Here is a 129,683-nt window from a genome sequence, read left to right on the forward strand (position 1 = left end):
GGTCCTCAACTCAGAGCACTGTGTCGTCATCAAGCCTTGCCCGCTCGCCCGCTGGGCAAGCAAAAGTCGTAAAGGCTGGTCCACAATAAACCAGGAATGGAAACAACAACGAAAACGAGAACGGAAATATTGTTAAAATAAATGTATTTAAATATGAGCATTCTAGATACATTTATTTTAACATTATTTCCGTTCTCGTTCTCGTTGCCGTTTCCAGTTTATTGTGAACCAGCCTTAACAGGGCAGACGTTCAGCGGCAGGACCTCAATATGAATTTACTGCACAGGTTTATGATTGTTTTCTGATGTAAAAAGATACGGGCTAAATAGAAATAAGTAAATAAACCATGTTAACCAATTTGAAAAGCATTGTAGTCTGTTTTCAACAAAGTTAGAAGTTAATAAATTTGTAATTACTTTTAGAAATGTAATACACACTTCATGTTAATTATTCGGGTAATGCATGATAATTACTGTGAATGTGTAAACTGCTTCTGTTAGGGAAAGTGTTGAACAAAACACATAAAAACCCTAAGAGTAGTAATGCAGAAATTAACTCCATTCAGTTCATTCAATACTGGCATTAGCACTGATTTTTCGGGATTTGTTTAATTCTCTTTTCCTTCAGCAATTTCTCAACGTTTGGAACTATTGTTTGTATAGTGCATAATCTGAGAGCACATTTTAAGTTGTGATCCGATACTTGGTTTCATAACATGGCTTGTTCATCTTCATCATAGGAAAAAATTACTGTTCGCACAGATATATGGATCCTAACATGTATGTCTGTACAACCGGAAAGTTCATATAAAAGTCAGATAAAGTTCTTTTGTTTTGATATTTGCCCATCAATTCACTACCGTAAAGTAAATCAATAAGTTCCAATTACAGATAATAATCGAAAATCATATTTAAAATTTCCCTAGTCTTTAAATCTCGAATCAAAATCCTGGCGCAGATCGCATTATGTGTGAATATATTCTTCGAAATCCAAAGTCTTAAGAAACTAGTAGGCCTATATCGTTGTTAATTTTGAAAAATGTGCTGTAACTTTTGCTTTTAATTAAGCTAACATTCCATAATTAGAGGTGGTTTCATATTAAACGCCTTCACTCTGTCATATAAAAAAGGTATCCCCGTCACACGCCATGAAGGCACTTGGGGGGCATGGAGGTAGAGTCCCATGCTTTCCATGACCTCGGCACTAGAATGAGGTGGTGTGGTCGACACCACGTTCCGACCGCCTTTTACCCCCGGGAAAGATCCGGTACTCAATTTTATAGGAGGCTGAGTGAACCTGGGGCCGTTCTGTAAGTTTGGCAACGAAAAAAATCCCGTCACCACTTGGGATCGAACCCCGGACCTACTGTGCAATAATCTTGTTCTTACCTTGTAGAAAACAATTTAAAGCATTCACATAATATTAAAAAGGCAAATTCACAAATCCATTTTTTCATTTTTCACTTATGATCAGACATCGGATTCTAGGGCAAATGCCTATTTTGTTTCTTTAGGAGAAAAGTAAAAATAATTATTAATATTTGTGTTTCATGGCAATTGAAAGGTATTCAAAGAGTTTTATAGTGCCCTAAAATGCCCTAAAACGGTTATTAGAGCCTAATTTGTTAATATTCGCCTAAAAATGCCTAACTCACTGTAAAGTTTCGCATTTTACTCTTACTTTTTATAATTTATACATGCATTCACTGCGAAATTTAAGGCATTTAAAAAGTGGAAAGTTTGCTTCACACCGGCCATGAAACCATTGATAAAGGAAACAAAATGTTTTGAATCTCACGACACTCGAAATAGATTTCACCGAATTTAACATGTTTGGAGGCATAAATGCCGACAAAGAACCAACCTTAGTTTTGAAGCAGGCAACAATCACAACATGTGCTGCTACCGATTCAGAGATATACTATACTATAAAAATGACTGTTTTCGGTCTGAAATCGATTAGCTGTACTGCCCTTCAGAGTGTCATAAAATCACAATTTTTGGAGAAAGAGTGTTTTTGAAATATTTATGAAAAGTCGTAAAACTGCGAATTAATAGGGTAAACCGTTACAAAATATTTAAAAGAATGGCCCTCCTAGTGTTAACACTACCAGGAAATGCAACAATAAGTGGAACTTTGTATTTTTGTCCAATTGAATCTCAATAACAACGGTTCATTTGAATGCTCGTTAACAGTTGCTCTTTCCCTCACCTTATTTGTGTTGAGAAGTTTTGAGCGGTAGGACGTTTTCCTGTGAAGTTTAACGCGATAATGCCAAAAAATATAAGTGCAAAACCTACATTGATCCGGCAGTGGCTAACAGAATATTCAGAATTCATTATGATGGAAAAATAATATTCTGCAAGATTTGTAGCAAACAGGTATGTAACAATAGTTGAAATATATAAATTCTATTAATTTTAATGAGTAGGCCTATAATATTTATACATTGACTGAGCTATCCTGAGGTATAATTCTTTTTAAGACCACTACACTTTAACCTTTTAAATTCCGATAGTTAAAGTATTTGCAGGTCATTAAAATTTTGATTGTTCGAACCCACTAACTTTGTGATAGAAATACGGCAATACAACAATTAGGATTTTATTTTAATTCAGTTTACTTTACATTTTTAGATTTCGCAAGAAAAGAAGTGCCACCTAAAGCAGCATGTGCAAGGAGCGGCTCATAAGGCTAAAGCTCAGCAGAAAAATCAACTGCAACAAACTTTACTAACACAGCCTGCTTCATCCAATCTCAGCAGCAATTTCTATGCTGATTTAACCAGAGCGTTTGTTGCTGCTAACATTCCCTGGAATGCAATTGAAAATCCGGTTTTAAGACAGTTTTTATAAAAATACTGCAAACAAAATATCCCATCTGAGTCGACCCTAAGAAAAAATTACTTAGACATAATATACAATGAAACTTTAGCTTCCATTCGGGAGGATATAGGGGTCTCTGTGGATGAGACCTCAGATCCTGTGAATAGGTATATAGCAAATATGGTAGTAGGAAAACTTAGTTCTGATGGACCTTCGATTCCACACCTCGTATGTGTTAAGGAACTTTCGAAAGTGAATAGCCAAGCCATTGCTTATTTTGTAAATAAAGGCCTACAGTCTTTATACTCAGGTAATATAGACGATTCTAAAGTTCTGTTGTTTTGTACTGATGCTGCCTCATACATGGTTGCTGCAGCTCCACTTCTTAAAACATTTTATCCTAACCTCACCCATGTAACCTGTCTAGCACATGGCCTTCACAGGGTTTCTGAAACAATCCGGAATGAATTTCCTCTTGTCAATTCGTTTATTTCTAACACAAAAAAAAATGTTTTTGTAAAGCCCCATCCAGGATTTCAATATTCAGAGAGAACTTTCCAGATATCCCACTCCCACCTCAGCCGGTTGTTAAACGATGGGGAACCTGGATTCAGTCAGTGGTGTATTATTCTAAGTATTTTAAAGAAGTGGTCACAGTTATTGATAAATTACCTGAAACTGATAGTGCAGCGTTTGTGAAAGCAGTGAAAGATTGTCTGAATGATTCACGAGTGAAAAACGATATTGCCTACATAACATCAAACTTTTCTTTCATACCTGCAAGCATTGAACAATTAGAACGTGAAAAACAATCTCTTTGTAGCCAAATAGCAATAGTAAAGGAAGCTCAAGTGTACATACATACTGCTTTGGGCGAAACTGGGAAAAAAGTTAAAAAATAAGTGGGACAACGTATTAAATAAGAATGTAGGATTTTCATTGCTGGAAAAAGTATCAAGAGTGATATCGGGGGAAAGTGTAAATGTTCCAGTAAGTATTAATGTTTCTATTGTACCTAATTTAAAATTTGCGCCTCTCACATCAGTTTCGATTGAAAGAAGTTTTTCTGCTTTCAAAATGATTCTCAGTGACAAAAGGCAAAGGTTAACTGTGGAGAATTTAGAAAAAATTCCGGTGGTGTACTGTGCAGATAATTATAATAAAGTCTGAGCATGGAACTGAATTTCAATAACTTAAAATGAGTAATCTTGATATCAATAATCATTATTTCATTAGTTTCAATATATTAAATTTGTGCAGCTCTGTTTATAAATATAATATAGTATTCTTTTTTAATGTTTAAACATACTTTTTTGTGCGTATTTTAGTGTATAACTAAAAATTTCAGTGAAAGAAATAAATATGATACCTTGATGTGCCTAAAATGCCTATTTTCATTAAAATAGAGCCTAATTTTACAAATTTTGAGCTTATTTTAGGCGCCTAAAACTGCAATTTTTAGTGCCTAAAAATCCGATGTCTACTTATGATACAGCCTTTTCTTTTTTCTTCGTGAACGATGCTGTTTCCTTCCTCAGTTCAAAGAACCTATCGAATAATTTGCCACGACTTAGTCACCGCACTTTATTATAATATGACAGATCGCCATACTCATTATTGCATTCGTCAAGAAAGACTTAAATTGACGATGAGTGAGATCTTTCGTTCTAATTGTTGGTGTATAACGCAGTTAATAGAAATAACTTCATGGGATAAATTAACGCTTTTCACTCCGTCCTTTAGACTCCTTATTACACTCGTTTTACTTCCAACCATGGAAGGAGCACCATTGGTTGCCAAGGATATAAGTTTATTCCAAGGAAGTCCAAAATAATTTCTACAGGCTCTACATGAAATATCGGAATCATTAGTGGTATCCTTTATGAGAACAATATGTAAGAGCTCTCCTTAATCTGAAGGTTTTCAATAACGTTTCTTACAAAAATCACGAGGTGGGGATTATCGCTAACGTAAGTATTTTCATCTACTGCCAAAGAATAACAAATGAAAGGTGACAAATAATTACTAGTTGCACCTGAACGTCCTTGGCTAGACCTCGGATGGTACGCATCACGGTGGAAGGAGACAAGCTGATAGATTCAAATTCCTACACTTGTTGTGACAAAAGTTCTTCAGTTGCAATTAAACATTCTTCAAATTTTCAATCTTTAAAAGGTTTCTAATATCTTACTATTACAAGTGAAATTTTATAACTGAGTCACACAGCCGATTCACTAACATTGTGACCTTAAACAACTTCTAGCTCATTTTCCTTCAATTGTTGAACTAATACTGCACGCTCTTCATCTTCATATCTGCCATATTCGTTACTGTGAGTTCTATAATGCATCTGTAAGTTTTATTTCTTGAGTGTGCCTACGTTTTGAAGTGTTTTCTGCTCCTTACATTTCTTGTTTAAATGGATGGCAAGAACCGCCTCTGTTCACTAAAATGCAACGTCACAAACCGGTCCTCTGCCCTGTACAGTAAGCACGCAACAGCCAAGCACTGCCCGTGCCCGTTCATACGTGAGTTGATCACTGACCTATACGGACTCTGCTGTACGTTTCACTGAGACACATTTTAATTAATCGAACTAGTTTCTTGAGAATACCAAATTCAATAAGAATATCATATGAAACTTCTCTCTTAACCGAGTCATATACCTCTTTGAAATCTATGAATAACTGATGCATTGTACCCTTATATTCCCATTTTTTCTCCATTATCTGTCGAATACAAAAAATCTGATCAATAGTTGATCTATTACGCCTAAAACCACAATGATGATCCCCAATAATTTCATCTACATATGGAGTTAATCTTCTCAAAAGAATATTGGACAAAATTCAATTGTACGACGTCAACAAACGTGATATTCCTCGAAAGTTACTACAGTTAGTCTTGTCCCCCTTCTTAAAGATGGGTACGATTGTGGACTCCTTCCATTGCTCTGGTACAATTTCATTTTCCCAAATAGCAAGTACAAGCTTATAAATTTCATTAGATAATGCGCTTCCACCCTCTTGTATTAATTCTGCTGGAATTTGATGTATACCTGGAGACTTATAATTTTTCAGGTTTTCTATCGCAATTTCGACTTCAGAAAGCGTGGGTTCGGGTATAAATGGCTCAGCAGTTTGTATTTCAATTTCGTCCCGATCATTTCCATTTGGCCTATGTATATTTAGTAGTTGCCCAAAATAGTTTTTCCATCTGTTGGGGATTGAATGAGAGTCTGCAAGCAAGTTACCATTCTCATCCTTGATTACGTTTACCCTAGCCTGATATCCATTCTTGAATTTCTTTATGCCCTTATATAAATCTCTAATGTTTTTATTTTTACTATTTGTTTCTACCTCATTCAGTTTTTCCTTCAAGTAATCTCTCTTTTTATACCTAAGTGTACGATTTGCTTCCCGTCTTTTATTGAAATAATTATCTCTATTCGCCTCAACTGGATCCTGTAAGAATGTCAATTTTGCGTGTTTCCTTCTTTCTACCATGCAACAATCTTCATCAAACCATGGTTTCTTTTTCTTAGTTTCATAATAACCTATGCTCTGTTCAGCTGCAATTTTGATATTATCTCGGATATTTTCCCACATGCTATTAACATCTAACTCTTCCTCAACTTCGTCGGAACTTGCTAATACGGCAAATCTATTTGAAATTTCGATCTGATAATGTTGCTTAGTTTCCTTGTCCTTTAATTTCGGAATATTGAATCTTCTAATATTAACTTGTTGCTCTACTCGCTTGGCTACTGATAGTCTTTCTCTTAGTTCTCCAATTACCAAATAATGGTCAGAATTACAATCTGCCCCCCTGAAGGTTCGAATGTCTACTATGCTAGTATGTCTCCGTTTATCTATCAAGATGTGATCTATCTGGTTATGTGTCAATCCATCTGGAGAGGTCCAAGTATATTTATGTATTTCCTTATGGGGGAATGTTGTACTTTTGACAGTTAAATTTTTTGATGTGGCAAAGTTGGTGAGATACCTACTAAAGATAAAAATTGACATTGAGCTCGAAATGGAAAGTATCACCGTCAATTTTTACTGTGGATTTGTGGTTGTTGTATCTAAGCCTACATTCTTTCCTTGTCCAGTATTTGTAGTTTATTACTGCTCTTAGGAGTGATACTTCTGTCAATTCAGTCTTTCATAATTGAGACTTTTTCTAAATTCAGTTTTCGAAACCATAAAGCTCGAATGACCAATAAGGAAAATATAGACGTTGTGTAGAGGACTGATCAGCCCCTCACAGTCGCTGTGGACTGGCAAATGAAAGGGTTTAAATCTATTTACAATCATAAAGAAGTTATGGACAAACATTTTTGTGGAAAATATTTATCTTAAAAAAAATGATGTGCGAAATCATTCAATCATTAGAGTCTTAACTATGTGGGCGTGAGAGACATGATATTGCTCGCACCATGTAGCCAAAACATTTTTACATGCTGCTCGAGTTTCGTCTTTGTCGCAGCAACACATGGGAGTCATAACATAAACATGTACATATTGTATTAGATTACATTACATTAGGTCTTTATTAGCAGAGTAACTGCTGGAGTTTTAACTGGCATTACAGGTCACTGCGGACTCTTTACTTTATTTAGCTAGCTAGTAGGCAACGTGAGTACAAATTAAAATTATAAAACAAAAATATTTCTAGACACTATAGTAAGAACCAAGCTTGTGTACAGTGTGGTCTTAGCCAATAATATAACATAAAATTTACAAGGACACTTTATTAAAATACAGTAAGTAACTTAATTCAAACCAATAAATAACACAAAAAAAGAGAAAAAGAGAGAAAAAACACACAATACAAACTGTCTATCAGACAGAAGCCAGTGATATTGAATAAAAACATAAATATAGCCTACAGAAATAAAAAGGTAAAAAATACACACATTTGTTAATATTATATATCATGAATAATTTTATAAATTTCTTTTTTAAAATGTTCAATTTTAAAATATCTCAAATTTGAAAAATGGTTTGTAATTTTATTATAAAGTCTTGGGCCGAAACTAGCACCATGTTTAAGAGCTGCACTTGCATGACATTTAGGCTCAGTTAATGGGAAAGTAGACTTTTGCCTTCGAGTACGATATTCATGTCAATTAGATTTCTTTTGATTTCTGTGATAGCAAGTTTGTAAACTATAGTTATAAATTTCTTCAATAGTTCATTGTTCTTCAACTGTTAATGACTGATAAGCAAATGCGAGTTCAGAGCTTAAAATTTGTCAATAATGAAAAGTCTTTTGTTGAAAGCTATGAAAATTGGGAAGAAACTGGGATGATAGGTACACGGGAAAACCATATTAATAGTTCTCAGTGGAGCGACAGTCCGTGTGCAACCACCGGAAGGTTAAAAAAAAACATGGGGTCGGGCGTAGAAATTGGTTATCACTATTTTACACTAAACCTGGTTTTGAAATTAACACTAGTATTGTCTCATAAAAAATCAACAAAAAAATTTGCGGATTATCCACAAATAAGACAATTTATAAAGAAAAAGAGTTGCACTATTTCTCATTGCGTTGGGATGGCGTCGTAGAAGTACATTCTTGGCATTAAAGGCTCACGCGCATTAATATGTAACAGATGACAAGCGCGGAACTTTCAACATTAATTTTCAGACAATCAAGGATGTTAGAGGTATATTGGATATTATCCAAACCTTTTCATGAGGCAATGAGAACACGTTAAGAACTTTACAAGATATGAGATTGATAAGAAGAAGAGTGTGTAGTTTCCTAGTACCTGGTACTCGTTACATAGGTCGTTTTTGTGTTTACACAGTAGCTGATTTCTGAAAAGAATTTTAATAGTTTGTTACTAGGTGTGTTTCTAGTCAGTTTGTAATATATTTTTGGTCCAGGGAAAATATACATTTTTTATGATTATACAACAATGGCTGACTTAACAGCTTATGTAGCGAGTATCGGGTACTAGTGAGTGAGATGCAAAGTTAGAAATTGTAGACGCTATAGCTCTCTCGTAAGAAAGAGTGACAGCTATTTGGGATGGAGACATACAGGAACATGACCCAACATATTTATGAACGATAACGTAATAGCCTACAGTTCTATTATTTCTAATGCATACACCAAAATTGCCTATTAAAATTATATAATGCAAAGTTCGTAAGCTATTTAAATAATTTATTTCTTTAAAATAAAAAATACACCCTGGACCACTGTAAAACCTTGAGGGTCATCTGGGCATAAGTCTACAACCCTTCCCAAAATCATGTCGAAGTAACTCCTTTTCTTTAAAATGTCCATTCTTTTCTCTTCGACACATCGCTGTAGCCACTGCCACAATCCTTGAAACTTGGCTATCTTTTTACAGGTTATTGTTCGTGGTCTGATACTTTGAATAAATTCTAGGAACAAATCCATAGGGCAGCCATTTCCGAAGAAAAAAACTGTTAAAGGCAAACGGTCTTTGTATTTTAAGTCGCTGGTCCATAGTATTCTTCTGATGTACAAAGGCCACTTATCCCTTTCGCCTATTACATCTTGTATTTCTATATAAATTTTGTGCCACGACATTTTCCTGCTGCTCATTTTGAACAATTACTATCACCGAGATATATCGATTCACTTAATCGAAACCTTAGTGCAGTTTATTCACGATGCGGAAGGAAGAAAATAGTTCCGATGAAAGAAGATTGCATCGTAGAATACACAAGCAGTCGGTAGAATTATACACGAGACCTATGACCCGTTCCATTGCATTGAGAAATAGTGCAACTCTATTTCTTTATAAATTGTCTTATTTGTGGATAATCCGCAATTTTTTTTGTTGATTTATTATCAGACAGTACTAGTCTTAATTTCAAGACAAGGTTTAGTGTAAAATAGCGATAGCCAATTTCTACGCCGGACCCAAAACATGTTGAAGACCTTAAATAGAAACTGAGGAAAGTAAAGTTAGTAATTCGGAAGCATAATTTCAACTTTGGTCCCTTTAGGTCGCATTGTTGGGGACCCTGCTGTACTTATGAATTATTTTATTTTAAGGGTTACAAGATGGATGACACACAGTTATGTCATTCAGCTGGTTTGCCTGAACCGCTTGTTAAATTTGACAAAGTTCGTAGAACCAGTTGTTAATTTTTTTAAGTGAAAATGCAAGCTTCTTTACGGAAAGGAAGAATATTAATTCAAGAAGAAATTCCCCAGCTTTAATACTGCAGTAAACATAATACAAAAATAAACGACAATACAGCTCGAAGTGAGCATATTATTATATTGTTATTTCTCGCCAGAGTATGCAGGCAACATGCCTGCAACCTTGAAGCCCATCTGCGATTACGTCGACAGTCCTCTACCCCTTCCACTTCAATACTAACAGCGCATGTAGAACAGTGAACTGTAGTGTTCGAAAACATAATTTAGCGAAATTCGGAGGAAACAACAAAATCTTTGAAGAGTCTTGAATGCTTTGACAGAATAGGCAAACAAAAATCATTTATGCATGAATGAAAGAAAGATGGTCCAGATGGTCTTTAGAAAAGGAAGCCGACTTACAAAAGTGTACTCAATAATGCGCTAGCATCAACCACTTGAGATTGTCAGCTCCTTCAAGTACTTAGAGATCACCCTACAACCAACAACAACGTCATACCGCATTCAGGACAGAACTGCAGTCGCTACAGAAGCTATGTTCGAAATGAAGAACATCACCCTGCTCTCATTGGACACTGCCATGGTACTTTTCTACTATACTGATAATCAGTTACGGACTGGAATTAATTGGTATAAACTAAGTCTCAGAGACTTTGTCACTATTCAGGAAATGAAAGAAACGTGCCCTTGGTATCTCGAAATGTTGACTACATTTTCCTGGCTAATTTACGAAGTGGCCAAGGAAACTTTTCTACTTGAAGACCTCAGGATGCAACTCAACTCGTCAGACCATCTACTAGAAGGACGCCTGAAAAGAGAAGAGATATGGCCAGACTTCTGCTCCACGGATGATATGATGGACACAACCAAATTAAGATCTACGACATATGCTTACAGGCTTGGCAGTTCATGGTTACCAAGACAACCTGCTGCATACACTGATGATGGCTGTGTGTGTTCGCATAACAAAACGCAGGAATTGTCCTGTTTCTATAGAAGAATATAGCAAAGTGTAAACACTCAACAATATGCACATTAGTGCACTCTTCCTCTCATCAAAAATATAACTTAAAAAATATATAGACTTTCTACTACAAAATACACTATTAGGTACATACTTCATTTTCGTTTTTACACTTGTCCTACAATTTTTAATTCCATTCTTATAAAATAAATTATTTTTTTCATTACGAGTATGGTATTGGCAATACTGAGTCTTATGTTTGAATCTCTTTTCTCTTATTTGCAGAGAGCAATCAGTATAGTGCTGTAGTGCAATGAAACGTCAAAACATTTGATCAAGTTTTTTTTCAGTAGTGGCGGTAGCAATAACACTGAGAATAGTAAACTAGATGATAGAATGGTTGATGTGAAAAGTTACGGTAGAGGGTGTAAGTGTATTTTCAGATGTTTCAAACAATTTGCCAGTGTGGTCAGATATTCATGTTGATGTTGCAAATATTCTATATTTCTCTTCTCTCAACATCTGTGAGTTTTTAAATAACTCTACACACAATTCTTCAATAATATGTTGCTATGCAGTTTCTCTTTATGTATAGCTGCTTATTGTTACCTTACTTAGCATATTTCGCAAAGGGAAAGTAGCTTGCTGTAAGGTTGGTGTGGTGGGGTAGAGGGGGAAGGGTTGAATCCGTGTTCTGAAATTTACCCCATATTTCATATTAAAATTGACATTTGCGTCATTAGCAAAAGAACTGGTTGTTGGAAAGTTAGAATGCCACCACTGATTACACATAAAATAGCTTCCTGTACAATTCTTTTTGCAGTTTTGAGGCAACAGAGTGGCCCAGTGGACATTATGTACACACCACAGCAGCTACAAGGAGGAGCCATTTTGTTATCACTATTGGCTGCTGTCTCAGGTCCTCACACTGCCTGGACCAGCCATAATTTTGTCACACCGGTCGGTAAGTTGAATTACTGTTAGACTGATGCTCACATAGTATATCGTGCACGTATTTAGGAATGGTAGCAGGAAGACCATATCGATTTCAGTTTTTAGGATTTTTAGGTTATGGTTTTGAATATGAGAGAAAACGAACGTGTTCCATTCATTATATATGCTCTGGCATGAATGAACTCTGTTCTTATAATTCCATTCAAAGACGTACATCTCTTATTTTCTTTTTAACATCACTTTTGGCACATAGTGTTGTGCCCAAGGGCAGGTCTTTCACTGCAAACCCAGATTTCTCCAGTCTTTCCAATTTTCTGCTTTCCTCACATGATCCATACATCTTAATGTCGTCTATCATCTGATAACATTTTCTGCCCCTAACTCTTCTCCCGTTCACCTCTCCTTCCATTGCATCCTTCAGTAGGCGGTTTCTTCTCAGCCAGCGACCCAGCCAATTCCTTTTTCTTTTCCTTGTCAGTTTCAGCATCATTCTTTCTTCATCCACTCTTTCCAGCATAGCTTCATTTCTTATTCTGTCTGTCCATTTCACACGTTACATCCTTCTCCATATTCACATTTCAACTGCTTCTATTTGCTTGTCTTCACTTCGTCGTATGTCCATGTTTCTGGCCCATACATTGCTACACTCCACACAAAGCACTTCACTAGTCTCTTCCTTAGTTCTTTGTCCAGAGATCTGCAGAAGATGCTCGTTTTTCTATTAAAAGCTTTCTTTGCCATTGCTATTCACCTTTTGACTTTTGGCACATTTTATATTCTAAATATTTCTTCGCAGTTAGGTCGTTACAACAGTTTTTCAACAGCAGTATTTTAAAGACAATATATTTTGTCTATTTTAATTCCATTAAGTCCTATGGAATAATATTTTGGGGAAATTCAGCAGATAGTATATTTTAATAGGTTATTTTACAATGCTTTATCAACATCTTACGTTATTTAGCGTCTGAATGAGATGAACATGATAATGCCAGTGAAATGAGTCTGGGGTCCAGCACCAAAAGTTACCCAGCATTTGCTCATATTGGGTTGAGGGAAAACCCTGGAAAAAACCTCAACCAGGTAACTTGCCCCGACCGGGAATCGAACTGGGCCACCTGGTTTCGCAGCCCAGACGCGCTAATCATTACTCCACAGGTGTGGACAGCAGATAGTAAAAATATAGCCTATTCTTATTAGAAAAAAGAGCAATTAGAATAGGTAATATTTGGATCAAAGGCCAAAGAATCATGTAGACCATTTTTTTTTTATTAGAAATTCTGACCTTAACAAATCAGTATAATTATATACGCTTTAATAAATTTCCTCTTATGTAATAAAGAAAATTTTCCAACCAATTCAACCATATATAATATAAGTACCCGAAAAAAGAATGATTTTCATATGTCATCATCAAATTTATCATGCTATCAAAGGGGAGTATGTTACATAGAGTAAAAATTTTCAATAGTCTTCCTGAAGACATTAACAATCATAACCAAAACTCTGCATTATTTAAGGTAAAACTAAAAAATTACTTAATATCTCACACTTTCTATTCTGTAGATCAGCGTTTCTCAAAGTGTGTTCCCCGGAACCCCAGGGTTCCGTAAGCAACTTTTAGGGGTTCTGCCAATTCCTGATGTGAAATTATTTACTTTTTAATCTCTAAAATATGTTATAAAAACATGAAAAAGAATAAGAACAGAACTATAACTGTTTATTCAGCCATTCTATTGGCAATTATCAACACAACAATTGATACCGTTTACAGCAATCCGATCACTAAAGCACATTGTTGAAATAATAATGGGTGCGCTTCAAGTAACTTAAGTGTCTGCAGCTAACACATTTTTTCGACAATAATGTACAGGTGTAAATTGTATTATGGAATCAATTGAAAATTCTGTGAAGGATATTTCGCAGAATTGATTTGACATTCCTTTAAGAAAGCACAGGAAACTTCTTCTGGAGAGGAAAGACCATTATTTTGAAGTTCAAGGTGAGTTATGTGTTAATTTTGTTTCTCAAAGTTTATTTAATAATATCAGAAAATAGGTAAAATGTTTTAAAGAATAATTGCGCGAGTTTTGTCATCCCTTCTTCAAAACTGTGTAAACAGAGGGCGAGACCGATCATTGCGATCTACGTCATTCTATTTTTAATACAGAGTGATACCGATCCTAACTCTACATTTTTTAATACAGGGTGGCACCGAATAATCCATCGGTGGCTTAAAACATGATAATTAAAACAATCAACATCCAAGTGTGCCACTGCAACTTCAACTAACCCTAAACAATTATGTGGGTCTGATGAAGGCGAATTGGAAACACCAGGTTTACAAAATAGATCATCTGAAAATGTGAAGGAGCCAACATCCAAAATACAACATGAACCTGTAATTAAAATACGTAAATATAATGATAGTTACAGTACGTAGTCTTGGATTTCATGAATGCTGAAAATTGCCCTCAGTATGTAATATGTGGCAGAATTTTACCTAATAGTTCGATGGCACCTTGAAAATTCCGTCGCCATTTTGAAACACACCATGCTCAGTTTGATGACAACAATATTGATTTCTTTGCTAGGAAATGTCGTGAGTTAGAAATTCACGAAAGTCCTTAGCTCCGACATCTTATAGTACAAATGAAAAAACAGCAGAGGCATCTTTCATTGTAACCTACAGAGTGGCTCAGGCAGGTGAGTCTCACACAGTAGCCGAAAAATTGATAAGATTGACATGGTTAAGTGCAATGATCCATGAGAAGAAGCTAAGCAATTATCTTCGTGTCGCTTTCAAATGACACAGTGGCTCGTTGCATTCAAGACATGGCAGCTTACATCAAGGAAGAATTAAACCGTCCACTCAGAAGCTAATGACACAAGATCTGAAATTTTCAGACTTATTAGTGAGTACTTGGAAGAAATCATATACCTTGGGACAATTTGTCTTCATATCTGCACGGATGGTGCAAAAGCAATGATTGGGAAAACAGCTACTGCAGTATTGCACATAAAGTCAGTTGCAAGAAATTGCAAAAGCAGTCATTGTATTTTGCACCGTCAAGCTTTGAGCACATCAAAAATGCCACTTTCCCTCAAGAATCTTCTTAATGAAGTAGTAAAAACACTGTTGCCAACATATCGCTCTACAATCTCGCTAACTTTTCAACAAAAAGTAGCTAAATCTCTACAAAGTTTGTTAAAAAATTCCCTAGAAATGTCGCTAAAAATTAATAATAAATATCATTAAATAGAAATAAGAGGAACATTCATAAACTAGATAAGAAAAGAAATTTACATTCACTTCTCCTTCTCTTCGAAATCTTGAATTCTTCTATTCCTTTGTACCTGTCGTCTTGCTTCACTTACCTTTCTTCCCACCACAATCTGAACACATGCTCTCGCCACGAAACAATACTAACAATACCATCCCATCGCACTTCCTCATACTCATCCTCTTTCACAATAGCCCTCCCAAGACTCTGGAATTCGTTACCTGCTAGCATCAGGGACTGTCGAAATAAAATTGAATTCAAACGCAAACTTACTAGGCACTTGGTCAGTAATTGAGACTCGTTCAGACATGGTTTCTTGTAAATAGTTCTCTTAATCTATCACAAAATATTTCAATATCCGGTAATTTCATCACTATATAATTTTGTTATTGTAGGTTTAATTTGTAATTCAGTAAATACAAAAATATTCTTTATTCTTAACTTCTATGATAAAATGTCTAGCTTTCATTAATCAGGTAATCTTGTTGTGCTTTAATTTTTATTGTAATTGTAATTGTAAATTTAATATTAATTGTAATTTTATTGTTCATGTTATAGTTGTAATCCCCTGGTAGAGGGGCAGAGAAGGCCTGAAGGCCTTATCTCTACCAGGTTAAATAAATAAATACTACTAATACTAATATGCGAGAAAAATGTAATTTCCTCGCGTCACCCTCTTTTGCAGAGTCTGGTTGTATTGTTGACGGCTGTGATGTTGAGGTGGAAGGTGTGGGAACAGCTGATTGTGAATACACTGCACTTGATCCAATCATGGACACTACACTTTCTGGCACCTTGTAAGTGTGGAAATTTTCACTCAAGCATTTGATCGCAATTGTTTTTGTGAAATCTAAAACTTTTAAAATCTTATATATTAAAATATATTAAAATCAGCAAAAACTACAGTCCCATTTGCTTCACACGAACTGTCAGCACAAAATTCCAAAACTCGACTGCCTCGGGTCGGTTCGGAGTGGAAAATCTCCGCGTTGCGGGGAAGAACCAAGAATTAGCTGCAGCTCGCGACTCGTCACGTGCCAATCAAAGTTGCTACCGTTTATCGGTGTTGAGAGAGAGAGAGACCTAACCCCTGAGAATCATTGAATCAGCATCTTTCACCCCTGATCACTGATCACAAATATATGAGATCAGGGCTTTCACATATGAATCATTAGACGAGTCAATCATGCACACATGCCTCTTCTAAAACTAAGTGCACGACTTCAGTTGAATGTTTTAACTTAAAAGAAAGGAAAAAGGGAAAAATATCGCTAATCGTATTTATTTCCTTAGATTTAGCGACTTATCGCTAAATATGGCAACACTGAGTAAAAATCGTTAATTTTATCAAGTCCAGACCACTAAATTCAAGACTTTTCAAAATGAAACCTTCATAAATCTCTACTTCGAATTTAGGGTTGAGGTGATGGTTTCTTCATTGATCACCATTTCGAGTTGGACGATCGTTTGAGTATCAAACAATGGTTCTTGAGATTTGCCTATTTAACTTACATTTTTGTCAAAATCAACGAATTAAATGTATGAATAATGAAATAATAATAATAATAATAATAATAATAATAATAATAATAATAATAATAATAATAATAATAAAAGCCGTAAATCTCCAGTGGGGCAAGGCCTCCTGCTTGGGCAGGGGTGGCTCGGGTCTTGACCATCAGAAGAGCCTTGTATTATTACAGGGGAAAAATGCTAATATATTCACTGCAGCAGATAAAATCAGAAATTTCAAGAGAAAATTGCAGTTCTGGATGAGAAGTCTAGCCGGCCATGAATATGAGAACTTCCCTGCTTTGAAAGATTTCCTTGAGGAGAACGACCAAACTCTCCGAGAACTTGATGAAATCAATGAATAATTTGTAAAGCATTTGGAGGATACTGTATGCGCCACACTGTAGAACAGTATTTTCCAGACGAGGAGACTGAAAATAATTCTCAAAACTTGTGGGTCAAAAATCCATTTGACATGAAAGAAAAACCTTCTTCCAACGCTTCTGAACAATACGAAGCATTACTGGAATTGACGTCTGATTCATCCCTGCAACCTCAGTTTAAGAATCTCCCTGTGATGGATTTTTGGCACAGCCTGAGAAGAGAGTACTCAGTGTTATCAAAGAAAGCTATTACTTTTGTAAGGACTTACCTATGTGAAAATGGGTTTTATATGTATAAGTGTATCAAAACTAAATACCAAAACAGACTCCATGCAGAACCAGACATGAGACTTCAGCTTTCCAACGTGAAACAATAAAAGCACTCGTTCCACTGATCTGTTTCAAACAGGTGATTTTTTCTAAAAAAAAAAAAAGATTAAGTACCGTAAAGTGGGGTGACTTTGAATGCTGAGGTGACTTTGAACAGTAATTTAGCGCCTTTCTAAATTAAATGCTGTACCCAATTGCGAAAAAACTGTTTAAGTTGTCAATAAATTAGTTCAGTTTTTTCGCAATTGGGTACAGCATTTAATTTAGAAAGGTGCTAAATTATTGTTCAAAGTCACCTCAGCGTTCAAAGTCACCCCACTTTACGGTACCTGAATTTTAGTGTAAATTACAAAACAGTGTTAAAGATGCAAGTGGACTTAATTTCATTTATGCTTGTTATATATTTACTGATATTTGTAACAGTAGGAAATATATTTCAGAAACATTTGTAATTTTTAAATACGAGTATGTATAATGTGTGAGTTCAAAAAACATGTTTAATATTAGTGATAAAAATCAACCAGGATTACTAATCTATATAATAACAGCAAATATAGCTCAACAAAATTATTTATAATTTATAAATATGTATAATATGCTACATCAATAAAAATGTCATATTAATGGTAGAAATACATTTGGTAATTTAATATTTGCCTGTAACATACACACATCACTAATAGTCCGCTGGGTTCCACAGATTTATTTTGGGTTTAAAAGGGTTCCGTAGGTAGAAAAGTTTGAGAAACGCTGCTGTAGATGAATTCTTGACATTTCACAGTACTGTGTAAATATTTTAATATTATTAAATGATAAACATATTGCATTGTATATAATATGTTATTGTTATTAAGGTATCGGTATTAATTTTGAATATATATCATATTAGCATTTTTATATGCCAAACGTAAGAATTGGACATGTTCTTTATTCTATGCTGTAAAGCAATGACAACCAACTGGCTGCTTGCAGTGAGATATTGAGCGGAGTAGAGCAGCAGTCGTGTCTCATAGTTCGACGCCTGTTTTTCATGGAAAGAATCCCGTTAAAGCGAAGACCTTTGATGCCAACGAGCAATTTTGATCCTGAATGGGAAGCAACATACTTCTTCATGGAATGTAGCAAAGTTCTGTGTAGATTTTTCGAATTGCTGGAAGAGATAAATTTGTTCCTGGAAATGAGTGGAGAACTTGTTGCAGAGCTGAAATATGATCTTGCATTCGTGGCTGATATAACTGAACATTTGAATGTTTTAAATGAGTCACTTCAAGGGAGGAACAAATTGATCACACAGATGTTTTGCAGTATTCAAGCTTTAAAAAAATATGCTGTCATTATGGGAACGTCAACTGTTCAATGGCAATCCCAGTCATTTTCTTAGGTTGGCATGTGTGGTCCGGAACTCTGATTTCTTAGAGGTAGACTGCTATGTTGAACATCTCCAGTGAGTTTGAACACAGATTTAAGATTTGAGTCACTTAAAAGTGGATTTCAATCTATTTGCTACACCATTCAGCATAAATATTGATGGCACTCTCAAAAACGTTCAACTGAAACTAAGCAACTTGAAATGTGGCATTGAGTTGACTGATAGTTATAGGAGCAGACGTAATTTGCTAGACTTTTACAGCCGATTTCGTAAGTCAAGATTCCCTTGTTTGCATATGTGTGTGAGGCATCTTTGATTTCAATGTTCGAGTTAAAAAAAGTTGTGTTTTATTTAACAACGCTCGCAACTGCAGAGGTTATATCAGCGTCACCGGATGTGCCGGAATTTTGTCCCTCAGGAGTTCTTTTACATGCCAGTAAATCTACTGACATGAGCCTGACGCATTTAAGCACACTTAAATGCCATCGACCTGGCCCAGGATCGAACCCGCAACCTTGGGCATAGAAGGCTAGCGCTATACCAACTTGCCAACCAGGTCGACTCAATGTTCGATTCGACCTATGTGTGTGAAGCTTTATTTTCAGCTGTGAAACGTAACAAAGGCTATGAAAGAGCCCATCTCAGTGACCATAACTTGAAGTGTGCATTAAGGGTTCAGAGTTGTGTTTCAGCTTCATATCGTACAAACCAAAAGATGTCAAAAATCAAGAGCGTGATCTGAGTAAACCTTAAAGTATCGGATTCTTAATTTAGATATGTACTATCCATTGCACAATTTATATCACTTTAATTTGAAGGCATCTTTCCAGTATTACCGTTGTAAATATGTTTTGTTTGCATTTTTCAACATGCCTATTGGATAAAATACAGTATGTAAGAGTTTCATTTGTGAATTGCTAACTTTCACTAACAATGTATTATTTCCTTCCTATATAACTATACTTAAAAAAGATGTTGCAAGTATATGCCACAATTAAGTTTTATTTAGTTATATTGGTACAATGTATTATTTGTATTTCTGTAATGTAGGCTATTAGCATTTAGTCGGTTAGGCTATAATTTAATGTTGGCACAATGAACAGTGTTTATCAAAGCGCATGATGTACTCTTCTTTACTATCCGATCGTCTACAGTGTAATAGCAAACTTTACTGCAGTTACAGACACAAGCAGACCACCACTGCGTTACGTTCCCACTGACACAGATCAAGCCGTGTGCACAGAAGTAACACAGCGTGCTTGCGAGTTGGTTGACGGAGCTGTAAAGCAACAATGAATAAGTGTATCTTCTACAATACTGTATGTCAATTGGCATGCTTGACGCCTAGTAGTGTAAATCGGAAATGATCGAAATTGAGGTTAGTAGTGACATCGCATCCTCCATATGGAGAATTATTAATGTAAAGTACCAGTAAGTCCATATACATAAATCTCCCAACAGAGCACATTAGTGATTTTAGCACAAAATTATTTTTTGCCTCTCATTTTGTGCCTAATGCAGTAAGTTAGGTACTACCCCTGCTGCATTTTTACAGTCAGCCGTGCTTTTGCTCCATCATATTATTTCAGTGGCAATAACGGGGATTGTTAGGCGCCTACTAGAATTTTAAAATATAAGGAATAGTAAACCTTGTTTTTCTCAAAACAAGGTTTTTTTACTTATGCCACATGACGACCAAACAGGCAAATTGTGTCGATTACCTCATCAGCCAAATATTAAATAATGATGTCAAAGTTACCACCTTTCACACTAGTGCTTCTGTGAACAGTAATAGTAGGAGGAGTAGGGCAGTGGAGAGTGACTCAGATGCAATTATTATTATTATTATTATTGTTATTATTATTATTATTATTTCACTTATTATTATTATTATTATTATTATTATTATTATTATTATTTCAATTTTCTTTTGAAATTTATTGTATGTATTTTGATTGTTTAATTGTAAATTTATATATATATATATATATATATATATATATATATATATATATATATATATATATATATATATACTTACTTACTTACTTATTGGCAGATATTAATAAAAATGCTTGAGAGTGAGTGAGATGTATCGGACAACTCAGTGAGTGGTAAAGGGTCGAGTGAGTGATTAGTCTGAATTTCATATTAATAAATATTTTCCCCTCCTGGACATATCTCACTCGTGACTCTGAGTTGTTACATTTTATCGCCTAGACATGCTATGCAAGTTATCAATGTTTAGACTAGAGCTCCTTTCAGAGGGAAGACTTCGTCACATTCGGTTTGTAAATATACTTTTGTTTCGATCATAGAGGAGGAAAGTGTGCAGTTTCAAACTTCATTTGTTAATATTTTGAAGCAAAACCTCATATTTTTCACTAAATCAGTTACCGGAAGTGAAAAGTAGGAAGTCTTTTTCTGTCATTGAAGACTTGAAGACAAATGAAAAGGAATTTGCAACATGGTCTTCACTGAAGCACAAAAAAAAAAAATCTTATGAATGTGTAACAATAGGCCTATAATGTGATGATAAACTTACCTATATGTGTATGCTGTATATTATTAGTATTTCCTTTCTAATGACTTGTTTGAGTGATACATACAACCCATTAGGTAATTCTACTCTATCTTCCTCCACTTCGTCCTACAGTAATGGCACTTCATAATCTTCAAATAGATGATTAGTTATATTGTGCGATGTAACACAGCATAATATGATCAAAGGCACTTTCCGTTTCAACTCTTATTTTGTTTCGGAGAACTGGAAATCGTTGCTTCACTTGGCTAAAACATCTCTATAATCGCACGTTCTTTTGTTACCGGTATACATTTATTGTAGGCTCTTTCCTGTGGAGTGATGATAAAGTAATCAACCAAGGAGCAATTCTGTGGCTCCAAGGGTAAATGTGGTAGGCCTCTATGCCATTTCTTTCACTTTTCAAGAGCAAGCATGTACAGATATAGTTTGAACAACCATATAAAATCGTAGGAATCATGTTTCATAACAATGGATTAGACAACAAAATAAGAGAGATATACATGTTATCTTTTGTCACAATAAAGGTACGGTACCAGCAGGATGCACAACATACTGCAAAATCTCATTGTCAACAAAAATTTAAATATTATCTTTTGTCTTGAAACCACAGAATTTCATATTCCATATCACCTAGAAGAAGTGCATTGGCATTATTGCCAATCATTACTCTACAAACATCCGAATTTTTCCATATAGGCTTAATATAAAAATAATTATCCACGCTTGTGAATTCTTCCTTGGCATTGCAGGTAGATCGTACATTAAGGCTGGCAACATTTTTTTTTTTTTTTTTTTTTTTTTGCTGAAATACTCATAGGCATGTTCATTTTTTAAAATAGAAATATTGGTACAATTCACAGCTTCAATGGCGTCAGGAAATGAGTACTTCCACTTCATTTTTGCTTCCTGTAACTCGTGGACAGTTGTTGGAAATTGAACGCAATTAAATGCTTTTAATTTCAAAGCATCTGCAACTTCCCAGCAGTTAGAATTTGTTTATAAAAGAAAGCTATAAGGATAATGACTGGGGTACATAGAAGGACATCATGTAAAAAAGATATTCCAAAATTTAGAAATCTTTACTGTACATTGTGAGTAGGTCTACACTCTTTCACTGAGTCCACACCTGTGGAGTAATGACTAGCGCGTCTGGCCGCGAAACCAGGTGGCCCGGGTTCGAATCTCGGTCGGGGCAAGTTACCTGGTTGAGGTTTTTTCCGAAGTTTTCCCTCAACCTAACTTGAGCAAATGCTGGGTAACATTCGATGCTGGACCCCGGACTCATTTCACTGGCATTATCACCTTCATCTCATTCAGATGCTGAATAACCTAAGCTGTTGATAAAGCGTCGTAAAATAACCTACTAAAAACCATCGGAAATATCCATATTCTCTGGAATGCCCATTTGAAAATCTGGATCGCCCACATATGGTAAGAAAATTCTCATTTTTATTTCATTATCGAGAGCTCTTCCTCTTCTTTTGAATCTTGCAAGAAATGCCGCGCTAGCCACTGTACGTTCTCCTTCTTAAATTTGTACAAATCTTTGTAACTGTGTTTACAAGCTTCTCTGTGATGTTTATACCTTTTCTTCTGCGTTATATAACAATAATATAGTCCACACCTGTGGAGTAACGGTCAGCGTGTCTGGCTGCGAAACCAGGTGGCCCAGGTTCGAATCCCGGTCGGGGCAAGTTACCTGGTTGAGGTTTTTTCCGGGGTTTTCCCTCAACCCAATACGAGCAAATGCTGGGTATCTTTCGGTGCTGGACCCCGGCATTATCACCTTCATATCATTCAGACGCTAAATAACCTAGATGTTGATACAGCGTCGTAAAATAACCCAATAAAATAAAATAAAATAAACAATAATATACCTCGTCATTACGATTTAACTTCACTCAACCGCCATGAGTCACCTATTCAGTTAACTCAGAAAGTTGATAGTATAAACTCAATTATATGAGTGAGTAGTGACGTTTATTAATATCGAATAGTGACTTGTCTCTCGTCTGTTGCATCATCAAGAGTTGTTACTCAAGGATCAAAGGTCAGTGCCAGCCTGTGTGAGAGATAAGTATGTTTATTAATACACATGCGAGTTAGAACTCGGAATTGTCGAGTGATTAGTAACAACTCAACATTATTAATATCTCCCATTGGCTTTTAGGGAACCCGGAGGTTCATTGCCGCCCTCACATAAGCCCGCCATTGATCCCTATCCTGAGCAAGATTAATCCAGTCTTTACCATCATATCCCACCTCCCTCAAATCCATTTTAATATTATCTTCCCATCTACGTCTCGGCCTCCCCAAAGGTCTTTTTCCCGCCAGCCTCCCAACTAACACTCTATATGCATTTCTGGATTCGCCCATATGTGCTACATGCCCTCCCCATCTCAAGCGTCTGGATTTAATGTTCCTAATTATGTCAGGTGAAGAATACGATGCGTGCAGCTCTGCATTGTGTAACTTTCTCCATTCTCCTGTAACTTCATCCCTCTTAGCCCCAAATATTTTCCTAAGAACCTTATTCTCAAACACCCTTAATCTCTGTTCCTCTCTCAAAGTGAGAGTCCAAGCTTCACAACTATATAGAACAACCGGTAATATAACTGTTTTATAAATTCTAACTTTCAGAGTTTTTGACAGCAGACTAGATGACAAAAGCTTCTCCACCAAATAATAACAGACATTTCCCATATTTATTCTGCGTTTAATTTCCTCCTGAGTGTCATTTATATTTGTTACTGTTGCTCCAAGATATTTGAATTTTTCCACCTCTTCGAAGGATAAATCTCCAATTTTTATATTTCCATTTCGTACATTATTCTGGTCACGAGACATGATCATATATTTAGTCTTTTCGGGATTTACTTCCAACCCTATCTCTTTACTTGCTTCAAGTAGAATTTCCGTGTTTTCCCTAATCGTTTGTGGATTTTCTCCTAACATATTCACGTCATCCACATAGACAAGAAGCTGATGTAACCCGTTCAATTCCAAACCCTCTGTGTTATCCTGAACTTTCCTAATGGCAGATTCTAGAGCGAAGTTAAAAAGTAAAGGAAATAGTGCATCTCCCTGCTTTAGCCCGCAGTGAATTGGAAAAGCATCAGATAGAAACTGGCCTATACGGACTCTGCTGTAAGTTTCACTAAGACACATTTTAATTAATCGAACTAGTTTCTTGGGAATACCAAATTCAATAAGAATATTATATAAAACTTCTCTCTTAACCGAGTCATACGCCTTTTTGAAATCTATGAATAACTGATGTACTGTACCCTTATACTCCCATTTTTTTCTCAATATCTGTCGAATACAAAAAATCTGATCAATAGTCGATCTATTACGCCTAAAACCACACAGATGATCCCCAATAATTTCATCTACATATGGAGTTTATCTTCTCAAAAGGATATTCGACAAAATTTTATACGATGTCAACAAAAGTGATACTCCTCGAAAGGTACTACAGTTAGTCTTGTCCCCCTTCTTAAAAATAGGTGTGATTATGGACTCCTTCCATTGTTCTGGTACAATTTTCTTTTCCCAAATTGCAAGTACAAGTTTATAAATTTCGCTAGATACTACCCTTCCACCCTCTTGTATTAATTCTGCTGGAATTTGATCTATACTTGGAGACTTGTACTTTTTCAGATTTTCTATCGCAATTTCGACTTCAGAAAGTGTGGGTTCCGGTATAAATGGCTCAGCAGTTTGTATTTCAATTTCGTCCCAATCATTTCTATTTGGCCTATGTATATTTAGTAGTTGCCCAAAATAGTTTTTCCATCTGTTGGGGATTGAATGAGAGTCTGCAACACTTAGAAACATTTCCTGCGAATCCTGTGTCTCACGAGCAATACAGAGTAATTTTTGTCACTAAATACAACTTTAGCTGACATTTCACACATTAAATCAGAAATTTCCAATGAAAAAATGCAAGTAAATTAGATAATTTTGAGAAGAAGAAACAAAATTTGATTTTGTAGAATGAATTGCACAAGAGAAAAGGACAGAAGTTTTATAAAGTAAAACGGGCTGCACGTCTAAAATCCAGGAAGTTAGAGTATAAAGAGGCTATCTGCATGAATTTCCAAAAGAATTACCAGTTCCAAACATTTCAACTATTGTGGTCTATTATCGTCGACAGCTGCCCTTTTATTCTTGTAACATATATACACTGTCAACAGGAAAACATATATGACCAAAATATTTAAAGTAAAGACTCTGATGAAGTTTGCTCTAAGTTATGGCACCACTGTATGAATATTGTACCAAGCTGCGTTGGTGAACTCCGTATCTTCTACGATTCTTGTTCCGGACAAAATAGGAACTTTACGGTATTTATATTTTGTCATTATGTAGTACATACTAAGAAGAGATTGATGCTCAGTGGATCACATTTCCCACACTAGGCCACTCGTACCTGGAATGTGACAAAAACATGGGACTTGTCAATCAGAGAACAAGGTGTGAAGTACCCGATGACTGGAGGCAAGAGATTGCGAATCTAGGAGGAAACCAAACCATTCATCATTGTAAACTGTAAACAGCTACAAGGCAAAGTACAAGGAATAACAAATTTTGAAAAATGTTTGTTCTCCAACTGCTAGAGAATATTTCAGTCTTCCTCCCACCAATGACGAGTCACAAGAAGTCCATAACAGTGAATGAGACGATTTTATAGTTCAATATATTCATTCACAATGGAAAATTCAGTGCAATTAGATCAGTGTGTAGATTTGTTTTTCAATAATTGTTTGGAACAATGAACACTCAAAGATAAAAATAATTATAATGGGTCAACAATATTTATAACCTTTAAAAATAATACCCTACACGAAAGTAAACATGTGCTATATTGTTTGAAAATATTATGCCTGATTCTATTTCCAACAATTATTCAATTAAATTGTGACATTGTTCGTTCTTCCCGTTTATAAAAGGTAGCAAAGTAGACTTTTTGCAGTTTTGTATTGTTGTAATTCATAAAATCAAAACAATATTTTGTCACATATTTGCTTTATAATGCTACATTCTTGTGTGATAAAAAATAACGATAAGTTAACAATAAACTATAAGTTTCAAGTCCTCAAACTTTAAATTTCATTTATCTCAAAATTATTCTGAATGGACCTTGTTCGTTATTCCCGTGTACCCTTCAATTGTCTTTCGCTGGCCGCTTATGACTCGTCAAGAGCACAAAGCATTAAGTGAACAGTGAATCTATCCTACAGATGTCAGGTACATCAATGCCTATCGTTTACGTGCTATATCTCGAGAAAATTTAATAAGTCTGTATTTTAGCCTGCAGGTGTCAGCATCTCACTGTCAGAACGTTTACTTTATGTGGATGTGTGCACAGTGCTGCTACGAGAGTGTAGTTAGTGAATTACTATACTTCAGTGTCGGCATATAGCATAGTTTGGCTTTCAAAGACGTGCTGGCTGAATGTGATGGTGGTATGAATTTAAATATCTGTTTGGTGGTGTATATTATTTAAGAATAATATTTACTGGCATGTATTTATAGTAATCAATCTATGCGAATGGGATTACAGTATTGGTATAGGCTGTAGTGTATCAGTGTGTTGTGAATCAAAATACAGTATATTACTGAACACACGCTTTTGTAAATTGTTTTATGTATTAACTTTTAACAGACGTAAACAATGAACTCCGTTCAAGTAATTTTGAAGAGTAAAGAACTGGGTGAACTGGTTTCCCAGGAAAAATTGGAAATAAAAGATTAGGTTTCATTATTATTATTATTATTATTATTATTATTATTATTATTATTATTATTATTATATGCTGTTTTGAATTTATATACAGTTTTTTCGACAGTGAAACATTGGAATCATGACATTTCATATTAGGCTAAAAACGTACGATTTCAAATTCTCTTCGATTTTGGAACACAAAATTGTGAACACACAATATTTTATCACGAGCCGCCACTGCATAGAACATAGAGTCTACAAAATGATACAGACTTTCCATAATTTATTCTACATTTATATAAAATTCTCTTGTTTCTAAAATTGTATCGTTTGTAATATTTCAAATTTGGAGTGATGTGTTAAGAAAAATGTGGAGTTTTTTTACTACAGTCTAGGGGTTTTTTTAAGCTTGTGCAGCGGTAAATGGAGTTCTGAGTTGGCAATACTGGCCACAGGGCACAGTTAAATTATGGTCACACGTCGCTACTTTTGCAGCGCTACTTTTATACTGCAGCTGCAAAAGTTGCGTGTCGTGTTCACACACAAGGCGCTACCAGAGCGGGTATTCTAAACGCTCTGGCGCTACTTTTGCAGCCGCAGTCATGCTGCAGGTTCCCATCTCCGTGTTGACTTCTCAATATACATTTTGTGGTTATGTTCGCATTATTAAGAAACTCATGCGAAAGCTTCCTTATCTATTATTTGCTTTTCTGTCGTATCTAGTATGCAGAAATTGACATTATTTTTACTATAAAGCTTTTAAAAACGCCTATATACTTAAATGATAACCAGGGAACGGATTTATATGGACTAAAAATATATGAAATATGTAAATATATATGTAGTTATTTTTACCAAAATATGGAATTAAATATGGATTTTTACCAAAATATGGAATTAAATATGGACTTAAAATTATAAAAAAATGACTATGTACGTTAAATATTGGTACATTTTAATCAAACTAAACAAAAAATATAATGGACGTACCTTATCTTCCAATGTAGTTTCAACAAAACACAATTTTTATTGTCTGTTACCATAACAATAGGTTACAAACATTTCTTTCAAGTGCTGAAAAGTGAATCTTCTTCTATTGTCTCTGAGGATAGATTTATACTGACTAAAAGAGCGTTCGACGTCACAAGAAGTAACTGGTACATAATTCAATTTCACAATGTCTGCTGGGGATAAGTCCAAGTTAATCTTCACTGTTGATTCACCACTCATCACAGCAACAACCTTTTGTAGTTCTTCATATCCAGGGTTTTTTGAAAGTACAGTGTCCACCTTAGCTCTTACTGCATCTGCAACTTTACCTCTACCACGATTCAGTTGTTCCACAGTACTATTTATAATTTCAAAACTTTCAGATAGTGAAAGGTGCCTATTTTGGAGACTTTTGAGCGTTTTTATGATGCATGAAAATGTATGCTGAATGTGAGCTAAGTCATTCTTCACACTTATGTCACAGGTAACTGTTTTCGCAGTATCAATTGAGACTGCATCTTCAGAGTCCAATGCAAGGAGAACATTGTTAATAGAGTCTATATGTTCGGCATAATATTCAACTGCTTCTAGCCATGTACCCCATCTAGTTAAAATTGGCTTTGGTGGCAATGGAATTTCAGGGTACATTTCTTTCAACACGTTAACTCTACTGGGAGCTTTGAGAAATACTTTTTTCACTGATGAAATCAACAAATCTACTTTAGGGAAATTGTCTCTGACCACTTCTGCCACACGATGAAATGCATGCGCCACACAAGTAAAATGAGTCAATTTAGGATATACAACAGATAATGCTTGTCCAGCTTTGACCATATAAGGGGCAGCATCGCTAATAAAGAATAACACATTATCGTACATAATACCCTTTGGCCACAGGATACCCATAGCTTCGTTGAACAGTTTAACTATAGTTTTGTTATTGCACTTTTCTAGAACATCACAATGTAAAAGAATTCGTTCAGAATATTGTTCACTTAACAAACCGATAACTACATTACCAACAAGTCTACCTTCTTTGTCGGGAGTCTCATCAATGGAAACCCAAATTGAACTATCTTTAATTTCATCTCTTATCTTCTGTATTGTCTCATCGTAGATGGATGGAGCATACGTCTTCCTAAGTGTTGACTCATCCGGGATTGTATGTTGAGTATATTTTTCAAGGAATTCCCTGAAGACCTTATTCTTTAGTTTGTAGAGAGGAATATCAGCAGAGATGAGAGAACGGCACAGGTCGATGTTAAACTCAGATCTTACATTCGATGTTGTTGGTTGTGTTAAAAACAATTGTCTCTGCTTGGAATTTAGTTGTTTGTTGGCCTGATGTTTACTAGTTGTAATGTGTTGTTGCACCAGGAACTTTTGTGTAGATGATACTGCACACTGACACAAATTACAAAATAATATTTTATTGTCAGTTGATAAACCATCTTCTTTAAATTCTGAAATGTAACTTGTTAGTTTTGATTTTAAATTGACTGAATGACGTACTTTTGGCATATTTACCGTCTTTATAGTATGATTTACAAAACTGAACCTATGTGTACTCTGACTGGCATTTAACTGTTGAGCTGCACAACTGAAGTCTGTTAAAAATTTTAAATTAAATTAATACAGTTTTGTAACTTACTTTCCCATTGTTGATAGGACTGCTAATTTTCAAATAACTCTGATGTTAAAGGGATTACTGAACATGTGTTTAAATCTCTATTGTTGAAATGTATTTTTAAAAGTTAATGGAATTTTGTTTTGTTTTATTATTAAACCTAATATAATATGGACTGTTTTATATGAAATATGGAAAATATATGGAAATTAACGAAAATATGTACTAAACTCTAAAATATGGAAAAATATGGAAAATAAAAGTAGGATTTTTCAACCCTACACATTGTGAAACATAAAGATAATGCAAAATATAAATTATATTAGCTTTATAAGTAAATATGTATTTACATATAAATCCTTTCCCTGATGATAACCAACAGTATATTCACGTAATCAATGTTGGCAACCCTCCTGTTTGGAACTACGCTAAGGAAAATTTAAAAAATGAATTATATCGTCAGCAATTATGCTCAGACTGTGTTGTGTATTTAATAACTGTTACAAATAATTTATTTTCATCACATTTAACATTAAAATATTTCCAAACAATAAAAGTATCATTGGCACATTTGGGTGGTAACACTGGTTGCAACCGCAGCAAAAGTTTCAACAAAACCGATATCAAAAATGCTGCGGCTGCAACCCTGAGAACCCTGTTCACACGTCGCTACTTTTAAGTTGCGCGCAGCATGGAAAAGTAGCGGGCAGCAGGTTCGGCAGCCGCTACTTTTCGGGTTGCACCGTTGTTCACACATCGCAGTACAAGAGTTGCGCAGTTTTTTGTACTGCAGCGCTGCAAAAGTAGCGACGTGTGACCATTAGTGATGGGCGAAGTTGTTCTTTTCCCGGAACAGTTCCGACTGTTTCGGTTCCGGAAAAATATTATGTTCCAAACAACAGTTCCGAAATATTACAGTTAAAAATATACAAGTTGAGATGTGTCTGAATCGTTCACTGATACGAGTTATCTCTTTGACTCTCGCTCCATTTGAGGAGTCGTTCAAAGGGCGGTACAGTACCCTCCCCCTTCCCCAAGCAGCTCGCACATGCGTTGGAGCCTGTTGGAGCACTCATCGCTCGGACTCTTAAAATACGTTATCGGCATGACATCATAGCACACATGCTTCTCAATAGATGACAATCCAATGCACATTCGAATCGGTTTGGAAACTTGCTGTGTATGCGGACAGAAGCTTCAAGCTTCATGTTTATTAGATAAACAGCTGTTGAATACAAGGTCAGAATGCAACACTAATTGGTATATAAAGTCATGTAGATACGGTAACCAACTCAAAAATTTAACATGCCATTTAAAACGTGTAGTATGTAATTTTTGATCTCCGTGTTACGTATTAAAAAAAAATTAAAATCATTAATTTTTCATAATAAAAATATATAACTACTGCATATATTGATATATTAGCATTAGTGAAACCTGAAACCCCACACTTAGTAAAATGTTAGAAACGCTCTATACCAAAGTGTAGTACTTTAAACTTCGCATCGCACCTCGCTCTGTGTCATTATATTACTTATGATCAGATCACACTACAAAGATTTCAATTTCCTTGCTACCTCATCCATCCACGTGAGAGTTCCAAGTTCCAACTTGTTCCAAGTACTACATAAAGAACGAGAACAGTGTAGCCGGAGCTGTCATGGTTCAACGGAACGGGTCCGACTGTTCTCTGTTGTCTCGGAGTCGGAACATGCCTTGCGCGGGCCCGCAACAGCTGGACAAGTGAGCAGCTCGGAGTCGGAACAGTGTTATTTCGGAGCTGGAAGTTCCGGCCTACTGTTCTTTTTTGCAACAGTTCCGAGACCGGAACAGTTCCAAAATAACTGTTGTGTTATTTTTTACCCATCTCTAGTGACCATACCTTCAGTCAGTCGAGCGAAAGGCGCGGAAGCAAGAGGGTTAGAGTTGGAATCTCTATCCACTACTGTTGCGCGGAAGTGTATTGTGTATTTTACGAAGAATACGTAAGTAAAAGACTATCAAACATATTTTTAATGAGTAAGAATATTCGTTTGAAAGATAATACATAGCATAGCTCTTCCTAAAGTTCGGCCAAACTGTCTCTCATCTAATACGGTACCGTATCCAATATTTTTTCGCTGGTACCTGACCAATTGATCAAGCATACGTGTGGAGATCTTTCCATTTAGGCTATTTGATTTTACTTCCTTAGTCAAATTGGAAGAAAACTGTCCAAATAATGTCCTTTTTCTTCCCCTATTTTGGTGATTTCCATTTATTTGATTTTACTTCCTTCGTCAAATTGGAAGAAAATTGTCCAAATTTTTAATTTGAAATCTTAGAAGTAATTACAGTGTATGGAAGTAATTGTTTATTAATTGTGTTTTTTTCTTTAAAATATATTGGAAGTAAGAAATACTCTAGATGAAATAAGGGATGCCCAAAATAAGTTTAATTTAATGCTGTTTTCTAAAGATTTTTTGTAGGAGATATACAACTTTTTCGTAAACATAACAGTATTAATTATAATATATTTACAACGGTGTGAGTTTTTTTTATTAAAATCTTAAGCTAAGTTCTTGTCATTTAAGTGTAATTTATGTCATCCGTGATATTACAGCAACATGAAGCGGAAAGGATCAGAACGCTATATCTAGTAAAACACATTGAATTATAACTTAATATTTCCAAAGGTGGACTAGTGTCCGTATAACATTTCCATGGATTGGAAGAAACTGCTGTTCTACAAGCAGGAAGTTACCACCATATTGTCGTTATTCGAACCGTGCTTTCCAATAATCTCTTAGCTCTGTTGTACAGGAAGCATATTATATTTCTTCGTAAATATGTTTAAACTTTTTTCAATATTTTATATGTTTCAGACATTATTTTTACTACGTTAATTGATTTTAATAATAATTTTAGTAAACGCCTAAAGAAAACATAGGCAGAGTCCATATAGCCCAGTTTCTCTCCGAAGCATTTCCAGTTCACTGCGGGCTAAAGCAAGGAGATGCACTATCACCTTTACTTTTTTATTTTGCACTAGAATATGTCAGAAAAGTCCAGGATAACAGACGGGTCCACATCTGTGGAGTAACAGCACGTCTGGCCGCGAAACCAGGTGGCCCGGGTTGGATTCCCAGTTGGGGCAAGTTACCTGGTTGAGGTTTTTTTCCGGGGTTTTCCTTCAACCCATTACGAGAAAATGCTGGGTAACTATCGGTGCTGGACCCCGGACTCATTTCACTGGCATTATCATCTTCATCTCATTCAGACGCTAAATAGTAAAATAACATACTAAAATAAAATTACAGACGGGGTTTAGAATTGAATGGGTTATATAAACCGCTTGTTTATGTGGATGACGTGGAAAAAAATCCACAAACTATTAGGGAAAACACGAAAATTTTACTTGAAGCAAATACGGAGATAGGTTTGGAAGTAAATCCCAAAAATGCAAAGTATTTGATTATGTCTCGTGACCGGAACGTAGTATGAAATGCAAATATAAAAATTGTAAATTTATGCTTTTAAGAGATGGAAAATTCAAATACCTTGGAGCAACTGTAACAAATATAAATGACAAGCCACTGGTGTAGCTCAGTTGGCTAAGGTGCTTGCCCGCCGATCTGAAGTTGTGCTCGACTGCGGGTTCAATTTTCGCTTGGGCTGATTACCCAATTGGGTTTTCTCCGAGATTTTCCCAAATCGTAAGGCAAATGCCAGGTAATCTTTGGCGAATCTTCAGCCTCATCTCACCAAATATCATCTCACTATCACCAATACCATCGACGCTAAATAATCTCGCAGTTGAGACAGAGTCGTTAAATAACCAAATAAAATAAATGACGCTCGAGAGGAAATCAAACGCAGATTAAATATGGGAAATGCCTGCTATTATTCGGTTAGGAAGCTTTTGTCATCAAGTCTGCTTTAAAAAAATCTGAAAGTCAGACTTCATAAAACGGTTATATTACCAGTTGTTCTGTATAGTTGTGAAACTTGGACTCTCACTTTGAGATAGGAACAAAGGTTAAGGGTGTTTGAGAATAAGGTAGGCTACTTAGAAAAATATTTGGGGCTAAGAGTGATGAAGTTACTAGAGAATGGGGAAAGTTACACAACGCAGAAATGAGCATGTATTCTTCACCTAACATAGGAACATTAAATCAAGATGTTTGAGATGGGCAGGGCATGTAGCACGTATGGTTGAATCTGGAAATGCATGTAGAGTGTTAGTTGGGAGACCGGAGGGAAAAAAAGCTTTGGGGAGGCCGAGATCTAGATGGGAGAATAATATTAAAATTGGTTTGAGGGTGTTGGGATGTGATGGTAGGGATAGGATGAGGTGAATTCCATGTGTGATTTACATGATAATGGGTGCGTATTTTAAGGAACAAAATATGATTCCTTGCTCCTTACGTGTTGATGTGCTTCAATCTTAGCACCGCAGTAGGCCTATTCCTGAATAGTTCCTCTTAATAATCATAAGAGAAAAGAGTGAGAATATATACATTAAAATTGATGGGCTTCTTGTTTATTAAATGTGACTTACATGACACGAAATGGATGAGGTAGAGCAAAGCTGCAAACGATAAAAATTCTGCTCGTCTATGAGCAACATAATGTTGAACTGTTCTTACTGTTCTCCAACCAGGAGATCAATCGTGAAAGGAATGTGCCTACTATTGGAGCGAAGTAGATAGATAATATTAGAGTTATAACGTCAGTTTAAGAATCATGCGCTCTCCTGCATATGTTATTTCCTGTATGGAGAGATTAAAAAACCAGGAGATTAACCTTGATCTAATTTTGTTTTTTTTTTTTTTAATTGGGTTATTTTACGACGCTGTATCAACATCTAGGTTATTTAGCGTCTGAATGATATGAAGGTGATAATGCCGATGAAATGAGTCCGGGGTCCAGCACCGAAAGTTACCTAGCATTTGCTCGTATTGGGTTGAGGGAAAACCCCGGAAAAAACCTCAACCAGGTAACTTGCCCCGACCGGGATTCGAACCCGGGCCACCTGGTTTCGCGGCCAGACGCGCTGACCGTTACTCCACAGGTGTGGACTCTAATTTTGTAACTAGGGTAGTATAAAAATATGTAGGCTATATCAGTGTTATTGTTTGTGCTGTGATAGCTAGCCAATAGAGATACGAGTACCCACGTGTGTGACTTTATGACATCTTATGACATCAACATTCATTCACAGAATCACCCCGCTCCCTTTCATTCCCTGGAGACTTTCTCGTGGTTGGAGTACAGTATTTATTATAACACAAAACAGGCTTTATTATCCACACAGATTTTATTTGACTCGTACTTGCTGTAAATTGTACAATACTAACTGGAATGTGACTTGCACAACAGCATCTTGTGACTTACACTACAGAATGCATCAAAACAAAACAAGTTAGCTTATTCTGTGTAACAATTTAGACAATGTTGATTATTTTCTTGAGAATACAGAACAAAAATTGAACATTTAAGCAACATTATTTCAAATTTGGCAGAGGCTTCTTAAGTCTACAGGAAACGAATAATGTACCGGTAACATAATTTTTTTCAGTTGTTGGTTCAGGAATCTTGAACTTAACCTGATCATTGTCTACATTGTTTATACCTGTGTTGCCAGCTACCTCGATATGCCAATTAAATATTTTAGTAACACTATTATTGCGCAGAAACTGAAATCTAAGACTTCTATTCTTCACAGACAATCTGGCCAACAAAATGGTGTGCTCTCGTATGTGCAACAGCTTCTAAATAGTGATTGCTTAACTGCCCATCAGGAGACCGTAATATTTTGTCTAGAACTTTTAATTTCTGCTACCATATTTTCATCTGAAACATAAATAGTATGTATGTGGGAACACATTATTTGACAGGCTATATCAAAATTCTGTGCACATTTTGGGTCAAGAATTTTGTTTTGGTGGCCTCTCTTCCACAAAGACCATCTGTTGGTCCGTTTCCATATGCAGTTGCTGAGCAAGTCCAATATCTGGCATGTTATGATGTGTGAGTGCACATAGAGAAAATGTTTGCTTAAAATGTTGGGCACTTTCGTCAGATGGAAAATGTAAATTTTTCAATTTAAATTCAGTATGCCCATTCTGGAAAAGTTTGAATACTGCTACAGCATACTTATCATGTTGCATATAATTAGAGAATATACAAGGCGCATCCAAAAAGTAAGTTTCCCGATTTTTCCCCTTGAAAGTAAACGTAATTAGCTGTGTCAATTGCGCATGCGTAACAGATCTATGACGTATCAATCATATGCCAGCCGGACAGGTCCCGCCTGGTGTCAGTAGCGTGGCAGCAGTGGTCCGAAATGGAAGCTCTTATTCCTTCTCCCGCCGCCTGCGAGGTTCGGTCGGTGATAAAGTTCTTTAATGCACAAAGCATTGCGCCAACTGAAATTCATCAGCAGCTCTGTCAGATCTATGGGCCGAACATCACGAGTAAGCAGATGGTGCGTCGCTGGTGTAGGCAGTTTTCCGAAGGTCGTCTAAGTGTCCATGATGAAGAGCGTAGTGGGCATCCGTCCCTCATCAATGATGATCGTGTTGAGCTGGTGCGGCAGTGCATCATGGAGAACCGTCGCTTCACGATTACGGAGCTGAGCAGCTATTTTCCGCAGATATCGCGATCCTTGTTACATGAGATTGTCACTAAGCACCTGCTGTTCAAAAAAGTGTGTGCCAGGTGGGTGCTGAAAAACCTGACACCCGAACACAAAATGCAACGTTTAGGAGCAGCACTGACATTTCTGCAACAGTATCACGATGACGGCGATGAGTTCCTCGACAGGATCGTCACGGACGATGAGACTTGGATTTCGCACTTCACCCCGGAAACCAAGCAGCAGTCAATGCATTGGTGGCGTAGTGGATCTCCGGTCAGGACGAAATTCAAACAGACGCTGTCGGTACGGAAAGTGATGTGCACGGTGTTCTGGGACAGGAAGGGCATTCTGCTCATTGACTTCCTTCCAAGAGGTGAAACAGTGAACGCTGACCGTTACTGTGTAACACTGCGAAAATTGCGATGTGCCATTCAAAACAAGAGGCGTGGAATGCTTACTGCAGGTGTTGTGCTCCTCCATGACAATGCTCGTCCACATACAGCTCGGCGCACAGCAGCTGTTTTGATGGAATTTGGCTGGGAGTTGTTTGATCATCCACCCTACAGTCCTGATGTTGCTCCCAGCGATTTTCACGTTTTCTTGCACCTCAAGAAATTCCTGTCCTCCGGTGAACGTTTTGGCAACGACGAAGAGCTGAAGACGTCTGTCACATGCTGGTTCCATTCACAGGCGGCAGAGTTCTACGACAGAGGGATACAAAAGTTGATCCCACGATACGACAAGTGTCTCAATTCTGATGGTGGCTATGTTGAAAAATAGCTGAAACATTGTTGGACCTGTTGCCAATAAATGTTTTCCTGAAAGTGTGTTCTTTTTTTTTTTAAATAGGGAAACTTACTTTCTGGATGCTCCTCGTAACATAGGAAACGGATTGTATGGAATTCTTTCTATCTCTACAGTGTACAGACCCGGAAACAAAATTTGAGCCACCTGAATTTTCTAAGTTCCAGTTATAACATACTGTGCGTTCTCAGGTTTCTGGGTCTATACAAAGAACATGACGAGATGAGCAAATTGTACTTCATCCTGATATTGAAATGAGTAATTTTCACAAAAATCCATAATTATGTGTTATAAGCTTTCCTTCAGAAATATTTTCTTTTTGTGATTGAAAATTATCAGCTTGTTTCCTTTTGATAAAGATATGTCTCAAAAAAACTGGCAGTTTTCCTGCAACATATCTAATACAGCCCTGGGCACAAAGGGGAAGGGAAAAGAAAAGGAGATGCCCTTGCCCATGTCTTTTCCGCTTCACTGCTTTAGAAACGAACACATAGTAAAGCACTGTGCATCAGTGATGGATATTTTAGGTGACCAGCTAGAGCCGAAAACTATGATGTATGGCTTTACTCAGCAATGCTTGCCTTCATATTGGTCTGATACATAACTGACTGCCAGGGAATGTGGAGCGAGGAGCTATGAGTAGTCTGCAGTATCTCAATTCTCTTCACTGTCACAACTGCCTTGCATAAAGATACAGGTCTCCTATATGCTTTTCTTGGAGATGATAAAGTATTATGTTGATGTTGCATTCTCTTAACTTCTTCACGGTACTTCCTGTGTTCGTCTTTTTTTTTCCTGTGTTCTTCTGCTTTTGATTGTCCAGTTTCAACATTTGTTTCTTTGTCGTCTCTTCTTTTGCTTCTTTGTTTCATTTGCCTTGAATTCCTCAAGCTTATTCAAAATTTTCAGCTTTTCTCTCTGTTTTCTCTTTCTTTTGGCTGCTGATTTAGCCATAATTCCTATAAGTCTCATTTATAAATAACTGAACCAATTTCAGAACAGAGTTTCACATACATAATTGTGACTTACACGACAGTGTTTGAAAATCATTTAATTAATAATGTGGTAGTGTAATATAAACAAAATTTTGCCTACTTATTACTAATTTTTTATGAAGATACGAGTAATACGGATTTTTTTCTACCACAACACCGCCAGGCAAAACGACTAGAAGAAATAAAAGAAGAAAAATTATTATTTCCACTAGGTACAGCTTAACATAACCTATGATAAATTGCACTGGTCAAAAAAAGTTAAGCATAATTAGGCATATAACGGTTTTTATTAATTAAAATAAAATAGATAAATTATAATTGGGTTTCTTGGTTCCACAGAATAAACTTAAAAGTAGAAATACACTATTTGTTAACAATGGACTCAATATGAAAAGAAAAAGTTGCATTGTTTGGAAACAACGGAAAAGATAAGGGAAGTTGAAATTCGTACATCATCAAAGAAAAGGAAATGGTGCTTTCAGTACCCTGTTTAATAACGTGTTGGTCCTCCACGAACCCTGAGGCACTCTTGTATGCGGCGGGGCATACTCAGTACCAACGCATCTAAGCTCTCCTGAGGCAAATTGTCCCATTCTTCCAAGGCAGCATTCCTGAGTTCTTGAATCGTTAATGGGTGATGTGGACGATTGGAAATGGCTCTCCTGAGAAAGCTCCATGCATGCTCTATGCAGTTCATATCCGGTGAGCATGCTGGCCAATCCATTCTTTGGATCCCATGTTCTACCAGATACCGCTGCACACTATGAGCACAATGAGGCCGAGCATTATCGTCCTGTAGAGTGAACCCTTCTCCTACAGTCTCTGCAAAACCACTTACTATGGGTTGGAGGATGTTGTTCTCATACACGGCAGCAGTCATGTTTCCCTCTATTGAAACCAGTGGTGTGCGGTGGCCAAACATGACACCTGCCCAATACAAGATGGAACCACCAAACTGTTGGTGACGTTCCACGGTCATTGAGGGATGATTTCGTTCCCCTGTTCGTCTCCATACGCGAATAGAGTTGTTGTCAGGGTGTAGGCCCATTCTCACTTCGTCTGAGAATAAAGTTCTGGTCCATTGGTCTCGTGTCCAATTTTCATGTGCTCTAGCCCATCTTGCACAAGCACCCCTGTGATGTGGACGGAGTGCTAGAGTCTTGAGTGGTCTTCGAGCATACAACCCTATGTCATGAAGTCTATTGCGCACAGTTTGGCTACTTACAACACCAGTGGCTTCGCGCAGGTCATGGCGCAGAGTTGTAGCTGAGGCTATAGGGTTCCTACGTGCAGATAACCTTACATACCGGTCCTGAGCTCGTGTTGTTTTGTGTGGACGGCCCTCGCGAGGTCGATCTGCTATTGACTGGGTTTCCTGGAACTTTCTCCACAGTCTGGAGACAATACTCTGATTCACATGAAGGATGTTAGAAACATCAACTTGTCTCATGTTTTGTTCCATCAAAGTGATGATTTTGATGCGGTCTGCCATTGTAAGGGTGTTCCGAGCCATTGTACTGCACTTTCAAGCACAATGAAGCAAAACGACAATGATTGAACTTTGCTCGAATTACAGACTTTGTTTACTAGTCGTGATTTGGACGTTACCTAGTGATGAAGAATAAAACAAATGAAAGAGTTTGAATTGGTAAACATAATACGTGCCACATAAAAGCAAAAGAAACATAAATATCAGGTATTATTGGGTAAACTGGAAATATGCTTAACTTTTTTTGGCCAGTGTATATTTGTTATGATTTGTTGCTTCCATATTAACTGCAATTTGTTTAAAATGATATTGACACACCATGATAAAAGATGAACTACCGGTACTGACCTGTTTTAGAACAAGCAAATTGATCCCTCTTATTTCATTCCAATAACTCTTCAAACTTTCAACATAAGTGAATGACCAACATTCTCCATTTTGAATGCTGCAGTACTGCCAGATATAATGCCAAGTTGACACTGAAATTATCATTTCCTGAAAATACCATTCTTGGTCTATTTGAAAATTTGTATGAAATAGATATATTTTAAAATAAAATTTTTGTGCTCTCATGGGTGTGTTCACATGTAAGTAAACATTAATCTTGCTCAGGATAGGGACTGAAGCAGGCTTTTGTGAGGGCAACAATGAATCTCTGGGTTCTCTAAAAGCCATTTGTAAGTACGTAAATCTTAAGTAATAAGTAAGTAATACCTAAAGGAGACAAGTAGTCGGATGTTGATCTGTGTGCAGAGCATATTACATGTGCAAGTTACTGTCACAGAGCTTATCAAGAGATGTTAGATTTAAATTTGTTTTGTCTTCTTTAAAGACTTCTGTGATTGGACATTATATGCATTGCATCACACACCACCCTTAAGTATCTGATACAAGATGCATATGGGGGTGTGGTTAAATATAGGCTAGGCCTATAAGAAGTAGCAGTGCCGGTAATACTTTATAGTGCCTATAAATTTGGGCTCTAGTCATACAGGTTTCTTTTCAGTTGGCAGAAAAAAGAAATATATTGAAATTTATCTGAAAATAATATAGAGGCCTATTAGAGTAAATATAGGAAAACTTTTAATAACTGATTTAGGTTTTTTTAGGTCTAAAGTCCAATTAAAGTTTAATTTAGATTCAACGGAATTCATATTTATGACTCTTATGACCATGTTTCGAAAAACTATTGAAGAAACTCTGAATTTATAAGCAAGGGAAAAATTGGTATAAACGTTCCTGATTTCATAAAACGAGAAATAGAATGAAAGGAAATATATAACTTAACTACAAGTACGGTATAGGAAGTTACATTATTGAAAATTGGTAAGACGCAGCCTATTTTAATTTTATAAGTTTTTATTTTTATAGAGCTTTATTTTGTATTATGTAGTGTAACAGAAAGTGCTGTAATAAGCCAGTCTTTGAAAGTGAAATATGTTAGTTTCTTCAAATGTTAATATCTTGAGAAATATATTTATAATGGGCTGCTGAACAACTTAAGTAGTTCGGTTTATCTGGTCTTCCACGAAGAGAACGAAAATCCTCTTTGAAAGGATCTTAAATTCATTAAAACTTTGACTGTATTTAAGCAATTGATTATTCAAAATCCCTTATATCCACTTTCATGAATTGAAGAATTTTGACAGTAACTGGTAGCAAATATAGGGAATTTTCAACTTAACGCTAAGTTTTAACAAACGTTTTGTTTTAAATTTAGTGGCTTTTTGAATTAAAGCCACATAAATCATTTGAATTCATTCTTAGCAAGCAGTATGTGGGCATGACTCAATTATGAACAAAGTGGATTCAGATAACAAAGTGGATCATTAGTCAGTCTTTCAGGCCTAGTGAAGTCACGATTTTGCAAATATTTATGACTGAAGTGTTTGAAAATTTCCTTTATTTTATATGGTTATGGCTTGCTTGTAGTAAAGTCAGTATTACAGTACTATTGAATTGTGTCCTGTTCCTCCGTACAGACTGTTGGCAGTGGATTTTTTGAAAATAATATCTTTAACTAGCACTGCACATATTGGCGTGTAACTATTTGTGCCACTGCCTACTTTTTTGGCGGTTATGATGCTGAATCGTGTTCTGAGGCTGGACACCCATAGTTTGGATTCCGTTGCGATGTATGGTAGGTTAATATGAATGTGGAAGTAGCAAGATGAGTGAAGATGACAGGAAAATGAATCTAGCATCTGGTGCCGAAAGTTGCTCTGCATTTGCTCTTAATCGGTGGGGGGAAAACCCTAACCAGGCAACTTGTCCCAACTAGGATTCGATCTTGGGTCCTCTAGTTTTCCAGTCCAGTGCTAACCACTACTATCCAAAGTGATAGACTGAGAACATTTTTGTTTTTGGTTCTTTTTTGTTTTTTACTGGTTGCTCTGTATGGTTGTGAAACTTGGACTCAACTTTGAGAGAGGAACGGAAATTAAGAGTATTTGAGAATAAGGTTCTTAGGAAAATATTTTGGACTAAGAGGGATGAAGTTACAGGAGAATGGAGAAAGTTACACAACGCAGAACTGCACGCATTTTATTCTTCACCTGACATAATTAGGAACATTAAATCCAGACGTTTGAGATGGGGAGGGCATGTAGCACGTATGGGCGAATCCAGAAATGCATATAGAGTGTTAGTTGGGAGGCTGGAGGGAGAAAGGCTTTTGAGGAGGCCGAGACGTAGGTGGGAGGATAATATAAAGATGGATTTGAGGAGATTGGATATGATGGTAGAGACTGGATTAATCTTGCTCAGGATAGGGACCGATGTAATGAACCTCAGGATTCTCTAAAAACTATAAGTAAGTGAGCTACTACGGACTTGATTGCTATGTAGTATGCAGCTTCGGATTATGACTTCTGATGTCATATCCGGCTGTTTACTCATATCTAGTTCATTTCAGCTGTATATGTAGCTTTGGGACACGGCCATCGTCTGTTATATTAACCTTCAGCATTCGTAGATTCTGAAGCAAAGTACTGTATCATCAGCAAAGCATAAAATATCATATTGCGAGTTATATTTTAATTGGTGTTGCATGTATAATAATATTAAATAAAATAGGACTGAATAATGACGCTTGTAGTAGGCCCCATGATGATGTTTACCAAATTTGTGATATAGTTTAATAATAGGTACTATTTGTTATTAAAACAATGATATTTTGGATGATCAAATTTGGAATATTAATCTCCAATAACTTTTGTTGCAGGATATGAAGGTATATATTATCATATGCAACCTCCATAGTGGCTGTGTTAGCACGATGAACTTGTAAGCTGGAGGCCTGGGTTCAAATTCCAGTCGATCCACCCTTACAAGTTGTCCAGGTGCTCTGGTTCCTCTGTGATATCCCAACAATTGTCAATCATAATCATCATGGAGATTGTGGCTGATATGTACACTGCCGCTCAAAAAGAACGAGCGCTTGTTGAAGTCCCAAATATTCCGCATTGCGCATGCGACGCTTTGTTCACAAGACAACGCTTATATAAGCAGCTTAATTCGCTTATTTGGTTCAGTAGTCTGACATGTGTTACAGATCAGACCGGATAGTGTATGCTGGATCTTCTGAAGAATGTAATATGAATCCAATAGAGATAAGTAACGTCAGTGTGTAATTTGTATATGAATAAGTACACACTGAGTTATCAAAGCTCTCATAGCGTAGATGGGCAAGACAAAAACCACTATAGAAGCTGGACTACATTGGCTTTCAGTCCGAATCCCTTGCAGTACCTTTTTTATAAACAGATTTCTCATAATTTTCACAAAGTTCTAGAATATTATAATAATTTTTTTCTGCAAAAGGCTATCTGTCTTCACATTATATTTAGGATAATGTGAATTTAATGACAGTAAACATGAACCAGGAAAAATTCACTAGCAGACAATGGTCGATTTGTCACCTGTAAAGAAAAGGAAGGACTATGGTCTGTAACGCCATCCCTGCAGCTATGCCTATGTAATGAGTAGAAACGAGAATTTCGTGCACTATAAAATCCAAAATATGCATGCATTCATGCGCTATCAAACTATGAAACATGCACGATCAAGCAAAAAATATTATTAAAATATGCACGTTCATTTTTATTCCAAATATCTTATTTCACTTACTTTTTGCATAGTTAACAATCTAACAACATTTCTAAATTGAGGTTCCTACGCTTGTCAGTCAATATGTTTCTGTAGGCAGAGAATGACCTCTCTACATCGCAAGAAGCTACAGGTGCAAACTTGAATGAACATATTTGTGACAGTGTCGGGTCAAATTCTTCATTCAAGTTTTCGCCACAAATAACCTTCTTCACTGAACAAAAGAATCCGTTGTCCGGGTTCGCATTTATGTCCAGTTTGTTTTCCGTCGCTAAACCCACTTCCCCAAAGGCATAACTGCTTGAAATTTTGTAGTACATTTTATCTGAAATTATAATAGGCCTTATGGTCCCTAGGTACGATTTTAAAACGGACATCGTAATTTTATTAATTAATTTAAAGAAGTTTTGTATTTTTTACAAAGGACAACTGCCATTGAAAATAGTCGGAAAGAGAATAGCAGTCCTTACCCCTTTACTGCAACAATAGCAGAATATGACAATACCATCTAATCTAATAAAATCTTTTCCTTTAATCCACTGTGCAAAGAGTACACTTTTGGAACCTTTAATTGGAGGCATATTAGAACCACATTAACACACGCAAACAATAAACAAACACATTAACCACTTACGAGGTTCACACACTGCAAACAATAAACAAACACATTAACCACTTACGAGGTTCACACACTGCAAAAAATAAACAAACACATTAACCACTTACGAGGTTTACACACGCAAACAATAAACAAACACATTAACCACTTACGAGGTTCACACACTGCAAACAATAAACAAACACATTAACCACTTACGAGGTTCACACACTGCAAACAATAAACAAACACATTAACCACTTACGAGGTTCACACACTGCAAACAATAAACAAACACATTAACCACTTACGAGGTTCACACACTGCAAACAATAAACAAACACATTAACCACTTACGAGGTTCACACACTGCAAACAATAAACAAACATATTAACCACTTACGAGGTTCACACACTGCAAACAATAAACAAACACATTAACCACTTACGAGGTTCACACACGCAAACAATAAACAAACACATTAACCACTTACGAGGTTCACACACGCAAACAATAAACAAACACATTAACCACTTACGAGGTTCACACACTGCAAACAACAAACAAACACATTAACCACTTACGAGGTTCACACACTGCAAAAAATAAACAAACACATTAACCACTTACGAGGTTTACACACGCAAACAATAAACAAACACATTAACCACTTACGAGGTTCACACACTGCAAACAATAAACAAACACATTAACCACTTACGAGGTTCACACACTGCAAACAATAAACAAACACATTAACCACTTACGAGGTTCACACACTGCAAACAATAAACAAACATATTAACCACTTGCGAGGTTCACACACTGCAAACAATAAACAAACACATTAACCACTTACGAGGTTCACACACGCAAACAATAAACAAACACATTAACCACTTACGAGGTTCACACACGCAAACAATAAACAAACACATTAACCACTTACGAGGTTCACACACGCAAACAATAAACAAACACATTAACCACTTACGAGGTTCACACACTGCAAACAATAAACAAACACATTAACCACTTACGAGGTTCACACACGCAAACAATAAACAAACACATTAACCACTTACGAGGTTCACACACTGCAAACAATAAACAAACACATTAACCACTTACGAGGTTCACACACGCAAACAATAAACAAACACATTAACCACTTACGAGGTTCACACACTGCAAACACAGTTTAGCGAATGGTTTCAGTTTTAGAAGAATCTAAATTTGCTACTAGTATTGGAAAAGGTGCTTTTGACCTATTTGTCGGCAGTTTCGTGAAACCCTCTATATTTTTCTCTACTATTCTCAAAATATGCAACTTAATAAATCCATTTATGACACGCAGTCTGTAGAGGGTCATGGGTAAAATGTTGTAAAAGTGAACTTCCGTCCAGGAAATGTCCTCTAACACCTTATTGTGAAAACTTAACGTTTATTTCATTTTTCAGTTATTTAGTTATTTTCTTTTCCTTCGCCAATCCTGATCCTGAAACTAAAACAAGGGACCTGAAAATCGAGAAACTGAGGTGTCCACTCAAAACCATTGAAACATGCATTTAAACTGAATGTAATGTATATTATATGCATTATTAAGCTAAAATTGGTTAAATATGCATTATGTATGTTTTAATCGTCAAAAAGGCCAAAATAAGCAAATACGCACGGAAAAAGTAGGGGAGACTGTTGTACCTTTAAACACTTTTCATATATATATATTTTAATTTTGGGAAATGAAATTTTTTTAAAGTGAAAAAATGCTTGAAATAATTATGGAAGATTCCTTTGCAACTTCCTGTATGTATTTTACTGTTTTACAGATCTATTAAGGATGGAAAAAATAAAAAAAGAAGGAATAGTAATGTGTTCAAAGGTAGAACAGGTTCACGTACTGTACCTTCTAACATAGCCTCTTGTACCTTCGAACACATGGCATATAGGTGAGAATATAGCTATAAAAATTGACAATCATAATTATTTAAAATGTATTTGCCATCATAAACCAGAGCAGGCTTCTCTGATTGAGATGTTATTTCCTGCTTCAACAGCTTTCTTTGCGGCATTCGGATCAACTGGGGGCCTCTTAACTCCAGACTTACTTCGTGACATGATCTTAAAATAAAAGAAAGACAAAAACCGATAGCATCGTGTATATTAGAACATGTTCCATGGTACAAGATGTTTTGTGTTCAAAGGTACAAGAGGGTGCACGTTTAAACAAATACAGACAAATACGGTCTTGGAATGTAAACGGTACAGGTTGTTAAGAAAAGCAGTGAACAGTTACGAAAAAATGAAGCAAAAATGCTTAGAAACTTAAAAATAGGCACTAATGTCGAAATAGGCATTTTTAGGCACTATAAAACCCTTTTATTTATACCTATATTTCCATGTAAATATTAAATCTCAAGCCCGTGTGTATCAAGAAAAAAATAGGTTTTTGCCTAAATTCCGCTCTCTTCATATGACCGTGATTCGGAAAACTATCTAAGCAATTATGAGTTTAGAAGGAAAAAGAGATAAAACCTGTAAATCCGGTCCCTAGTCATCATCATAGCCCGGATGTCCATACAAATCCAGGTTTCTGTATAAGCTTTGTTACAGTTCTCAAACTTACCGATGCCAATAGCTACTTTCTCCTGCATGTTTGCATGTGTTGGGGGTAGATTCATGCCTAATGTTTATTTTGAATGTTTTAAATTCAGTATTTAGACTTTTACATTGGGTATTATGCCTTTTTTTTTCTGGGATTAGTGCATATCGTCACTGCGCCTCCAACATCCGGTATGTGACTTTAAAAAGATTTCGCAGTGCAGAAAGCACTGCCATTTCATCTTTTATCTTGTAATGACTGAATTATTATGCCGAAAGTAGCTTTGAAAATCGAGGGAATTAATGGCAATGCTTTTTTTCTTTCTCCTGCAAAATCTTGTTACAAATACAGAGCAGCGACGATATATTATGTTAACTTGCATAATAGTTCTTTTGTGGATGTTGCTTCGTAGAATTTGGTATTTCCACGTTATTTGTCTATTGAGAAAAAAAAAACAATAACTTGAAAGAAAGCTACCGGTAATGTAGTTTCGTGACATCGTATCTTTGAATTTTCCACTAAATTCATCCTTTGTTACACTGGAATTTCCAACCCTCAACTCTCGCTCGTTACAAACTGGAGGTCAAAGTACTAAAAGAAAAGGAGGCAGAAGCAGCTTGCTTGCAAACTGCAGTTATGTATACTTTTGTGTGGAATTTGTGAAGCTCCTCTTAGAACTGCAAGAAGAGATCGTGTGTTAAAAATAGATTGAAGGAAAGGAATTTCTGAAGATGGACATCGATGTAGTTTATTGTGATTGTTGTAATAAAGATGTGCTGGAAGTACTTTTATATTTTGGGTGTGCGATAGCGTCGCGGTTAAGGCGTATCGCTGCAAAGTCAGGAGGTCGCAGATTCGATTCCCGATGTGGTCATAGTCATGCGGAAATGCAAAAAACTTGCAATTCAACCTCACTTTATCCCAAATTTCTTTGCTTATGTATGCACCTGGCACTTCTTGTGACGTAGGAAGATAATTTTCTGTGTTCGAGAATGTTCTTCAAACACATGAGCTTAAGTGAAGAAAATCTGAGAAATTAATTGTAACACGCTGTTTCAAAATAAAGTTGAAGTGTAACATAATTTAGTGCTCAGTTTTTATAGTGCACATTTGTAATGTTTATTCGCTTCGTCGTGCCTGTTTTGTCATAAATGATAGTACAGGAATGCATGCATGTTTTAAGATTCGATAGTGCATGGAAATCCGGGCTCACTCATCACCATCCTCTTATCGTGGCCTCTTTTCGGAAGGTCGATTCTAAATATACAGAGTGATTTATATAGAACTGACACATTTCTTTCTTTAATTATTCCGTTGGAAATTCATTCAATGACCCAATTTTAGCACCAAATTAAGCAGAATGTTCTGGAGTTTCGATTCCTTGTCACTAGATGCGCAGATGTTTATGTTTTATTCCTATTGTTGGCAGCTGTTTTCGACGTTTTGTGTCAACGTGAAAATGTAGTACACATTAAATCAACGACTCTTCCTTGTGAAGCAATACTGGAATACGAATTCAATTACAGCTACTCAAAGGGCATACCAGAGAGAATTTGGTGTTCGCAATCCTCCCAAAAGAAACACAATACTGGGACTGGTAAACAAATTGGAAACAACTGGATATCTGGTGAGTGAAAAGGGCAAGCATCGTTCATCTAGGCTTCCCACGGTTGTTGTTGACGTAAGAGCACGACTGGAGCAGTCACCCAAAAAATCATTAAGACGTTTGTCGCAGGAGACATGGTACACCTACTCCAGTGGCGGCTCCTGCATATTTCTTAAGAGGAGGAAAGAAGTTAACAGCACGAAATGACACCTTCTTGAATGAACCATGCTACAAATTAGCCTACATGCATACATGTAAGACCAGATAGTGTTGGGGTTGGCCTTCCCTTCTGTATAACAATAATCTGTTCTTGTAAACTGAGTTTCCTAAATTGTCCAAAATATATTATGTTTTCACTTCCATTCATTGTTGAATAATTGCGCAAATTAACAATTACAAGGAAAATTCACAACCTCGTAGCATTTTTCGAGCACACTACAGCATCACACGTGTTGGAAGAGACTAGCTACTAACTCGTAACCGGAACCGTTTTACGGAAATGGGAATGGGAAATGATCTGAGGAAAGCGAGAACACCGCACCCACCCACGTGGTCTGTGTTGCCACATGTACATTTTACAAGTTCAGTATCACATGCTTTTGAAGAATGTCAGTTCTTGTAAAGTCATACTATCATTATTGTTCAAAGCTTCCGGTGGCCGATTAATTTTTTATGTTAAAAATGATGTAGTTTGGAGTACCTACTTTCAGTTTCAAGTATATTTTTACAAAACTGACAACTTGGCTGTTGCCCTGTCTAGTAAACAATGAACAGAAGTGAATTTCAGGGGCCAACTACGTAGAACTACTTCCTCTTTGTTTTACATAAACCTGACTTTTACTTTCAAATATCCACGAAAATTTCAAACCGTGAATAGTATCCTATATAAAGTGCAATGAATAATATTTTTGATTTATAATTTAAAAAAAACGTTTATATGGTGTCTTTCATAGCTTTGCGTTAAAACTGTTTTTGTTGTGTCTCCTCCTAGATGTGTTATAGTCTGGTTGAATGCAGCATCGTTAGATGGCAGCAGTAGCGAGCTTGCTGCACGACCAGTCGGTTTCTATTTCCCGCCCATGACTGATTCAGAGGAGGATCTCCTCCCTCTCCGTTCATTTACTTGCTTTAAAACTCTGCTTCTTTCTCTGGACGCTAGCGCGCTGTTGTCTATGTGTGTTAACTGCAGTAGAGGAGGAATGGAGTGCCTTTCCTCTACACAGACAATCTCGCATCTTTCTCACAGTTTTCTACAGCACATGAGCGCGCGTCGTTTAAAACTCGATCAACCGAGTTTTTCTTATAGCTGTGAACTTAAAAATTATCGAATCTTCCTCGAATTTCAAGGCGCATATTTTATTTGGTATTTACTTTCAAAGAAGAAAATGTGAGGAGGATGTTCCTCCCTTCCCTCCCCCGAGGAATCGCCACTGACCTACTCAATGTGTCAGAGAGCCTAAAGCCATATAGGGTTACGGTTGTTCATCAGCTACAGGAACCAGATAAGGATAAAAGATTGAATTATTGTCGTTGGTTTCAGACGTTCATTGTGCAAAATCCTGCCATATTGTCCATCACATGGTTCACAGATGAAGCATGGTTCCATTTATCCGGTTATGTGACGACCGAATAATTTCCAGGAACCTGTGGCCACCGAGTTCTCCGGATTTGACAACGCCGGACTTCTTTCTATGGGGTTACTTAAAAGACAGGGTTTACGCCACACGTCCCCAGACATTGGACGATCTGAAGCACAACATCACACAGGAGATTCAAGCTAACAACAGAGTCCTCCAACGAGTGGCCAGTAACATGGAACGACGTGTTGAGTTGTGCCTTATGCAGGATGGAGGAATTTTCAACATTTGCTATAGAGGTAAATAATCTCCCAAAATTCTTCTACATTTTAGGTATAATAAGTTGTCGCTAGCACAATTCGGTTTGAAACAATTAATGAAAGAAATGTGTCAGTTCTATATAAATCACTCTGTATCTCCTACTGTCTATGTGTTCTAGAGTTGCTGTATTAAAAACTGAAAATCCGGGACACTTCCTTTCATTTTTTAAAATATGCAAAATAATGGGGGAAAAGTACATCAATTAACGTCTTTATATCAGAGAGTGTAGCGAATATTAAACACCCGGAAAGTTCAGTTAACGTACTTGACAAAGAAGGCATATATGTTGTTATAATTAAATAAATAAAAGCTGTATTATTGAGGCGTTTCTGCTCCATTATTATCACATTGTGTCTGCGTATAGGAATATTTGGCTCAACTGCAGTATTTTTCCCGCTATGCTGTAACATCTGAAGGAGTGCCAACATATTTCTAGCGCTTTTTGCGCTACCAACCTTAACTCATCTGCCTCCACTGTAACGAAAATTGTTACTTATGCCAGATCTTCCTCTCGATAAAAACCTAATGCAGGTCGAGCAGAGAGTACAAGACGCGCAAAGAGTGTGAAATACTGCTGTCTTATTACAAAGATTGTATGAACTGTTCATCTATGGAACCGCCACCATAGGAACCAATTAAGGCCGAATTCGAGCCCCGAAAATATATAATTCATCATTATAGGTATAAAAAATTGCAGAAAAGTCCAAACCCATGTACACGCAATACTCCACTTCCGCGAAATTACAGTCTGTAGTTTGGATTCAGTGACGGCATTATATCCTGGGTTTGAGCCCCGAAAATTTATAATTCTTTATTAGAGACATAAAAAATTGCAGGAAAAATCTAAAAACTTGTATAGACAATGCACATCTTCCGCCAAATTAGTCTCTTGTTTGGACAAAGTGACGGCAATATTTCCTGAGTTCGAATACCGAAAGTGTAGGCTATAATTGTTTATTCGAGGCATAAAAATTTCCAGGAAAAATTTAAATACTTGTATACACACACTGCTCGACTTCCGCCAAATTACAGTCTGTAGTTTGGACCCAGTGACGGCATTATTTCCTGGGTAAACTTATAATTCTTCATTAGAGACATAATAATTGCAGGAAAAATTTAAAACTTATATACACAATGCACATCTTCCACCAAATTACAGCCTGTAGTTTGAACCCAATGGTATTATTCTCTGAGTTCGAGCCTCGAAAATTTATAATTTTTTATTAAAGGAATAAAAAATTTCAGGAAAAACTAAAACTTGTATACACAATGCAAATCTTCCGCCACATTACAGTCTGTAGTTTTAACCCTGAAAATGTATAATTGCTTATTGTAGTCCGTTAAATATCGGACTGTAGTTTGAACCTAGTGAGCGTGTTATCTCCTTAGTTCGAGCCCCTTAAAATTAAAATTCATTAATGTGGGTATGAAGGATTTACTGGAAAATATAAATCTAAAAAAAAAAAAAAAAAACCTTACATATTGAACCCCTTCCACTAAATTTCATTCATCACTGTCTTCTCAGTCATTGTTTTATTCTCAGTCTTCTCTTTCCGTCATGAACTGAACTTTGAGACGAGACAGAGTGGACAAAGGGAAGGCAAAGGGCAGAGAAGGCACAAAAATGACTGAGTGAACTGAGTGTACAGAGAGTGGACTAAAATACAGAGAGTGGACTCAGAGTAGGCCTACAGAGAGTGGAATGAAAGTACAGGCAGTGGACTGAGAGGACAGAGAGTAGGCTGAGAGAATAGATGGAGCACTTTGGGGATAGCGAGGGAACTAAAAGAATAGAGAGGGACCAGAGAGTGGACTGAGAGAAGAGAGAGTGGACAGAGAGCACAGAGTGTGAACACAGAGGACAGAGTGAAGACCTTCGAACATAAAATACTTTAATGCTCGAAGGTGAAGACAGAGAGTGGACTGAGAGAACAGAGAGTGATCTGAGAGAACAGGGAAGGGACAGAGAGTAGACTGAGGTGACAGAGAGTGGTCTTTTGATATTTGTCACTTTATACCTAGGATAATGATGGAATATTGTTGGCACAGCATTTGGTTTTAATCGTCTAATTTTTCCATTAGATAGAATTAAACTCTATTCTTGTATATTGCTTTCTCTACAGTGTAAGCGAATTCAATTCACATTTGTTTCTACGAATGCCTCAAATGGTATTGCAATAACAGATACACTCAATGCAGTGATTATACTGAAGAATGTGTTAAAATCAACTGCCGGTATTTAACTTCGAATGACAGTCAAAATAATAAAAAAAATAATAAATAAAGCACTGTGAAAAATTGGAATGACATGTTGCAGGAAGGAACCAACCCACAAATAAATTTAATGTCTCAATAATTAAATAATTCCAAGGATCCATATTTTTTTAAGTAGGTTATTTTACGACGCTTTATCAACATCTAGGTTATTTAGCGTCTAAATGAGATGGTGATAATTTTTTTTATTTTAGTAGGTTATTTTACGACGCTTTATCAACATCTTAGGTTATTTAGCGTCTGAATGAGATGACGGTGATAATGCTGGTGGAATGAATCCGGGGACCAACACCGAAAGTTACCCAGCATTTGCTCATATTGGGTTGAGGGAAAACCCCGGAAAAAACCTCAACCAGGTAACTTGCTCCTATCGGGAATCGAACCCGGGCCACCTGGTTTCGCGGCTAGACGTGCTAACCGTTACTCCACAAAGGATCTATATTCTGAACAAAGATAATGTAGCTACATATATTTATTACCTGTGAATTTATCTCTCCTGTTTAATTCTAAGGTGCATATTTCTTAGTTTTTAGATATAGTGTAGGTTGATTTCTTTCTTAAAAAATGTGGTCAAATTTACGAATATAAAGCAATAGGATAAATATTAATTGTTAATTTGTTATCGATTCACTTTATTTATTTCAATTTAGAGAAAATTTCCCAAAGTATACAGCATTTGAATATATTTTCATTGTTTGTGAGAACATGTATTCTGAGAAATCACAGTTCTGATAGACGTTACACACTGTCATCGAATCTAAATTTCTATCGGCCCGTGTGCGTGCGTACATGTATTGAGAGAGAGTCGCACCGTGAGAAACATTTTCCACAAGTATTGCATTTAAATGACTTTTCCCCAGAATGCGTGCGTAAATGTCTTCGGAGAGAGCTTGATTGTGAGAAAAAATTCCCACAAGTATCGCATTTAAATGGTTTTTCGCCCGTATGTGTACGTACATGAGTTCCGAGATGCGCCAATTTCGAAAAACATTCCCCACAAGCATCGCATGTGAATGGCTTTTCGCCCTTGTGAATGCGTACATGGGCTCTGAGATTTCCCGATTGTGAGAAACTTTTTCCACATACATCGCATTTGAATGGCTTTTCACCCGTGTGCGTACGTACATGCTTTCTGATACAACCCAAATCTGAGAATTGTTTCCCACAGGTATCGCATGTGAATAACTTGTCTCCGGTGTGGGAGCGTATATGTTTTATGAGAGAGCTGGATTCAGAGAAACTTTTACTACATGTATTACATTTGAATGGCTTTTCGCCAGTGTGAGTGCGTACATGGCCTGTCAGAGAGCTAGACTTTAAAAAACCTTTCCCACAGGTACAGCATTTGAACGGCTTTTCACCAGTATGCCAACGTAAATGATTTATCAGGGAGCTCGATCCTGAGAACCTTTTTGCACAGTAATCGCAATTCAAAGGCTTTTCGCCAGTGTGCATACGGACGTGGATTCTGAGAGTACCTCTTTGAGAGAAACACTTTCCACAGGTATCGCATTTGAATGGCTTGTTACCCGTATGTGTACGTACATGACTTTTCAGATAGCTCGAATCTGAGAAACTTTTTCCACAGGTATCGCAATTGAATGATTTTTCGCCGGTGTGCTTCCGTAATTGATTTGTGAGTAAGCTCCTATCCGTGAAACATTCTCCACAGGTACGGCATTTTAATTGATTTTCGCTCTTCTGCCTTTGTTCATGTATTTCGAAATGTCCCGTTTTTGGAAAATGTTTTCCACAGCTATCGCATTTGAATCGATTTTCGTCAGTAGCGTCTGTGCGTGTATGACTTGTGACATTTCCCGATTTTGGGAAACGTTTATCACGAGTATCGCTTTTGAACGGCTCTTCGCTAACTTGCGTGCATACATGTATTGAGAGAGAGCCCGATCCTGAGAACAGTTTGCCACAGTCATTACATTTGAATGTCGAATTGTCAGGGTGACTGCAGGACTGAGACAGCATATCGTTCTTTTTTGTACATAAGTTGCTGTAAATCTCTGATTCAGACGTACATTCGGAAAAAGGGTTCCCTGAGGAGACACAATTTTTTGTACTGATGTCTTTCTCATTTGGTGTTTGAATTCCGTCCGTGTCCAAAATCCTGTAATCAAAAAGATCACATTAATGAAAGTTGTGACCATCAAGGCAGGAAAAATAATTAAACTCACAAATTATGAACTGTAGTAAATTCATAAATTATAACCTGATATACAGGGACATCATTTTATTTTTACTTCAATTTTTATTGTACCTGAGTTTTTTAATGTACTTCACTCCCACCCCTCTACCAGTAAACTCCAAGCGTCCTCCACACAGAACCGAGGCCGCGTATGCACTACCGTAAAGAGGGATAACTTTGAACGCCGACGTGACTTTGAACCGTTGCTTACGAGATTATACAAGCTGGCGCATAGAGCTTGAAAAACGAGTCTGAAGTGGTTCCCTCGTAATGCCAATTCCGCTGCTCGGAGCGCTGTTCTGCCCTATATATTCATAGCAGAACACTTAAAAGACATTGACATTTGGGACATTTAAAGGACTCATCATTGCTTATTAAATGCTTCGTACAATATTTTATGGACAATAGACGTAATTTGCAAACTTCTACTCCTCAATTATATTACAATAAAAGGCTGTCATTCTTGATATTAAAACATATTACATATAAACTGAGGGACTGTCTGCTCTGTACTTCAGTTCATACACCAAACATTTCCGGAAATAAATTAACTTGACATCTTACATATACGCACTATAGCCTACCCTTTTCACCTAATATTATTAATATTGTTATTAAATAAGATATTGCAACTAATTAAGGTACTGCAAGTTGAATATATACTGTTACTTCATATCCTAACATAAGTAGAGTTGCCACCATAGATGTAACACCTGAAATGAATATAAAATAAATTAATGTATTGGTAATGATACAAGAATAAAAAGAAATTAGGCTAGACATAACCTCACAAAATTACAAACACATTCTAAAACAAAACAAAAAAAAAAAAAAAAACTTTACGTATCCGTATATAATAAAACTAGATATTCCAGATATAATTTGTTTCACACGATAACCACCTCAGCCTATTTCGGCAGCAGCCATTATTAGTTACAGTTTGAGGTGCATTACCTAATCTCATACTAACCTTGTTAAGTTCTCTAACCTAATTCACTGATAATTACGTAACAATACACAAGTCTAAAATACAGACAAATACACATTAATTACCTAATAGGTACAGCATGAAGATAATTCATTACTTTTGTCGGTATTTTCTAAAAGAGAAAGGGAAAACAGTAACAACATTATCTTCAATGTTTACATCACGTCGTTCACATTTTCATTAGGCCTATATCAGTAATGCTTGGTAAGTGAAACAATGCATGAAATTATTTTACATTTCGGGTCACATCATTCGAGAGTCGGAAAATGCAATTCGCCACTTTTAACATAGCATTGCTTGTTATATGAGAGAACTTTGACATTTACCTTAACCTATAAAGATACGACCTGTTGGTACCGAGTTCTTCACATAGCAAAACAGAGACAATTTTCGAATATAACTTAGCTGAACAAACTTCAAATAACACTGTAATAAGCTTGGCATATTTATAATATTCGTACTCAATCAGTAATGCACAATTAATCGAACTATTTTTACGATGCACAATGCTTTGTAATGGTACTATTCATCATTTCATAGGGCAGAGAGGCGAACCTAGCGGCAGAAATTGTCATGACTCACAGAGACCTACTCTCGATCGTGCTATGCGCCAGCTTGTGTAATCCCGTAAGCAACGCTTTGAACAGTAATTTAGCGCCTTTCTAAATTAAATGCTGTACCCAATTGCGATAAAACTGTTTAAGTTGTCAATAAACTAGTTCAGTTCTTTCGCATTAGGGTACAGCATTTAATATAGAAAGGCGCTAAATTACTGTTCAAAGTCACCTCGGCGTTCAAAGTCACCCCACTTTACGGTACTGAGTTAGTGAGTATAGTGCATTCCAGAAAAATGTTCACGTTTTCCAGTGACGAAAGAACTTTCAATATTGATAAATATTTTCACACAGGTGCTGTCGTCCGTTTGCTTACGTCGCATCCCGATTTCCCCCACCTGCTTCTGTTCGCCCCTCTGTAAAGTCTAGTAGCTGGGCTGTCTTAGCTCTTTTCTGAAAACATTAATTTCCGTTAGGAATTGGACGTCTACGTAATATTATACAACTGTTTAAAATAACTTAAATAAAAGGGTCTTGTTAAGTAATTAACTGTCACGTGATTCCCGCCCCACTTGCTACGACCCTGCGACAAAACCACTTGAACGGACAGTAGATAGCATTTCTGAGTAATTTTATCTTTTCGGATCGGGCAGAAGTGAAGACTGAATGTACAATACATAAGGTACTCTTTTATAGAGTAGGTATAGAATTATTTCAACATGAGTTACTCGTACGAAGGACGAAACTCGTAATTGGAATTAGCCTATAGTGCGATAATATGCACAGTAGAACTGAAGCCTGTATCGAAATGAATGGCCACCATTTTCAAAAATGTGTTTAAATATCCATATTATGATTATTTTTCAATTTAACTTCATTCTCTATATTGTACGCTAATGTGCTGTAGTAGTACAATATACACAGCATAATTTATACGTCCGAATGGATAGCTCAGTTCGTGAGTAAAAACACTAATTATTGATACAGTACTGTATTTTGATTAAACAAAAACCTAATGAAAATTATCAAACTCAAAATTGCGATATTTCCTAGTTTACATAAATGGATGAACTATTTTTCTTCCCTCCTATACCTAGTAAAGTGATTTGTATTTTACGCCAGTATCATCGAACTCCAGTCTTGGAAGGGGGAGCAAGCGGTGTTTCCGGTTCTAGACCTTTAATCCAAATATATAGCCAGGTTGATATTAAAAATGTTAGTAAAAATAAAATGATGTCCCTGTTTAAGCATTTTGAATAAAATATCAGAGCAAGAATTCCATTCCTCTACTATGTGAAAATATTGCATACCTACAAGAATGCAAGTCAGATCGCAATATTAAAAATACACTTTGGCGAATATGACGTGCTCTTCATCAAACCAATTCTCGTGTTATAATATATTTAAGCGAATTCTTCCCCATCTAAAAGAGTGAAGAAGAACGAAACCTCCTGAAAGGCGGTAAATTTAAATTCTAAATATTTCAATATTTTTATACTGTTGAAAATAATTTTCAATGTTTATTCACAGCATGTTTTGTACTCACAATAACTCTGCAGTTCTCTATTGCATCACGAATGTTTCCACAGCCAACTGAGTAGGAATGATCCACAAAAGGAGACCTCGCTGTTATCTTGCTATACATTGTGGTAACACATTAGATTAAGGCTCTACGTCATCTAAACAGGGACAAAATGAATACATGCACTTATACTCACCTCTCAGTCAAGACTTCAGATTTCACTGTCGTTACTTCCAGCATAGACTCCTCTTTTACTGTAGATATGCTAAATGTCTCTTCCTGCAAACAACACAACAATTTTTAACAAAATGATCTGCTCTCAATGAGGGCGACCATAAAGATCTAGAATAAAAGCACGACAGAATAATTTAGAAAGACAAAACGTTTAAATACAAGAATTGTTTAGTAAAACATCCAGAAAAATGCAAACCCAATAGAATCATCAATGGCCAAAATATAAATGGTAATGTAATATTTGGATTGAATCCTTAAAAGAATATCCAATAAAATTGTTTCAATTAAAAAAAAATGGGAGACAGAGTGCTTTTAAAACATTCCATGTGAATTTAGGAAGTGTGCCACACGCACCAAACAAAAGACCAGAGACACTCCACTGACTAGTGGGAAGGTTATATTTCTCACTTAAATATGGGATGCAGGACTCATAAATGGATTTCTTCTCCTCATCAACGTGTTGTGCCTGCAGTGCATCCCTCTCAAACCGGATTGTAGGATCAAGAACTATTCCCTTAGATTGAGTCCTGTGGATGGCTACAATAGAAAAGATGGTAAGAAATAAACGCAACATGTATCCTGAGTTATAGAGATTGAAGTAAAATATACGAGCAGGAATGAGAGCCACAAAATGGATGATAAAGATATGAAGACGTTCTTAAGGAATTATAGTAACAACCGATAATTTACAAAATGTACTTTTATCAGAAAAATGAAAATAATATGTTCAAAACTGGGAAGACTGCTAAGAGAAATAATTCCCTATCAATCACAAGAAAAAAGTTGAATAGGATGTCCCATGAAACAATAAAAGAAAATGCAATATAGTAATGGCAGAGCTTTCTCCAGTTACAAGTCGGAGGATGGGTAGGTTTGGCAACGTTGAGTGGAAGTGAGAGATTCTAAAGTGATATTGATGTAATTGTGGTTCCTCATTGCTGTCGTTGTACGTAACCTGTACTTTTTCAATATTACTTTATGCACAAAGCTTCAGATTCAGAGTACCGACGTAAATTATTACTTACTTATTTACTGGCTTTTAAGGAGCACCAAGGTTCATTGCCGCTCTCACATAAGCTCGCCATTGGTCCCTATCCTGAGCAAGATTAATCCAGTCTCTACTATCATATCACACCTACCTCAAACCCATTTTTATATTATCTTCCCATCTACGTCTCGGCCTCCCCAAAGGTTTTTTTCCCTCCGGCATCCCAACTAACACTCTACATGCATTTCTGGATTCGCCCATACGTGCTACATGCCCTGTTCTCTATTTTGCCAAAGACAAGAATCACAGTATAGACACAACATTTTTGCATTAATTCGTTCATCAACTGTTTTTATAGGGTGACAAGATTTTGTAAAACTCATTAACTCGTCGTTTACATAGCCCCAGAAGATAGTAAGAAGTAACATTTATTCCACTTTCATAAATTGTAAAACCAACGTAAGAATACCTTCTGCTATAAGACAGTAAATGTTATTTCATTCAAGTGTTTATGACTTCCTGTAGGTGAAACGTCACACAAATCGTCCATCAACATCGAATTTAGTTTGAACAACCTTGAATATTTGGACAGCAATATGCATCAACAGGCTAAGTGCCACTTTTTTAAAAATTAAGATTTTGATACCACCTGTCGTACTGGAGGATAAACTAAGTGTACGCACACTTTTGTAGCCCTTCCTTGAAATATGCTCCTTTTATTAAAGGAAAATATACGCGCCATTGCTCATATCCGAGATTGTAATGGCTATGCACCTAAATCTTTATGAATGCTGAATTAATCGGTATGTTCCTGGCGCTTACATTTGTTGATGCAGCTCGGACATACTTTCAATTGTGGAGTTCGTCACTTGGATAAGGTTGTCTAGAAGATCGTCAATCCTTTGTTAATTTTATAAGTACTGAAGTGTGATCAATGGAGTACAAATTTCTAAAGTAAAAATGATAAGCAGAGCACAAAATATTATATAAATGTTAATTAGGAATCTCCCTGGAACTAAAGAAATTCCAACACATTACAAGTATGTAACAATGCAATTATTACGTATAAATTGACATAACTTTCCGTTACGTTAGACACAGAATACGGATTGGGCCTACTTTGTTTACAGAGTAGAATGGGAAATGTGCACCGTTACCTGTGACATCTTATCATAATCGTTAATGCTATCAGTAGCAGATTTTAGGAGTATGTTCTCCCTCTCTAAACAACAAAAGAACTTTCTCTCATTCCACGATATACTATAATAGTTTTTAGCTCGTACATACGCACTGCTATGATAAGCCATGTATATATTTATTCACACTGCAAATGGGTATATATCCGGTGGCAGTGGTAACTAAGGCCGTGTCTCAAAGCTACATTTTCAGCTGAAGTGAACTAACTAAATAGCCGGATGTGACATCAGAAGTTATGATCCAAAGCTACTTAGTGCATAGTAATTAAGTCCGTACTTGTTCACTAAACAAACATGGATACCTCAGTAACAATTGGGGTTATGAAATCTGAAAATGCTTTGGAAGTGAAATAAGTTAAATATAATGTAGAATAACACGTTAACTTTGAACATTGGCATTGTTAGTTCCTTCTGTACAATGTTTTAAACATTATTGCAATATATTAAGTCCTTATTTTTACCACATAATTCGTAATGAAACTGCATTAGGACACTGCCTTCTTAATTTAGTGCCGCACCGTGATGTCATGGTTTTTAGAAAAAATAATCTATGAAGAAGGCCGTGTTTCAAGCATACATTTCCAAAGCAAAGAGTTTGTATGTATTACAAACTCTTTGATCCAAAGCTCCCTAGTGTGTAGTTTACAAGTCATCTAGTTGCTAGTCACTAGTGTGTAGTATGGACTTGAGCTTTGAGACACAGCCTAATTACACTCAATAATGACAAATAATAATCACAATTAATAAAAAATACAATTAATAATAATAATAATAATAATAATAATAATAATAATAATAACAGAGAGAGTCCTAAATTAAATGAAGCACGATAACGTAAAATAACATTTAAAGTAAATCTAATTTGTATCTTAACCCTAAGTTCGAACTAAAACCCACGAGTATGATATGTTCATACCTGCACAAGTACCTTCCAGCACTACACTCATTTCGCTGTCAACTCATTCACTGCACTGGAACTACAACACATTTCACTGATTCTATCCTGATTTCACTAACACTCAAAAACATTTCACTGTTCAAATACTTTGCATTGCCACTATAAGCTATAAAACTTCACTGACAGAAACACACTTCTGTTACACAATACACTTCACTGACACAACACACTTCTTTACTGATACAACACTCCAATAACAAAACATCAATTAGACCCTTTAAATAGTGTGTATAATATACTACCGTCTATTAGTAAAGTCCTTAAGCCTATTTTTAAATACATTTTTGGCTATTGGTAAAGCCTTTAGTAAGTCTGCAGGTAAAGCATTCCAGTCCCTGATCGTACAATTGAGAAAAGAAAACTTTCCAGTGTCCGTTCTCTGTCTTTCCCCAATTTATATGACAGTCGTTCCTTGAAGAGTAATTTGGCGGCTGCAACCTATTTTTTATTTCTCTCCAGGAAGACTCACCTTTGTACATTCTGAACACTGCGCATAATCGACTCCGCGTTTTCCTGTCCCTAAGTGTGTCCCATTTTAATGTTGAATTAATACGACAATGCTTGAGTGCCCATTTTTTATCTTTTCCAATGTTTTAATATGCTCTAATCTGTAAGGATCCCAACATGCAGCACCATAATCCTTTACTGGACGAACTAGTGATTTATATGCAATCTCTTTGGATTTACCAGATCCTTTTCTTAGTACCCTCATCACAAAGTGTAACTCTCTCCATGCTTTTCCCGCTGTGTCAGTAACGTGTTCTGCCGACCCGAGATCGCTGCTTAATGTTATTCCTAGGTATTTACATTTGTTAACTTCCGGAATGGTTTCACTCCCTAGTGTAAACGATGTGATACACCAATGATATAATTCTATTCTAATCTGCCCACACCTATTGTTTTATGAGTTGATAAGTAGATAAGGTTAGGAAGGTAAGGAGAATAGAAGCTGATGTTGGATAGTGTGATAAGCTGTGTCAAGGTCCAGGTCATCAAATGACACACCAATGCAATACCCATGGCTGGATGAATACAATAAGAGATAACTGATAAGTCTACAGTAAAAATGAATGAGTTGCGAGAGATACATATAATAACATCGTCTTTAGCGCAAAATGCAGTCAATAAAATTACTTATGCATAATAAACCAATATTAGCTCCTCACTGGAAATGTCACTGATGTTAAGATTTCGTGTTATTTAAGGAGTTAGGTACAGCTCACAGCAGTAAAATTTTGGAAATATTCAACATTTTTTTTCTTTATTACTGTATCTTGTACAATAATGAAAATTAGTATGTGTAAAATACTGTCCTGCTATATGATAAAAATATTATTACGATGTAAAAAAAAAATATATATAAAAAAATAATTTTTTTTTAAATTCAAAAATGGTGGAAGTTCACTGTGTTATGATGAAGCGTTTCCCTCATAACTAAAAAAAAACTATCCAACATTCTTTGATGAAATTTTTTGTGTGTATTTATGCATGTCATATGTACAATATGATGCAAGATCATCCTCTACCTTTGATAGATTGTCTGATAAAAAACAAATTCATTTTAAAAATGGTCAAATATCAGCATTTTCTTCTAACAGGAAAAAAAAAAAAAAAAGATATATTATTTACTAAGGAATGTAGTTCAAAGAGCACGATATTGTAAACATGAGCTTCAGCAATAAAATAAAAGAGAGAGAATATGAAAAAGTTAACAAGTCTATGAGTTATGAGGGAAACGCTTCATCACTGCACAGTGAACTGCCAGTGCTTTTGAATTTTGAAAAAAAAAAAAAAAAAAAAAAAATAATAATAATAATAATAATAATAATTTTTTTAAATTGTTAAAACATTTTTCTCATATAACAGAAAGACAGTGTTTCACAGATACCAATTTTCATTATTGTACAAGACAAAGTAATGGAGGAAAAATGTGTTGAATATTGCTGTAAGCTGTACCTAACCCTTTAAAATTGATAGCAACACATTCTACTGTGATTGTTTTGTTTAGTGGAAATGAAGAAAAATAGTGTGTACAGTTCGTTAGAACATAGTGTGGAAGTTGCGGAAAATACTATATCCTAAATTTGTTTATAAAATTGTTCACAATATTGTCTTACCCGTATTATTGTTCCAATTACTTTGTATAAAGCTTATTGCACTATTGAAGTGTATTTGGGCATTAATTAATTTATTGTTCGTATACCTAACTATAATGCATCAATCATATACACGCCATTTCTCGACGCTTAAATGACTGATGTGCATCAATATGTGACACAGTAATATGCATCAACAATGTAAGTGCTGTATCTTGGCGCTTAACTTATTTATGCATAACTATAATGCGATCGTTTCTATTTCAACTAAGTGCAAGATCGAAATATCGTCTATAACAGTGCGTATAACTCACTTTTATGCACATAGTATGAATCAGTACATGAAACATTATTATATGTGTGGTTATGAAGTCCGCAATAATTAAATACATGTCTCAGGATTAAAAATGCTTCAAAATCTTCTAATGCGTTTTTTGTCGAAACTACAGAATATCGCATAGCTGGTTGATGCATAACGCCATCCATTTAAAAAATGGTAGAGATAGTAAAAAATAAATGCACATAATTGCTGACTTGGACCTACCTGTTCTTATTTCAAGGGATGATGATCAATATGTGGGTGCACATAATTTCTTAGTACCTCATGGGTGTGCATCATATCATAATAAGAAACAAACACTGTGTTAATAATATTGAAGGTTCAATCAAGCACTGTTAAGCTTTGTTAGGATGTTGTTAGAAATAAACAGAACATGAGCTCAATGTCAAGAGAGTTAACAACAGAACAATTAATAAATATCACTCACCTCTGGTTCACACTTTATCACAGGAAACTTAGCTGAATCTGCACTGTCCTCAATTTTGACTTCCCATTTCAAGCAACAGCTGGAGTCCTTGTTCTCCACTGTTGTCCTTTCCTGTGGAATATACAGATATAAAAAAAGTCTAATTCTTACATTTTGTTGGAAGATTTAGTCTGATGCAGCCATTAGCTTAGAGGAGGGCCGGTCAACTAGAGCAAATATGAGCAAAGAGCACTGTGGACTCCAGCGAGTGGCAGTTAGAGTACGATGTTGACTCTGTTACGTCATCAAAGTGCATTCATACTTCTGACTGCAGTACGTACGACAGGACACTGAGATTGAACATAAGGAGATTCATTGCTCCACATAAATAAGAACCTGTTTAAAAGGAAAGACTAAAAAAAAATCTTGTGAATCAACCAAATAAATGATATTTTCCAAAGTACTTTGAAAATGACTGATTTCAAATAATGGATGAGAGAATAAATATATTTTCTAATGGAAATTCAGAATATATTTACTGTATTTATTGTCTCTTGACATCCCTATATAAAACTATGTCAAATCCACCGCTTAAAATGTTCATCATCCTGTTTAATACACTCTTTCATCTGCTAGAAATTCTAAAATATCGTACTTTAAAGGAGATTGAGAAAATTTTCCTGGACTTCTACATTTACTGCTTGCTCTCACATATTCAAGGATATGTAGGAGTCTTTGTTTGGTGAATACAACAGAATGGAATGCGACCCTTGAGTACCTACAAGACTATTGTATTCAGAGTATGTCCTTCTCGCTGGAAGTTTTAAATCGCACTGTCAATGAAGACTTTATGAAGAGGAAGCAGTAGACATTCCAAATCCGTCTCGCAACGAAGCCTTTTTCGTACTGTCTGTGATTTGTAGATTCGTTAAAGTTTCTAGTAGTCAAATTACTGATGTCACTTCCGATTTAAATCGCGTGAAAAATGCAATTATTCACAGTACTGGATCGAGTGCAAGACAGAAAATAACTTTTCACTTTTTTAATTAATTTATAAGACGTGTATTTGTTCTGACATTTTCTCAAAGGAAAGAAAATAAAATAACCTTTCATTCTGCATTATTATAGTATTTAATCCTTAAATTTCTTAATCAAATGTTTATGCTGATTGAGACATTTGTTAAAATTTAAAAATCCAAAAATGACTCACTCAAGCTAACATACGGTCCTGTTTAATATGCTATTTTTATGCGGTAACTTGAAGAGCGTATTACCCAGGTTTCACTGTATATTATGTGGCTCAATTGAAGACATAAAGATATTTTGTTATCGTCAGTTAAGATAGATTGGAGTAAACGCAGTTTTATGTAAAAGGAATTGCTACATTTTAATATTGAAACTGTATTAACTAATATAGTAAGAACTACAAATGAACAGATAATAAAATCCTGAAGGACATATATTTTGAAAGTCTGAGGTAAGCGAATCAAAGAAATAAACAAGTTAAAGATATGTCAAATAAGTTTCAAAATGTGGGTCATGTAATGTAAATGTATATGTATTAAATTTTACGTTTATAACTGAATGATAGCTAGATGAACGAAGGTCAACATTGTAACACACTGTAAATAAATAAATGAAAATAAAAGTAAAATATACAAATGAGGGAGTAGACAAGGGGGTAAAAAATGATCTTACATCAGGTGAATGATTTTCCTCTTCTCTAATAGCGTCATTGTATGACTGTATTGCTAGAGGGTCGACTTTGGGTTCCATCTTGATGGTATCCATTACAACTGAAAGAACAATGTCAGAAGATTATTCGTTTGCTGTTAATATAGCTACCTTCATTATCAGTGAGAATTCTGACAATTTTGCAAATAGTGCCGTTACATAGTGTAAATTATATATAGCTTACACCCACATTAAAAAAGTAAAATGCATATTGTAAAATAAAATTGTGAATCACTGGAATCGAAATTAGATAATTCCCTATTAGAACTACACGAAATGTAAAAACTGATATTTACGGGCAAAAACTTATTGAAGATAAAGCGTACACCTGGCACTGAAAGAAATATTACACACTTTTATCACCGCCAATGTGCCAACTTTCAACACTTTTATCACAACCACAACAAAGTTCAATTTTTACTCCTCTATATAATATATTATATGGAATTATCATTGCTTTAACACATTGATTAATGCACAAAACATACACTTAGCGAACTAAATGTAAATATGTAATTATGAAGAATGGAGACAGAGTCCTTGCCATCACATTCCACTTCTTCCACATGATGGCTCCTGACATGTCGTACACCAAGGAGGACAACATTTGCAAACGAAATGATACTAAATGTGAGGAATGTTACTAGAGGTAGGTATGTAGTATTATGTGACAGGTTAGGTTAGGTTTGGTTAGGGATGACAACTTTCTGTTAGCTGATTCCTGCAAATACTTCAAATTTTACATTTGAGCCTAAATGGAAATATTGAAACGAAATAACCATAAAAGTGTATATACTGATCACCTATTATAATATTTAATAGCCACCACAACCACAATGTAGCAAAATGGAAATTTGAAACAGTAGATATACAATAGGTTCATGCGGATGACGTGACTATGTTAGGAGAAAATCGACAAACTATTAGGGAAAACACGGGAATTTTACTTGAAGCAAGTAAAGAGATAGATTTAGAAATAAATTCCGAAAAGATTATCTCTCGTGACCAGAATGTTGTACGAAATGTAAATATAAAAATTGGAAATATATCCATTGAAGAGGTCGAAAAATTAAAATATCTTGAAGCAAAAGTAACAAATATAAATGATACTCGGGAGAAAATTAACCGCGGAATAAATGTGGGAAATGCGTGTCATTATTCGGTTGAGAAGCTTTTATCATCAAGTCTGCTCGCAAAAATACTTAAAGTTAGAATTTATAAAACAATTACATTACCAGTTCTTATGTATGGTTATAAAACTTGGACTCTCACTTTGAGAGAGGAACAAAAGTTAAGGGTGTTTGAGAATAAGGTGTTTAGGAAAATATTTGGGGATAAGAGGGATGAAGTTACAGAAGAATGGATAAAGTTACATAACGCAGAACTGCATGCATTTTATTCTTCACCTAACATAATTAGGAACATTAAATCCAGACATTTGACATGGGCAGAGCATGTAGCACGAATGGGGGAATCCGGAAATGCATTAGTGTGTTAGTTGTGAGGCCGGAGGGAATAAGACCTTTGGTGGAGGCCGTGACGAAGATGGGAGGATAATATTAAAATGGAGGTGGGATGTGATGGTAGAGACTGGATTGATCTTGCTTAGGATAGGGACTGATGGTGGGCTTATGTGAGGGCAGCAATGAACCTACGAGTTCCTTGAAAACCATAAGTAAGATATATATTAATTTTCAATGAAGAAACAGTGGCAGGGCATGTAGTACGAATGGGCGAATCCGAAAATGCATATAGTGTGTTAGTTGGGAGGCCGGAGGGAATAAGACCTTTGGGGAGGCTGTGACATAGATGGGAGGATAATATTGCCCCCGTGGTCAGTTTGTCAGCTTGGCTTCGAGATCTGGAGATCCTGGGTTCGACTCTAAATTTTTCGTTAAGCAGAAAAATTACCTAGGTGTCCAGAGTCTGGAAATTTGTGTGTGCCGGGTTAATATTAACTTGCCAATCATCAATAACACAATATATCAGGACTGTCGCTGGGCAGTAACCTGAACACATCAAGTTTCAGCGTCACATGGTTGTTCGGGCAGGATTAAAATTTTGCCCGGACCAAAAAAAAACCTGAAACCTGGACGTTTGGCAACCCCTGCTTTGGTGTTTAGTATTATGTGAGAGGTTAGATTAGGTGTGAGAGACAGTCAATTCCTCCGGCAAATTATATCACATGTTTTTCATTCACGCAAGGTATGTATTTGGGGCGGGTTGGTTGGGCATATAGCTCTCCCAGTAATCACGTCCAATTTCCACTACCAGTATCCTATAACAGTAGAAATCCTAGGCATTTTTAAGGTATTTTATTTCTCTAGTGGCTAGGTATCTTACCTCTCTAACGTATTATTAGGAAAATGAAGCAGAGTTTATGAAATTTCTCACAAATTCGCCATTCAGAAGGTAGATTAGGCCTATAATAATAGCGAAAACTTTGTAAGATTAGAATGTAGAATATACGATTCCAGTAATGATACTATTATTGAACTTCTTTCACTATGATCAAGAGGGCCGTGACCACGAAAACCCGTGCGTTTTTTGTTTCTTAAGCGCTTCTATGAAGCGCTGCAGCAAAACACAAAACAAGAGTCGCAAAGAAAAAAAAAAAAGAACTCCATCTCCCCGCCAAGTGGTAGTCACAAAAATGCTGGAGAATTTACCATTGGCTGCTGATACTGTAGTAATAAATTTAACATTGACAGAAAGGAACATGTTGAATTCTTTTGATTTCAATGATAATGATATGGAATTATTATTACTGCAAGATTTTAGCAACAATAAACGTTGCAAAAGACCAAAAGTGGATAGTTACGTCGAAAACACAATTTCATCTTATAGTGGATCAGATTTTGAAAGCCATTTCAGATTGAAAAGATCAGCAGAGGTATTATTATTATTATTATTATTATTATTATTATTATTATTATTATCACTATTACTATTATTATTATTTCATCACTGCATTATTGAATTATTTATTTTTTGTGCAAGGGGTATCTCTTTTTTATGTATTTATTTATCCCGCATGTTTCATTCAGAGTGAATCTGGTTCAATCATGAACTTGAAAAATATAATGTATGCATTTTGAGCTGCTGTACCCACAAATTGAGAGAATAAATCGTGCGAAAAGAATGAGAGTGCAAATATTTTTCTTTTAATTCTTGTTCGCTGAAAGTCGGGATATTTATGCGTTTCGAGAATTATTTTCGGAACACTGGGACATATCTTGATTCCGATATGGTCATAAAAAATCCTTGATGTGGCAACCCTAGACTATAGCATAATTTTGGCCTATTACATACAATTTCATTTTATCTAAGGTCTAACACTCTACTCTTTCTTTATAGAACTTGCTGAACTTGATCTACCCAGTGCTTTCTAAGAAAGATGCAGCAGCCAGAAGGGAACCAGTCTCAGTAGAAAAGACTATGGTGATATCAAATGTATCTTTTCGTGACGTAGCAGACAGGTTTGGATTGGCAAAGGGTAATGCCCACAACAAATTTATGCAGTTCATATCTGAAGAGTTCGCGAGAAAAACGATCTCACATATCTGTTAAGGATTAGATAATGATCTAATTGAGTCTGTAACTGCAAGATGTAGTGCTGTTTCTATAGAAAATAAAGGAAAGGATTACTGTATTCGTGGTGATAATTCTCCTTTTTACCATTTTTCATAAGAAAAACATTAAATTTCGTAGTGATCCATTAAATTAGAGAATGACATCAACCTTAACAAAACTGTGACATTCATCGTTTTTCCCGCGAACTCTTCATCTGCTGTGCAATACCTCGCTCAAGATATATTTCATTTCCAAAAGGAAATAATGCTACAAGAGCAGTTAACAAATTTGAATCACTGAGGCCCAATAAACCATTTCCAGGTGTAATTGGATGCATAGATGGGACTCACATTCCAATACCAGCACCCAAATGTGACAAAGCGAGTTACTACAATGGAAAGGGATTTTATTCAATTCTGTTACAAGTTGTTTGTGATGCAGATAAGAATTTACTGACATTTTTTGTGACTGACCTGGTTCGACTAATGATGCCTGGATATGGAAGAGATCACCATTGTATGAAAAATTAAAAAGTGACGACCAGTTCCGTGCCACTGACTACCATTTGTTAGGTGATTGGGCCTACAAAGTGGAGACATTCATCCTCAGTCCATACAAGGATAATGGTCATTTGACACAAAAAAAAAAAAGATTTAATTATAGGCTCTCTTGTGTTCGAGTAATTGTAGAGCAAGCTATAGGTCTATTGAAGAATAGATTCAGAAGGCTGAAATATTTAGATATGTCAAAGATGGATGCAATAGGAAAAGTTGTTTATGCGGCCTGTATTCTGCACAATTTTTGCAGAATTAGGTGATGAGCTACCAGAAGAGTCCATAGATCCAAAGTGTAGAAAGTTTTTGAAATTGCAGTTAAAAATATCTTCATACTATATTTTTCTGGTGGTTTAGAAGCCATGTATTGTTGCAATGGTCATCGTCCCCTGAATAGTACTACCGGTAGCTGTTTGTCAACTGTTAGATTGCTCCCTGGAAGATAATGAATACTTTGTATCTCTCATACGTCACAGATGGGTGCCAATTTGTCCTTTTTCCAAGAATTTCGTGAGTTTATACTTAAGAAATTTTGACCTGGAATGCTTGAAACAACATTTTTGCTTTTATCAGCTGAAAAACAGTTTTCCACGGATCCGTGGTTTATGAAAACTAGGTGTCTTTAGGCATGATTCATGGAATAATTGGCAACAATGAGTTCGTGATATCAACTTTACTTTAATTAAAAGGGTGACTTTTATATTTGTACATAGTATAAGAAATAATACGAGTGTTGAGGCATAAGTCATGGCAACTATTATTTTTTTTGTGATAGTGTGGGTTTGTTCGAGATAATAATAATAGATAGAGTAGGAATCTAACTTCTATGAACGACACAGGATCATGCTACTTGAAAGGACAGGGTATGAGTATATGCTACTTGAAGGGACAGTACAGATGCCTCAAATTAGGAAGCTGCCTGGAGAGGGGAAGTAGTACAGCTAATGGAGGGGGCCCACCTACACTCCGATACCCATGTATAGTCATATTATCTGAAAAGTTGACCTCTTGACAATGTATTCAAGATGCACCCTCCCTATAATATATTGGTCAGTATTTTAATACATAATAATTCGTTTAATGTTATTGGTGTTTATGATTTATTTTCTAATTGCAAAAATATATTCATTAGTATAATACAGTATATGATTGAATTAAATGTTTCATAATTCTTTTAGTTATATATACCCAAATTGTAGATTATAGCGTTGTCATTAAACTTCAATTTTTCACTTTAAATCAAGGAAAACAGATCACTTATCTGCACAATATGAACAAATCAATGAAAGGAAGACACAATTGAGTTTCTATTTAGCCATTCCAAAGGGATCTCCTTTACTCCCGATAAATCTCCATCTGAATCGCTGCTCACTTCTTTTATTTAATTAAGTTTTATATATTTATTTATTTATGTATTTACTGCTAGTAAGTTTCAAATGAATACAAGTTAATACAATGCAAAATAAAACCGAGAGTGATTAAATTAGATTGAAAAGTGTTAAATATCTAAATCCAACTATAAATCCAATACAAATTTGTTTCATTTCGTCTTCTTCTTCTTTAGATTCCCCACAAAAATGATTATTGTAACTGTCCACGGCTTGTTCTATTAGAGAATTATCTGCTTCACATATTCCTCTCCATATTTCACGGATTTTTCACATTTTTTCTTCAAAGACACTTCCGTGATTTCATTATTTTTTTTCCTTGTCACTGCTATGACGTCATCCATTTTGAATGTAGTGTTGTTTGCAACAATCCTAGTTAACGTCATCTTAGAAATTCCTATTGCTGCTGCCACTCTTTCCCGCATCTTCTTAACATCCATGAGAAATATCCCGGCTTCGCCTTCTTTTTTCTTGAATTCCGTCACATTATAAATCATCTCGCGAGTTTGACTACGTGGAACTTTGCCCAATAATGTACCACTCATTATAATAGAAGAAATACTTTATCACAAACGACAGTCACACATAGCCGCGTTCTTATACAGAATACAGCCTTCTCAACTGTTATTAGAACTAAGCTGTACCGTTCTAGTCCACAGTGCACAGCAGTAGGCGGACATTGGTAGGGGAGACGTGCTCTATGCGCCTGCGCGAACGAGACAGCTTGCTAGTTTGAGGGTACGAAGGGTAAGCTAGTGATCAAACCTCCATAAACGACACAGCATCATGGTACTCATGTTTACATGGTAGTTGGAACAGCATTATGGTACACAAACTTAAAAAACCCATTGGGCAACATTCATTCTGTACAATGGTCGACTCACAACTGCTCTACGTGTTACTAGTTGCATCGCTCTCTGTGTGATAATCATATCACACTGTGATCCCCATAGTGATGCGACCACATACTATGGATGTTATATGACATCTTGCGATACCCCATACATTGACTTAAGCCCCAACTCTCGTATAATTGATCAAGAATACAGTTTCATGTTAACACACATCACAATTTAATACTTAAACATAATGTTCAATAAAAATTTACATTACTTTATATATGTTGCAAGGAATAGAGAAGTGCATTTCATAATCTCTCCTACTCAGTTCCCATCCTCACCTTCCCATGGTGCAACCTGTTTTTAACAACTGAAGCTCTGTGGATCAAGTCAGCTGTATTTCAGCATGCTGTCCTGCCATGGCATGCATAACCCCCTCCCCCACCCAATATGTTTTTGTAGGCAGAGAATGACCTCTCTACATTGCAAGAAGTTATAAGTGCAAAGTTGAATAAACATTTTTCTATCATTTAGTTCTTTCTTTCTTTTCCTTCTTCACTCCTGATTCCTGAAGCCAAAATAAGGGGAATAAAATCGAGAAACTGAGATGTCCACTCAAAATCATTAAGACATGCATTTAAACTGAATATAATGTATATTATATGCATGATTAAGCTAAAAATTGCTTAAATATGCTCTATGGATGTTTTTATCCCCAAAAAGACCAAAACATGCAAATATGCACGAAAAAAGTACACGTATTTAGGAGCTGAAAGTAATGAAATGGATAAGTACTAAGTTTGGGCTATGGCCCATGTTCCTATAAAAACATCCATTTGCATGGAATTCTCGTCTCTATGAATTCCAACAGAAAAATACTAGCTGAAAGAAATGTGCTTTAAGATATTTAATACGAGTTTATTTTATTTTTATTCGCCAATACTTAAATGTTATATTTTGAGCCTTATACTTACATCCAAGCAACAGGTCTATTCTTCTTCAATAAATTGTAACAAAAAACTAAAAAGTATTTTGTTGTAATTCTTTGAATATTACTGTAGGAGATATAAAATACAGGCCATAATTTTTCTTTGCTTCTTGTAACCTATAAACTTACTCATATTAGTTATTTTCACGAAGATTTGTATTAAACTAAAACATTGTGTTATTAGCACAATCACCATCAGATTGTTCACTTTGAGTTATATGATGACTAACGTCACAATTCTCTGCTTCACCATGATCTGATTCCCCACCAATAATTACGTAATCATTTGGTATTTCATTCCTATTCTTGCCATTATTTTCACCACTACCATCATCGTCAGATTGTTCACTTTCAGTCATATGATCACTAAATTCACAGTTCTCTGCTTCATTGTGTCTGATTCTTCAAAAGGAATTACGTCATTATTTGATAAAAGGCCTACTTCATTCAGAAGTGTTCTCATCTTTGTTATTCATTGGACATTATAAAGTTCTGAATAAAATCACAAGTCTTGGAAAAAATCATCCACTTGTGAAAATAGCTCTTCAGCAATTAGATACGTGGCGTGTTAACAGCACTCCAGTCATTCAAATGGCGCACTGAGAGTGAACAAGTGGAAATAAAGCTGACCTAACGGTTTCAGTAGCAACAATGATTCTTTTCAAGAAGGTAAGAGGCCCGCCAGCAATATAGACAACATTATTTTCAGAATCACTGATGATTTAGTAGCTGGGATGTTGTGGCCACCCCACACGCCTAGTTAAAGGTTAATGAAACCTGGTTATTTCCCAGATATGGTGTGGCATATAACTCTGAGATACCAGAGGATGGCACTTCTGTCTTGTATTGTGGCTATTTTTCAACAATATATTATATACCGGTAAGTCTATCTACATCAATATATTTTCGCTTGCTTAAGGTAGGACAACGACCTCCTTCCGATCATTTATACTCTTCAAAATATGTGACTGGTTTTCAGTCAATACATTAGTATTAAATTGTAAACTAACATAATTCAATTTAAATCCTGTCCAAACTCAACGTCGCAAATTTCAAGTGCAATAATTAACAATAGATCCCTATTAGAAACAACAACAACCAAATTTCTTGGCTTAAAAATCGATAATGTGTTAAACTGGAAAAATCATATTAAAGAAATTACCCTCAAACTAAATTCATCATGTTTTGCTATTAGATCTATGCAAAAGATAATAAATACCAATATCTTAAAATCAATATACTTTGCATACTTCCACTCGGTAATGAGTTTTGGAAGAATAATCTGGGGAAATTCCACAGATAGTAACAGTATATTCCTACTACAAAAAAAGAGTAATTATAATAACGGTAGGTGCTAAATCTAGGGAATCGTGTAGGATTATTTAAAAAAAATCTACAAATAATGCCCATGGCTTGACAGTATATTTTTTCATTAATAATCTTCCTCGTATGTAATCGTGAAAACTTTGTAACTAATTCAACAGTTCATAGCATAAATACACGTCAAAAAAATTACTTTCATACTCCATCGGCAAGTCTATCGTGCTATCAAAAAGTAGTGCTATATATAGCAGTAAAAATTTTTAATAGCCTCCTTATCGATATAAAAAATGAAACACAAAACAAATGTTTATTTAGGGCCAAATTAAAGAAGCGCCTAATTTCTCACGACTTCTATTCTGTAGGTGAAATCATGACATTCAACAATGCTTCATGAAATTGATACTAAAACTTTGTGTTGTACTAGTAGACTATATTGTAAACTTCGTCTGTATATATTTCATCCAGACTGTGACTATAAATTAATACTTTATAATAGTATTAAGTTTTTTGAGTTGTTCCATATTCTAGCTGTGAAGGTATGAAACCTTGTTAATAAATACTATAGTACCGGTACTACGATACTACACTATTTTCTCAACTTGTAACTGCAGCTGCTTCAAATGGAAATTAATTGCAAGAATTATCAATTTCATGTCGTTCTGTTCAAATTTCAACAACTTCTCAGCCTGCAAAGTCTTGGTGTACCTGCCAGCTAACAAATTCTGCTCATCAATGGTTCCAAGTTCCGGAGGTCGATACTCCTGCCTTGCATGGTGCAGAGAGTTATTTTAGCAGTTATTTTCTTCGCTACTTTCATATTAGCTTCACTTGGCAGCAGTTGCAAACTCACTTTCTAAGATGGCAGATACTAGTTCTCAGGAAGTCTTTGGTCTTACCTTCATGTCTGGATACACTCTTTGGCCTGTACTCTTCCGAGCCAGCAGTGTGGTTTGTATGTGCAGATGAGGTTTTGGCGATGGTACGTCCACCTACAAATAGTGATTACTGAATGATATTCATCACGAAAGTCTCAGCACCGCACAAGAGTGCACAGTGGTTCAAAAGTAAATCTAGCGGGACAAAATTAATAACTTCTCTCCTATCTTACAGATTTTTATGAAATTTTGTACAGCAGTTAAAGGTAGCATATCTTTTTTGCATACAAAGTCTCATTGTGTTTATATGAAAGAATTACCCCCATTACAAGGGGTGAATTTAGACAAAATTATCATCTTTTCTCCTACCCAACAGATTTTCATCAAACTTTACACAGTAGTTACAGGTAACCAGGGCCTGATTTAGGCAGCAGCCTTTGGTGCATCTGCTGAGGGCCTCATGATACTGGGGGCTTCAAAATCCAGGAACAAGCCTTTTTTAAAATGAATTATGAAAAATGAAATAAACAACTCTGCCAACTCAAAATCAGAACTGATGAAATAAGTAATTATGTAACGAATTATTATTTTAGAAAACTCATAAAAAATCACTTATTATTTTAAGTTTAGAGTCATAATTATGTTGTGTCAGTGAAGTGTGTTGAGTAAGTCAAACGTGTTCCTGTCAGTGAAGCTTTATAGTTTATAGTGGCAGTGCAAAGTATTTGAACAGTGAAATGTTTTTGAAGTGTTAGTGAAATCAGGATAGAATCAGTGAAATGTGTCGTAGTTCCAGTGCAGTGAGTGAGTTGACAGGGAAATGAGTGTAGTGTTGAAAGGTACTTGTGCAGATATGAACATATCATACTCGTGGGTTTTAGTTCGAACATAGGTTTAAGGTACAAATTTGATTTACTTTAAATCTTATTTTAACTGATCGTGCTGCATTTAATTTAGGATGTTCCCTGTTGTTGTTGTTATTATTATTATTAATTATTGTTAGTATTAATTATTAGTATTATTATTAATTGTATTTTTTATTAATTGTGTTTATTATTGTCTTTATTGAGTGTAATTAGTTACCACTGCCACCGGGTATATACCCATTGCAGTGTGAATAAATACGTACATAAGTTGATTGCAGAGTTTAACTTGTAAAAGTTGGCTACCATGTACAGTTTATGCAAGTTGTAACAGTAGGCATATTTAAATAATTAATCATGAATTCAGCACCCAAAGTCAACAACACTATCGGTTCTCATTGTGTTGAGTGTTAAATCAAGTGCTTAATGCTTCTGTTGCTTTGCAACTTATCTCATTTCTGTTGGTATAGGACCATTTATTGGTGTGTTTTGGTAGTGCAAAAGTGTTTTTTGGAATGTCTATAATTAAAAACGGAATTCCCAAGCAAATTTGAGTTAGTAGCCAATAAAAGAAAAAAGAAGGCTATTGAAATTCAAGAAGAAGAAAAACAACGCTGATCATTGAGTAAATATGTTAGTTCATGTCACTCTCAGTAACTCATTTACCAAGAGAGACCTCCAGTTTCAAAAAGTGAATGTTTTAACACAGACTAATGATGATTTTGTAATACAGAGACAATAATCCGTCACAGCTACTAATTTGTAGAGAACAAAGGTTTTTTTTTTTTTTGCATTAGCCTAAACCAGAATTTAGGAAAAATGAACATTGCTTTCAAAGTCCTGAATTACTGCACTAAAGGAAACTAGGGATAGTAGGCCTACCAGTATTACAACTGGTGTAATCAGCTCTGACCCTATCATATGGCCACACATATCACTGATACCTTATGGGACCACTTTATTTTTAATCCTTCTCCTCAAAATAGAGAATTAATAAAACCCTCTGTGAAATAAGTACATGATGAAAGGTGACAGAAGTTAAATAAAATAAGATAAGCCTATTTATCATATATGAAAAAAAGAGGCCTCATAAAGAAAATTAAGCTCCGGGCCTCTGAATTTGTAAATCAGGCCCTGCAGGTAACATATTTGTTTTCCATAAAAACTCTCAGTATATTTGTGTACAAGAAACTACCCCATTATAGGGATGAATTTAGAGCAGACTGTGAATATTTCTCCTATCTAACAAAAAAATGTTATGGTTTATTTAACGACACTTGCAACTGCAGAGGTTATATCAGCGTCGCTGGATGTGCCGGAATTTTGTCCTGCAGGAGTTCTTTTACATGCCAGTAAATCAACTGACATGAGCCTGTCGCATTTAAGCACACTTAAATGCCATCGACCTGCCCCCGGGATCAAACCCGCAACCTTGGGCATAGAAGGCTAGCACTATACCAATTCGCCAACCAGGTCGACCCTATCTAACACATTTTCTTCAAATGTTATACAGTAGTTACAGGTAACATATTTCTTTTGTATATAAACCCTCATTACATTTGTGTGAAAGAAGCTACTTCATTATAAGGAGTGAATTTAGACAAAATTAACAACTCTTCAACGTTGTAACAGATTTTCATTAAACTTTGTGCAGTAGTTACAGATAAATATTTGTTCTGTATACAAACTCTTATTACGTTTGTGTAAGAGAAACTATTCCACCACAGGGGGTGCATTTGTACAAAGTTAATAACTTGGCTTCTATATAACAGATTTTCATATATTAATGTGTTGTTGTTTATTGATTTCATATTATAATAAAATAACATTACTTGAGGAATATATCGTATTCGCGGCGAACATAATAATAGTAAATAACAATATTGTTTAATATTTATTATGGAAGCATTAAAACCCTGTTGTCAATTTATGGTAAGAAATTTAACTTTTACTGCAGAACTAATTCTGTAAAATCGACGCATAAAATTATTATAAATTAAGTTCAATTGTTTAATTAGTCCCTATCTTTAAATTAACATCCTATTTAGTTCTTTTATTAGGGGTTTGGTCCATTTGTGTCTATTTGGTACAAACCGCCCAATGTTTTCTTTTTGAATAACGCAAGTACTGGTTGCAGATTTTTTAAAAAATTAATTGTCTTGGAAGAAATGACAAATATCTTTAAATGGCGCAAGTCGCGCAATTTGCGGTTTAAAGACTCTTATAGGCCATACATTTCTTTGCAATATACTAAATTTTTATCCTTATGTTCCGATATACATTTTTTAAGGGCAGAGGGTTACGAACGTATACAAAAATTATGACAAAACACGTAATAACACTATTGACAATAGCCATACGTAAATTTTACCACTGAATCTTGAAAGAATGCTGAATTGAATGGCTTATAGTTCACTCAATTTAGATTATTAATTTGTCCTTTACAATTTGTTTAATTGTTGCAACAAATCGAAAATATGCTTAAACATATGATCACATAGGTACATTTTCTTGGCAAACTAATGATACCATTGGTCCAAAATTTGTACCAGATCTTACATATTGCTTTGTGATAATGAAACTAAGTTTTTATTTTTATAACTTGAATATTAGTTTCATAATTTGATACATGCTGAAAAAATTATTTTTTTTTCCAAACTCTGTTTTAAAATACCACAAAACCGACAGTTCGTTTTCAAATGAAGTAAAAAGTGAGTTTCTTATAGTTGTATGTACATGTAAGATCTGACAATTTTTTTTTTATTAATGGGCTCATTAGTTTACCATAAATTTGTACCTATGTGACCTAAAGTTTCAGTGTATTTTCGATTTGTTGCAAAATTAAACAAATTATTTATGACAGATCTAAATTAAAATGAGCTCTATGTCGTCATTAAATTCAGCTTTCTTTCTAGATTCCGTATTATTTTAGATTACTGCAGTTTAAAGATCATGATATGGCGGCATATTTGGTGTGATAATGAATCATTTTTACTTACAGTTTCAAGGGTGACCAAAATTATTTTTGTTCCCCTGGATTCGTGTTTGCAACCACTGTGGAGTGCGGCGATTTCTTCGCTGTCTTGTAGACAAAAATTCATAATACATCATTTTGTTATGGCCCTTTTCGTGCACCACGTTACATTAATGGTAAGCGTTCAAACATGTTATTCACTGTTTATGTGTCCAGAAAAAACACTACGGTATATAGACAAGACATTAGATATAAACATTTCTATCCGAACACTTTACGTATACTTACAAGTTTTGATAGTACATTAATAAGTGATCAGTTGACACATGAAGTTTAATTGTAGGAGGAATTTGTGTGATCAATTGCTCCTAAGGAATTGTCCGACATAAAAGAAAAATATTACCATACAATATATTACTTTAGCGGTATCGTACCAGCGTAATGCAGTATAGAAATTATGGATTAGAACAATTTGACAAACACTTTTCACAAACTTCGCAATTCATGGCTTGTCGACCAGAATACTACCTTGCAGTGTTTTCATATGCTGTCGAGGTAAAAATCACTTTCAAGGAACAATGTATTCCAATAGTTCTTCGCCTGTATGCAAACATTCCTAAATATCTAGTGGCCAGGAAAGTTATTCACGGACATCGCATTTTAAGGCATAAGCAATATGCCTACTACTTCATAGCAAACAGGTTAAAAAAAATTTCAATCATCTTATTTGACTTTCTCGCCGGTGTGCTTCCGGGAATGTTTTCTTAAATGTCCCGATTGCGTGAAACATCTACCACATACATCGCATTTGAAAGGTTTTTCGCCTGTGTGCACTACAGAATGTTTGTTTAGACGTGAAGAAGAAGGGAAACACTTTTGACAGACATTACACTTGAATGGCTTCCCGACCAAGTGCAAGCGCAAATGCTCTTTGAAATGATGCGACCACGAAAAGCACATACCACATATTTCACACGTGAATGGCTTCTCGCCTGTATGAACGCGTGAATGTGTTCTTAAGTCTCCTGATCGCGAGAAACATCTACCACACAATTCGCATTTGAAAGGCTTGTCGCCTGTGTGCACTACAGCATGCCTCTTTAGACGTGAAGTAGACAAGAAACACTTTTGACAAAGACTACACTTGTATGGCTTCTCGCCCGAGTGCACGCGTTTATGATCTTTCAAATGATGCGACCACGAAAAACACATTTCACAGATATCACACCTAAATGGTTTCTCGCCTGTGTGAACGCGTAAATGTTTTTTCAAACTATCCGACCTGGAAAAACACATTTCACATTTTTCGCATTTGAATGGTTTCTCGCCCGTATGTGATCGTGCATGCATTCTGAGATTAGAATTCTGCGAGAAACTCTTTCCACAGATATCGCATTTAAATGTTCTCTCACCTGTATGCGTGGAAACATTTTGATTTAGTTCTGAAGGAATTGAGAAACTATTTTCACAGATGTCCCCCTTAAGTGTTTTCTCAGTAGTGTGTGTGGGAACATGTCGATTTAGTTTCGATAGAGTCGAGAAACTTTTGTCACAGATATCGCATTTGAATATTTTCCCACCTGTATGTGAGGGAACATGTCGATTTAGTTCCGAGAGAGTCGAGAAACTTTTGTCACAGATATCGCAATTAAATATTTTCTCGCCTGTATGTGTGCGATCATGTCGATATAGTTCAGAAGGAGTCGGAAAACACTTTCCACAGATGTCGCATTTAAATGGTTTCTCGCCTGTATGTTTGCGAGCATGTTGATATTCATGTGATGAACTGGAAAAACATTTTTCACAGAAACCGTTTTTCAATGGTCTTTGGCCAGTATGCATAGGTAAATGGTTATTGATATCCTGTAACTCCGAGAAACAATTTCCACAGTTAATGCACTTCAATGGTTCCGGTATCATATCATCTTCTAATATGTCCACGTCACAGGAATCTTCCTGCAAACAGGCAAATAAAAGAGATGGCGGATCTGTAGGTGGAAACGTAGAGAACATACTAGTTTCTAAGCTGGAAACCAAACTGAAACTTATTTAAATACATACAGAATACATAGGGGGTTGTTTCATATCTTGAAGTTGGCACTCATGGAATTCTGCTCTTCTTTTCTGGAATTCCATTATTACTGTACTTGTTTCTTTAAAGCTAGACGATTGCACATAGCATAGGAATAATTTACTGTTATAGTTCTGTAATCCTCTACATATTAAGTCAATTCATATCGCACGTACTTCGATGCTCAACTATGAACTCCAAATCATGCAAATTATCTAGGAGTAAATGTGCATGTTTTTTTCATGTGGAAGACTTACTGCTAATCAGGTCAAAAATGACGATTAATTTTCCCAACATCAACGTTCTACATCAGTGTCCCGCAACCTTCTTTTACTCACGGCACACACTAGACAGGCCTAGACTCAACACTGCACACCAAAATGTTAATCCCCTCAAAAATATATGACGTGACTCTCCTAATATAATTACGTAATGTAATCAAATTTACTATTATTATTATTATTATTATTATTATTATTATTATTATTATTATCATTATTATTATTATATTATTATTAATATTATTATTACTACTATTTTCATTATCATTATAAAACAGAAATCGACTCTTGCATTTATTGACAATTTATGAATTTTAATTCACTGTAGAAAGTACACACCTATTACCAATATTAAAGTAAATAACTCTACTCATACTTTCAATGGGATACTTGAACCTGCTTAGCTGCATACAGGTGGCTGATCCGAGGCGGAATTGTTGACAGTGCAAGCCTAATTTCTTCATCGATGGATTTGCATCTATGCCTCTTTAATGTTTTAATTTCGAGAAGCCCAGTTCACACATATATGTAGTTGAAAATGACAGTAACTTTTACTACTTCGTCCATCACAATTTTCAGAGGAGATGGCAAAGACTTAGCAACAATGACTTCGTGGTGAATGAGACAATGGTTGCTCTGTATGTTAGGATATACTTCACGTATCCTTTCATAGAAGCGGCTCTATCTTTAAAATGCTAACGCAATCCTCCGCTGTTAATTAATTATGGACCACATATTCATTAGTTCTGCGAAATATTTCTTCACCGGTTGCTCGCTCGGGCACTTCTTTGCACAAAAAAAAAAAAATACAATTACATCCCCATCAATGTATCAGATGTAGGAAAGAAGTTGTGCGTGACCGCTAATATCGGTAGACTCGTCGATCTGGAGTGACAACTTCTGACTGTTCTCTATTTTCTCCTTCATAATGTCTTCGGTGTCACTGGAAATGTCACTAACTCAGGGGCTAATTGTGTCAGCAGAGAGAGGAATTTAATGTTAATTAATTTTTTTACAATAATATGGAAAAGTTCGCGTCACACCTTTCACCTTGTGGAAGCACACCAGTTGCGGAACACTGTTCTACATCACAAATAGCACTGGACTTTCAACCTACACTTCAACATGGAAGTTTTACTTACTTCCTCACAAATGGCTTTTAAGGAACCTGGAGGTTCATTTCCACTCTCACATAAGTCCGCCATCAGTTCCTGTTCTGAGCAAGATTAATCCAGTCTCTACCATCATATCTCACGCCCCTTAAATCCAATTGAATATTATCCTCCGATCTACATCTTAGCCTCCCCAAAGTCTTTTTCCCTCCGGCCTCCCAACTAACACTCTATATTAATTTCTGGATTCGCCCATACGTGCTACATGCCCTGCCCATCTCAAACGTCTGGATTTAATATTCCTAAATATATGAGGAGAAGAATAGAAAGCGCGCAGTTTTATATTGTTTAATTTTCTTAATTCTCCTGTAATTTTATCCCTCTTAGCGCCAAATATTTTCCTAAGGACCTTGTTCTGGATCATTCTTAGTCTCTGTTCCTTTCTCAAAGTGAGAGTCCAAGCTTAACAATCGTAAAGAGGAACTGGTAATATAAATGTTTTATGAATTCTAATTTTCAGGTTTATTGAGAGAAGACTGGATGACAAAAGCTGAACCGAATAATAACAGGCATTTCACATATTTATTTATTCTGTATTTAATTTCCTCCCAAGTGTCATTTATATTTGTTATTGTTGCTCCAAGATATTTGAACTTTTTTACCTTTTCAAAGGTTACTTTTCCAATTTTTATATTTCCATTTTGCACTATGTTCTGGTGATGAGACATAACCATATAGTTTGTTTTTTCTGGGTTTACTTCCAAATCTATCTCTTTATTTGCTTCACTACACATATGGAATTTGATTAATGGTGCAACATGCCAAGTGAAAATTATGTCAGATAATTACATTACACTGTTGTAGTGACAGTGTCTGCCTGTGCCACATTCATCTGCTTCATAGTTCATGGCAGACAGATTTAGAATGTTATTTTATGACGCTTTCAATTACAGAAGTTATTCAGCGTCGAAATTCAATCATATCGAGAATGGGAAACGAATTCTGTTCTGTAACGCTAATGTTTTAATGTGTTTCAAAAATAAGATATGTTACACACAGGTTATTGACGTTCTGGAGGATGTCGTACTATGGATTTTACCACCACTAAATATTAAGATGGTACATCAATTTATAGCGTTTTTGTTTCGCGTGTTGGTACTTCAGTTCCTATGAGTTTACTTTTCGATTTTTTATTTGAAGTTGAATTGTTGTGCTTTAATTTAAACACTGCAGCATCTCGGTGACAATCACTGCCTGCAGAGGCATTCTAAGATGGACGAAAGATTATGGGCATAAAAGGAGTGGACAAAATGTATTGATGGACGTAAATTGTATGAACCAATCGGTTGTTGACAAGAGAATGTGGACGAAACAAATTGTAAATAAAAAGTAGTGGACGAAAGGCCCGCAAACCCAATAATCTCATGCATAGTTAAGTTTCCCTGTACTGTATATCACAAAATCTTGAAAATATTTAAAGGTTTTCGAGAGAGTCACAAAATATTAGATACGCTAACCCATGTATGTTATAACTCGTGATTATTACACCATACATTCATATTATAAATTTAAAAAAAATAGTTACTCGAAAGAAGATTTCCGAAACATAACATGAACTCATCAGACTGCAGCATGAAAATTGTAAAATAAAAATAAAAAAATGTCGCTAAGCACTACATCTTCACACTGTTCCCAGAACATACACTTAAAAAAAATAAATAAATAAGAGGTGAAAGTAATTTTTAAATATAGATATTAACATATCACTATAGTTGAAATATAGAGTTTATGAAAATAAAAGGAGTACATATTTTTATATAGAAAATACTAAAGGCTCTGTCATATGCTGAAATACCCGTGCGTACAGAATCTTATGACTTATAGCTGTGTCTGCAACGAAAAGGATACACTAAGTCAGTCGTTCCCAACTGGTGATGCGTTACGCAGCCCCATGGAGTATGTCGTGAAATTTAGGAATTGAAAAATACATTTTATGCCATCCAGAAAGTCTCTTTACAATGCAATTTTTATTTACAACAAAGTCTTTGATAATTTTATTTTGAGACAGACTTTACGGATGAAACAATGCTCAGTTTAATTTTTTCTGTCTGGTGATAATTCGAATGAAAGTGAACACCTGAAACAATGCTTAGTAATTCGTTTACTCTTCCCACTTAGTAATAAACAAAGTTTAGAATCGTCAGAACATGTTGGTGAGTTTCAGTGTATACGCGTGAGCAGGTGATAGTATGATTAGGCTATTTTATCAAAAATGCTCTATTTAGATTTTACCATTAACAAAATTTAATTCGAAAAAGATGATCTGAATCTAATTCTGGATTAGATGACAACAGTTCTAATTCAAATAATGTGAGTGAAAATTCCCTCCGGGGTTCACAAAAAAGCACCGCGTTTTGTAAATATAATGATGAATACTTGCAATATGGTCTTACGTGGCGTGGAGATGAATATAAACAAAATCCTGAGTGTCTTACATGCGGAAATATTTTTGTCAAATCAGTCGATGGTGCCGAATAACCTAAAAATACATTTAGAACTGCCGTTTTCAACATCATACTTGTGTGAATCAGCATTTTCTATTATAAAAATGGTGAAATCTAAACAAAGGAACAGACTGCTGCATCTTGAAGATGATTTACGTGTTGGTCTGTTAATCTTAAGGCCAAGTATAGATAAACTCTGTGCAATCCCTAAAGCACAGACTTCACATAATTTCAAATAGGTGAGTTTTCAAAAACGATAATAATCATTTATCAGTCATTCAGCATCATAGTTTGTGATTTTTGACACATACCTTCGTTTTTTTCTAATGCCACTCAAGTTGCTGCTTGCTTTTTTAGAACTTTCGATTGCGTATTAACATCGACCTATCTACAACACTGAAAGTCCGATGCTACATAGAAGTTAACAGTGCTTTTTTCAGGCGGAACGCGCTAGAATGGCGTTCCGGCACCTATATTTTGGATTCTTCATCATGTGGGCTTACCCGAAATATGTGTGAATAACTATGTTTTTAATGTAAGTTTTCTTTGAATTCTGCTTAGACCTTGAAAGTCTTAGTTGGAGGAAAAGGAGGTTAAAAACGACAAAATTTCCGTGCAGTGACCAGTAATCATCTCCTCATCCGCTATAAAATATTCTACAAAGAGTTTCATAACCTTTTTCTTCAGAAGAAAAGCACTATTTTTGCTATTAATAAAAACAAATGTTTTGCGATATCATGGGCATTCAGTAAAGTGTGTCCTCAGTCGAAAAAGAACTCCACTTACCTCGTCTTTACAGTTTATTGTAACAAAATTAGTTGGCACTGCAGTTTCCTCAACTTTAATATCTGATGTGAGATCACAGTTGTTGTCCTCGCATTTCATTTTTATTCCAGCAACGTAGGGATCCAATAAAAGTCCATCCTGCAGAAGAGACATATAATGTATATATGTAAAACATAACATTAACATATTATGTTTCAGAAAGAGAAATTTTTCTTTTTCTGAAAGTGAGTAACATATGCTCATGTATGTAACAGCGTCCAAATGACACTATAAAAGTTAAAAGTTACTTCTACACCGCACCTCTGAATGTTTTCTGTTCTGGATATTGTGAACATATATTAGAGCCATGGGCATGGGAAATATAAACTGTGACATGCGTCATCACATCGTAATCGATAAAGAGGTCAGTGAAAGATTGTTAGGAACGTGCTTGGATAACAAAATACACTGTCTTACAGTAGAAATAGCAAGGAAAAAGGAGTTGATACCATATACAGCGATAAGCGCTGTCAAGGTTGCAGCGACATGGTTATAGTCCTAAAATTAAAAACCAATGCATATGGCTGGTATATACAGTATTCGATCACAGAGAAAAAACTATATATATGTACATATTATTAAGTAGGCCTACGTAATAATCGTATCTGTATTATTTTGTGTCATTTAAGGTGCATGATTGAGCAAATTAATTTTTTAATTTTGGAAAAAAATATTATTAATTTCAATTACACTTTATGTTAATTTACTACTTAACGAGTTTCAAGTTGTTTTGTACTATTTACGGTTCCATAATGTGGAATTTTATTTTAAAATTCAGAGATGTCAGTCAGTCACAGAATGAGGTCAGTCAGTAACACATCACTTTTTCGGCCATAACTCCATTATTAGTTGTGGTTTGGAGATCGTTTTCAACTTAAACTAAAGATTAACACTTCCTCTCCGAACAATACTTTGTAAAACTGTACAATGGCATTTCACAAAAATCTGTGGAGAACAATGTTCATCTGAAGAGAGGGTTGACATTTATGTCAGTCAGTTACACACTTTGGACGTAAATAAATAGTAAACGTTTTCTATTATAGATGTTTATTTTTATATGTACCTTAAGTGTACACTTTCCTCTATCAAATCCTGTGGTGACAGTCTAATTTCAACCCATTACACAATTTAGGCTGATATTTTGCTGTCAAAATGTACTGTAAATGTCAGTCAGTCACACGTGGAATTGCTCTATATTGTACAGAAGGTAGGTCAATTTAAAATGGTGTTCTGTTTCAGTAAGAGATTACAGACACCTTCACAAAGACTCACCTCACTTTGTTATGATTTTGTTACACTGAAGCTGTAACTATACTCAATCGCAGCACAATGTAACTTTTCAATCTTACATACTATTTAATAAAAATAATCCAATAAATTATAAACAAAAGCATTACGTACTAGTAATATTTTAAGAGAGAGAAAAATAAAATAACATAATACGAAACATAAAGAGAAACTTGATAAACAACTCCAGATTGAATTTTTCTGTCTACATACTGTAAATCTGCTACCTATAAATTAGGATATATATATATATATATGTATATAGATCTGACCTTATGTCATATACATTGCGATTGAAGTCGAACATAGAAATGAGAGAACCAGTGACTTTCAATTTACCTCTGATAAGGGCTTCTTCTCATCTGTATCAGTGTTATCACTCCAATGTACAGCCAACGGGTCAACCTCGGGTTCCTTTTTGATCACTTCCATCACGACTGAAACAGATATTTGATTGACACATCTGGACAAAGTAAGCTTAAGAAACAGAGTTATTCAGAGTGATTACAATATATAATATGTAGGCCTATTACGGAACTTGGACTCTTACTTTGAGAGAGGAAAAGAGATTAAGGGTGTATGAGAATAAGGTTCTTAGGAAAATATTTGGGGCTAAGAGGGATGAAGTTACAGGAGAATGGAGAAAGTTACACAACACAGAGCTGCACGCATTGTATTCTTCACTTGACACAATTAGGAACATTAAATCCAGACGTTTGAGATGGGCAGGGCATGTACCACGTATGGACGAATCTGGAAATGCATATAAAGTGTTAGTTGGGAGGCCGGAGGGAATAAGACCTTTTTTAGGAGGGTGAAAAGTAGATGGAAGGATAATATTAAAATGAATTTGAGGGAGGTGGGATATGATGGTAGGAAGCGGATTAATCTTGCCCAGGATATGGATCAATGGCGGGCTTATGTGAGGGCGGTAATGAACCTCCAGGTTCCTTAAAAGCCATAAGTAAATAATGACTATTACAGGTAGCCTATATACTATTTCATTGGAAATTTTAAATTTGTTCTGAACTAATTAAATTTAAATTCCATTCAAAATATAGAATTCGTTTAGTATTAGTGAGTATGTCGCTATGAATTCGATTATGCACATTTCTCATGTACAGAATAAGATCCCAATCTTGTCTAAACTCATTACGCAGATTCTAGTCCAGTCCACCCAGAAGACATTTCACCAGCAATATTCTCAATTTTTGCTAAATTCACCCATTGCTATTCATCCAATGAAAATTCAACCACAGTAAGCTCATCAAGCAAGTCATTATTTCAAAACTGAATATATTGTCGACAGTAAAAGTTATTATAAAGTAGCCCTGCTGTCTGTTTTGCGGAATGCGGTACAGAATTTTGGTATATTAAATAGCGATGTTGTGGGCACAAGCACGCAGGTATTCTAATATCTGTCCCTGGTCTTTGAAGTCGTCGCACTTCGAAGTAATGGTCTGCAGTCTTTGGTTCTGGTTCTTATATTTCCGCTTCTGGAGTTGTGTAACAGTCTGCCAAACATCAAACTCATGGAAAACAACATTTCTGTATCATGCTCCTTCTTTTGAAGACATATTACCACAGTCTACTATATACAGTCGCGAAGCTTGAGGTGATTTTTTGCAAATCTCGTGATAAAGCGCTCCAAGCGGTTAGCAACTAGAAACAATACACTGTCCATGGTCGACTTTGGACTGTGTCGTATTTCCATCGAATGCTAGCTCGTTGCGTATTTCACATTGATGCTTGTGAAATGTTCGTTATTGGTTGTAATGAAAATGTTAATGGCTAAAATACAATAATTGGAATAATAATATTTTACTAGAGGTGTAGAAATATTAAGTTTGTTTTAATGAAATTTATTGATCATGTTTTATTTTCAGTTCTAGTAGGATTATTATTGCTTAGGCCTACTTTTTTTTTTTTCAAAGGATATGTTTTTAATTATAGCTGTTAATTTTGTTGTTATTTTTATTTGTGACTTTACTAGAGACGTAGAAAAAGTATCTTACAATAAAATTTATTGATCACGTTTTATTTCCAATTCTGGTGTGATTATTATTGCTTAACCTCATCTCACTTTGTTAACTACGTAAGCCTACACTACACGTACCGGTACACGTAAGTTACTCCATTAATTCATATTTCCATTATTATTGTTGTAAAGGGAAATGCAAATTAATATTTATTGGTTTCATAGTTAATTATCGCTATAATCTTGAATGAGTGAAGCGATTATAGTAAATTTCAGTTCGTTTTGCACAAAAAAAAATATTATTAACCTATTTCTTGCAGGTATTTTCGTGTTTATGGTGAAATTTAATATACTTCATTAAAATAATAAATTAACTTTATGCATTTAATATTTCAATAATGGAAGGAAGGTGTTAATTTTTCCAAAAGAACACAACGAAAGTGTAACATATTTTGTCGTCTACTAGGAGAGAGATCTGCGATGATGAGGCGATGGTAGCGATCCTGGTGGTGGGCAACTACCCATGTTTGCATTTTTACTACATATTGAGCTTCGTGACTATATAGTAGACTGTGATATTAACTTGTATAAGGAAGGATGTTTTAGTGACATAATGATTTGAAACCGATTGTGCCACACTTCTGTAGCATTGTTCGTGTGAGGTTCATTGGATGTGACAGTATGGAATTGATTTCAGAGTAGCAGAGGGTAACAAGTCCCAGCAGGAGGCCTATCCTAACACATGGCTGCACACCGATCCTTATATATAATAAATTCACTGTTGGCAATCATTCCACTATAGAGAGATCAGTACGAGCTGTGAGGCTTGTGGCAGTAGCCTCTAAAGGCATGTCTACGATCTTGACTCGCAAACTTGAGGCGAGACCGATACACCCTGTATCGATTCACTACATCTCCGTACGAAACGAAGGTAGTCTTCCGTTACAATATTACGTCGCTCTATATTGGTGTTGTCTGAAAGTGCCACGTTGTTTAGTTTAGTTTAATCAAAAGTGCATGCTTGTGTGTGTTACATAATAATTCCGCTTAAAATGGCTCATACTGATAGAAGATTGAGGTCTTTATAATAAATTACCCGGGTCAATTAAACACTTAAATGCTGACGGTAAATTAAAAAAAGAATTAAAGAAATTTCTTATGGATGGTTGTTTTTATTCAGTACAAGAATATCTTGAATGTTAGTATTTACAGTTATTAAATGTTAAGTTGTACAAATATATTTATTAATAGTAGATGATAAAGGTTTCATAGATAATTATTAGTTCTAGGTTTATTTTGCGAAGATTTGACAATTTTAGTGGTAGTGCTCAATCATTTGTCAGTATTATATACCATGTTATATATATTAGCATTATTTTGTAAATGTGTATCAGTTTTAGAACTGTTTTTAGTATTAATTTGACGTGTCAAACATCATCCTGTCTTATCATTAGGACGAAATAAAATACATACATACATACATACATTATTTGTAGAAATAAAAGAGAAACCTTTTTCAGTTTGGACGTAAGAAACAAAATGTGCTTACAAAGATAGGAGATTGATGCCACATTTACATATTAAAGTAGTGGATGGAAGAAGACTAAATATAAACGTTCATTTTCATGGTATAATATTCTTGGCTAACAGGGTGCTCTAAAACAAATAAGTTACAATGTTTTAAATCTATTCTCTTTGGGGATGAAAATTAGTGATTGTCATCTTCTTGTGGGATCTGTATCACAAAAAAATGTTGAGGAAAAAGCCGACAAGCATCCGCTCTATAAAAAAATACAAGGTAGGCAGATGTTTTCAGCCTACCCAGTATTTATATCTCAGCTTGGCCACTGGTAACAGTATAGTGAAATTATTCCTACACTGCAGCCCAAAACTAGCTGTATTCGAACATAGAATTAACTTACGGTACCTCTACGGAATATTGAAATTAAAGTTTCTAAAATTAACTACACTTTAGCGATTTCCTTTCTTCCAGGTACAGATTGTAAGATACATAATTGTAGTGGATAAACAGTTTCCATTACGATCAAGTCGGCCGTGACCTCGGAAACCAATCGAAAAGTATGTAACACACAGAAGCCCAGATAGAAAAAAGGGACAAAATGATAAATTACAATACAAGCGATAGAGGATATATTTCCGATCACTGGATCAATAGGACAGCATTTATTGATTAGTACTTTATTGCTATGAGACTATTTCTTTATTAGGAAATGAATTTTTTTCTTTAAAATTCGATTTATGTATTTCTTAGTACAGTTCCTCTTTTGCTAACAGCGCCATATCATCAGCAAAGCGTATGCACTTAATTTTTCTTCCCCTTACTATCACCACTGCCATGTTTTGGAAACAGATCTTCACTAAATCCTCCAAGATCATGTTGAACTGGATAGGTGACAAAGGACATTTTTGTCGTACTACTTTACTCCACTACCCACTGACATCTTCTGCTATAGGGTACGAACTGTCTTATTCTTTCATATAAAAATTACAGAATAGCATTGTCTCTTTTCAGTCGACACTATTTTCTTCATGATCTAATCAGTTTATTCCAGTGCACTGCAAAAAAAAAAAAAAAACCTTTTTTTCCATCTACAAAGTTTGTGAAAACTTCCTTATTTTTTTCTCTAAGTACTGTACCTATCTTTCAACAATTGTTCGCACCAGACCAACAATTCCATATCTAATACATTTTTTCTTCCTGAAGACAAATTCTTTTTTTTTTTTTTTTTTTCCATCCTAGTATATAAACATCTAGATTCAGTACTCGCAGGAGATTCTTTGCTGACTGCGATATCAGGCTGAGAGTCCTGAAATCATTCCATTTTTTGGAATTTTTCTCCTTGGATATTGGGAGCAACAATGTCTGCATGAAATCTTCTTCTCATACAAACTGATAAAATTTCCTTTTTGTTTTCAATCATTTCATTAATTCAATGAGTATTCCATCAACACTTGTAGTTTTCTCATTTTCTGGTGTGAAATTTTTAACAATTACAGATGAAGGCTAATGATCGACCACCAAAGCTAATGAAGCAACTAACAGGTTAGTGATAACCATGTGACACTTTCGAATCTTAAGTTATATACTGTTAGTGCCAAGTTACTAAAATATATAATTTGCGTTCTTATATTTGGCATTACTATTACTTTTAATTTGCATTCTTATATTTGATATTACATATAAGGTAATACTGCATGTCACATAGGTACAGTGCGCTGAGCACAAAGAAGTCCTAACCCACATGTAAATTGTTTTGAGAAAATTAGATTTGGTATTTTCCCTTATAACGATACTTTCTCTTGCAGCCTACACAACTGTTTGCATATTGGTTTAAAATGTGGTAGGCCTATAGTGTATTCATATAAGATGTGCCTAGGTGATATGATTCAAATTTTGAATTTTTAATATATATACTGTAAAGTGGGGTGACTCTGAACGCTGAGGTGACTTTGAACAGTAATTTAGCGCCTTTCTAAATTAAATGCTGTACCCAATTCAGTAGCGGCCGGTGATCAAAATCCTCGGTGAGGCCAGATGCAACTAGTTTAAGTGGCTCCGATAGGAAATGTTTGTTTATGATATTAATTATTATTGTTATTATATTATTAATATCATTATTACTGTATTATTATTATTATTACTATTATTAGTCTATTCTTATTACTATCAATGAAAAATAATAATTTCACTCACCAAATAAGCTGTCATGCTCTGAGTTTCAGTGATTGTTTCAGTGTGATGAAGCATCCCATATTACGTGTTGAAATTCCCCTTTCTTTCTTTTCTTTTTATTTTTTCCTTTGACAGCAACAAACAAGGCCAAGAGAAGTTTATTTTGCATCACATTACCACTTAACCATTTATGTTCCCATACCAGGATGCAATAGAAACTCGCTTTTTAAGATTATGTGTCAGAAAAATTATCAGCGATGTCGTAGGTATCTCGGTAGTCTCTCTCTTTATTTAAAACTTCCTTTCTTTTAGTATTATTTCGTCTCGAAAAAGGACACTCTAACAATGAATTAACTGCACCAGCATTATTTCTCTCATTTGTTTCTGTTTATATTTTCCCGAAATACATAACAACATTGGCCCAGATTCACTACTGTACTACAAAGTACAATAGAAGAACACCCTCGCTTATGTCATAAACTGAGACATAAGGTGAGAGAATCTCGAGTGGGTTTCTGCCTGCCAAAGAGCTGGAATTTTGTTATTTATGACCTAGCTAGGAAGACAAGTCACCACTGCTATTCCCACCCCACTCTACCCTTGAGGCCGGCCCATGGATGGGAAGAGTGAAACCTGACCAGGCCAGCCGAATTGTGCCTCAGCTACAACGTTTTAAGCGTAAACTCAAAGCCCGCGAAAGGACATGAAATGCATTAAGCCAAACCCGGCACGAACGATTCTGGCCTCAGGAACAAATTTTACTGCAAATCAGGTCTATATACATCACAAGCCAGACCCGGCACGAGCGATCCCGGCCTCAGGAACAAATTTTACTGCAAAACAGGTCTATATACATCAAAGTTTTCAAATGCTTCCATAGCGATATATGCTTCATTCAAATAACTAATACATTATATAAAACACAAAATTTGATTTCAGTTAAGCCAAGTGACTGAGGCCCGGCCTCACTTGCCTCAGTCAATCAGCCGCCACTGACCCAATTGCGAAAAAACTGAACTAATTTATTGACAACTTAAACAGTTTTTTTCGCAATTGGGTAGAGCATTTAATTTAGAAAGGCGCTAAATTACTGTTCAAAGTCACCTCAGCGTTCAAAGTCACCCCACCTTACGGTATTTTTTAAATACTGTTGCTTTGGCCACTTTGACATGTAACATGTTCTACTCCTTTTAAAGTTTTGATGGATAGGTTTTCATATTACTATTTCACTGCGAAAAGAGCACAAATAAAGTAAAAATACACTCGTATGTGGCATGTAATAATGCTTTATTTACGTAATATATTATGTACCCGAAACATACCTTCTTTTTATAGTCCTCTGCACAGAACTTTCTTCTACTGAGCCATTCAGAGCAGAAGTGGTGTAAGTCAAAATTGGGTAATAAGGTTTAAAGTAAAAATTTTGTAAAATAGAGCGCAAAGTAGCAATTAATATGTCCTTCGTACTATTCACTGACTACTAATAGTTTAAAAAAAATTGAATATTAATTTCTACTTTGCGCTGTATTTTACAGAATGTTTACTTTAAACCTCATTACCCATTGTTGTGTATATCAATTCTCGATGCCCGTGCGTCCTACTTTAAACGGTTCAAACCTACCCGCGCAAATGGGAGTCGCTGCTTTCTCTCTCTCAGAAAGCAGGTTGGCTCGCTTTTTTTTCCCTCTTGTGAGGGAGAAAGCAAAGATCGCGCGGCGACGAGTCACGTTGGCAATAGAAATACCCCCAGGCACTGTGACGTCAATGGCGTCCTCAACCACCATTGTTCCGAGGGATATAAATATAACGCATCTCCGCGACTTCAGTCATCGTCTTCGTTAGCCGAGAACGCTAAGGCATGGCTTATTCAGTTCATTCTGAATTTCATTGGTTCGAAACCTAGTATGGAATAAAAAAAAAAGTCTGTCCCATCTCCATAAACTCCAAGTTGTCCAAAACCAGGTGATTCGACTCATTACCCATCTCCCCCGAGTCGCCTCGAGAAGAAAGTTCCATGATGAACTAGAGTTGCCAACCATAGACGAGTTCATTGCTCGACTGGCTAGGAACCTGTATGCGGAAGCTCGTGCTAACCCCAACCCGCTCATATCTGGCCTCGGCCAGTATGATCCTAGGTTACGGCGTAGACACCAGACAGGTCCATTAGCTATACTATTGAGACAGGAGGACAGGGAGGCTGGCGTTACTCCCAGGTTTTGGTAGCCACGACTCAACTCCATGAGACTCCTTGGATAGTGCAACCGCTGTAAAATGACCTTGTCTTAACTGGGCTAAACAAAATCCCTCCATAACATATCTACATTGTTGATCGATGGAAATCTAATAAAGCCAATTGGCTAGTATATATCCATCGATTCATAGAGTCATTCAACCTAAGAGCCAACTGGCTAGTCTCTGATATTGAGACAACTCATCCTGCCTAAGGTTTTTCCGTGGTTTTCCTAAGGCGCTAAGACAAATGTCGGGATGAGCCCTAAAAGAAATGGGCCACGGACCTGCATTCATATCCCCATGAATCTCCCTAATTAACAATTACATCTCTCCCCCCTCTTCGCAATTGAGCCATCATATAGCCAAATGGCTGGTCTCGAAATTGAGACAAATCAACAAGGCTCATGACCTCCTACATAATAGCCAAATTGGCTAGTCTCTTATATGAAACAACTCATCCTGCCTAAGGTATTCCGTGGTTTTCCTCAGGCGTAAGACAAATGTCGGGATGAGCCCTATAAGAAATGGGCCACGGACCTATATGCCCTTCCCCATATATACTCCACCTTTATTATAAATTATGTATGCCCTAGTTCAGATAATATTAATAGTCTATTAAACATACGAGGTCACTCAATAAGTCGCAAATTGAAAGGACAGGGACCTCTCAAATTGCAGCTTAGATTTCACGGCGCTTCTTCCGACGGCCTTCACCTGCTTTGTCATCGAACAACGGATGACGGCGTCTTGCCATCCTAACGGCAAACACCAGCCAACTCCACCTCGCCCCGTTCAGTGATCAATTGATCAATCTCAGCCCCCCTCGCGTATGTGGTACCTAAGAGGTTACGTCCAATTTCGGCTTCCCCTTCAAAATTTTCTAGAGCTCCTTAAGGGGAGCAGCGTAACCCGGAGTGAGACTAGTGGCCAACAGGCTTGGAGCTCACGTATTTAGTTTTGTACAGCCCCCAACCCCTTGCAAGGACGCGTTTTGCGTACCTTTTAAATTTTCCTCCCAATTCTCCTTCGATTTTTTCGACTTCAGTCACTGGTTGTCTAGATGGCAAAGAGGTCGCTCTAACGCGTCCTCCGTCACTAGCAGCAGTCTTCCAACCAGGCCTACGCTATGGTTGTCTTTTGTTCGGACGTGCCTACACACGGCCACCACTCCGGGAACAGGAAGCCAAGTTGCGCCCCTGTCTCCTGTATTCTTTCCTACACTAGCCTCACTTCTTACGTATTCTAAACTTATTTTATTCTAGTCTCGCTACAAGCCTCATCACCACCTCCAACCCGCACACTTCTCTCCCCTGATCACCCTTATCTCTCACCATCCTGACTTCGACTCCCAGCTCTTATCCCGGCTTGTTCGATTAAACACAACCATCTCCTCAGCCCCCCCTCTAGAGTCGGTAAGTCGCGAGTGCGCTCTGTTGATCCGTCGATGATAGAGGTCACCCTTCCCCGCTCCTGAAGTCGGTAAGTCGCACAGTACGCTGTGTTGATCCTCCGATGCCAGGAGCTTGTTCTCGAAGTCGGTAAGTCGCACAGCACGCTGTGTTGATCCTTCGAACTAGAGAACTAACCTTCTACCTCATTCCATCTCTCTCGTTATCCTGTCCCCCACAACACACCTGAGAGCAAGCCGATTTTCCCCAGGCACTCCCGTTACCCCTACCTCCCTCTCATTCAAGTCGTACTTTACTATCACCCATCATAACTCTCCCCGCATCGAAGCCTCAGGACGAATTTCTAAACTATCAATTTCTATCACGACTCCCCCGTTACCCCTACCACAGAACTAGGAGGGAACTATAGTCATACTTTCACTGTTATTTCTGTAATAAACAATGTTACTTTAAAAACAGTCTTTCCTTTAAACTTCACCACAGTTTCGTATCACCCCACCCACAAACCACAGCCATCTTGTCACGTCACTCCCGTTTCCCCTCCCCACCTCGACAACACGTCGGAGAGCGAAACGACCAGGAGTCCGGCGTACGACACCATATTTTACTTACACCACTTCTGCTCTCAAAGGCTATACTTATCATATTTCAGTACCACATCGCTTCCACGACTCTGGTACTCTCTCCCTACGGGAAAAGACCTTAGGAGAGGCAGAGATGTAGATGGAAGGATAACATAAAAATGGATTTAAGAGAGGTGGAATATGATGCTAGGGATTGGATTAACTTCCTCAGAATAGAGACTAATGGCGGACTTAGGTGAGGGCGGCAATGAAACTTCAGATTCTTTAAAAGCCATTTGTAAGTAAGTAGACTATCTATAATATACACTATATTAAGCACATTAATAAGATATTTATTTTTTACTCGTTTCATATTCCTTGTGCAATAAGAATTAAATACTATCTTACCGGTATTTTCTTTAAGGTTCTTGGCAATACACAAGGCATTATGGGTAATTGTGATGTTAGCATTCGATATAATTTAAGACGTGATTATATACTAAATTCGGAGTGAGCAATCTGTTTAGTGTAATGGTGCGCTAAAGCATTTGAACGAGTTTTATTACTAATACATATTTTTTTTTAATATTGGTCATATAGCATACGTCTAAAAAAAATAAAACAGCTAATACTGTAATCGGTTTCAGAAAGTGAAAAGTTAAATTGGGAAATGCTAAGTACATCACTGCTACTTTTGTAGTAGCATCACATTGCATTCTGGTTCAGGAAGAACATTCTTCTTCTACAAAAAAACTCACCGGTGCGAATTTGTAGCAATACCGTATTGTATTTTTGAAGGGTCTAGTTGCAAAACCCGACTTTTCCACTTTTGCAAATTTCGAGAAAAACAAGAAAAACTTATGTTAAACAAATTTGAATTGTGGTTATAGTAATTTTCGGTTTATGACTTCCTGAACAACTGAATAGTAATGTTTCCTAATATCACAAATCCTGGATGTTAATTAAAAGAGACAAATTCACTTTAAAATATGGAAAAGTTTCACTTTGCCGCCAACCTTCACAATGAAGATTCAAAAGTGTTAGAAATATTTTTATTTCACATAATAAGAGATTCAAACTTGTAAACTGAGTAATATATATGACAACAATTACATATTATAGTGCAGTTTAAGTCTTTGGGCCCTTTCTCACAAACATTACATTATTTTTAATTGAAACTTATTACATATGGAAATCAGGAGTTGCTTCTTGACTTTCACAACATACGCTCCTGTTTCTGTCACTCTCAATGTTTTTTATAGAACTGAAGACTGTGGTCCCAGTCTCTTCCAAAGTGTTTTCGAAACAAGATTTTGAGATCATTAATTTTTTTAACTTTTACTGGGATACTTATTCTTAACATTGATTATGGTAGCCAAATACCATTGCGATAATGTGGTTCCCCATGCACTAATAGTACATTTTCTTTTGAACGAGTGGTAATAACCCGTTTTGAAAAATTGAATTTGAAGTGCCATTCCCGAGGTGTTTTAATGTTTTCACTAACTATTGATTTCCAGTTATAAACTGGGTAGTCAAATCCCAACTTACTGACTGTACCAAATCTTTCAAATACTTCAATATATTCTTGTGGTTGTATTGTTGTAACGGTCTTTTTCAACTGTTTCTCAGTATTTCCAAAATATCCCATTCAGCAGTATGAAACTGTGACCAACTATTGGAAAAACCAGTTCCACCTTTGTAATACTTTTCGAAGCACCAGACAACCATTTTAAGCACATCCCTATCATAGTTGTGTTCCTATTTTGCTCCCCACACCCATCTGCTAATATTCTAATAGTATTTACATTGGAGTGTATTTCAGTTGAATTTAGTGTGCAATATACTGCAGATACAATTTCATTAGAACCCTTTGGGTACTCCGTTTAATTCCACGTATGATTATTCACAGTTGATGAATTTAACTGCCCATCAGTGTTGCCAACACATAAATTGTATCCCCGTCAGTGTAATACCTACAAATCCGTCGGAATTGAAAAAAAGACCTACCATATATATACATAAATTAAAGCAAATATTAACGAAATTTCCTCACCAATCTTGATTAAAATAATAATAATTCATCCACATCATCTGCTTCTAGTTCTGCAGTTGATGTGCTGGGTGAGTCTACGCTACCCCAAAAATTAAACAATTAAAAACGACAGCAGCTAAAAAAGTCAAAATAGAATGCAAATCGTAATTTCCGCCATAAAATACGTTACCCGTCAAACCCATTCTTTTCCCATCCGCTACATTCAAATTCCGTCAGTTTTGACGGAATTCCCGTCCAGTTGGCAACACTGCTACCCATGTAATGACCCCTGAACTACTATAAAATGGTACACATTGATCTGTCTGGAATAATAAACTGCGTGACCTTGTAGTTTCGGCAAAACTAAATTTTTCTGGCAATCATAGCTGTAGACCAAGATGTCTGGATGTTTTTTCTTAAGTATCCTGAAAAATGCGTTGCCTTGTAACTTATGCACACGATATTCTACCATGACTGAATTTTTTGTGGTCACATTACTTTCAGCCGAGGTAAAAATAGTTATTTATCTAATTATACATGCTAGAAATCTAATTTTTTGCACAGAAAGTCTACTTGACACTAAAAGTGGCTTTGAAAAATTTGAACTCAATATCCCAAATAGTTTTCCAGATTTTTTTTCTTTAAATTTTCCAACAAAATGTCACAAAATTGAAATGTATCTTCTCAAACAAAAAATTAATTTAATGCTCTAATTTTCTTTCCATTCTCTAGTACGTCATGAATAAAATGTCCGATGGAATTTTGAACATCTTTTTTAGTACTCGAGAAAAAAAAAAAAAAAAAAAAAAAAAAAAAAAAAAAAAACTGGTCAAAATTTTTTTTTTTTTTTTTTGTAAATGAAGTTCTGCCCTGACAAAAAAATTCCATCGGTCATTTTGAGAAACATATTTTAGAGAATACTGTATAAAATTTCAGAGCCCTAGCTCTCATATTGTGAGAGGAGATACACTTTGAATGACAAAATTATCAAAATATTGCAACCGAGAAAAAAACATGTTTAAAATTTTGCATGGTATGTCTATAAGAAAAGACACATATTCACTGTACCTGTACTTTTAGAAGTGCCCAGCTTTATACGATAGTCCATCCCTCTTCTTGGCAGCATTTTCGGCCCTTATCTTCGCCATTTTCACTGCCTGTCGTGCCCACTTTGCTTTTTCATTTGGTCGCTGAGTTGTGTTTTCGTGTGTCTGTATATTTCATATTGTTCTAGTGTGTTTAGTTTCTGGCTTTTTGGTTGAATGTGTTGAATTTCCATGTCTGTGTTGGTGTCTCTGTAGGTGTGGTTAGCATTTGTGGTGTTTTCTGCCTATGTGGAAATGTTTTGTAGTATTTTTTTATGGCTGTGATGTGTTCTTTCGTGTTGGAAATAATCTGCCTGTCTGACCTATGTAGAAATTGTTGCATTTGAGTTTATATAAGCCTGTGTGGTTGTATTTGTTTGTTTGTGTTTATATTGTTTGTGCGTTGAGATGTTTTCGTAGAGTATTATGTGTTCTATATGCGATGTTGTAATTTAATAACAGACAACATAATAAGAAAGACAAAACATAATCACAAAATACATAAGAATAAAACAGAAACACGAGAGCACAAAAAATACATTACAGTAACATACGAAAACAAAAACACACACAAGATTGCATCCTCAATCAAGAAATTAAATTAGTATGCCTGTCTATATAACTTCTTAAGCACCATGCCTGCATGAAGCCATTAGCATAGCATTTCTAACCAATATGAATCTGTACATGAGTTTTTATACTTGACTTAAGCGAGAAACTCTTTCCACAAACATCGCACTTGAATGGTCCCTCACGAGTATGAAGGCGGCAGTGAGACTTAAACTTACTCTGGTCCGAAAAACACTTTCCACAAATATCGCAAATGAATGACTTCCCGCCAGTATGTAAGCGTTCATGCCGTTTATAGTGGCCGGAATGAGAGAAGCATCTTCCACAAATATCACACTTATATGGCCTTTGGCCAGTATGAAGTCGACTATGTTTCTTCAAGTTACTCTGATCTGAGAAACACTTTCCACAGACATTGCACAAGAATGGTCTCTCACCAGTATGAAGGCGGCCATGAGTCCTAAAGTTACTCCTTTGCGAGAAACACTTTCCACAAATATCGCATTTGAATGGCTTCTCGCCCGTGTGCATGCGTTCATGGTTTTTTAAGTTGCGCGACACAAGGAAACACATTCCACACACGTCGCACTTATATCGCCTCTCGCCAATATGTTGCCGTTGATGGTCTTTTAAATCACATTTATGCGAGAAACATTTTCCACAAACATAGCATTTAAACGGCTTCTCGCCAGTATGCAGCCGTTCATGGCTTTTTAAGTTACCCGACTGTGAAAAACAATTCCCACAAATTTCACACTTAAATGGTTTCTCGCCAGTGTGCAAGCGTTCATGGATTTTCAAGCTACTGGCCAAAGAAAAACTCTTTCCACAAACATTGCACTTGAATGGTCTCACGCCAGTATGAATACGGCCATGTACATTTAAGTTACTCTGATTAGAGAAACACTTTCCGCAGGTATCGCATTTAAAAGTTTTCTCGTCCTTATGCCGGCGTTCATGCTTTATTAAGTTACTATGATCAGAAAAACACTTTCCACAGACATCGCATTTAAACGGTTTCTCGCCTGTATGCCGGCGTTCATGCTTTATTAAGTTACTGTGATCGGAGAAACACTTTCCGCAGACATTGCAATTGAAAGACTTTTCTGTCCGTGTGAGCTTCACGTCATCACTTCTTAAAATTCCGGTATTCCAGAAATTCTTTTCACCAATAGTACATGTGAATCGCTTCTTACCGACATTAGCCGGTAAATTGTTTGCCCACGAAAGAGAATGTTTTGAAATCATGTGACCTTCATTTGCAAATCCTTCACAATTTGATGATACAGCGCTATCATGGATGTCTGCAAAACTAACATTAAAATATATTTGTCTACAAGTCACACTGGATCAGCATTAGCACAAACAATGTGTGAAAGGAATAACATTTAAACACTAACTGAAAAACAAGTTACAGGATAAGATTCACACTGTATAGAGGATACTTAATTTAGAGTACCTATATTAAATGTTACATTACTAATGTACCCTTTTAATGCATGGGAAGTTTTGTTTCACACTATGTACACAGTCTAGTATAATACAGTCACAAAGCTTGAGTTGTTGAGGGTACTAGGAACAATAGACTGTGCTAGTACTATTTCGGATTGCCTGTGATGAGGAGATAGTAGCGACCCTAGTGCTTAGTAACTATCTATGGGTGCATATTCCCTACGTCTTGAGTTTCGTGACTGTATTTACTAGACTGTGCTATGTATCGACTATACTGTCATGTTCAGACTCATGTATTGGCTATACTGTCATATTCAAACGTATAATATGAATAGAAAAGACGCGAATAAACATGACACGAGTATGAATTTCGCAAAACACATAGTGACAGAATAATAGCAGTTTATAACCCTGGAATGTTTCTGCGGATACACTGAATTGTAAAAGTGCAATTTTAGTTTACTTTTCAAACTAGATAATGGTAGGGAGTTCCAGAGATGAGCTGCAGACAATAATAGGTAATAATAATAATAATAATAATAATAATAATAATAATGACCAAGACGAGGTTACTCAGGCCTTTCACACAAAGACAGAAGCATTATTGCGCAAGGTGAAGAATAACGGATCTAAGGCAGGACTAAAAGTGGCAGTACTAATAACAATGCTTTTAATGGTACCTACTGGTAGTGATTTTAGTAGGAGTGGGAGTATGAATTTTATTATAACTTATGCCGTGTCAATATCAGAGTATGTTGAGTCTTTCATATCGGTAACAATCTCACACAATACGTCATTTCATATACCTTTAAAACGCAGCTCGTCACATAGCTATTCCCCATCTCCAGAATTTTCTGTTGTGTTTTTTCTAATACGCATATATAACATTCTATCTCGCACTGCCTTCATAACTTCCTCCTTCCATAACTTCCTTTGTCTATACTTTTTCTGTGTCGTCCTGCTGTTTTCCATTCGTGCATGGTTCCTGACTGTCTTTCCGAAGTAATTCATAGTATAAAAACAAACAATTCGATGCCACAAGAGATAGAAAATTCAGTGTATGACTTGAGGCTTTCCCGGCGTTTGATATAGAATAACTCTTCTCGGGTTCACAGCCAGGTGAGTTGGAGATTAGCTTCCAAGCTTTCGACGGCTAGCTCTGCCATCTTCTTCAGGTACGAAGTGATGTGGGACCACGTCTAGCGGTATATATGCAAAAGTAGGGCTTCCCACTGCGGGCCAATCAGGAGCTAGTCCCTAGTCCCTGACAGGTTACTGGGACTTAGTTATCAAGGAAGCCATCGAAATCCAGCTAGATGGCAATAATTTCAACAGAGACGGGGGTCTACAGCTGAGTACGGCATGGAAACCTGCCATCAATACGCTTAGAATCAGGTTACTGGGACTTAGTTATCAAGGAAGCCATCGAAATCCAGCTAGATGGCAATAATTTCAACAGAGACGGGGGTCTACAGCTGAGTACGGCATGGAAACCTGCCATCAATATGCTTAGAATCAGGTTACTGGGAGTTAGTTATCAAGGAAGCCATCGAAATCCAGCTAGATGGCAATAATTTCAACAGAGGTGGGGGTCTACAGCTGAGTACGGCATGGAAACCTGCCATCAATACGCTTAGAATCAGGTTACTGGGACTTAGTTATCAAGGAAGCCATCGAAATCCAGCTAGATGGCAATAATTTCAACAGAGACGGGGTCTACAGCTGAGTACGGCATGGAAACCTGCCATCAATACGCTTAGACCACCATCACACAGTAGACAGTTGGGACCAGCAAGTAGCTCCTGATTGGCTGCCGTGTCCACCAACCAGAATGCGCCTGGCGGTCGGGACTAGGGACTAGCTCCTGATTGGCCCGCAGCGGGAAGCCCTACTATTGCATATATACCGGCTAGACGTGGTCCCACATCACTTCGTCCCTGAAGAAGATGGCAGAGCTAGCCGTCGAAAGCTTGGAAGCTAATCTCCAACTCACCTGGCTGAGAACCCGAGAAGAGTTATTCTAGAAAATTCAGGTTAATCGTGCCAATTTTAATGAAGCAATGAAAGAAAGACAACGTGAACTCTAGGATATCACACTTACCTATCCGGCAAAATCGCATTCTCCTCTGACGTAACTTCCAGTTTCATCTCGTCCTTCACTGTGCCTAAGTCACACAACTCTTCCTAAAATTAAAAAGCGAACGGACAAGAAAGTTGGTGCAACTTTACAGAAAGAGTGCTTTGATTTTCATGTCTTGAGTCTCGTCTCCACTGATAAACTTTTAACATCCTAACATGTTAATTGAACATGTTAATGCTAATTTCACTTTGTCTACACTGGTAAACTTGTTACACTTGACTTTGTTTCTGTAGTCCACCATAAACAGTCCACGAGATTTTAATATGGGTAGTGTCTTATTTTCAAACCTTGGACAATGGACTCAGATGATGATTTTGCTTTTGTAATTGCCTCTATTGCTTGTTACAAGGCCTTGAAAAGGAAGAAAATGAGAATGTGGGTGCGGCAATATCTTAGTAAAAGACATAATGCAGAAGATATTCTAAACGAGCTTAAAGTTGAAGATCGATTTGGATTCAAAAACTTTCTGAGAATTTCAGAACACGATTTTAATATAGTGCTGCAAAAAAAAAAAAAAAAAAAAAAAAAAAAAAACTTCTGTTATATCAAAGAAAGACACACAATTAACAGCAGCCATTTCATCACAATTAAAAAAATTACAGCATGATTAATTGGCTATCACAAAACCTACGACATGATAAATGCTACAGGAGCGGGTAATATTATATAATTAATATTCTTTCCGAAGTTTTACGAACGTTAATATGCGTCATCAAATACGACCATTACTGACGTCAGCATAGCATTAATGTTTAGTGTACGACGAGAGTGCGAAAACTCTCTATTGTATTCTCGAGAACAGTTAAATTATAATTCCAGTTCTCTAAAACAGTCGGCCTTCTTTGTTTAGTCTCTATATTCTTTTGCAGGCACATCTCACAAAAAAGTCTTTCCATCAGAGCATTAATAAATTTTATTCTAACGTATTTTCTTTCGTACACTCCATTACTTCGAACAACTTACAGCCAACACCAAGGAATATATAAAAATGATCAAGATACGCGCTACAAAATCGGAAGTTAGTTGCTGTTAAGAAAACTGTACGAACTGTGCTGAACTGTACCGACGCTGCACGAGCCAGTGAATTGACTTGACATGTGTTCCATTCCTGCTGGAAAACACGCCAACATGTTAAAAGTGTTAACTTCAACATACCCAGTCAAAATGTTAAGTCAATTGAGACTTGAAATGTCGATTATCAATTTAGTGTTCTGATCAGCTTTCTCCAATCTTTCCTATTTTCTGCCTTCCTTTTTGTTTCCTCATATGATTCATATATCTTAATGTCGACATACATGTTAAATTCAACATGTTATATTTAACATGTTGTTGTTAAATGTTTATCAGTGGAGACGTGGCTTTAGGTATGCATTTGAATGAATGAAGTCCAAGTAAAAATTTTAGTAACGGAAGATATATATATATATATAGGAGCATATATTTCATGGGGTTCTTCCGTTTCCAATTCCCAAAAAAATTTGAATTGCTATTGGAAAAATGATCTCTAAGCAAATATGTTAATACCCTGTAGCAAATTTAGTGAAATCTACGTCAGTTGTATAATATTCAAGGAGATCAGGGAGACTGTGGTTTAACCACAATGTTTAACATGAAATAATGCTTTCCATGAAGCAATCTTTGCTTATTTAAATGACATTTTTGGTAGTTTTACTGTACTATTATTTTATATTCCGGTAGATAGGGAGAGTTTTAAGTACATTATTTAATTTTTCCGCATAAGTATTCACTTAAATTTAATAGTACTGCCAGGAAAATTAACACTGGGGAACAATTTCACATGACCACTAGCATAAAAGATTGAGAAAAACAACCAGCATGTTTATGGAGCAATTTCTCTCTAAGCAGGAGAGTGTGTAGCTATAAATTGCTTCAATATTCACTCGATGAACGAGGCTTATGCTGGGTTGCAAGAAAACAGACAGACTTACATGTATTCCTTCATTAGTTAGTGAACCTTTAAAGTTAGTGGATTGTCGGATTGCAGAAGAGGAATTTAATGGCCTACTAGTTTTTGGATCGTTAACCAAGTATCTTTGGATTTCACAAGTGAAGCAATAGTACGCAAATGAATAAAAAGTGAACATAGGCTGATGTGAGGCATTGCTTTTATTGTTGTCAAAATTTGCAATAAATATAGACTAAGACGAACCAGAAAGAAATCAGAGACAGAAGTTTTAGTGAGAGATAAATATGCCTACTTGTTAATAAAAAATAGCACACGTGTGCATTAATTTGTAGAAAATAAAAAGACAGGCTACAGAGCATATAACCTCGTCATCAGGAGATGAACTAGAGTCTGTAATAAAGAAATATAAATAATAACTTCGCTATTTGAAGAATTAATGAATAAATGAATAAGTAAATAAATAAGTAATCACATTACCGTACATCGATGGCTAAGAAAAGATATATGTAGCTACAAAAATGGTAATTCAGTTTAACTACATTATTATTATTATTATTGTTATTATTATTATTATTAATATTATTATTTAGATTAAATATATTATTGTGTTCACAAAATTGAACAGTGTACTCGTAATAATTTGTTCTCAAATAGAAGATCTTGCAAAGCAGAATAGTACATTATGCAACGAGCCTATAATGGTAGTAATTAAGACGCGAGTATGTTTGTTTATGAAACGAGGCAAGCGAGTTTCATAATTTTCATACGAGCGTCTTAATTACCATTATAGGCAAGTTTCATACGAATTTTTATGCTCGACCATATTTCTAACTTGAAATTATTGCTAAGTATTCATGTCATGGTTATGTAAGTGAGGAGCGGAACTGACCTTTTAAATTGTGAGATGCGCGCAGATGCGGAAGTATTGATTTTTTCCGAGGAACGAATGTCATTGACGTTGATATAATCTAGAGAATAACATGAACATTAATCTTGATATAACCTGAAAATTGATTTAGAATTGAAAAACGAGATGATAAATTGAATTTATTTGAATATTATTTACAATTAACGCTAATTATTATAGTAACAGAACATAATCTTCTGCGACAGTATTGGATTTCCAGCCTCCATGACGTTTCGCTAGTTGTCTTTCGATTGCATATCTGAGAATAATCGATACTTGCGCTTTTATAATGCTACAATGGTGATTTCTCATTGGCTGAACAACTGAACTATAATGAATAGGTGTCTTTAATGAGGTGCATTAAAGGGCTACTACCAGGTGTATAATTACTACATTTCGGCATGGTCGAGCATAAAAATATATAAGATGTTTGTCTATTTAAAAAAAATAATGTCTAAAACAGTTTTTCTTTTATTTACCTGCAAATGTTGTTGTTGTTGTTTTCTAATGCCAGGCGTTTGACATTAAAATCATTTGACCTCTTGCACTCCAATATTTTTCAAAGATATTATCATGACCAGCCACTGAAGCACAGATTTTGAGGTGTTCCGAATCCATTTCTTGGTTTGAGTTGCACAATGGAAGTTAGGGGACTGATATATTCCAATTCTATGCAGGTGTTTGGCCAAACAATCATGGCCTGTTGCCAATTTAAATGCAGCTACAGACGATTTTCGTGGTAAATCGGGAATTAACTGTGGATTTTGATGCAGAGAGTTCCATTTTTTCCCTTGGGATTGTGTTATCAAATTTTGTTTGCTGAAGTCTAAGTATGTAGATTTAATAAATCTTTTCACAGAGTAATACGTAGATTTAGTAACAGGTCTGTAGGTACCAGTGCTGCCCTTCTTTGCTAAAGCATCCGCATTCTCGTTTCCCAGGATTCCACAATGGGATGGTATCCATTGGAATACAATTCTTTTATTGAGTGATATTAATTGAGAGAGCATTTTAGTTATTTCTGCTGTTTGAGATGAAGGTGTGTGTTTAGAGATTATTGATAGAATAGCTGCTTTGGAGTCTGACAATATAACTGCATTCCTAAATTTACTGATGTGGCATAGAAGATTCCTGAGACTTTCACTTATTGCAATGATTTCCCCATCAAAACTTGTTGTTCCATACCCAAGAGGTCTATAAAGTGAGAAGAGACAGCACGTAACACCTGCACCGGCACCTTGTTCTCTGGAGATCAAGGATCCTTCAGTGTATAAATGAAGCCAGTTTTGTGGAGGGTATCTAATATTAATTGTCTCTAAAGACAATTGTTTTAGTATTTCATTGTTTACTTCTGATTTCAGTATTTCTTCTGTTAAATTTAGATTATATTCCATATTTAATAGAGTTAAAGGGTTTGGTTTAATTTGTAGGTTTTCTTTTAAATTCGGGATATTGATTTTCTGTTTTAATTCTTGAACAATGGATATGAAACTTTTTTGAGTTTTCAATCTACAGAGAGGACTGTATGAATGCCAATTGTTTCCTGGTAATCTAATAAGTTTTTCATATTGAATCAGTGCTTTTTCTTCTATTGTCATTTTGATGCTGTTAATATTAGTGAGGAATCTCATAGAATCTATTGGAGTTGTTTTGATTCCACCAGTAATGAGTCTGAGAGCTTGGTTTTGAACATATTCTATTTCGTTTATGAAAGGTGAAGTAATTAAAATTTCTCCGCAGTATGTCAGCACTGGCTGTATAAACATTTTGTATGTAGTGTTCAAAGTATTCCTAGAGCATCCCCATTTCTTTCCTGCTAGTCTTTTTAGAAGGGAGAATCTTTTACGAGCTTTTTCAGAAATGTATTTCAAATGGTTGCTCCATGTTAACTTACTATCGAAAATAACTCCAAGATATTTGGATTCATAAGTCCTAGGAAGGTGTTGGCCATTGTATTGGATATTGAATTCTCTTCTTTTTTACCAAGTGAAAATATTTGGTAGTTACTTTTGCTTAAATTGAGTGTCATCAAATTTGATGTATTCCATTCATGTAGTTGATTTAGAGCTTTAAGAGCAGAATTTTGAATTTTGTCTCTATGTCTGTAAGATCCAGAAGTCCACAAAACTATATCATCTGCAAATAGTGCTGTTTTCACGTTTGATTCCTCTAGGAGGGAGGGTAAGTCATTTATATAAATATTGAATAAAGTTGTGCTGAGGACAGCACCCTGAAGTAGACCTCGATATGTTTGTCTGCAAATGTACAGATACGAGATATCACTTTTTAACCATCAATATGCAATATTTAATAAAAAAGCCGCCCTAAATAAGGGTTCGAATAGATCGGCCTACTAATCAATTCATAAAGAATAATCATGAAAACCAATTGTGTGACAATTTGAAAGGAAAATGAAAACGTATCGTGTATATAGGCCTATACACAACATATCGCATGCCTTTATCTCATATAGGTAACATTATGATGAATCAAAATATATAAACTACTCGACAATACACAAAATGTACGTAAGATGGCTGTCTAACAGAGGAATAACCATTATTATAAGAGGGAAATCAGATCTCTAGGTTAGTGAATCCTTTACCAGCTCAATAACACTAAAGATGTTTCTTGCAACACATCTTTCGAAGTTACTGGTCCGTTAGCGGCTAACAAAGGAATGAATGCGTTCTTGCAACCCATCATTAGTCTTTTAAATACATAATACTATTGTATTATCAACTTGAATTACATATCTAAAAGGCTCCATACAACTGATTTCACTTATATACCATGTATTTTTCCTTCATATATCATTCACATCAAACAAGTATTAACCATGAAAACATAACGCAAACAGACGCTGACATAACACTTGAAGTACTGAATTATATCAGTAAAAAGAAACAGAAATATTCATAACCTTCAATAATTTGTAACTGTAATAACAGTTTTATTTTTATTTCTCACATCGGAAGCCATATGTCATGATTTGTCTTGTACGTTGAGTTCTGTTATAAAATTTCATAAACAGGTACTACTAGATTAGCAAAATTTAGTTTAAAGGGAGCGTCAGAAACTGTCCTTTAACTCGTCCATAATAAAAAGTCAATATCTAATAGAACAACAAAATTTAAAATTGCAGAAGAACGAAAAAACAACAGCAACATTTACTTCTAGCCTTATGTATATTATAACCAGGTAGCACATTTTCATTCCCAAACATACAGCAGATCGAGTAAGCAAGGTTAAATTGCAAGCAGGTATGCATGGGGTCATTAAATAATAATGATGTAATGTATTATAAATATGCCCCTATAATGTCATATGACGTAGAAGAAACATTCTCTTACTTTAACCAAATTTTATGTGATGTTCGTAAAAGATTTGCATTTCATAACCTCAGAATTTATGTTTTCGTCCATTGCAATGGGATAGGTTTTGATAAACGAATTATTTGTATATATTGTGTAAAATATAAATATTGATAATTTGTATATTGATTTTTGTTATTATTTTGTCTCTGTAATGTCATGTGACGTAGATATAAAATTTTCTTTGTTTATTTATTTTTTATTTTAGTAGGTTATTTTACGACGCTTTATCACGAAAATTTTCTTAGCTTAAACAAATTTTTACAGGAAGTTATAGTAAAGGAAATGAATTCCATAATCTCAGAATATATGTTTTTATTCTCCGTAATGGAGTTGATTTCTTTAAATGAATTAATTGAATATAAATATTGAGGATTCATAGTTAATGTGTATCATGTTTACTATTATGTTCTACAATATATAAATTATATACTATTATATATAATATGTATTATATGTATACTATTATGTACAATATGTGTTATAGAACATAATAGTAAACATGATGCACATTAACTGTAAATACTCTATATAATATATTCAATTAATTCATTTAACGAAATCAACTGTGTTACGGTGAACAAAAACATATATATTCTGAGATTATAAAATTCATAACTTTTATTAAAACTGCCAGTACAAATTTGTTGACACCAAGAAGATGTTCTTCCTACGTCACATGACGTTACAGGGACAAAATAATAACAAAAATCAATATAAAAATTATCAATATTTATATTTTACACAATATATACAAATAATTCGTTTATGAAAACCTATCCCATTGCAGTGAACGAAAACATAATATATTCTGAGGTTATGAAATTCAAATCTTTTACGAACACCACATATAATTTGTTTAAACTAAGAGAATGTTCTTTCTAGATCATATGACGTTACAGGGGCATATTTATATTACATTACATCATTATTATTTAATGACCCCATGCGTACCTGCTTGCAATTCGACCTTGCTTACTCATTTACATGATGTAATAGATGTAGCTACCAGAACAAACTACTCGATTCGCTGTACGTTTGGGAACGAAAATGCGCTGCCTGATTATAACTCATGGCTAGGATACACTAGAGTCATGTCAGAAATTAAAAATTAATAATAAAAGAAGAGTAAAGTGTTAATTTTTAGACATACAGGAACACTTCTTTAAAAGGAACGATAATAAGAACGCAGGCTAAATTGTAGATTTTAAGTGAAAGTATGTTCCTGGGCACTATATTTTCGCACACTTATTCTAGGAACATTCTCTTAGAAAATAAAATTTTAAAGTTAACAGTAATTTATATATATATATATATATATATATATATATATATATATATATATATATATATATATATATATATATATAATTTAAATTTAGCGAACATCGAAATAAAGGAGTATATAATTTTAAATTCAAAATATCAAAGCCTTTTTCATATACTGAGAACCCTATGAGTTCAGTGCTATAGTAACTAGCCTCGACGATAAAAATACAAGATTAATATTCAAAGACAAACAGCCAGCACACCTTATGGGCCCCACTTACCTCAGCTTTACATTTTATCGCAACAAAATTAGTAGGCACTGCAGTTTCCTCATCTTTAATCTCTGATGTGGGATCATGGCTTTGGTCCACACATTCCGTCTTTATTCCAGCTACGTGGAGATCCAATAAATTCTCTTCCTGCAGAAGACACACATAATGTAGGTTCTATGTAACACACAACAGCTTGTAAGAATGTGATTTCAACTGCTACATGTTGTACTCTGGTCCTCATACTGGGGGCTGATTGCTAAATAAGGCGCATGTGAAATACAATATAACAAAAATAAGAGACAAATACGACAGGCAGAAGCAAATTATTACTTTTAGGAGTGAAAATCTATCGGGAATTACGTGTCTGGTGTAGATAATGAAAGGACAAAAGAAAATTTCTCTATTGAATCGAAATATCTCAAAATAAAATTATGAAACATGTGAAGGGGTGAGAAAGTTAGAATTTATAAAACAGTTATATTACCGGTTGTTCTATATGGTTATGAAGCTTGGACTCTCACTTTGAGAGAGGAACAGAGATTAAGGTTTTTTGAGAATAAGGTTCTTAGGAAAATATTTGGGGCTAAGAGGGATGATGTTACAGGAGAATGGAGAAAGTTACACAACGCAGAGCTGCAAGCATTGTATTCTTCACCTGACATAATCAGGAACATTAAATCCAGACGCTTGAGATGGGCAGGGCATGTAGCACGTATGGGCGAATCCAGAAATGCATACAGAGTGTTAGTTGGGAGGCCAGCGGGAAAAAGACCTTTGGGGAGGCCGAGACGTAGAAGGGAAGATATTAAAATGGATTTGAAGGAGGTGGGATATGATGGTACAGACTGGATTAATCTTGGATCAATGGCGGGCTTATGTGAGGTTGGCAATGAACCTCCGGGTTCCTTAAAAGCCAAGAAGAAAGTAAGTGAAGAGGTGAGAATGAGGTAGTCCAAAGTCATACTTTTAACAAAAATGGTTTTTTGTGCGAGTGCAATTCTTACATGATGTATATGGAGAAGCTATTATTAAAATATTATAAAAATTACTCAACAAATGACATAAGTTAAAATATATGCGCATGAAATTATAATACTGCATCTAAAAGCAATGGACTCTACACCTTTAACACACTCTCCTGTAAAATTGTATCTGTGTGGCTAAGAACTATATTAGGCCTAACTGAAAACTACCACTACCAGTGCTGTTGCTACTGCTGTTACTACTACAGTCAATGAAAATATGTCGATGTTGTACATTATCACCGTGTGTGTGTGTGTGTGTGTGTGTGTATGTATACTACCCAGGATAAATATATTTGCTGGTGTCGAGTTTACGAAATATTACCTTCACACCGACATGATCAGTATACTCTGCAGCAAATATAAATCGCTTAACCTAACCCGATCATTTATCAGTGCTTCACGGTGCAGACAGTGTTAGATATCAAATGCTAACACAGATGGCACCTACTCGTACTGTCCTGTCCTGACTCCCTGCTGGTACAGATATATATATATATTTTTTTAAATTTTTTTGTTGGTTATTTAACGACGCTGTGTCAACTACTAGGTTATTTAGCGTCGATGAGATTGGTGATAGCGAGATGAAGTCGAGGATTCACCATAGACTACCTGGTATTCATCTAACGGTTGGGGAAAACCTCGGAAAAAACCCAACCAGGTAATAAGCCCAAGCGAGGATCGAACCCGCGCCCGAGCGCAACTTGAGACCGACAGGAAAGCGCCTTAACCGAGTGAGCCATGGCGGTGGCCTATCTATATACATGTATACGTGATTCCAAAAGGACTATACAACTTTCTGAGCTTATAGAAATTTATTTTGAAAACATATAATGCAGGTTGCAATGCCATCTGATAACAAAACTCATCAAGTTTTCACTGACATAGCTTTGTACTACCTAGTTGTGTCACTGGATGCGCTACCGCTAATGTAGTTCATTTCAAAATGGCTACTTTCACAGGTATAGAGCAAGCTCGCTGTGTTTTTGTTTGAAGAAACGAAATCTGCGACAGTGGTTCAGAGTAGATTTCCTACTCAGTATGGCAAGGACCCTCGTACCAGGGCAACAATTTATTCTTGGCACAGTACTTTTGTAGAGAATGGCTGTTCTCTTACCTATGCCAAATCTCCCGGCCGTCCACATATGGCTGATGCTGTAGTCGAACAAGTGAGGGAAAGCTTTGTTCGAAGTCCTAGAAAATCAACGCGGTGACTGGGATTCCACAACCAACCGCTTGACGCATTTTAAGGGGAGTTTGCACTTGAAACCATACCGATTTACGATGATGCAACACATTAGGCCTACTGATGAAGATGGGTCGACGGGATTTCTGTGCAGAAATGCTTGGTACGATTGAAGATGAGACGTTATTGAACCACGTGATCTTTAGCGACGAATCGATATTCCACGTCACTGGTAAAATAAATATCCATAACTGCAGGATCTGGGGCTCTGAACCTCCACATCTCCATCTGCAACATGTTCGTGACAGCCCAGAAGTCAATGTGTTTTGTGTCTTAAGTAAAACTAAAGTGTACGGCCCCTTCTTCTTCCAGGAAAAAACTATCAATAGTTTTGTCTATCTAGATATGCTGCAACATTTTCTCATCTCGCAGATAGATGAAGATGATCAAGAAGGGGAAATACAATTTCAGCAGGATGGTGCACCTTCACACACTACCTCCAAAACGTTTCCTGGTCGGTGGATTGGTCGTAGAGGACCAACATCATGGCCACCTCAGTCCCCCGACTTGACGCCGCTTGATTTCTTCTTATGGGGGTTCCTTAAAGATCAAGTGTATGTTCCACCTTTACCTGCCAATCTCGCTGAGCTCAGAAACCGAATCACCGCCACAGTTGAGTTAGTAACGCCAGATATGCTGCAGCGAGTTTGACAAGAAATTGAGCTCAGGTGGGATGTCTGCCGCATGAACAACGGAAATCACACTGAACCACACTGGGTGGAAACTTGGCGAGTTTTGGTATTACATGGCATTGAAACCAAATCTGTATGTTTTCTAAATAAATTTCTATAAGCTTACAAAGTGGTATACTGATATATATGCAATACTACATCGCTGAGCAGCATTCATATTTTCTCTGAGTACTAGGTATAAATGTATTTATGATTATGAATATCCCATCTATTTCTGTATATAAGAAGCACATTTATCTCAATACGTTCATTCGCCCTAAGAGAAATCTAAATTTGAAGATAAATATCAGTTTTGGAGTTTTATGGAATACTCTTAATATGTTTATCATAAATATTTTCAGTAACATTCTTTCATAAAAATTCCGTTGCAATAAAGAAGAATATATTTTAGGTTACAAAAATATGCTTGGATGTAAGGCAATGTTTCATATAGAATCAACACAGTTTTAAAAATCCCGTACACGTGCAAAAATAATCAAATTATATATAAAACTTCTTTATTACCTTTTATATCTCATGACTTATTACTTTATTACTGATGAATGTTGTCTCGAACAGATGTTTCTTCATTCTCGTAATTTCGGCTCTTATTTGAAATCCAATTTTTTTCTTTTGTATTTTCCCCCTTCAAGTCTCCGTTCCAAAAACGTCGAATGACTACCAAATAAAGTTCAGATGTCATACTATTCATCAGCAACAAACTAACATGGTAATTCGTATCAACAACTCCTCTTCAATAACAGAAGCAGGATACGAATGCATATACTGTCAAACAGTGTAACATATTTTATTACTGCCACTGTTTCACTTGCAAATAATCGGTTACATTAGTATTGTAGAATTTATATTGCATGAAATCACAAATCTCAACAGGAAAGTGATTTGGGACATTAAACACCACCTCTTCTAATCTTAATAAATTACTATAATTTACAATTAAATTTCACTGGTCAACTACCATTTTGCGCCGGACATAACACTAACAAAGTCTTACTAATTTCGACCTCCTAAATTTAAAAATAACAAGCAAAATATTCCACCAGTTCGGATTTTCGAGATGCACAATATAATTCATTTTATATGCATTTTATTAAAAAAATCACGTATTTCGCTTGCAACAGTTTTGTTTTACAAATGTGACGACCCATTATGTGAAAACAATATTAGTATAAGTAGGCCACCATGTTAGAAGCACTTGTACAAACGGAAATTATTGTATTGCCCTTTTACGAGTCTATTTGGAGGGGGGAAACAGGTTCGAGATATGAATTTGCTTGAGTTTACCGGATTTTACTTGAGATGCGTATTTCTTTCACTGTGAGCTTTAATGACATTACTGTAGTTTACATTTTGCAATAGACCACCTTGTCAAAACGACTTCTAGAAGCTGAAATTGTTTTATTGCCCTTTTCGATTCCATTTTGATGGGGAGAAACAGATTTGCTATATGAAATCGCTTCAATTTACCAGGAGATTTCCGTGGTGTCAGTATTCTGTGTAAGGCGTGTATTTCTTTAAAGAGTACTTTAATGATAATATTGATATAATGGCTTATATGTGCGGATTTGAAGGTTGTAGCATAGCTTCTTGGAATGCAAATAGGCTACACAAGATGTTACTGCTTTCTGTGCAAATAGGACAGTTGCGCTCGAGAAAAGCATTATGAAATAAAACAACAATCACAAGAGTCAAGGAAGAAAAATATTATACATCAACCCCTTGCACGTCAAAATAAAGTAATTTTATTCCCTTCACACATAAGTTAGGATTAAAAAAGAATTTTGTTAAGGGGATGAATCATAAAACTGAAGCATTTAAACATATCCAGGAAAAATTTCCTGCTATTAGTGACTCGAAAATAAAAGAGGGAGTTTTCAATGGACCACAAATTAGAGAACTAATGAAGGACAATCACTTCGAATCTTTGTTGGAACGAAAAGAGAAAGCCTCCTGGATTGCATTCAAGGAGGTTGTATTAAATTTTCTGGGTAATCGTAGAAGTGAGAACTATAAGGAACTATTGCAAAATTTACTGTTAGTGTATGAAACTATGGGTTGTAACATGTGCCTGAAAATTCACTTCCTTCATTTCCAGCTTGACTTCTTCCCCGAGAATTGTGACGATTTCTGAGATGAGCATGGTGAGCGCTTTCATCAAGAAATTTAACTATGGAAAAAAGATACCAAAGACAGTGGAGTACCAATATGCTAGCAGACTATTGTTGAACTTTATCTCGTGATTTACCTGATGCTCAGCATAAAAGAAAATGCAGAAAAAGAAATCTGTAATCTTGTGAACAGTGAATTTTTAACCTTACTGTCATTATATAAAGCAGTATTGTATTGTATTTATTAACATTCCATGGTATTCACACATGCTTACAGCTAGAATATGGAACAAGTCAAAAAACTTGATACTATTATAAAATCTTAATTTATATTCACAGTCTAGATGAAATATATACAGACGAGATTTACAATATTGTCTACTAGTACAACACATAGTTTTAGTATCAATTTCATGAAGTGTTATTGAATGTCATGTATTCACCTACAGAATAGAAGGCATAAGAAATTAGGTACTTCTTTAATTTGGCCCTAAATAATTTTATGTTTTGAGTTTCATTTTTTATATCGATAGGGAGGCTATTAAAAATTTTTACTGCCATATAACGCACTCCTTTTTCATAGCACGATAGACTTGCCGATGGAGTATGAAAGTCATTTTTTTGACGTGTATTTATGCTATGAACTGTTGAATTAGTTACAAAGTTTTCACGATTACACACGAGGAAGATTATTAATGAAAAGATATACTGACAAGCCATGGGCATTATTTGTAGTTTTTTTTTAAATAGTCCTACAAGATTCCCTAGATTTGGCACCTACTATTATTCTAATTACTCTTTTTTGTAATAGAAATATATTGTTACTATCTGTGGAATTTTCCCAGAATATTATTCCAAACTCATTACTGAGTGGAAGTATGCAAAGTATATTGTTTTTAAGGTATTGATATTTACTATCTTTTGCATAGATCTAATAGCAAAACAAGCTGAATTTAGTTTGGGAGTAATTTCTTTAACATGATTTTTCCAATTTAAAACATTATCGATTTTTAACTAATTTATTGACTGAGAACCAGTCACATATTTTGAAGAGAATTTCCTCAGTATTTTGAACAGATATAAATTAGAAAATTTCTCAAAAACCGTTACCAACAACTGTTTTTATTGTCATATTCGTATTTAGGAGGCTCAAATTATATAGAAAACATGTATCATATGTCCAGCGCAAAAAAAAAAAGTTAAAATTTGTTATGCAGAAAATGATGTAAGAGGTGACTGACACATTCGCAAGGATTCATCTAAGTTTGTTACGATGGTGCTACACTGGAGCTGTATCTGCCCTACCACATGTATTTGAGAGCTATACATATAGATACTCTATTATAGTATAATTAAACTTTTAGATTTTACATACAATATTCATTAAAATGTATAGAACACTAAGAAATTAAGATGTATAAAAACCATTTTGATTGAAGGTTATCTTAAAACTCATTTTAAACCAGGGCCCATTATCAACTCTCAAAATAAAGAGTAAGAAAGGAGCATGCAACACGTGACATGAAGGTAAACACAACGAACAACTGTAGATTTGAAATTTCTTAATGTATATAGTGAATGTATACTAATATAAACTGGGAGATATACTCATATTCCACAACGTTATACACGTCACATATTGGAATTAGAACCAACGACTTTCTATTTACCTCTGATAAGAGCTTCTTCTCATCTCTGTCAGTGTTATCACTCAATTGTATAGCCAATGGGTCGACCTCGGGTTCCTTCTTGATCACTTCCATCATGACTGTAACAGACATTTAAGTGTTGACACTGATCTGCAAAATGTAAGCTGCTGAAAGAGACTTATTCGCAGTGGTTACGATATATATGTAGGTACGATATGTATACGTGCATACGAATTTTTTTTTATTGGGTTATTTTACGACGCTGTATCAACATCTAGGTTATTTAGCGTCTGAATGATATGAAGGTGATAATGCCGGTGAAATGAGTCTGAGGTCCAGCACCGAAAGTTACCCAGCATTTGCTCGTATTGGGTTGAGGGAAAACCCCGGAAAAAACTTCAACCAGGTAACTTGCCCCGATCGGGATTCGAACCCGGGCCACCTGGTTTCGCAGCCAGACGCGCTGACCGTTACTCCACAGGTGTGGACTGCATACGAAAAGGGGCCAGTTCCCGATACAGAGTTTTAGATATATTTGCTAATGAAGGAAATTGAGAAATTTTGTTATTTTCGTTTCTTAAAATTTTGTATTCGTCTCAATGTTAACTAAGCATGGTATAAGTTTCAAGTTATAGGTAAGTTGGAACAATGACAACTTGTATATTTAATTCTAAGGCATAAAGAAACTAGTTCCCACTGAGTAACGTTTTCCTCGGTATTATAAAGACAATCTATATAATTAATAAATTATTTTATAATTAACAGACTGACTCAACACCATAACGCCTTAACGCCTATGTATAGATTTCTGTTAATCCTTAGTCAAGAGATAAAGGAAGTTCTGCAAAATACGAACATTAAGGGCATGGAAAAGGGGAGGCAATAATGATCTAAAGGTTCATTTCCAGAATTGTGTTAGGCTTTTAGTGGTCTGTTTTTTTTACCTCCTATGGAAGTGTAGATGTTGAGAAAAGGAGAGTTTTAAAATTCACTAATGTCTTTTGAATTAGCCGACAAGGAGCTGTAGAATTTAAAATAATTTGAGTTAAAGGCATTTATAATTTTTTTTAATATCTTCTAAAGTAGACCTACTGAAGAGAAGGCAGAAAGAGGTGAGAAAATACTTGTTGTCCAATCTGGAGGTAATTTTACATCTCGGGATTTTTTAAGTCACAGAATATGAATGTAACAATATTTTGTGCGAATTTATCTCCTAAGTGGGTGAAAAACTAAATTTAACATCTTGGGGGAAGAGGTTTTCAAGCCGCAAATTAAATATACAGAGTGTTTCAGAATTCCTATTACAAACTTTTAAGGGTTGTAGAGGGGACTCTGAAAGTAAGGATATGCGGGAAAAGTTGTATAGAACATTTTAGTTTCATTTTTAATTACCTCTACATTACACCCACAAAGTTTTTACAGGTATTTATGAGTCATCCTGTATATATGGAATTACCATTTCATTAACATATTGATTAGCGTAATTCATAAAACACACGCTTAACGAGCTAAATGTAATTATGAAGAATGGAGACAAAAGTCGTTAGCCATCACGTTCCACTTCTTCCACTAGATGGCTCTCGACACGTACATGACTAGACTAGAAGCCAATTAGGTAAATATGTTTCTAACTTAACGTGGTAACGCAGTTTTAAGATACTGCTTCACAATTATTTTATAAACCATGCTCCTTTGTAAGGTATACATAAATTAGGTTATAGGTTACTATAACTTTCGAGGGTACTTGAAGAAATTATAAGTAGCAATTTTGAGATAGTTAAGAGGAATTACAATGGATGTAGCCTATTATAAAATAAATTGTAAAGAAATACCAACAATGCGGTAACGAAGACTTGTACGGTACACTAAGAGGATACTGAATGATAATGACACAGAAAGCAAAATGGGTGAATGTTACTTATGTCCCGCCCACTATAGGAGACATAGGCCAGTTTTACACTAATCCTAAACATCTTGACGGGATAATAAAAGCCTAAACTAACCTAACCTAAGTGCGTCGGTGTCTTCCAAAATCGGCGGAAGTCGCTCAACGCTCATTTAACCAATATTCGTTCAGTGGGCGGTGGATACTCTACATTGACCGCAAAATGTGGCAATATTCACAGATACACACTCACCTTTAAGAAGTTTAAAAATGAAAATTCACCATAATTACTTACACTCTGGCTGCCCAGTTCAGACCGTAAAAAAGGCGATTGTCTATTGCAGAGGAAGAACAGTTTGCCTTGCGATCAAGTGAGCCGTGACCACAGAATGAAAAAACCAAAAATACAGGAATACACAATATGTACTTCAAAAAATTAAAATATAAAAATAGAACATGGATACTCAGTTCACAGTCTAATCAATACGGAATTCGGATAATCCGGTAGAAAACGTTGGTCAGTATGATGGGCATCAGTAGGGTACCATCGAGAATCAGTTTCAGGTTTGGTTTGGTTTATTGAGGTTTTTTGTATGTCTTTCATATTCTTGATAGGTATACCAAAAGCCTAAATAAACCAAATCTAACGTGTCACTGATTCTCAATGATTTCTGCCATTTTCACCAATCACTATTTTACACTAAACTTGTTTTGAAATTAAGATTAGTATTGTCTCGTAAAAAATCAACAAAAAATTTGCGGATTATCCACAAATAAGACAATTTATAAAGAAAAAGAGTTGCACTATTTCTCATTGCGTTGGGATGGCGTCGTAGAAATATATTCTTGGCATTAAAGGCTCACGCGCATTAATACGTAATAGATGAAGAGCGCGGAACATTCAACATCAATTTTCAGACAATCATGGATGTTAGAGGTATATTGGATATTATCCAAACCTTTTCAAGAGGCAAGAGAACACGTTAAGAACTTTACAAGATATGAGATTGGTAAGAAGAAGAGTGGGTAGTTTCCTAATACCCGGTACTCGTTACATATGTCGTTTTTGTGTTTACACAGTAGCTGATTTCTGAAAAGAATTTTAATAGTTTGTTACTAGATGTGATTCTAGTCAGTTTGTAATATATTTTTGGCCCAGGGCAAATAATATACATCTTTTATGATTATACAACAATGGCTGACTTAACAGCTTATGTAGCGAGTAGCGGGTACTAGGAAACTTCCAAAGAGTGAGGTGCAAAGTTAGAAATTCTAGACGATATTGCTCTTTCGTAAGAAAAAGTGACAGCTATTTGGGATGGGAGAATTGCGAAGTAGACATACAGGAACATGAGCCAACATATTTCTGAACGATAACGTAAGTAATAGCCTACAGTTTTATTATTTCTAATGGATACAACAAAATTGCCTATTAAAATTATATAATGCAAAGTTCGTAAGCTACTGTATTTAAATAATTTATTTCTTTAAAATAAAAAATACACCCTGGACCACTGTCAAATCTTAAGGGCCATCTAGGCATAAGTCTACAACTCTTCCCAAAATCATGTCGAAGTAACTCCTTTTCTTTAAAATGTCCATTCTTTTCTCTTCGACGTATCGCTGTAGCCACTGCTACAATCATTGAAACTTGACTATCTTTTTACGGGTTATCGTTCGTGGTCCGATACTTCCAATAAATTCTAGGAACAAATCCATAGGGCAGCCATGTCCGAAGAAAAAAAAAATGTTAAAGGCAAACAGTCTTTGTATTTTAAGTTGCTCGTCCATAGTAGTCTTCTGATGTACAAAGGCCACTTCTTCCTTTCGCCTATTACATTTTGTATTTCTATATAAATTTTGTGCCATGACATTTTCCTGCTGCTCATTTTGAACAAGTACAATCACCGAGATATGTCGATTCACTCAATCGAAACCTTAGTGCAGTTTATTTACGATGCGGAAGGAAGAAAATAGTTCCGTCAATTTTGTGACAAATAAACATATAATTTAAATAAAACATATTTCTTATTTTCACTTTCAATTAAACTAGGCTACTTTTTTTTTTTCAGATTTTTCAATGAAAGAAGATTGCCTTGTAGAACACACAAGCAGTCGGTAGAATTATACACGAAACCTATTGCATTGAGGAATAGTGCAATTCTTTTTCTTTATAAATTGTCTTATTTGTGGATAATCCGCAAATTTTTTTGTTGATTTATTATCAGACAGTACTAGTGTTAATTTCAAAACAGGTTTAGTGTAAAATAGTGATAACCAATTTCTACGCCAGACCCGCAGTGGCATATCGTCGCTCGAGTTCTTAATCGTTCTAAGTCCAATTAAAAAAAAAAATTGTGTTATTGTATCCGTGCGAGACTTATGGACATAAAGAATATAAATTTTTCATAAAATCATGAAAATGTAGTAAAACAAAGTTTAAATTTACAATTCGTTTTAGTTCTAACTCCCAAAGTAAGGGTAATTTGAATTCTTAATGAGTGTATCTCCAAACGCCAATCATAGTACAGTGATTATGTAAAGAAAATGGCTGCAATTGAGATGAACAAGAGCGTAATGCTGGAAGAAAAGGACGATAGTATAACTTGTATTATTTTGAAGTTAACGATAAGTTACTGGGAGTGTGTAAAGAATATATCCTTAGCACCCTTGATATTAGCGAGAAAAGGCTTTATCATAGTAATGTAATAAATGCAGAAATTGGTATATTCGCCCTCCCCCCCATCAAAGGAAAACATACTAACAGAGGTATTCCACAAGAACAACTTGATAAAGTTCGAGAGCATATAAAGTCATTTCCTGTAACTGATTCTCATTACTGTCGATCCTCATCAAGTCGTCATTATTTGGATTCAAATTTGATTATATCACGCATGTATTCATTGTACAAAGAGTATTCAAGCCAACCTGTTAAAGAGAATATTTATAGAAAGGTTTTTGTACAGAGTTTAACATCAGTTTCTTTAAGCCTAAAAAAGATAGGTTTGATCATTGTGAGGCATTTAAATGTAATGTAAAACCTACTGATGATGAAGTAAAATGTAACACATATCATGTTTTTAGAAAAAATGAAGGGAAGCAAGAAAAAGATAGGGATAAAGAGGATTTTAAGACAGTAGATTAAACCACAGCATTAGTTTGTTACGACTTAGAAAATGCTTTTGCATTACCTAAAGCAAACGTATCAAATATTTTCTATAAAAGAAAACTAAACTGTTATAATTTAACAGCTTTTTGTTTTGTGGATATAAAAACGTACTGCTGAATTTGGAATGAATCTCAGTCTGGGAGAGCCGGGAATGATATTGCTAGTGCTCTGGTTTCAATTCTCAATAAAATCTGTGTAAACAATTCCAAGGTTACAAAATTTAAACTTTGGTCCGACTCATGTGTTCCCCTAAATGCCGACAGTTGATGTACAATTTTACAAAAATGTGTTTAAAACATGTTAACAAGTAGACATTAGTAGTGTTTTGGACATACACCATCTGGTAGTTAAAGGATTTTGACTTTTACATTGTCATAGGTTCTATCTCCAATACATTTGTTTACAATACAGCCATTATGTACCAGTGAAAATACTTGTTTAAGTGCTCAATAAATATTTCGTAACTAATATTAAATTGTTGTGTACTTGATTTTTCTGTAACTTCACTATAACAATTTTTATAGCATTCGTAACATACAATCACTGTTTTCTCAGAACCAAATTTTGTGGAGTTAGAACAGTTAAGAACTCGAGCAACGATATGACATGTGATTATTAGCTGAATATAAAGTCATGATGTTACTTATTTCCTGTCCATTTATTTCATATACAGTACATTGCACTACTGTTCAGAACCGCAACAATACTACTTGCAGGAAGAGTATTACAAATTAGCTAAACCTAATACGAATCCCGGTACCTGTACTGTAATGCAATAAAGCAGTACCGCCATATGTGGTGAATTGAGACTGCGTGGTGACTTGAGAGAAATGTACCTTTCTTTACTTAAGGTTGCCTAATTCTCTAAAGTTAATATTATTTATAACGGCGCGCGATTTTTTTTACCATTAATTCTGGTGGTCAGTTGCAAACCAGTGTCAGCTTCGGAAAGTCGTCGAAACGTATCGTGAATATTAACCTTCATTTATTCAAATTATTCGTTAATTTTCTGCACATTTTACTAACAATGAATATACTGAACAACAATTTTTTGTAAGTATTAGGCTATGGCTATATGAGGAGGTCAGAAGCTAAGGGGTACAAGTGACATTTCTAAAAACATGACTTAAATCCATCCAGAGCAAGTTAAAGCCTCTAAAATTTTATAGGCAAATTATATATATATATATATATATATATATATATATATATCACCCATACAACACAAACATGCTGCATTTAGGACAATGTACACAGATTACTCAACATACCCATGAACCAACAACACTACAATGAAGAAGTGAACACAATCAAATACATAGCACAAGAAAATGGATACAGTCCAAATATAATAGACAATATCATAAGGAAGACAAAACAAAAACTTAACAAACACAAAAATACACAAAACACAACACAAACACAAGAACACAAGAAGTACATCACACTAACATATGAAAACAAAAGCACACATAAGATCGCATCTTCATTCAGGAAACAGAAATAGAACATAACATACAGAACAGAAAACACACTACAAAGACATCTCAACACACAAAAAACACAAACAAATAAATACGACCACACAGGTGTATACAAACTCAAATGTAATAGTTGCGACAAGTTCTACATAGGACAGACAGGCAGATCATTCCAAACACGCTACAAAGAACACATTAAAGCTATAACCAGAGGACACAATACATCTACATACGCCAATCACATAACCAATACTAACCATACATACAATAACATAAATACGGACATGGAAATCCTACACACACAACCCAAGAACCAAAAACTCAACACACTGGAACAATATGAAATATACAAACACACTAAAACACACCCTGATCAAATCCTCAACACACAGATCAATTTCAGTACACACACACTATTCGACTCCACAATTCAACACCTTCCAACAACAAAACACACCCTCCTAACAGGCAGAGAAGTTCGAGATGACGTCGCGATCTAGTAGGCTCTGATGATGGTGCGTGAAGCACTGAAACAGCTGTAAGCCGGACAGATATTTCATATTTAACACGAGTAAGTCCACTAGTTCATCAATTAATTATATATATATATAATCCATTAAATTCGCATTGTTTGGTTTTCAGCCTACATTTGTATATAAGGCAGATTTTGGTTTGGGTGTTTCTGTGGGGGGAAATGAGACATGTCGAAGGTTTATAAGAAAAGGTTTGAAGCATTAATATTCCACATTCATTACCTCCGTTATTAGACGACATATCAGTGTACTCAGAAAAAATTGGGACCTCAATACATTTATGGAGATCACTTATCATCCCAATTCTAAAGCATAAGAAATGGGAAGGCAGTTTTGATGGAGAAGTCAAACCAGCTTACCAGGATAAAACAAAAGGAAATAGCACATGGCGAGAAACGTTACAACATTTTCGACACAGAAACCGCAATTTTATTATTAAGAAACACATTGGAGAGAGGGGGGGAGGAGGGGGTAAGATGGAGAGATTAATTTCAACCCAACAGTAAAAGCACCAGATCGATTTTAAACATTATTTTATTATGTTAATATTTAGTATCTGTACTACATTTGTACCAAGTTTTACAGGAATTAAATCAATATTTTTCCCTCAAATAACTTAATTTGTAGAAAGTGTATTATTTCCATTTTCCTCTCATCTGGCTGGCAATATGGAAGAGTGTTACAAACTGATTTTAATCTTCTGAAGGTCCGTGCTCATCCAACTGGACATCGCATTTTACCATAATATTGTTAAAAATTGGCGTTCTCGTAGTAGAAATTCAATGTTGAACCAAATAATCGATCTAGTTATGCTACAATTTGTGTTGGCAAAGCCAAACAAGACAAGACCAAAAAAAAAAAAATAATAAGCCCACCGCAACTCCAGATCCATTACCATTACCAGGGGTTTCAGGGAAGTTAAACACATTATTAACCCTCTGCTGATAACATGAATAGTACAGCATTCGTTGGTAACAGAGACTGCGTACCACTCCAGTCATTTAACATGTAAATGAACATATACTGTAGGTATATTTATGAAACCATTTGTACCTATAAATTATGATTTTCCTCTACACTAAAATTAACGTATCTAAAATAAAAGAACATAATTATATAGTTTTAAGGTGCCGAAAAACAGTTGATAGAAATATCCTTCCTTTGCTCACAACAAATTGGTCTTTCACGCTTTGAACAATCTGTCCTCCTTTTCTGTCATTTTCTCGAGAAAAAAATAACATCTAGAATATCTGTTTAGCTTGATTGATCTGAGTATGATCTCTTCGGGATCTCTGCCTCGTTTTATTCCTACGAATGAATATGGGTTCACAAAGAGCTCACAAACAAATTCTTGTCTAAACGTCGTTTCAAGTGAGGAGACAAAAGTTGGAAATCTAGGTTCTTAAAAAAATTCTCGCTGGGGGTGCGAACCCCTATTAGATGACAATGTTTAGTCTGTACATTGATCGTGAACCCATTTTTGACAGTAATTGCAGTGTATACACATTTCTCTACTTTTACTGCGAGAAAAGAGTTCGTCACAAAACAAAATGGGTAAGAGTCTCATCAGATGCAAGATTATGCACTGCAGGTTCTGATAATTTAATTATATTTCGATATTTCGAGAACCCACTGCTGAATTCTTGCCTTCTTAGAGCCAGATTCTGTCGACTTAAATTCAGATGATAAGCTTGTTTTTGCTTATTTCTGCAATTTTCATGTAAAGCCTCTTAAACAGTGGCCTTGTCAATATTTATTATTTCTGGTTGCTTCTGCGTCTTTTGACTCCAGTTTGTTTCTCAACCCTTGGAATGGGTGATCTGGGGAGGTTCCAATGATATAGCCAGGAACAACACAGACAATGGACTACGTCATCTACAACAATTTGTGGAAAGAAATGACCAAACCAATATCATAGTACTGAACGCTCTACATAGACATGACCTTCCTACAACATCATGTGTCAACAGTGAGGTTGTAAATTTCAATAGGAAACTGAAAAAGAGACTAAAAGTGTACAATCATGTAAAGGTAAATGAAATAGACTTAAATAGAGACAATTTCACTAGACATGGCTTACATTTGAACGGTAAAGGAAAGGAGGCAGCAGTGAGAAAAATAGCAGCGATATTACATAGCAAGTTAATACTCCCGAGTACCCCCATTGCTCTTCAGTGGAATGACGATCAGTCCCAGGGATTGGATCAGCCAAATGATGAGACCTGCACGAGAGCTTCTTCGCGATCTAGTAAAGCACCTGCTCGTCTTCAGGATTCTTTATGTCCAAGTTTATCCCGGAAGAAGAGACAAAGGAGTCTGTCAGAGGAGAAGCTGTCGTCACCTGGACTGGATTTGAATTTGGGGGAATTGGAACTACCTCTTCAATGGAAGTCCGACTCGATGGTAGATAATGAAGAAAGTCGATGCCTCCAAGAAAGTCTTCAGAGCCCGGAAGCAGCAACTAGATCCTCGGCTCGACTTGTGAAGACGCCTGCCCATCTACGTGATTTTTTATACCAGGGCCACTCACGGAGATTGGAACCACAGACCTAAATAGTGCATGTAAACTTAGCTCTTTCTCATTTGCTGATAAAAAGACTTCTTATAATGCTAACAAAATGGCCTCTGTCACATTAATGCATCAAAATTTTCAGTGCATTAGAAATAAGCTGTATCAATTAGAAATAATCATAAACCATGATTTAAAGAAGTTAGATATCTTATGCTGTACAGAGCACTGGCTAAACACAAAGGAAATAACATACTGTCATATTCCAGATTTCAACCTTTCAAGTTACTTCTGTCGGGACACTTACAAAAATGGAGGAACAGCTATTTTTGTGAGACAACATTTATCACATATAGAAAAAAAGAATACGTATTATCTAAATCAAGACAAAGTATTCGAACATGCTGTGACTGAAATTAGCGGTCAGGATTATAATTTAACTGTAGTGTGTGTCTATAGGTCCCCAGATGGCTGTATAAAAACCTTTTTAGAAAAGTTTGAACTTCTTTTAAATCACCTAAAAAGCAAAAAGAAACAATTAATTTTGTGCGGTGACTTCAACATAGATTTTTTAAATAGTGATGCTACCATAACAGAATTCAGATCGCTAATTCGATCATATAATCTGATAGAAACAATAGACACTCCAACTAGAATAGCCTCTAATTCTAAAACATGCCTAGACCAAATAATTATTGACCATGATTCTTATCCATTCTCAGTAGGAAATATTGATATGGGTATCGCAGACCACAATGCTATATTCTTAAATATTTATGCATTTGAAAACCCTAAACCAAATAGCATTAAGCCGATTAGGTATAAAAGATCTTTTAATGATGAAAACGTTGAATATTTTAAACGTTTGCTAAGCAAAGAAAATTGGATTGAAGTAACCAACTTAACAGATGTGGATGCGAAAACAAACGAATTTATAAACTCAATAACTCATTATTTTGATGTTGCTTTTCCACTAAAAAAATGTACACTTACAAATAAGCAGTTCAACAATTCAAAAAATTGGATAACGAAGGGGATTGTAACTTCTTGTAGGAGGAAAAAGGAGTTATATAAATTGTGCCAAATTACAAATAGCCTAGATCTTAAATTACATTATAAACGATATACCAGCATATTAAAGAAAGTTATACAT

General features: G+C 35.6%; 3 protein-coding genes across 14 annotated transcripts; 1 reads left to right on the plus strand and 2 right to left on the minus strand.

Annotated features, from left to right (window-relative positions):
* The first annotated feature begins 11,461 nt into the window (after positions 1 to 11,461).
* Positions 11,462 to 51,782, plus strand: LOC138691588 (uncharacterized). 2 transcript variants are annotated; one of them, XM_069813694.1, is made up of 3 exons: positions 11,462 to 11,905; positions 15,862 to 15,973; positions 50,128 to 51,782. In XM_069813694.1, exons 1-3 carry the CDS (start codon positions 11,713 to 11,715, stop codon positions 50,369 to 50,371), a joined length of 549 nt encoding a protein of 182 aa, XP_069669795.1. In that variant the 5' UTR covers positions 11,462 to 11,712; the 3' UTR covers positions 50,372 to 51,782. The 2 variants fall into 2 exon arrangements, 1 of the variants encoding a protein (XP_069669795.1); XR_011329923.1 differs by lacking the exon at positions 50,128 to 51,782 and adding an exon at positions 19,948 to 20,582 and having other exon boundaries at positions 11,477 to 11,905.
* Positions 51,783 to 53,213: 1,431 nt separating this feature from the next.
* LOC138691589 (zinc finger protein 726-like) lies at positions 53,214 to 91,338 on the minus strand. 10 transcript variants are annotated; one of them, XM_069813704.1, is made up of 8 exons: positions 91,235 to 91,338; positions 87,669 to 87,766; positions 86,004 to 86,141; positions 75,434 to 75,526; positions 65,837 to 65,934; positions 64,160 to 64,270; positions 58,117 to 58,199; positions 53,214 to 54,778 (listed from the first exon to the last, which is right to left on the minus strand). In XM_069813704.1, the coding sequence occupies exons 2-5, from the start codon at positions 87,759 to 87,761 to the stop codon at positions 65,929 to 65,931; spliced, it is 330 nt and encodes a 109-aa protein (XP_069669805.1). In that variant the 5' UTR covers positions 87,762 to 87,766; positions 91,235 to 91,338; the 3' UTR covers positions 53,214 to 54,778; positions 58,117 to 58,199; positions 64,160 to 64,270; positions 65,837 to 65,928. The 10 variants fall into 10 exon arrangements, with proteins under 10 accessions (XP_069669805.1, XP_069669806.1, XP_069669800.1 ...); XM_069813705.1 differs by lacking the exons at positions 75,434 to 75,526; positions 86,004 to 86,141; positions 87,669 to 87,766; positions 91,235 to 91,338 and adding exons at positions 58,563 to 58,691; positions 68,216 to 68,351; XM_069813699.1 differs by lacking the exons at positions 87,669 to 87,766; positions 91,235 to 91,338 and having other exon boundaries at positions 53,217 to 54,778; positions 86,004 to 86,137.
* Positions 91,339 to 100,796: 9,458 nt separating this feature from the next.
* LOC138691591 (zinc finger protein ZFP2-like) lies at positions 100,797 to 121,193 on the minus strand. Of its 2 annotated transcripts, none has more exons than XM_069813710.1 (5): positions 121,134 to 121,193; positions 118,975 to 119,072; positions 112,246 to 112,383; positions 104,449 to 104,531; positions 100,797 to 102,207 (listed from the first exon to the last, which is right to left on the minus strand). In XM_069813710.1, the coding sequence occupies exons 2-5, from the start codon at positions 119,068 to 119,070 to the stop codon at positions 100,992 to 100,994; spliced, it is 1,533 nt and encodes a 510-aa protein (XP_069669811.1). In that variant the 5' UTR covers positions 119,071 to 119,072; positions 121,134 to 121,193; the 3' UTR covers positions 100,797 to 100,991. The 2 variants fall into 2 exon arrangements, with proteins under 2 accessions (XP_069669811.1, XP_069669812.1); XM_069813711.1 differs by having other exon boundaries at positions 121,092 to 121,156.
* Positions 121,194 to 129,683: the final 8,490 nt, after the last annotated feature.

Source organism: Periplaneta americana, chromosome 16, assembly GCF_040183065.1.
Source record: "Periplaneta americana isolate PAMFEO1 chromosome 16, P.americana_PAMFEO1_priV1, whole genome shotgun sequence".
NCBI lineage: Eukaryota > Metazoa > Arthropoda > Insecta > Blattodea > Blattidae > Periplaneta > Periplaneta americana.

Bases quoted from the DNA above. Each gene is read 5' to 3' on its own strand.
- LOC138691591 (XM_069813710.1), bottom strand. From the start codon at position 119,070: ATGATGGAAGTGATCAAGAAGGAACCCGAGGTCGACCCATTGGCTATA. The intron at 104,532-112,245 runs GTAAGTGGGGCC...TTTTAATTTTAG, and splicing joins CGATAAAATGTAAAGCTGAG to GAAGAGTTGTGTGACTTAGG. The intron at 102,208-104,448 runs GTAAGTGTGATA...TTTTAATGTTAG, and splicing joins AATGCGATTTTGCCGGATAG to TTTTGCAGACATCCATGATA.
- LOC138691588 (XM_069813694.1), top strand. From the start codon at position 11,713: ATGCCACCACTGATTACACATAAAATAGCTTCCTGTACAATTCTTTTT. The intron at 11,906-15,861 runs GTAAGTTGAATT...CCTCTTTTGCAG, and splicing joins TAATTTTGTCACACCGGTCG to AGTCTGGTTGTATTGTTGAC. The intron at 15,974-50,127 runs GTAAGTGTGGAA...AATAATTTCCAG, and splicing joins ACTACACTTTCTGGCACCTT to GAACCTGTGGCCACCGAGTT.
- LOC138691589 (XM_069813698.1), bottom strand. From the start codon at position 65,929: ATGGATACCATCAAGATGGAACCCAAAGTCGACCCTCTAGCAATACAG. The intron at 58,200-64,159 runs GTGAGTGATATT...TGTTGTTTGCAG, and splicing joins TGATAAAGTGTGAACCAGAG to GAAGAGACATTTAGCATATC. The intron at 54,779-58,116 runs GTGAGTATAAGT...TTTTGATTACAG, and splicing joins TCTGAAGTCTTGACTGAGAG to GATTTTGGACACGGACGGAA.